Source organism: Neofelis nebulosa, chromosome 8 (genome assembly GCF_028018385.1).
Source record: "Neofelis nebulosa isolate mNeoNeb1 chromosome 8, mNeoNeb1.pri, whole genome shotgun sequence".
Classification (NCBI taxonomy): Eukaryota; Metazoa; Chordata; class Mammalia; order Carnivora; family Felidae; genus Neofelis; species Neofelis nebulosa.
Window position 1 is genome coordinate 29,037,614 of NC_080789.1, and position 144,179 is coordinate 29,181,792.

At 38.4% G+C, this 144,179-nt stretch overlaps 4 long non-coding RNA genes across 5 annotated transcripts; 3 read left to right on the forward strand and 1 right to left on the reverse strand.

Moving 5' to 3' along the window:
• Nucleotides 1-15,830: 15,830 nt before the first annotated feature.
• Nucleotides 15,831-101,609, forward strand: LOC131519107 (uncharacterized). 2 transcript variants are annotated; one of them, XR_009265467.1, is made up of 6 exons: nucleotides 15,831-15,938; nucleotides 24,444-24,528; nucleotides 56,427-56,542; nucleotides 75,687-75,756; nucleotides 99,760-100,342; nucleotides 101,393-101,609. It is a non-coding gene; the product is annotated as an uncharacterized LOC131519107 (long non-coding RNA). The 2 variants fall into 2 exon arrangements; XR_009265468.1 differs by lacking the exon at nucleotides 15,831-15,938 and adding an exon at nucleotides 21,105-21,266.
• LOC131519111 (uncharacterized) lies at nucleotides 46,194-47,826 on the reverse strand. The gene is made up of 2 exons (XR_009265471.1): nucleotides 47,630-47,826; nucleotides 46,194-46,348 (listed from the first exon to the last, which is right to left on the reverse strand). It is a non-coding gene; the product is annotated as an uncharacterized LOC131519111 (long non-coding RNA).
• Nucleotides 67,708-73,806, forward strand: LOC131519110 (uncharacterized). Its single transcript, XR_009265470.1, has 2 exons — nucleotides 67,708-67,822; nucleotides 73,590-73,806. It is a non-coding gene; the product is annotated as an uncharacterized LOC131519110 (long non-coding RNA).
• Nucleotides 101,610-138,460: 36,851 nt separating the features above from the next.
• LOC131483948 (uncharacterized) lies at nucleotides 138,461-139,715 on the forward strand. The gene is made up of 2 exons (XR_009247954.1): nucleotides 138,461-138,638; nucleotides 139,531-139,715. It is a non-coding gene; the product is annotated as an uncharacterized LOC131483948 (long non-coding RNA).
• Nucleotides 139,716-144,179: the final 4,464 nt, after the last annotated feature.

Here is a 144,179-nt window from a genome sequence, read left to right on the forward strand (position 1 = left end):
CTCTTGGGCACTTGTAGAGATAGAATGTTTGACCATCAAGTCAAAGAAGTGACCATGTACCTTGAACTTCCTAATTCAAGTGGGCCCAGTAACAGTCCATACTAAAATGAAAATGATACATCTTGGATCTAGCCAAGCAGGGCCAGAGAATGTGAGTAAACTGCATGTACAAGAAATCTGCGGTCCCATGATATTCCCTGTGGTTGAACTAGTGCCTCTCCCTCAGCATGCATCTAGGATCATGTACAGGAGCCCCATAAAATCAGCTGAAGAAAAAGTCTGAACTTGGTTTATGGATATTTCAGCTTCGTATATGGTTATATGCTGAAACTAGATGGTGGCAACATTATAATCACAGCCAGGAATGGCCTTAAAATAAGCTGATGAGAAGAAATTTCTCCAGGAAGCAGAACTTCAAATGGTACACTCGGTCATCCACTGGGTGAGATATGAGAGGTGGCCTAAAGTAAGAAGATACATGGATTCATGGAAAGGTGCCAAATCGCCTGGCCAACGTGTCAGGGGTTTGAATAGAAAAGGATTGGAAAATCAGGTAAAGTGATATCGGATGTGGAAAGATGTTGATGGATATATGGGAGTTCATAAAAGCATAAAATTACCACATTTTAGTTCTATTAAAAAGCATTCACCATAGAAGAGGCACTGAACAACCAAGTTTGTTTTTGTTTTTGTTTCTAAATGTTTCAGTCAGTTAACGGTAGCCAGTCTTCATCTTTGGCCATTTTAAAATAGGCACAAGGGACACATCAATAGAGTGGTCATAGTGGCTGACATAGATCTCACAGCATAGATTCCCATGAACCAAGACCATTCTAACTGTTCCCACCACTAAATATCCAGCCTGCAAGGAATAAGGACCAACACTGAGCCCTTGTACGGCACTTCTCCTTGAGAGGATCAACTGACCACTTGGCTGACGTTTGACTAGATTAGGCCTTTTCTGGAAGAGGCAGTGGTTTGTTACTCTAGGCATAGATAGACAACCATTCTCTAGGTTTGCCTCTCTAACTTCAGATCCTTAGTATCACTATCAGGAAGCTTAAGGAGTATCTGATCTATGCACTTGGAATTATGTACAAAATAATGTAGTGAAAGACAGTTCACAGAGAACGAGGGAGAGGACTGGGCCATGAAAATGGGATCCACTGATTGTATCACATACCATGCCATCTAGAAACTGCCAGTCTGAGTGAGAGAAGCATGACCTACTGAAGGCTGAAGTTAAAGTGCCATCTTGGAGACGATGCTCTGCAAAGACTGTGTAGTGCGTAGTCCTTGCTTCAGTGTCTGCTCTCTTTGTGAAAATGGCATGTTCCAGAGAGTGGCTCCTTACTCAGTCTAGGTTCAGAATAAAAAGACCTACGGAGCAAAATTCACTTGAGTCCAACTGGGCCCAGAAGAGCTGAAGCCATCCTCAGTCCTCATGTTACACAAGCAGACACAAAATGTGTATGTCATAAGCCACTGATATTTTAGAGTTGTTACCGTACCAAGAATTGACTAATACATGAAGTAGGGTTTAAATCAAAGATATTGTAGAGATTTACTGTATTCTTTCTGTTTTTTTTTATTTCAGTGCTAGAAGGAAGAAATTAGTAAAAGACTCAGTTTTGCTATATATGACAATATAGAATTTTAATGATAAAAATCACAAATAATGGGCATTTCCAATTTTTATTTAACTACTCTTTATAGTTTTACCTAGACAGACTGCATTGCTGTCCCACTTGAAAAGTATGTCATAAAGAATGTTCTAGGAAGTTTATCTATTTAAAACATAATTTCTCTAAAAATTTAAAATATGTGATAAGGGCCTTTGGACAATCAATAAAGCATTTCAAAAGCTATTATTTTTGGAGCCTTGGGAATTTTCTTTCTCATTATAAACCTCTTCAAAATGCACTTTCATGAAATAAAATGCTCATTCAAAATCAGTAATAGTAAATAAGTTTTTATTCATTTAATAATACTTAAAAATACTAACAAGCAATCTCTTGACAAATTATAATCTTAAGAAGATAAGGACAGTAATTCAAGAGATAACTAATAAATCTGTATTTATAGAGTAAGCCAGAATATGGTAAGTCACATAGAATTTTATAGTATTTCAACCTGCTTATTATATATTTTGATAATTATCATAGTACTATTCATTATCTGCATATAAAATTTAAGTCAATAGCAATGTTACTTATTCCTTCAATGATTAAATTTAAAAAAACATAAAATACCAATGAGTAATCTGAATAAAATATTTCTTTCCTATAAGAATGAGGACACTTTGAACAGAATTGTTTTTCTAGTTGCTTTCATCAGATTAAAGCTGCTTCCCTGTCTCCCCCATACTCCTTCAAAATCTTGTTACCCAGGCTAGTACCAAACTTAATGTATCCAAATAGCACTTAAGAAGTACAAAGAAATGACCAAGCAGCAACATTTGCTTAATGTTCTCAAGGCACTTGGAGTTTAAAGCTCAAAACCCACCCCAGCTGCTTGAAGTTTAGCTCACACAGATTTCCCGTGCTCCTGACGAATTCCTTCTGGTCCTTATTTTTCTTCCTCTTTATCTCTCCATAGAGTCTTCTCCCTGCCATATACACAATAAGGGGACCAACCTAGTTCTCCTTTTCCAGGGTCTTTCCTGGTATTAGAACTAAAACTCCTGTGTCCCCAGAAATCCCTGAAGCATGGGCAAAGCAGGACAGCTGGTCAACCTAATCCAAGCCAGGTCCAATCCTGTTCTTCCTATCACCCAACTCCCCCCCCCCCACTTTTTTTTAATGTTTGTTTGTTTGTTTGTTTATTGAAGACAGAGTGCAAACCAAGAAAGGGCAATGAGAGATGGAGGGAGAGAGAATCCCAAGCAGGCTCCACACTGTCAGTGCAGAGCCCAGACACAGGGCTCGAACCCACAAACTGTAAGATTATGACCTGAGTCGAAACCAAGAGTTGGATGCTTAACCTACTGAGCCACACAGGCACCCCTCAAATCACTTTTATTTTATTTATTTTTATTTTTTTAAGTTTATTTATTTTTGAGAGAGACAGCAAGAGAGAATGCAAGCAGGGGAGGAGCAGAGACAGAGGGGGACAGAGGATCTGAAGTGGGCTCTGTGCTGACAGCAGAGAGCCCCATGTGGGGCTCAAACCGAGGAACCGTGAGATCATGACCTGAGCTGAAGTCAGACGCTTAACCAACTGAGCCACCCAGCCGCCCCTCAACTCACTTTTAACAGAAGAACCTACAGTGGTGTAAGAAGGAAAAGGAAAGGAAGAACGAATAAATGAAGTTCTGAGAACAGGAAATAGTAGAGAAGATTACAAAGGAATTAGGAATAGCAGGAAGAAATGGAGGTGAAACTGCACCCTGTTAAAGATTAACATGAACACCTGCACAGCTAGCCGTTCTCAGTTCCTCATTCCTATTACCTTCCCTTCTCACCCCTCCCCACCCCTCTCTCCAGCCATTTCTGGAGCCAGTACGCCTGGATTCAAATTCTGCCCCTATGAGCTGAATGCTATGTGCAAATGACTTAACCTCCTGGTCCTCATAAACTCTGTATAAAAGTACTGCCTGGCAGGACACCTAGGTGGCTCAGTAAGTTAAGTGGCCAACTCTCCGTTTTGGCTCAGGTCATGATCTCACCATTCTTGAGTTTAAGTCCTGCATCGGCCTCTGTGCTGCCGATGCAGAGCCTGCTTCAGATCCTCTGTCACCCTCTCTCTGCCCTTCCCTGCTTCTTTCTCTCAAAAATAAATAAATGTTACAGAAAAAAAAGTGCTGCCTGTCTCTGAGTAGGTTGCTAAATTAATCCATACATACAGAGTTGAATAATCAACTACACTGTTTTTGTTCTCCAACTCAGTCCATTACACAAAAAGTAGTTAGGGGTCTTGGCATTCCATGCCCGGCTCTGATGGGCTGGCCTAGGTTCCCCACCACAGTGTAGCACTGTTTCAATGAGTAATTGATTTGGGGTTCTAAGCAACTTACAGATAAGCTCTTGGAAAAGAACCTGTTCACAAGTAGGAGATTGCCTGCAGGTCAGATAAAATTTATATTGCGTTTGTCATTCACATGCTTTGTTGCTGGAGCTGATTGTATCTGAGAGCGAAAATCTGGCATGAGCCATTTGCTCATACATTTTTAATTTATGGACTCAAGAGTTTGGAATAACATTCAAAGTCACAGATGCTAATCTGAACCAAACCCAAAATATTTTGAGGTTTTCATATCAGTTATAACCATCAGAGAACTAGAGCTGGAGAAGGAAAAAAAAAAAACCCCTTTGCCTGAAAAAAAAAACAACACACTGATTTGTTTTTAATATTCATCTTGAGAAGAACTACCTTTCAATTTACAAACATGTATAGATAGATTCAAACATGTATAGATAGATTCGAACATATTTTTGTCTCAACAAAACTTAGGTTAAAAATATGAACCCAGAATAATGAATAGTCCCCTTAGAGGCATACGCCTAATTATTTCAGGATGATTATGATCTACAAAAGTTTAAAAATTTCTTAAGAAGACACTATTTTTAGATATCAAGGAGGAAACCCCAGGGTACTTGGAATGGAACTGGGGATATTGGAAATGAAGAGAGCTTTTCCAAGGGCTCTGGAAGACAATTCTCATGGTAGAAGAATGGGTAGCTTAGAACCCAAAGCTAGCTAAATAAGATGTATAGATACATGTTATGACAAACGGGGATTAAAATCACTGCAGATCCAGTCTACACAGCTAAATAAATTTTACCAGGAAAGCTAGGCACAACTACAGATAACTCCAAAAAATGGAACCCAGTAAAATAGTCTGAAGATTGATCTGGAGGTCCTGTGGGTTTGTGGGTATGAATATTTACAAGGTGCATCTCCATGAATACCTTAGAAATCATGAAATGAACCTTCTATATGCTAAAATACCATACCAGTTTTTTGCTTTGTCCTCAGCAAATACAAGCTTTAGATTTTAATGCAGATACAGCAGCTAAAGTTGGCATGGCCTTAGGATGAAAAACAAATAAATACAAAAACCCGACTAATGTATTAGGAAAGACAGGGCCGTCTGTTCTTTATTTTTCATGGGAGTTTGAGAAGAAAGAAGCAAAAGACTGAACAAGAAATAATGAAATCTGCATCTTTGGCTGCATTAAGCCAAAATGCGGGGGGGGGGGGGGGGCGGGCAGACTGATTTAATGAAGACTTTACTGTTTAATTCATTTAAAAAAAAGATTCCATTGGGGCGCCTGGGTGGCGCAGTCGGTTAAGCGTCCGACTTCAGCCAGGTCACGATCTCGCGGTCCGTGAGTTCGAGCCCCGCGTCAGGCTCTGGGCTGATGGCTCGGAGCCTGGAGCCTGTTTCCGATTCTGTGTCTCCCTCTCTCTCTGCCCCTCCCCCGTTCATGCTCTGTCTCTCTCTGTCCCAAAAATAAATAAAAAATGTTGAAAAAAAAAAAATTTAAAAAAAAAATAAAAAAATAAAAAAAGATTCCATCAAAATAGTTTCATTTGTAGGCAGGATTTTTGATTAATCGATGAATATTTTAATTCCTACCCGGTTGTTTTCAATGTGGACATAGCTCTAATTTGTGTTTTTTTCACTAATCCGTTAAAATGAAACCCTTCTGTACACTTCCCCCACCCCCAGTCTCTGCCATTCTACTCCCACTCACTCTGTTTTACAATGGCTTTGAACCTGCTATTGTTTCTTCTGCTTTGAATACCCTTACCTCTTCTTAGTCTGATTATTCCTAGTTATCCTTCAAGTTCCAATTTAAATAGCTTCTAAGTGCAAATCAGTCTTTCCTTGGACTGCCTCAAGAGTTTCATCATAATTCTTCTAGTATTTTTTACATAGGTCTTTTGTCAGGTGACAATGGTATGGTTGAGTCCTTCTACCACTGCAGTGAATGATTGAGGTGTTTGTCTTCTCCAGTAGATGGGAAGCCTCTCCAAAGCAATGATAGTTTCTTACGCTTCTCTGCATTTCCACCTTCTAGTACAGTATCTGACATATGGGAGGCCAAGGATGGATAGAACATCGGTTTCTGCTCTAGTATCAATTCTATTTAACTGGTGTGGCTGCCAGGAGCACTTGAGGAAGATTCAGATGTTGAACCTATTCTGAGTGGGTAAGAGTTCCATGATCAGTTGGTGATGTCTGCCTTGGGAATAGGAAACCAGGAGTGGCATAGGCACTGTATCATAGGCATTCTGTGACTGTTCGGAGAATGAATCCAAGAACAAATCTAATAGTAATATCACTTGAAATTTATCCAGCAATACTAGATAAAATATTTTTACCACATCTCAGAGCCTCTGGTCCTAAGGACACAAAACACACTGAGTCCCTCTTATGTCACTACTCACTCAATTTTAGTTTTGGATGTAGGTATTCATTTCTCTTAGAAGGAAATCTGAGCCCAGTGTCGATCAGAACTCATAGATATGCATAAAATGAGTACTCTCTCCATGGTAGCAACCACTCAGGGTGTCTGTTTTCTTCACTGACTTGACTAACAGGTTTTATACAGCCTTAAGATTACATGGCCAGTTCGAAGTAGGGCTTGGATGCCAAGCTATTTGACCCATAAATAGAGAGACTGAATAATTTATAGTATATACTGGAACACTTTTGAGAGTAAATGGGGTGCTATTAATAACTGTGCTACAGCCAGAGATGTAAATCAGGACCATTCTGGGAAATCTGGGATATATGGTCACCCTACCCTGTAGAACCATAATTTTCATTCTCCAAAAGGCTATTAACTTGTTTGTTTGATATAGACCCCAAATTATAATTCCAATAGATTATGTGGAGTTTCTTGGGGCACTACTGAGAACGATTCTCAGCTACTTTATGGGCTTCACAGAAAAGGGTGCTCTTATCCACTGCTGACGCCTAGTAGCTGACAAATGTGAAAGAACAATAGCCAGAGAGCCACTCACTTATAATTCCTAATATAGAACTCAGAATCCTTAGCTATTTGCTCTAGTTCCTAAGAAATGATCCTCTCCTAAATACTGACTCCTTCTCCAATATTGATGCCTCGATTCCCTTTTGAGGTATGGATTCCTAACTAATTACACTATCTGTAACCAGGATTTCTGGCTAACATTTTGGGCCTACCTGTAATTCTTTGGACTTCACCTTTATTCCATATAACTTCCAGTTCTAGCTATGCTTTTCAGGATCTAGATATTTTGTCTATTCATAAGGTCATAATTATAGACTTTTTTTGTAGATTTACTTCCACGGTTTTGTAGAAGTAATTCTACTAATTGGAGAGAAGTAACTCTATTAATTGTAGAATTCCTAGACTTCTGGTGTTGGTGACCAGACCTCTCCATACAGTGCATGGCTATGGTTTCTTGTTTTTTATATCCTTTGGACTTGATCTCCTAGCTTTCTAGCTATGACCAATTTCTCCCTGGTACCTATAACTAACTAAATCCTAAGTACTTACATAATGGTTAATCTCAAAATCTAACTTCCAAGCCAGTGCTCTTTCCAGAGACTGTGGCTCTATTTCCAAATTGAATAGTAAAACATGAGTGATATAGGTAATTCTGTAAAGAGGAGGATTAGAAAAAAAAATTACTCGGGAGAGTACCTCAATTATCAATTTTTTTTGGCATCAGAAACACAGCCTGAATGATGGCTGCCAAATCTTTCAAATTAGTGTTTATAAACCTTTAAAGTGTTTATCAAATGGAGATTATAATAATGATAAATCCCAGAGAGCATTGTGAAAGATTATATAAAAATGAGAATGGCTTGCTTAGTTAACGCTAAATGATAAATACCTAACTCCATCAGGATTGTCCTCAGGATCAAATGAAGTAATGAATAACAGTTATTGGAAATGTAAAGTATGGTTTTTAGATTACTTAAATCTCAGATATGCAATAAATGGCTTTTGCATATTTATATTAGTTAGTTAGTTAGTTAGTTAGTTAGTTAGTTAGTTAGTTAATTAGTTTTGAGAGACAGAGCCCATGCCCACACATGGAGGAGGGGCAGAGGAAGAGGAAGGGAGAATCCTAAGCAGGCTTCCCACCCAGCACAGAGCCAGATACAGGGCTGGATCTCACCACATGAGATCATGACCTGAGCTGAGATCAAGAGTTGGATGCTCACTTGATTGAGCCATTTACGTGCCCCGGTATTACTCTTCTTAACCTACTTTTAACTCCAATGACCAATTTCCCTGTATTGTCAACAAATCCTCTAACCTTTCCAAAAAGGCACCAGAGAGTGGGATGCTTAAATTTGCCTGAAAACAGGGAAGAGACTGTCATCTCCCAGCTTACATGGCCACGTCTGACTTTGTCACTTACCCAAGAGATCTCCATGAGGTCTGGAAGCTCTCAGATGCTTGCGTAACATTCTCAGGTGGGAATTTTTGGAGGCCTGGGAACCTTGCTGTGGTCACCTCTCCCTGTACTGCTTGTCTTCGATGGGCTTCCAATGCCTAATGTTGAACTCTGGAGTCATCCTGCCTCTCCAGCATTCATCCAGGGACCGGGGCTCCAGATCCACTGCTCTGAGACCCACAGTCACTGTGACCCTCTTCTGAATTATCCGTGTAGGCTTGGAAAGCAAAGCCAGTGTTCTGCTTCTTGCTTTACCACATAAGGGGTGACCCTGAGGCAGCATCTGTTTCCCTCTGGAATGGAAAGCAGAGGTGCAAAATGACAGGTACACAAGGGGCAAACAGGACAAAAATAATATTTTTAAAACCTACATTTTATGCAGATGTTCATATGAGGCTTTTATTACTGATGACCAGATATGGAAAGAAAGCGGATCTGATGTCTGGTGATGGCTACTAGAAAGGTGAGGAGGGTAACTACCTGCATGCTTTTGGCTCGAGCTTCAGAATTGTGCTGCCAGACGGGAGAGGATTTTTGTTTTCCTTTCTCCCCTCTCTTCTTCACCCAGCACCCTGCAGGTGACACAGTGGTAGCCTTCAGGGCTGGGGTTTGAACAACTCAGCAGCTGACGGGCAACAGGAGATAAGGCACCTGGGTCTCATGGCTCAGGGCCTCTTTCACTGCAATGGCCCCATCCTACTTCTACACGAACCACTGTATACACCACTGTATATCCCCTCATGCTACATAGTTGCTGGTGAATTCCTTTAACTGGCTCTGGGCCGATATGATAAAGCTAAGACTATAAAACTCACAAAAGTACTGCACAAGAACAGAACTTACATTTTCCCCCAGACATTTCATGTTGAAAACTACATAAACACAATCCTCCGGGGGTTTAGTTGTTTAGGGATATAAACCCGCTAACTTTGTGGCCCTGCCTGTGATTCTCTGGTCTTCAGATTTATTATCTACAGCTTCTAGTTATAGCTGTGCTTTTCAGGATATAGATTCTTTTCTCTAGTTATAATGTCTTAATAAGATTTTTTTCCTTTTTCTTTTTCCATAGGAGACTATACTAAACTGACCACACATACACATATACAAAAGAAAGAGAGAAAGGGAGAAAGGGGGGAAGGGAAGGGAAGGGAAGGGAAGGGAAGGGAAGGGAAGGGAAGGGAAGGAAAGGAAAGGAGAAGGAAAGGAGAAGAAAAGGAGAAGAAAAGGAAAAGAAAATGGTGTATAATCACCCCAGCTTTTGTATTGTTAAGTGAATAGGATACTCCTCTCAGCAACCTCCCCCCTCCCCATCCTTGTTTGATGGCAAAAGATCTATTACAAACTCCTAAAGGCAGTTGGGACCAATAAGTAGCACATGTAGTATTTCACCATAGACAGACTATGTGTTTCCTTAAAGAGGTAACTCTTAGGAAATATTGCGCCTTGATTACACCTTATCACACAATAAAAATATGATTCCATTTTACTGAGATGTTCGATTTTCTTAGTCTTTTATGTCACACCAAGAAAAACGCTTAAAGTTTCCTTCACTAATTGTTTATCATAAAAGGTATATTGGAGACAAAAAAGTGTGAACCTGTAGTTTTCTGGGAAGAGAACATGTAGATAATTATCTGTTATTTGTGTTTCCTTGCCAACAGTATTCTGGGCTTGGTAACCTGTAGAGGTTCCTTATGTAAGAGGTTAAAGTGTATGCCCTCATGCCTTTCCTAAAAACTTGGAGCCTATCAAGCATCTCGCCATCTTTGAATTATCCTTTCAATAAAGCCAGTTTAAAGCCATGAAATGGCTTATGAGCTCTTATGTGTTATGTAACATTTCCAGTGGTTACTGTAGCAACATTTTGTTCTATACAGCATTTCAGTTGCATGTGAAGTAATCTGTATTGCTAAGGGATGCTTTGTTTCACACTGATGACCATAAACCCTGCTTAAGGGTTTCAGACACTGCCTCCCCACTCCCTTTTGTCCTACCTGAAAGGCACCTACCAAGCCCGGTTTCTCCTTTCTTTTAAGATTAAAGGGGGAGAGATGCTCTGAAGAGGTTCGTTAGCTGTGTAACAGCGACCCCTACAGGCATAAGGTCTTGAAGGTGGCCAAAACCTCCCAGAATCCAATGCCTTTGCCTGCTAACTAGTCCTTATTTTGCTTATCTTGAGAGCTTTCAGAGCATTAATTAGGAATTGCCATTACTTTGAGAACGCGGGCTGTTTTTGGTGCCCAGAAACCAGAGTCTAAAGTTTTGGGAGTTTATTATCTACTCTCCAAGGCACATAAGTCTTTGTTTTCTCTTTGCGTGATTTAAAGGAATCGTGGACGAGTTGCTTTCTATTTATCGGCAAATCAGCATAATAAACGTGTTCACAGTCAGAATACATCTTTGATTGCTTTTTTCTGGGGAAGGGAAAACGGTTGCAAAAAAAAGTTAAAATCTCAAGAAGAAAGAAAAAAAAATCCTAGCGCTATTGCTTTTCTGGGTTTGCAAATGTGTGTAGCTCAGGCACCCGGATGATTCATCCCCTGAAAGCCTAAGCGCTCCATTTGTTTTGTAGATTTCACTACCCCCTTTGTTCTGTTTCAAACCTTTCAGAGGGCTGAAATGCATTATTACCTTGTTAAATCTCAACCAAAATCATTTCTACAGCCTGAAGCTGTTTTGACGTGGGTTGAGCATCTCACACACAAAAGAATTGCTTTTGTTCCCAGAAACTCTCATTGGCTGAGTGGCCTTTGCTCTGAGCCAATCAGAAACCAGTTGTTAGGCTTGGCTGGCTATTTTTAGCTTCACTCGAAAAAAATCCTTGGTCTTGGAGGGGGTGAGCTGGAGAAAGAAAGTATCGTATAGTAAAAGCAAACAGCCAAATGCATTTTGGATGTCACGGCGTGTTTGGCATTTTTCCTTTAACTACTCATACACTGTTACATTAGCATGTGTTTTTTGTAAACAACAGAAATAGAACTTTATCTCCCAGTTCTGAAGTATCCATTTAGCAAACAGGCAGGAAGTCTAAGAGTCAATATTACCTTTTTATCCAAGAGCAATGTACTCTAGCGTTTAGTTTTTTTCACAAACACGCAGAAATGCCTGTTACCCTATAGAGATTCCTAAGGGGTTTTTTTTTTCCCAAAAGAATTTTTAAATAAATTTTTATCTTGAATTAATAGAAATTTTCAGTGACTTCCTCATTGTGAATTATAGTCATAAAATCATCCTTCCCCCTTGCCCTTTAAAGATGTATGTAATTGTACAAACGAGTATGTACATGGTGCATAGCAATTAAAATCATAAATATTCAATGTGTTTTATGCGTGGAGATAAAGCATTCTTTTGAGTATGGTCTTTCATTTAGGCCATTACTCAGTAGGCACCAGAAGCATTTTTCCCAAATGCTCTTGAGGTGACAAAGCATTACAACACACAATTCATTAATTATCTAATATTATCAGAAAATGAAAGGGGCCGAATGGGAAAAGTTGGGACTGAACCTTGATTTTTCCCTAAGTCATCTATCTAATTGGGTAAAAAGGTAGGGCCAAGCAGGATCAAAATTTTACAACAAATCAATTTTATTAGCAGGAAGGAAGATCTCTTCCTGAAAGGAAAAAAAAATCCAAATTTTTGTCTAATTCTTAAAACATATTTCAGGTGGTAGATTTCCCCCCATATTTATTGCTTCATCTTGAGACTGTGACTTCATTTGCCGTTGTGATTTGTTTGGTTGTTTTAAGAAAAATTCCCTTTTACTCCTAGTCGCAAGCCATCGAATTGCCCTTTAGACATTGCACGTAGGGAATCTGGATCACAGGCAGTTTGAGAAAGCTGAGAGGCTTCAGGAAGGAGAACAGATTCAAGCCCTAAGCCGGGGATTACACAAGTGGTTTGCTGTGATCTTCCGTGAGCAAGCATGGCCGAGGATATGGTGGGCACAGTCCAAGGACTTCACGAAAAATTCTACCAGAGTGAAGGGAGCACACTGAAGTTTGGGGAGGAGACCTTCCTTGTTTTCAGCAATGCAGAATATAGTGTTCAGGGAAAATGTCCCCTGGGTTTCTGAAGATGAATTTGAATGGCTGAAATAAGGCACTTTGGGTAGAGTTATCTTTTTCATTCCAACATCAATTTGGTGCACACTGGGACAGGTTTTAAGAAAACAGCTACACAATAGCTCCCAGGAGCTTAGCTAGGTTTTTGTAGACAACCAGCTGCTAACAATTTTGTTTAATATGCAGTCTTAGTAAATTAAAGGAATCTGACAAATCAAGACCCAGCACGATTCTTATTTGTTTGCTATGGCATAGCATGTTGAACCCCAGCAGAAATTAATCCATTGCAATTTTTCTCTTCAAGACCGGCATTTTGTTTTCATGCTTCCCTGTGCCAGGTGTATTTGCTCCTGACTTGGTCATCTGAGCAATTCCTTAGTTTAATACTTTCCTGCCTAAAAAAATAGATGCGTCATAATAATACAAATTTTAGAGTCATGTTTATTTCCAGTTCTCTTTCTCTGTACTTAAACTCCTTGAAGAGGAAAGGGAAGGGAAGGGAAGGGAAGGGAAGGGAAGGGAAGGGAAGGGAAGGGAAGGGAAGGGAAGGGAAGGGAAGGGGGAAGGGAAGGAGGAAGGGAAGGGAAGGAGGAAGGGAAGGGAAGGGAAGGGAAGGGAAGGGAAGGGAAGGGAAGGGAAGGAGGAAGGGAAGGGAAGGGAAGGGAAGGGAAGGGAAGGGAAGGGAAGGGAAGGGAAGGGAAGGAGGAAGGGAAGGGAAGGAGGAAGGGAAGGGAAGGAGGAAGGGAAGGGAAGGGAAGGGAAGGGAAGGGAAGGGGGAAGGGAAGGGAAGGAGGAAGGGAAGGGAAGGGAAGGGAAGGGAAGGAGGAAGGGAAGGGAAGGGAAGGGAGTTTTCTCCTTTTGTGTCTTAACCTATCTACATAGCATTTGCTTAGTCTTAAACCTGCCTGGCGTACATTTTGTTTTCTGTGGAGATAGAGACCCTTGTCCGTTGGACACAGGGAGACAAATGGAGGAGAAACATTCAGAACTGCACTTAGCTACATCTCCATTGGAGTGATGTGCAGAAAAGGGAAAGGTGCTTGCTGGGTGCACCGAGATACCTAACTAACTAACTGACTCACTTTTTCTTTCTTTCTTTCTTTCTTTCTTTCTTTCTTTCTTTCTTTCTTTCTTTCTTTCTTTCTTCTCTTTCTTTCTCTTTCTTTCTTCTTTCTTTCTTTCTTTCTTTCTTTCTTTCTTTCTTTCTTTCTCTTTCTTCCTTTCTTTCTCTTTCTTCCTTTCTTGCATTCTTTTGTTCTTTCGTTCTTTTGTTCATTCTTTCTTCCTCTTTCTTTCTTCCTCTTTCTTTCTTTCTCTTTCTTTCTGTCGGTCTTTCCCTTCCTCCCTCCCTCTCTCCTTCTCTTTCTTTCTTTCTTCCTCTTTCTTTCTTTCTTTCTTTCTTTCTTTCTTTCTTTCTTCTTCTTTCTTTCTTTCTTTCTCTCTTTCAAGGTTTTATTCAAGGTTTTAAATTCCAATTAGTTAACATAAAATGTAACAGTAGTTTCAGGAGCAGAATTTAGCGATTCATCACTTACATACAACAACACCCAGTGAGCATCACTTATATTTCACTTTCCTCTACCTACACAGGATCCTGTTGCCTGCAATAGTATTGTAAAAAGTAAGTGTACATGCTTACTAATTGATAGATAATTATTCCAGTGTTGTGAAATAGTTGAAATAACTGGATTTTGCCATTCACACCTGCCAATGCATAGAGCCAATAAGCCAAACGAAATCCTAACAGGCCAAACTATAGCTCTCCTGTGATGAAGCAGCCGTTTTTTTTTAGAGCACCAGAACCACCTGTGTTCCTGGCAAAGCTGCGAAGTAAGCCAAGTGTATCCTAAGTGCCTCTGGTATCTCCTGCCTTTTCCTCCCCTCTTGCAGGCAGTGCTCTCCAGCTTTCTTTCAAGTCTCCCTTTTGTTTAGCCTCACCTTGGACTAAGCCCACCCTCCCTCCCCCAAAATAGTCCCCCTCATCTTCCAGATTCGGGGTAGAAGTGACTATTTTTTCTCTCTCTGGATTTAAATTGAAAACATGACAGCTTTTGCTGGCATGATTCATAATTAGGTGTGTGTGTGTGTGTGTGTGTGTGTGTGTGTGTTACTGTGCCATTGAGCACAAGTGTGTGGGAGTTGCCTTAACATGGCACAGAACACATTCCTTGTATTCCTGCATCGTCATCACTTCAGTCCCATTAATTTATGGTTCCACAGAAAATCTCACGTGTGAATCGCATGAGCTTTGCTGAGCTCATTGTGCAGAAAGTCAGTCTGTATTTTTCTCTAGGCTTCACATTTTCACTTTAAGAGGCTTAATATTTGCCCGTCATGGGCCCCTTGGCCTTTTAAAAATCTTGAGTGACTTATAATTGGGCAGTTTGTGAAATATTCATATGAAAACCTTAAAACACGAGAAGAAAATTAGAATCATAGGCATAATTTAGAGGATTAGTAGTGTGCAAAACAAAGTACCTTTCTACAAAATTTTGATGATCTTGTAGAAAATTAAAATCATTCATGACCCGAGGACATCCAAAGTTGGGATAAGGGAAAGTTTGGGGGAGATGATTTAAGTTGAAGTGTAACTTTGTGCCTGGGGCAGCTGATATTTGCAAATCTTAGCATACAGGATGTGGTGAAGCCTACTCACTGGAAGCAGTGAGAACAATTTGAAAACAAACCATCTACACTAAACTTTTAGGGCCAGTTGAGAGGCCAACTTCGGCTCAGGTCATGATCTCACAGTCCATGAGTTCAAGCCCCATGTCGGGGTCTGTGCTGACAGCTCAGAGCCTGGAGCCTGCTTTGGATTCTGTGTCTCCCTCTCTGTCCCTCCCCTGCTCACAGTCTCTTTCTGTCTCAACATAAATAAACATTAAAAAATTAAAAAAATAAATTAAGCTTTTAGCAAGAATGAGTTAAATGCTGTGGGGAAATGAAGATTTCATTGTGACAAGCAATTCAGACACATTAAAATTCTAAAACTATGCAATAAAGAAAAAGGAAAACATGGTTAATTAGAAAGACAAGCAAAATACAAAGATTGAAAACAAAAATAGAACATGCATTTGGAATTCGTAGTGATTTAATTCTGGCTCTTATCAAAATATAGTTTGTATGTTGTTCATATTTACTTGAAATATATTTCCCAAATGAGAAAAATAATTGTGTTTACATTACATGGTAAGTGTACATTCAATTATGTTTTGAAAAGTAAATAGTAAAGAGTGTAATAATGGACCTCAGAATAATAGAATGAAATGCCAATATGCCCTGGGTTTTTAATAAAACAGAGCTTATTTTTATTGCTTTGTTACTAAGAAAAAAAATATCTGAAGAACATATGTAAAGAAGCTGAGGAAAAACTTCCGTGAGTCCAAAAAAAAAAAAAAAAAAGCAAATAATTGAATGACGTATAAGTAGAGCAAATTATTTTAGCAAGTCAAGAGAATCTGGAAATACCAGGTAAGCATTCTTTTTCATTGGCATTCATATCATTAATCATAGGAAGACCATCATGTAGTTGGATGTGAACAATTCAGAAGGGGGTGTGGCTGGGTGCTGGTCAGGTAAAGCCATGAATTTGTTTTAAAGATTATTTATTTTGAGAGATAGAGAGAGAGAGAGAGAACATGTGAGTGGGGAAGGGGCAGAGAGAGAGAGGGAGAGAGAGAGTCCCAAAAGCAGAGAAAGCAAAAGCACAAAGGGGAACCATTGCCAGTGGCCATCATAGCTGGGTGCCAAAGATCTGTTGTTTACAATGGCCGCTTCCAATGGTAGCTCTTTCCTTTTTCACGCATTTTGAATGCGTCTGTAGTTTTCTAGGTAAGGATGATTTGTTGGTTACTACTGACAGAACTACAAAAGAATGCTTTTAAATACCCATTTCAAACACAAGACCATTAGAAAAATGCTATGAAAATCACTTAGCCCATTTTTTTTTTTTTTTTTTTTTTTTTGGCTGGAACACCTCTTCTGTCCTTCCATGGAGTTGTTACTAGAACAACTGTAGTTTGTCTTGACACATAATGACTTAGGTTTGTTTTGGAAAGGCCTTTTGTTAATAAGTTTGTTTTCCATTTGGGTGTGAGTACTAATGTCTGGGGCCAAGTCTTGCTTTGTTCCTTCATTTGCTTACTGAAATGTCAGTGCTATGCTTCCTTTGATTAAAATCATAAAATATATGATTAAATATTTTATAGGACCCATCACACTAGGACCAGTGCCTGTAGGGTCAAAGTGCATTCTTCTGATGAGCACATGTGTTGTTCAGCAAATTACCCCTGTAAAGAGGCGTATGCACAGGCTCTCGAAGGCCTCACAGCTGTGGGGCCCAGATGTTGCCTGACACGTACCGCTGGGGTCAGCGTGGGAGAAGGAATCATGATGCTTTGTGGACAGCTCTATATTAAACTCTACATCAGTAGCAAAACACAATCCAAAGCGATGATGGATGAGCTGGCTTGAAAGCTGTTGAGTATCGCTTTGTCGCCATTGAAAAGCATTACTCTTCACACAGTGACAGCCCCATTAACCTTTGGGACTGAGTCTCCTTCACTGAAATCATCCCAGACTTTCTGCAAACTTTGCTTTGAACGTAGTCAGTGGTATCCGAAAACAATGAGACAGCTTGAGAAACTGGACATTGAAGCATTCTCTGACAGAAAATATACGAGGTGTGGGCATTCCACGTGCTAAAGGCCGAGAAAGGCAAGATGCTCATGTTGATCTCCAGCCTTTCATCCTATGTTAGATTTTGTAGAACACACTTGGAACTAAAGAACTTGGGAGAGAAATCAAATACCCCAAATCAATCCATTTTAGAGCACCCCTCCTAGTATTCGATCTGTCTTCATGCAACACCGCTTCCCAGAAGTATCAGGACTCTTACGTTCAAAATTGGACTGCAGTTCATGAGATCTGCTGACAATGTGCGCTGTACTCACAGCCCAAGGCTAATGCAGCGCATCCAACTTGCAGAGCAAGAGAAAGGCCGCTCAAAGAGTTATTACCAACACTTAGGAGGAATTTCTCGTTGGTTATTTGTAGGAGACAGACAAAGCTAGGCTCACCAGAGTACTGACAAAGTTCCTGATAAGGTTAAATTAGCTGACTGAGGCAGTAAGAAAGATCCTGAGTTTCAAAGACCATGCAAGGAAGCCATCATCCAGGCTTTCTCCAGTTAGGAAGGATATGTTATTCCCCAACAAGAGAGGTAGATATGAAGATGCTTTTATTTTTTTTTAAGTTTATTTATTTATTTTGAGAGAGAGAGACAGAGAAGGGGAAGAGAGAGAGAGAGAGAAAGAGAATCCCAATCAGTTTTGACACCATCAGTGGAAGGTCCGAAGAGGGGCTCGAACCCATGAATCGTGAGACCATGAGCTGAAACCAAGAGTCGACGTTTAACCCACTGAGCCACCCAGGTGCCCCTGAAGATGGCTTTAAACAGATCCCTGCTGTGCATGCGTTGCTTCATGTTAATTTAGGTACTCAGACCAAAAAGGGGGATTTGGAGAACTCTCAAAGTGGATATTGCTTCCAAACTAATTCTGACTTCCCTTAGGTCATGGCAGTATTCATTTGTTCATTAAACATTGATACCATGTCAAGATGAAAAGACATAACTACTATCCTTGAGAATGATTTATCGCTGGGATATAGATTGATGTGTAGACATTTACAAATAAGCTATCCAGTGCTATAAGGAACATACGTTTGCAATGCGATAGGAGCCCTGAAAAGGAGTACTGGTGTCAGAGAAAACGTTGTGAGGCTTTTGCCTGGGGAATGAGTAGGTATTTAATAAGGGGATGGTTTAGTTGAGTGGTGATGGAGAGGACAATCCAGGCAGAGGGAACTGCATGTGCAAAGGTATAGAGAAAATAATCAGGTATGGCTGGTGGCGGGGGTGGGGAGAAGGCATAAAATGACAACAGGTATTAAGGTGGAACCAGATCATAAAAAGCTTCATATGTGATCCTATTGACAGAGTGATTATATATAATCTTTTTTTTAAAGTTTGTTTATTTAGTTTTGAGAGACAGAGAGAGAGATTGAGTGGGGGAGGGGCAGAGAGAGAGAGAGAGAGAGAGAGAGAGAGAGAGAGAATCCCAGACAGGCTCCATACTGTCAACACAGAGCCCGATGCAGGACTCGAACTCACGAACCATTAAGATCATGACCTGAGCTGAAGTCAGATGCTTAACTGACTGAGGCATCCAGGTACCCTGCGATTATATGTAATCTAAACCAGAACACTTTTGAAAGAAAAAGAGAGATGTTATTAATAATTACTCTGCTGAATGCGTAAGCCAAGAATGCCCTTGAAGAGCTGAGACCAATCAGTACCCTAGCTACAGACAAAGGGGTGCGCTGAAGAATGTCAAAGAGGAAAGTGCTGATACATGATGTCTATATTAGACTGATACTAGTGTGATACCAATGTGAAGGCTGGATTAGATTTCTAGACACTGAAAACTGGCATGTAGAAAGAATGTTTTGCCAGCGACATGAATCTGAGAGCTCACCTCTTCCTGGGTGGCTAAAGATAAAATTGGGTCATGAGACTTTTTTCACCCCATTCGATGTTCAAGAAGTGATGTTGCCTCGCGCTTTTGAGTCTATAGAAACATAAAGTGCTGGTGAGCTGGCTAGTCCGCAAAATGGGGCCTCTTTACCTGATTGTCTTGCTGTTTTATAAAAGTCAAAGAAAAATATTGGAAAGAGCGTTGTGGAGCTGGCGAATCACTACTACTCCTTCTTTCTTAGTGGCCCCAGAGCACTAATATTTATGTAGCTGCTGCAGCTGAATCAGTGCCGTGCGGCCCACTGGCTCCCTGCACGGTGCTCCCTGCCATAATGGGTGGATGGGACCATGAAATGGAGGTTGGGAGGGAGGCTTGGGGGCTGCAGGGCACATTAAAACTTCAGTAAAATTACTCTTGTAAAGCAACTGAGCCAGAAGGGAGTGCAGCTGTGTCTGCTTCCTTGTACAATGTCTTCCGAGTCAGTCTAAGCCAGTACCTTCAGGTTTTATTTCTTCCGTCTTCTAGACTCTGATTTGTGATTTGAAGTTTTGCCAGTGGAGGAGTCCTGGGTCTTGGAGGCTCCTCTGTTTTGTATTTACTTTCTGGCTTCCTTCTGTGTTCATTAATGACCAGTTTTCCTAATGCTTCACTTTCACATCTTATTTTACATTTTCCTTTTCCAGCTATACATTTTACAACATTTCCCCGAGGCAAGATAACGCTAGTCAAATTTTCAATAAAACAGTTTTGTGTATGTATCAACCAGTATAAACAACATTATGGCTCTAGGCACTTAGCCTTTATGAAAGAGTGCTGATTCTCTTATTTGTATATTTCTTAAATATCCTTGGTACAAAATCTTACTGTAAAAAGTATTCTTTTGATGTAAAGAATCCCCGTGTTCATTCATCTGTATATTAAACAATTATTTGTTGAGTATCCATCATGCTTCTGGCTCTGTCCAAAATCCTGGGCACACAGTGATTGGGAAGACAAAATCCTTACACTTAAAGAGAGTGCAATTTCTTGGTGGTAGAATGGGGGGGGGGGCATGGAAGGAAACAGGCTATTTATCTGTAGCAGTCGTTCTGAAAGGGTGGTCTCAGTACCACCAGGGACCTTGTTAAAAATGCAAATCATTGAACTCATCCCAAATCTATTCAACCAGAAACTCTGAGTTGGAGCCCAGTAGTGTTTGTTTTAACAAGCCCGATGTTTGACTCTGATGCACACTGAAGTTTGAGAACCTCTGAGCTACAATATGATGAGATATACGTGTTGGGTGGTAGATGAGGATGTGTGGGCTAACTCAGTCTTGTGGCATAAGAAAAAACTTCTCAAGGAAGTTATTTCTAAGTGGAGAGCTGAAGGATTGGTAGGAATTAGCCAGGCAAAGGGGAGGTGGGAGTGGACAGAAATTCACCCCGAGGGCGGGAGGTACTGAGTCAGTCTAGAGGTGCAAAACAGCAGAGCTTGTTCAGAATTCAGGAGGAGTTCAGGGAGGCTGGCAGTGCAAATGGTGAAAGCTGGGGAATTGCTCACATCTCTCATCAAAGGGCAGGCAAAGTCCCACCATCGCATCTGCTGACAATAGTATAGTGAAAACCACAGCGGCTGTCAGAAGCGACAGGTAGGTTTGTCACACCAGGAAGTTCTAGTAAGTCAGATTAAAGCCAGAGGGGTAAAAAATACAATTGGGAGCATGCAGCTAGGGAGCTTCTGTGGTCCAACTATGCAGACTATGCAGGGAGCAGGAAGACTAACCCAGAAAACATGTGTCAGCTCAAATCATGACTCCTCAAGACAATGGAGTCTTTTTGTCTGTTGGGGTTACCTTAACAAAATACCACAAGCTGGGTGGCTTGAACAACACAAATTAATCTTCTCATAGTTCTAGAGGCCAGAAGTCCAAGAGCAAGGTGTCAGTAGGGTGTTTTGTTCTGTTTCTTTTGGTTTGGGTTTTTGTTCTTGTTCTTTTAGAGGCTTCTCTCCTTGGTTTGCAGATGGTCACCTTCTCGATGTGTCTTTACATGGCGTTTCCTCTGTGCGTGCGTATCCTGGTGTCCCTTTGTGAATGCCAATTTCCGCTTCTTATAGGGACACCCATTGATATTGGATTAAGGCTCATTTTTGGAGGACCTAGTTCAACCTATAACAGATGGCAATAACAAGCAAGACTCCAAGTTCAGAAGAAATAGAATTAAGACGTGAACCCAGAAGGGTAGTAACGTGTCAAGAGAATTCAGGAGCTTTGCACCCAGAGGTAGGGGTCCAGTTAAGAAGATAACCTGGTTTGTCACAACAGCATACCAAGCCTTTACCTAGGGTTTCTCAAAGCTCCCTAGGCTGAAAAGGGATTGGTTTCATATTTGGGGCATCGTGAACTCACAGGTGTGAGAAAATAAAAGGTGATACTATGACAAAATAAGTGCACAGAGGGATACAAACTAGTTGCCATAGAAAGAAACTATATAGTGAAATGTCACCCAATTTGGAAATCGGAAAAGCTGAATTTGAATGTGAGATTTGTTGCTTGTCTCTTGGTGAAGAAAGTCAAGTAACTATTCAGTCTTAATTTTCTCTTTATAATAAGGGAATCCTACTAATACCCACTTCGCAGGAATAAGTTTTACATATGTAAGCTGCTGTCATTAACGTCATACGTAACTTTTTTATTGAGAGTTTTCTATAACAGATATTATTGTAAGGCCTTTAAGTGTAAGGTCTTATTTAATTGTAGTCTGTATTTGCAGTCATTCAAAGGTATCTGAAATAAATGTTGAAAATAATCCACATAAACAAATATGTTTATCAAAAACCACCTTTCTAAGAAACGGTTTTTCAGTATTACTTAGTTGGGGGCTTTCCAAGTTCAATGTAAGTGATCAGATTTACCCACGGGAACCTATAAGTGAAATGTTCTATATGGAGAGAAAACCAAACTCTGTGCACATAGAATTGTCATATTTCAAATAATTCAGTGACATGGAGATTAGATGTCTTGGAGATTAGAAAAAATGATGGTAGGCCAGAGATGACGAAGGGGTTATAACCACTTCATAGAATTATTCGATCTTCTCTGACTAACCCACCTGTATAGTGAGGACGGGTATTGTCAGGATGTCAGAGCTAGAAGCCCGGCCAGAAAGGCTGTTCCGCAAAGCTCATCTAGTTTTCTCTGCTTGCTGAGCAATATACCCGTGGTCTGTGATTTCTCAGGTGGGCATATTAACAGGAACAGAAAGAGCGAGTCAGCCATGGATGTCATGTGTCAATGAAACCCAAAAAGCAGTCTGTTCTATCAGACTCCTCCATTTGTTTTACAAAAACTTCAAGGGCACTTTGACATCGATTATTCAAAATATGAGAGATTCAATAATAATTTCAGTATAGGACTAAAACATGATGTGAAGGGAAACTTATTCCGGTTGGTTCTTAGCACACAGAGGGGCTTGCTACTGCATGTGGGCAAGGGCCAAGGACAACTTTACAGAACAGAAGACATCTGGGCTGGGTTATGATGCTGAACAGGAAGCATCTGTGTGAATACATAAGAAGCGAGATTTTAAAAAGAAGATTCTGATGTTCAAATCATGGAGGTTTGAAATCACTGAGGAAGAACTAAGTCTTTGTGCAGATTCATCACCTCCAAATCATTTTACATTTTACTCTGTAACTTTATGTATGCCTTCCATCTTCCTTGCCTCTCCTCCCCTGTGTGGGAAGAGCTAATGAGAGGCAGTACACATCAACAACACAATGGAAGAAGGGAGGAAATTGAGGCCAGGGATTCAGCACCCTGACTTTCTCACTGCCGGTTGCTGCAGACTGGCTGTGTCCCCGTACGAAAGGCCACAACTCTGAGTAACCCCAATCTCTAGATGCTGGTAACGGTTCTCTCCCCTCTTTCTTCAGAACCTTGATTTTGGGTTTCCTTTCCGCTATCCACATTTGAGCGAGTAGATATTCCCTTTGTACCAACTTCCCTCAATGACCTGACTTGGTGTATTTACATAACCACACAACTGAGGAAAAAGCAAAAGTGCATTCTGCCTGGAGACACCTGTGCAGTTACAAAGCCAGGTTGAATTGATTTGATTTTTTTCCCCTCTGTTCTTTCATTTCTCTGTACCCACTGAAATGAGTGGCTATTTAATGTTACCAAGAATGTACACAATGATTCACAAGTTGCCATTTGAAGGATTGGGAACCATGAGTAGTGGAAATTATTTCATGTCAAATTTTTCTATTACTATACAATAGATTTCATATTTGTAGGTCTTTAAAAGTCCTCAGAGATTATCTAATATTAGATATTAGATAGTCCAGTGTGCCTACAATGAGCTCATGGACAAAATCATCCAGAGAGCTCTCTAAAAATATAGAAATATATTTATTTATCTCACCAAGATCTCCTGCATCAGAATCTCTGGGGGCAGCATCTAGACTTTTATTTTATTTTATTTTATTTTATTTTATTTTATTTTATTCTTATTCATTTATTTATTTATTTACTTATATTACTCTGAGGTTTTCTGCACTATGATTCTTACCTAAGAGGTGGGAAAACTAAGGACTACTAAGGTTTTATAACTTGTGCAAGCTCAGATAACAAAACAGGCATAATCAGAATGAGATCTACTGCCCTTGACTCTCAGTTATTGAGAATGAGGGAAATCAGAAGTGGGGAAAATCAACAGAAACTCTATAGAGAGAGTAATGCCCTAATTTGGAAAAGTATAACACTGAGCCCAAATTAAGGAATACAAGACTGTGTTTCCCAATTCACCAAACGTCCTCCTGTACCTCACACAGCTTTTTAGACTTCTATCATTTTGGTATTGACCTTTCAGTAGAGCTGTTTCTTACAATGAATATGGTAACCAGCAATCACCCGAGCCTATTTACATACTAGGATTGCAATTCCACAGGAAAGACTCAGTGTTCTGATAAGTGATGGAAACAGTCATTTCATAAATCAGAAGATAACCTCGAGCCATTGCTTTGAAGTCTCACTGATATTTTCCAACTCATTTCCTAAGGAGAGAAAACCTGCCAAAACCCTCCATGAAGATAAACAGTATTTGGCTGGTAGAATTCCGGAGTCTGGAGACCATGAATTGATCAAGTATTTTCTACAAGAACATAATACAAAATTGTTCAGTTTATAAAAGAATCTCTTCTACTACAATTCTTTCCAACGATAAGGAATTAATTTATTCTGTCTTCACTGGTGAAGTAAGAATAGAATCAAAAAAGAGAAGTAACCTGCCTATTTCAGTGTAGATGAACTTCTTTGACTCCTGGAATCTCACAGCAGATATTTGCTGACGTTCTCAACAATCTAAAACCAGAGAAGGGAGATTTCCCAATAGCAAAATATGATTTCAGGTTAACCCATTTATCTTATCCTCTGCTATTTTTCTCTTCATCTGTTTAGGTTATTTGAGCGTGGTTGAGAATGTTGAAGAGGCATCCCTGGTATGTTCCAGAACAAGTAGGGAAGTACGACCACTCTACCATTGGTGAGTGTCCTAAGATCTGCAGTGTCCTTCATTAGTTTTGATTAACCTCACCCAACCATTTGGGGCTAAAGTTATTCGCCCCCACACTCTTTTCTGAGTCTTGAGTTGCAGATTTCTCAGGTACGATGTTCAGGTTCACAAGTAACTTCAAAACTTATCTATACAGGTGACTGTAAAAGAAATGCGGATGATACACCTTATAAGAACACTAGTTACAGGTGCAAGATGCTTTGATTTAAAAAAAAATAGACAAATATTATATGGTATTTTAGGTCAATATTTAGCAGCTAACCCTTCTGCATTCTTAGTTATAGGTGTATCTATTTATTTATTTGTTTGTTTTAATGTGTATTTATTTATTTTGAGAGAGAGAGTGAGCACAAGCGGGGGAGGAGCACAGAGAAAGGGAGAGATGCTGCATGCACACAGCCTGACACTGGGCTCAATCTCATGAACTGTGAGATCATGACCTGAGCAGAAATCAAGAGTCAGATGCTTGGGGTGCCTGGTGGCTCAGCTGGTTAAGGCCTGACTGCAGCTCAGGTCATGATATCTTGGTTTATGAGCTTGAGCCCTGCATTGGGCAATGTACTGATAGCTCGGAGCCTGGAACCTGCTTCTAATTCTGTGTCTCCCTCTCTTTCTATCCCTTCCCAGCTTGTGCTCTCTCTCTCTCTCTCTCTCAAAAAAAAAAAAAAAAAAAGAGTAGAGTAGGACGCTAAACCGACTGAGCCACCCAGGGTCGTATAGTTATAGCTTATATTCATATTTAAAACAGCTTATATATGGTATTAAAAACACCATAGAAACTGGAAATCATTTAATTTAGTGCCTAAGACCTTAATTTCTCTTATTTAATTCTCTCATTCTTTATAGTTCTGAATTCCCATGCCTGTTTGGAATAATCTCAGATTTTCTTAAAGACTTTGATATTCTAAGAAATACCAATTTTAGTCTTATAATAAAAGGATATTTAAGTTCTGAAATCTCATACAGTATACCAGCAGAGGTTAACAAAGTGTTCAAGCCATCAATGCTCTAAAAAACAGAAAACCTATATACATTAGGATGACAGGTGTCTCTGTCTCTTTTATTTGGGAGTTTTGACCAAAAATTGCCTTACTGGCCACTTGGAGTCACCAGTGCTCTCTCCAAACCTGGGAAACATGTGGCTAAAAGTTTGGGGGTTGAGGGGGAGGGGATAAAGAAAGTGTTTTTCCTTAAGTCATAATAACATTGAGAAAGTTAATAGTTTCTGCTGTACGAAACTACAGAAACTTTAGTTTCTACACAGCAACTTAATAGTTTCTGCCTATTTTATATGGCAAGTTGCCAATCTATGCCATTATTGATCTGTGACAAGTATAACAGGAATGCTTTCAACATTTTAAGATCCCATTCATAGTCTTTTACCATTTGTCTATTTTCAGATGACAAAACATTTTAAAGTTGCTTTAGAACTCTAAGTTTTAAATGGTTTCCTTTTGTGTGATACCCGAATCCTAATCGTCATTCTATGAATTTGTTTCAAAAGTAACAGTAATCATTAATAAAATATCCGTCACTAGTAATCTGCTTTCTCCAATGTCTTAGGTTGGGTTTCCTGGGAGCAGAACTGGAGAAAGGAGATCAGCAGAGATACTTAGTTGGGCAAGAGCCTCGCAGAGAAGGAAATGAGGGAAGGGCAGGAGGAGGAGCTAAGCAAGGATGAGGTCTCCCCTGGAGACACTTCAGCCTGACCCTACAGGGGAGCTCTGGAGCATTAATTACACCCCACAGTAGAGACACGAGCACCACCATTTTTATCCGTGGTCAGTCTGTCATTGGCTATGGGATGTAGAAGGATGGAGTGGGGAGGACAGAACCTCTCAGGCTAAGTAGTATTGGCTTAAAGGGAGAAATTCTTTGGAGAAGGGGGTAGTTGTGAGCAACCATCATCTCAGAAACTGGGGTATGCTGCCACAGCCAGCAAAATGGATCAGGGTGTGGCTGCATCACCACCATCTACCTAAATGAACGGAACTCTTAATTTAGTGGCTTCTGGGCTCATCAAAAGTAACTACCGTATCAGTTCAACAGAGTATCTATGACAGCTGTTTTTCTTCTCCTTAACTTTTTATTAATCAAATGAAAAGAAGAGCCCACCTTTGCATAACAGATGGAGCTAGATTAGATTCCTCCTCCTCGGTGTGGTGCCAAAATAATCTGCAACTTGCCTTTTCTGGGCCTCGTTTTTTTTCAGTATGTAAGTAAAATTGTAGCAGTTTTCAAAGGTGCAAGCATTCGCAATCTAGTCTTCTTGAATGTGAAGAGATATTAACATTTGGGGAATTATTGGTTACATAAATGGTTCTGAGATTAGCCTCCATTGCATTCGCACGGCAGAAGTTCAAAGCTACTGGAGCAGGAACAGCTGGCCCAGATGAAGCATGTCCACCATGCAAGACTCATTCTTGGCCCTTTACATTTGAGGTCACTTTTAACCCTCTCAACATATCTGCCAAGTAGAGATTGTGCTCCCCTGTTCCTCTAAGAAGGAAACAAGGCTCGGTAATTTTGAGTGACTTGCCTGAAATTGTTCAGCTGATAGAAGAGCCAAGAGGTGAACACAAGGCTAAAATATTCCCACTAGAATCAGGTGTCTTGCTCTGTCTTAGTATTCAGATCAGTAAACTCCCTTCCTAATTTGGATAAGCTGCTTACAATGAGAACATTTTTCAGTAAATTCTTCTTGGTAACAGTATAGCTTGTCATGTGCTTTATTCATTCATATTTTTTTATTTTTTTTTAATGTTTATTTATTTTTGAGAGAGAAAGAGAGAGCATGTGCGAGTGGGGGAGGGGCAGAGACAGAGGGAGACACAGAACCCAAAGCAGGCTCTGGATCCAAACTGTCAGCACAGAGCCCAACATGGGGCTCGAACTCACAAACTGTGAGATCATGACCTGAGCTGAAGTCAGACGCTTAACCGACTGAGCCACCCAAGCGCCCCGTCAAGTAGTTTAGCTTATGGTCACAGAGAAAGTGCCAGAAGAGTATGATGGGAAAAGTTACTTCAGATGTTCAAAACGTATTTCTGGGTAATCATTATAGCTCACTGGCCCAATCTAAAATTTCAATTCCTCTCATGTTGTCTTTTTGTAAGACTGTGTAACAGGGCCCTGAAAAATCATACCTTCAGCTACTTAACGAAGAGAAGGAAGTTGTTTTTATAACTCTTCATCGAATTCTTTCCTTTAGTTTGTTTTACATGGCATTCCCCAGTTCATTGATGATCTCTTTACCTTTTTTTTCAGTTCTCAGTGTCAGGGGCTAAAAACGGGGCCTCATTTTTCTCAGTGCATGTGCCCAGCATGATTAAAAGAAAGACTTACTTCATGGGTGCAGTAGCCCCAAGAGAATATGTTTTAAATGCAGACATTGTAGGGGCGCCTGCGGGGCTCAGTCAGTTAAGCATCTGACTCTTGATTTTGACTCGGGTCGTGATCTCATGGTCTTGAGATTGAGCCCTGCATCCGGCCCAGTGTGGAGCCTGCTTAGGATTCTCTCCCTCTCCTTCTGCCCCTCCCCCACATATACTACCAGTCAATCAATCAATCAATCAATGCAAACATTGTTTTTTGCTGTCATTTGCTTTATGACTCGTTAAGAATAACCAGGTCTGTTATTTATCCATATTTCATTACCATGTTTTTCTTGCTGCTTTTTTCTGCTTTATATACATTTTTTAAATTGCTGTATTTTACTTTTCGTGTGTTCCCATGCCTCTTTAATTACTCTTGCCAAGGTTCTGCTGAGGGCATTGCGTTGTCTCTTTCTACGCTCTGTGGGAGGTATCTGGCCCCAACTGCTGATGCACACTTAACTGACATTTCCTTAGAAGGTGGGATATATAATACCTCTTCCCCCCCATCTTTGGGTCCTAGTAATCCATTGCAGGGCAACAAGGAACATCACTGAAAATTTTGTCGTAAATACATCACCCTGTTTGAGTACCCCCAAATCCGTTTTTTTCATTTGGGGAAAATGAAGCTCAGCAAATGTAAGCAGTTGATGTAAATGCACACAGACAATGGTGGTAGATTTGGGATACAAGTTCAGGCCTGGCTGGTTCTAGGCAACACAGCCAGAGGCATCAGGATTCCTGAGGCTGAGTCTTGGGAAACTTTTCTATGGATTGTAGTATAATCTCTTAGATGAGACACAGGAGCATAAAATATGCAAAGACATCCAGGGCTGCCCAGATATTTGGGGGGATAGAGCTAAGAGATCAAATGGGGGCCCCTGGCCCATGCCCTGCCCCCTTTCCTTTCCACCCCTGGCTCTGTCCCATACCATGAGGACTGTCCTGCCCTCTCTTGGATGTGGGAATGCTCTCAGAAGGATGAATCTGGGGAAGGGACCTATGCAAGTCCCAGAAGCCATCTCAGGGCCATTTTGACAGGGCAATTCAGGGTCCCGAGGACTCAGAGAAAGGTCCAGAAAGATGGGGAACCTGGGTAATAGATTTTTATGTACCATTTACCTTGGCCCCGTATATTCCTCCCTTACAGAGAGGAAGGCAGTTGGCGGAGGGCAGTGCAGGCCAGGCCATGGGCCCCAGTGCCAGGGACCAAGGACAGTACTGAACGTGGCTCTGGAGGACACCTGACTTCACAAAGTAGCACCGCTCGTGTCATTAGCACGCCATCAAAGGCGCAGTGTGTTAAACCTGAGCTGAGGCCAGTTTGCTATTACGAAGCACACCTCACTATATGAAACGTCCTTTCTCTGTTTGCTAATGCAAATATGTGGTGAGAGAAGGAAGGACACATACACGGACTGGCACGCTAAAGTGAGCCACTCATTGGTCTAAGAGAAAAAACAACAAAAGAAAAAGTGTCTAGGGCATTCTTTTCAGTTGCTAGTTATTAAATGTCTTTAACTAAATATTTACTCAGCTACTCACTTTGTGCCAGATACTGTAGTTACATAGGAAATAATAATAACAAAGACGATTTTAATAGCAATGTCAAGGAGATAACCTGCTACATACTAGGCACCAGGCAGTTTCGGGTGCTAAGGTTGTGCTTTCTTTTTAAATTTTTTAATGTTTATTTTTTGAGAAAGGAAGAGAAAGAGAGAGTGAGTGGGGGAAGGGGACAGAGGATCTGAAGCAGAGAGCAGCGAGCCCGACGTGGGGCTCAAACTCACAAACCGTGAAATCATGACCTGAGCCGAAGTCAGATGCTCAACCAACATGAGCCACGCAGGCACCCCCACTAAAGCTGTGTTTTCAACCAAACAGACCTGACTCCTGCCCTTATGGAAACTCTAGGTATGCGACAGGCATTTAAAAATGACTTACATGTGAAAATAATTACAGTTATGGTAAATGGTACTGAGAAAATCCGGGGGCTCTTTGCGGTTTATGTTGTGGGCTGAATTGTGTCCCTCCAAAGTTCATATTAAACTACCTTAGAATGTGACTTTATGGATATAAGGTGTTTAAAAAGGGAATGAAGTTAAAATAAGGTCATGAGGGTGGGTCCTAATTCAATAGACTGGTATTCTCATCAGGAGAGGAAATTTGGACACAGACTTGCACAGAGAAAAGACAATGTGAAGACACAGGGAGAAGAGGACCATCCGCACATCAAGGAGAGACGTCTCAGAAGACACAGCCCCCTCTGACACCTTGCTGTTGAACTTGTAGCCTCCAGAACTGTCAGAAAATAAGTCTGTTGTTTAGGCCACCTGATCTCTGGTAGTTTGTTTTGGCTGCCTTAGCAAAGTAATACAGCATGTAACATGGACTCTGTATCTAGTGAGGGATGGCTAAGAGAAAACATTTTTGAGGATGGTTTCTAAATGCCCCAGGAAGAAATCAATTGTTACCCAGATGTCCAGGGGATTAAAGGGAGTGGAGAAGGGTAGGTAGAATTCCTGGGAGAAGGTGTGGATGGGCAAAGCTCACGAAACAGAAGAAATGATCTGAATCATGGGCGAACCAAGAAAAGACTTAAGGAGGTGGAACAATGAGGAAGAGGGGGGACAGTGTTTAAACAATTATTTGGGCTGGTGCAAGTGGAAGGTGTTGTGCTATGGCAGAAAGTTCCCGTTCCCAGCTCAGCCTTTTGCCAGCTCTAGGAGCCTGAACTTCCTCGTTTATGTGTGTGCATGCCTTATAAAATATGATAACCAGAGTAAAGGCTTTGTTCTTTGTTCTCTGAGAAGAAAAGAAAGAAGGAAGGAAGGAAGGAAGGAAGGAAGGAAAGAAAGAAAGAAAGAAAGAAAGAAAGAAAGAAAGAAAGAAAGAAAGAAAGAAAGAAAGAAAAAGAAAGAAAGAAAGAAGAAAGAAAGAAAGAAAGAAAGAAAGAAAGAAAGAAAGAAAGAAAGAAAGAAAGAAGAAAAAGGGAGAGAGGGAGGGAGGGAAGGAAGGAAGTGAGGGAGGGAAGGAAGGAAGGGAGGAAGGAAAGAAGAAAGAGAGAAGAGAGAAAAAGGCAGAGAGAAGAAGAGAGGGATTAGAAGGAGAGAGGGAAAAGAGGAAGGGATGGGGGAGAAAATATGAATTTATTTGAGAGATACGGCTGTACAGTTGGGCACTTTTGAATTACTGACTGAGCATGCAACTTTGCGTGTAAATAGCCATGGTGCCTTATCATTACTTTTACAAGAAAATATTACATCAGAACCAGAAGCTAGACCTCGTTTTTTGCCATGTGTATTTATCGACACCTAGCGGCAGGATTCTGCATTGTTCTGGCATACTCTTGAAAAATACGTTGTTCACACAATAGAGATTTCAAGTCGTGCTAAAAACCGATGTTTTCACTTATTTGTTCTGCAACTACTTACTGAACCCATCTGAATGTATCCAACGCTGTTTTTGTGTGGGAACTCAACTAAATAGAGTTCTACATTCTTCTTTAACATATATGATATACAAATTCAACCATGTCAATAGCCACCGTTTATTGAAGACTTACGAAGCACTGGGCTAGGCAGTTTTTGAACATCATCTCTTTTGAACTTGGCAATCAAGTTCGGAGTTGTTATCCTTTTCCTCAAATGAGGAAACTGAGGCTTAGAAAGTTAAGCCAATTCACTCAAACTCACACAACAGTTAGTTGAAGAACTGTAGTTAGATCCTAATCTACGGGTTGTAGAGTTCGTGTTCATTCCACTCTACCACACGGCATCTTAAACAATTCCTTCATAACTTTACTTATTTATATATATGAAATTCTTTAGTTTATATGTATTTGTACTTGCATTTATATATTTATGTAGGTGTGTATGTGTATTTGTCACCTACTATACGCATGCCGGGGACAGTATTAGATAAGAGTGCCTATATTCATTCACAAAATATTTACTGAGTACCTAATACATGCCATGCGTTATGTTGAGTACTGACGGTACAATTATTGGCAAAAAAGATATGGTCCCTGTCTCCAGTGTTCTTAGGGCCTTGTATGGTAGAGGGACAATTACAATCTGGGATGTACTTCCTCAGGAATGACAAGTCAAGGGGCACCTGCGTGGCTCAATTGGTTGAGCGTCTGACTTCAGCTCAGGTCATGATCTCACGGTTCGTGAGTTGGAGGCCCACATCGGGCTCGTTGCTGTCAGTCTGTCAGTACAGAGCCTCCTCGGATCCTCTGTCCCCCTCTTTCTCTGCCCCTCCCGGGCTTATGCTCTCCCTTTCTCTCCAAAAGTAAAGAAAACATTAAAAAAAAAAAACTTTTTAAAAAAGGAATGACAATTCAAGTGTACATATACATAAGTATCTTAACTGTTCTTAAGATCTCAAAATGGGTTTCTCTAAGGATGTACTACTTCAGCTGAGTCCTGAAGGACAAATATAACTTAGACATATGTGTTTTTAGAGGACACGATGGAAGGGGCAAGCAGGCAGACGAGAGGAGTGTTTCAGACAGTGGAGACAGCATGTGCAAATGCCCTAAGGTAGAAGAGAGAAACCCACAGTCAGGGAAGAGAGAAAAGAGGGAGCATGCATTCAAATGTGACTGGGGAAACAGAGAAGTAGACAGATAAGAGGAAAGGCACTCGGCACACTTGCCTATCGTGCAGTGATGCGATGTATTTTCAGCAACGTCAGGGCACAGGAACTCTCCGTGTGCATCTAGCTACTGCAAAGGGATGCCCCAATGCTGGGGCAAAGGAAAGTTAACATAGACCCAGGGCAAATTCTGTGTGTGGTTCTTACTGGGGCTGAGGCTGGGCAGTTGGCCATATACTGATGCAATTCCCCTACAACATCTGGGAGTGCAAGCAGTGTCTTTCATGGGTGGCTCTATTCCGTGGCACTTTCCATTCTTATCTACGTGATCTCCTCATATCCACTTCCATAAACAGGCCCCCAACATCATCACCCCTTTGATCTTTGCCCTCCTTTTTTTACGTTTATTTATTTACAGAGAGAGAGAGAGAGAGAGAGGGAGAGAGAGAGCGCACAAGTGCATACGCAGGAGAGAGGCAGAGAGAGAGAATCCCCAGCAGCTCCAGCACAGAGCCCAATGAGGGACTCGAACCCATGAACTGTGAGATCGTGACCTGAGCTGAAATCAAGAGTCAGATGCTTAATCAGCTGAGCCACCCTACCCTCTTTGTCTTTCTTCCTCTTCTACTATGTGGGAGGATATTTTTTTCTAACCAAGTACTCCCCCAACGCTAGAAGAAAGAAAAGCCAGATGCCTTTTCTTAAGCCACAAAGACACCATTTTTTCCCCTCCACTTTCTGCCTGGTCAGACTGCCCTCCAGGTGCACTGGGCACGACTCCACATGGATGAGAGAGAGGGACATGAAAGCGAATTACTAGTAAAGAGAAAAATAAAGGTCATGAGGTATCTCAAAATATTATCCCGCCACGTGTCCTGGAAAAACTGCTCCCCTGCAAAATGCTATGAAGTTCTCTAGATGTCCAGCTTTCCTATAAAGTGGAAAAGGGTCTTCAGTTTCTTTCTCTAGGACAATAGCATCCCCTTTCAAAGCAACATTAAGATTGTATGAGTGGTGTTTTCCACAGGTTCTCCAAGAGTCAGGTGAATGAACCTAAATGCTATCTTTGTGGATGGGTATGTATTTCCCCAGGCCCATTCCTATGGCGGAGAACCTTCTCCCAATGTTGGTTTCCCTCTTAGTTACCTCTGCCTTGTCTGGCAAATCAGAGGCTCTACAGTGGGGTTTGAGATCTGGCCCACAGACAGGCACATGGCACCTCTGTCCAGATCACACCATTATCACCCCACTTGACTCAGTTTACCAATTACTTGGTGCATTAGAGCCAGACTCCTGTGTCCTCTGCAGAAAGCTGTTAATATCCTTGTTCACCTCTCTCGATGAGAATGGTCTTCCTTCTAAATCTTCCTCTACATGACAGTCCACTCCCACCCTAGTGAAGTGGCTCAGCTTGGTCAAATCTGTTTTCCTCCTGTGCTGTGACTCCCCCCATTACATTTTAGATAAGGGTGGGATTCCTGCCAGTAGCTCTTTCCCTCTCACCCAGTAGTCTTCAGCATAGAACAACCCTCTGTCCTCTTCTTGCAGGACCTGACACTTCACCCTGACATCATAGCATTGTGTGTTGTGGTCTGCATTGCACTAAGCTATGTCAGAACTTGGAAAGTTCAGGGGCATCTGGGTTGCGCAGTCGGTTAAATGTCCGACCCTTGATTTTGGCTCGGGTCAGGGGTGTGGAGCCTCCTTAAGATTCTCTTTCTCCCTCTCTCTATCTGCCCGTCCCCGTCAATTTTTTTTTTTTAGAAAGTTCAGTTTCTGTAGCATATTCTTAAAGCAAACTGAAAACTGAAAAAGATGCCCACGAATTATTTCTCTATCACCTACCATAAAGCAGAGATCAGGAGCAAACCAGGATCTTCCTGGATGGTAAAGAGAAGAAAATATAGTGGCATCATTTCTGGTGTCATTATGGGAGTATACTAGGAGAGCCAGGTACCAAGGGGGACAGGTCCACACGTCTAGTAGAAGTTGATTTTCACAAGTGACTTATTCCATCATTGTGACTTTCTAACTCTCTGGTTCCAAAGATTAGAGATGTGTGCCCAAGTTAACTCCAGGGTTTGCTGCAATGAATAGATGTCAGGCCAGGTAAAGACTGATTGTCCTGTCTATTTTTCCTTCTTTCCATAATGGAGTACACATGGGATGCCTGGACATCTAGTAGCTATTTTGGAACAGGAGGTGATGTTGAGGATAAAAGTCTCATGCAGGTGATGGTAAGGAGAAAGATGGGGAAAGGCCCCATAAGGATAATTTAGCAGAGAGGACTTTACATCTCCGGATTTATTTCACATGAGGAAGCATTAAATTTCTTTCTTGGTAGACAGCTATTATTTCTGGTCTCTGTTTCAAGCCACCAATACAATTCTCAACTTATACACCGTGAGGGTGGAAAGTGATCTAATGCTGTGTAGTCGGTATTTACCTACGTGGGTATGGGTGGGAGGTCCCTCGAACTTTTGCTGACAGAACTACGTAGAACCACTTTTCACTCTCAGAAATATATACCACCCCTTTGGAATCTTACCTTCTAGATTTCCTGACCTCTCTCAACCCCAGGAATCATTGCACTTTCCTTTTTTAAAATTTTTTTAATATTTATTTATTTTTGAGAGAGAAAGAGACAGACAGGCAGAACGTGAGCAGGGGAAGGGCAGAGAGAGAGAGGGAGACACAGAATCTGGAGCAGGCTCCAGACTCTGAGCTGTCAGCACAGAGCTCGATGTGGGGCTGGAACTCACAAACCATGAGATCATGATCTGAGTTGAAGTTGGAGGCTTAACCGACTGAGCCACCCAGGAGCCCCTGTACTTTCCTGAATATGGTGTTTGCAAGAAAGTGTCTGAATTTCTGCATTACGTACTAGAATTATAGGCTGTTACTTTGTCTATCATTGCCATTTGGAATCTAATTAAGCATTGGAATGTATGCATGTGAACTGTTGTCATGCAATAATTCAAAAGGTAGCCCACAGAATTTTCTGTGATTGAAAGTTTTTAGGCCAGAAATATTAACCTGAGGAAAGGATAATATGTCTGATACTCAGAAAAATCCCAGCTACCGAAAGCTATTGCTATGTCCCTGTTCCTCCTGTGGACTTGAAAGTTAGCATCTGAAGACCATCGTAGGATTAATACAGGGACTGCAGGGAAGGCGGCAGAGAAGTAGAAATGAGCTCCAGCTGGGCTTACCCTTCTTTCCTCTTTTAGACTGAATGCCCCACCTTTACTCTGGTAATTGAGAAGTCAATGAGATCTCCTACAGGAGCCACAAAATCCAAAGAAAGTTGTTTCATTCCCTCTGATTTATGGGCCCACGCACATTGGTGATCAGTGAGATTTTTGCAGATACAGTGATTTCTCCTGGTTGGGACAGAGCGTGCCCAGTGTTTTCCACGATTGCAGAATTGGCGATAATTCAATTTCAAGTCTTCAGTTCCAAGTCAGCTGGCACCTCGAAGTGTTGTTACTCGTGTCCTTTCAGAATTCTGTTGGGAATAATTATGTCACTTAAGAGACTAACACTCCGAAGTAATTCATATCCCCTAATAATCTTTTCTGTTAATTAATGAGCACTGACAGCGGTCAAAGAAATAATTAGAAGCATCCTTTTAGGACTGAGAGAATCCCACAAGGCATATGTAAACAGCTTGCCTTTGTTTTGCCCTCTTTGGCCATCCATATTTGGTTAATACCCACTTCTCAAAATTAGCCTTGATAACCACTTGTTCTCAAAGACACTGTCCAGGGTCACCTGGCCTAAGAGTCAAGTGTACTAGTCTAGGTCAATGAAATTCTTCAGCGTAAGAAGTTCTCAATATATCTGTATTTTGTCATCTTCCTTATGAACCACCGTGATGATAGATGCCTGTGAGCTATGGCTGTGGGAGCTAGTCAAACTATTCCCTCAGTCAAAGGAAATTTCTTTCTTCTTTGTTGGACTAAAAATCTGAAGTTTTTCTATCTCCTTGACATGCAGACGCATAGGAAAACAGTCTGGAAGAATGTAATTTTAGGCTTTCACTGTACATGGAAATGTCTTTTTGACAGAGTTATCCTTACTACTATATTTTGAAGGACTGACAAACACTTCGTATCCTGAGATAGCCCAGAAGGGAACAATTTGGAATGAACAATATGTGGATAGATGGTCTTCGATCAATGTGTCTAAAAAGCAATTCTCTGAATGTCAGAGGTTGGTGAAGAAGACTAGAAGGGATTTGAAAAGGGAAAAGTATGACTTCTAGGCCATTAAAATTGTTTTTTTTCAAATACTTTCTATGATGAAAGAGGAAAAAAAAACTTCAACAGTTGTTAACACATCGAACTGAAAGACAAATATGTAATATAGAAATCTACAGAATGATTGGTCTAGATGAGCTTTCATGAAACCATTCAATTCTCATCATTTTCCATCGACTCTTTGGGTTATATGCTATTCCACAATTTAAAATGATCTTAGCTTTTATAACTACAAACAAAATATCAAATTTTGGTATAAGTTATGAAATTTTGGATCCAAACCAGATTATTTTGTCATGTATTTGGAACGACAGCCATGAGTTCTGAAAACATGTACCAGAACTGGAATATTTTTATAACTATAGGATGATTCTGTTCTCTTGTGAGGTTGTATTTTTTGTTTGTTTGGGGTATTTTTAGTGTTTTATCCTTCCACATCTAGAATGTTCATCTTTGGTTTGTCCCATCTGTGTCTCTGACATTCCTCTAGTATTGCTCTGACCATGCTTCACGTTTATTTTTTCCTATGTGAAGCTTGTTCCATCTCAGCAACTTTCCCCCTTTCCCCCTGCAACTTGGCAGAACGGAACTCTTTTTGTGTGTAAGCACTAAAGTTGTTACCAGCATCCACGCTAATATCTGTTATCACAACACACTATATCTATTAATGTCTGTCTTCATTATTATTGGACTGCTTTCTTCAAGGGTAAAGTCTGTGTTTTCTTCATTTCCGTATCCTCTCTTCCCACGACAGTGATGTGGCCACCACTCCACACATTCTCCCGGAAGCGGGCAATGAATAGATGAATGGCTCTCAACTGTTAATGCAGCTTTAAATGAGATGCATCTGTCTCCTTACCAAAAATCTAGAAAAAAAAAATGTATTAACTTAGATTTCTTTTTCATAACTTATTGTTTACAAAGTCCTTAAAATACTCTGCTGTTCAGATGCTACAACAACAGCCGTATCACCCCGTTTTAAAAGTAAGACCACTCAGGTTCACAGGAGGTTGTGTAAGTACCTAGAAGACAACTCGAACTTTCAGCCACAACCACATGCTCCATAGTGCACACTATTGAGGGAAATAGCAACCAAGTGGGATAGTTCTGCAATTAACTCTTTGTAACGTAAAGTTTAGGTCATTTCCTTTTTTCTTTTTTGATTCATTTTTCTTATGTATAAATAAGGGAAGTAGATAAGGTGACTCCTGAGTTCTCTTTTGCTCACCTACTCATTAGAAACTCTGCATCTGGGCACCACATCATCTGACCACGAGATGGCGCTGCAGCTTAACTCAGTGCCCCAGGCAGTAACCCCAGCAAGTGAGGAAAACCGCCCAGGGCGAGTCCCGACAGACAGAAGTTTTCCAAAGACAGACATCCTAAGATAGCGGAGAATTCTCCATGCCTCCCGCTTCCAACGTGACTTCCTGAGTTTCCCGTATGGAGAAAGTGTTTTAGGATGCCAGCCATCCATAGGCGCAACCAAGAGGAACAGTCCCCTTGAGGCCAGTGCTAAGAACACACCTGAAGAAAGGAGCTCATTTAAATGACTAAAAACAGGGGCGCCTGCGTGGCTCCATGGGTTGGGCATGGGCTCTTCATTTCCACTCAGATCCTTACCCCAGGGTCCCCATGTCAGGCTCCCCGCTGAGCGTGGGCCTGCTTGGGACTCTCAATCAATCTCTCTCTCTCTCTCTCTCTAGTAAAAAAATTAAACAACTAAAAACAAAGTATAACATCCATGTCAGGGCAACCTTCCCAACTGTAAAAATGCCGAGGTAAAGACTGTGGGTCCTCATCAGACTCTGAGCTGGGTTTTTTTCCATTGTTGAAGTCCCAATAAATATGTACAGAGTGAATAAATGTACTAAGCATCTACTAGGAGGAAATGGAGTGATGCAGGTAGGGAAGAGGAAGTCACTTTCACAATCAGACTCATGTATGTAATGCACACTCACTGAGCACTTTTCATGTGCCAGGCTCTGTGCTTGTTCTCAGGGAAATAGCGCGATAATGCAATGGTTACCATTGCTTACTTACTGCTAAATGCCAGGGACTGTGCTCAGCCCTCTAATATTTCACTTGTTAAATCCTTAGGATAACACATACTAAGGGTTATTATCCCCTTATATCGATAATGAAAGGGAAGGGCAGAGAAATTAATCAAATTTGCTAAGCTCACTACCAAGGTCAATGACTTACAGGAAATTTTATTACCTCAATATTTCAATCGTTGCTACTGAACTTGTACCCTGGAAGATACTAGTTCATTGGCAAGACTTCTTCAACGTACGCAGAAGCTAGAGAAAAGGCAAAGAGAGAAGTTCTCAGGGTGATGTAAGATTCCTTCATCTAGGCTTGATTTGGATATGTGCTCATTTTTAAAAGTTTATATTCCTTCTACCAAATTATACAGGTTATTTGTAAGTCTGGCTTCAATTTGAGTACTTTATTTTGTTGAGATTACGTATGTTCCTATTTTCCTAAACTAGTGGGCACATTTCTGGAAACAAAGAAGGAAGAAAACAAGGAGCGATCTTTTATTCCCCTGGCTTATAATCTAAAACTGACCAAGAGTCCCATAACATGAAACATTAAAGAACTAAAAGCACAATACATTTTTTTTTTATGACAAGCTAAAAAAAATGGAGGAAAACTCTAATCCAATCAAAATCCAATCAAACAGCCTCCTCCCAACAAAGGCTGGCACTTTGTGTATACAGACCGGTAGCAGAGATGTCATTAAGAGTTAGGCCTTTCTCATCAAGGCTAATCCTTTCAAAATAACCTCAGAAGTACAGAGCACTGACTGAGAGACAGAAGTTGGGCAGCATACAGAGCCAGTGTCTAGGAGACCAGTTATCCTCCAAGATTGCAAATTTGCCATTGTGGTTTTTGCTTGCTGACTTGAAGCCTACTGTGGAAGAGACTGCCAATGATCTCTCCGTTTCTTCTGCCTTTATTCCTCTTCAGAACAAACGCCCTTAATTTCAAGTGAAGGCTTGTGACTGAATTCCCCAACCCCCAATGGAATATGAGTGCAAGTAATAACTTCCATATCACCCTCTCAGATGCAAGGCTCGAAGACAAGTGTTGATAGCAGCTGTCCCCAACCCTCGACAACTCATCTCAGGTTATGAAGGGGACCTATATACCCTTGCTTTATAGCACCTACTACATTTAAAAATTACTTTTGCTACAACAACTAGCTAAGACAAAAATGTGCGCCTGGACGTTAATCATTATTACGATAAAAAAAAGCTGAGGCAACTGGTTGGCAGTCAGGCGGTGAATGGCAAACGCATAGGTATTGCAGCCTGGAGTCCTGGGGACCGTGAATGTGCTGTGATAGGTCATTTGGTAAAAGTGCTGCCTGTGACGGAAGGCAGACCACAGCATGTAGCTAACTCTAGGGGGACAGTTAAAGGAAAAGTGACTTGTCCAAGTTCATATGATTAGACTAGAACTTAAGTCTCCGGCTCATTGTTCATTAATTATAATACAAAAAGAAGTGCCCTGATCCCCCACAGCAAAGGTCTCTAATGTATGCTCTTCTAAAGGGCGTTTAGCTCCACTTCTGCCAAACTAAAATGTATTTCCATAGGATATGCAAATATTATAGCGTTGTCTATGGGATGCATATTTTGTGCCTTCGTGTGCATCATAAATATAAAGATACATTTCTTTGGGGGTGTTAATAGATAAAATTGGGCTCAACACTTCTCACTCTTGACATTCTGTTACTTATTAACTAATAATGATTTAAAATAGAGCTGGACAATGATCCTTGTAAGGACCCTTGCTCCCCCAACCTCCACCAAGGTCACTCTATCCCTCTCCTCTTGCCCCTGCCATCAGTCAACAGTCAGGAATATTTAATCACGGTGCTGTTTCACACTAAGCCTCAACTTGTTCTCAAAATCTTCAACCCGTCCTCCAGACAGCTGTACTTCCTAACAGAATCATCATAGACAGGCTAGGAGATTTAACCTGCTTGGTTTATGGTGGGTCCAGGAATATTTACATTTAGTAGGTACACTTTTAAGATGCAGGTGACTCTGAAGTTAAAAATTTGCGGCATGCAAGAAGGCAGGTGTGAAGGGAACAACCTCATGATCTTTGCAAAGTGAGCCAGGGACTTCTCTACCTCTTCCTCCTGACAAGGACTGGTCTGTGTTTGATTTCCCACGAGTGCCATCTATTTGAGTTCCAAGAGTCTGAGACTGCACAGCACTTTTCTAGGACCAGAAAGCCCTTAAACACTTTCATTTCAGCCACCTACAGCAATATCCATGCTCCAATCTGGTAAGCCATGAGATTTGAGAGCAAGCATTCGAGGATGACTCCCATATACGATTTTGTAATTGTTGTTCTCAGCGAGCGTTAGTTGCCACAAAGTATGGCATTCCACGGCTACAACTCCCTCTTCCACTCTGGAAAACGCATCTTTGAAAAGCAAGGAGCCATCGTCATTCTTTGCATTTTACCTTGGCATTTTGGCCTTTACCTTGGAATTTCTTCCCACTCTCTTGTTATTCCAGCGTTTCACTGTGATTATGGGCTGTTAATGCCATTATTTTGTTATTTCAAAGGAAGGAATGTTCTATTGCTTTTGGGGGAATATTCAGCCACCTGTCTACAATTAGTGTTTTCAAGTGTATGCCAGGTTCTATTTTTCCTTTTCCTTTTAAATTGCATGGCTCCAAGTCAGTATTCCATAATCACTTTTTGTTTGTCTTAAGATTACTCTGACGGCAGCTTTGTCACAATTATTTAAGTAACTAATCGAGAATTGATCCCCCCCCAAATATATTAAAATATCATGAGATCAAATTTATACTAGGAAATATGTGAAACTGACACAAGCTAGAATCACACGGTCTTAAGAAATCTTTTTGAAAATGATTGGATTTTACATTCTGGGTAGATTTAAATGCTAAATAGAGTATTTAAAACACAATCCTAGATGCCTTTTACTGGAATACGATAGCTGGAAAAACAGGGAAGAAACACATTAGATTTGATTCAGTTTGGTTTTGTGATTTTGATTAATTCAAGAATTATGGATTGTTACCTATATTTTATGCCACGAAACGCAAAAAAGAAAATGTCAGATATACATATGGATTGAAACCTTTATAAAATGGATGGCCCAGACCCCAAGGTAGGCAGTTACCTAGACAAGGTACGCCAAGAGCCAAGAGCCTCTAGCCAAGTTCTCCAGAACTGGCTGCCACCAGAATTTTTATGAGAGGGGCAGCAATTAATCCTGACGATGCGGTATTAGATGCAAAGGCTCTGTCGGGGAAACTCATTTATCTTTTATTTATGCAACTCACAGTTCTATTGAGAATGCTAAAATCTGTATATACGGTATGCTTTTTAAATTAGGCTTCAACTAATAAATCAATGACTAGCTTTCATATAAATGTAAAGGGGACCAAAAAAATGATTTAAGGTACCTGGATCCATAACTATTTTATGATCTTCAGGCATCAGTTGAATTACTTCTCATTACTCACGTGCAAAATGGAGAAGTTGGGTTATTTCTATGGTCTGAGAGTGGTTTAGTAAAGACAGCAGAGAGCATTCTGTTCAGACAAGCTTAGGTTACAATCTCAGCTCTGCTGCCTTTTCTACCTGGTACTTCTGTCTTTTTTTTTTTTTTTTTTTTGATAAGTAAATTGAAAGTAGAAATATCTACCTCCTGGAATAGTGAGAATTAGATGAGCTGGTAGAGATAAAGTCACCAACAAACAGGAAATGGTGGCAGCTTTATTACTGCAGGTTGAATGTTGCTCGTCTCTCTCCAAATGCCCTCTCTCAACTCTGTTCCAACACCACAATCATATGACTTAATCCTCCACTCCAACTGGACCTTTCTTCGGTCTATAAAGGGCTAGGTGATACCTAGGAATCCAGCTCAAAAAACAGCTGGGAAATAGATAGTAGGATAGCACAGAATAAGATCTATGTTTGAGAAAAGTATCTCCTATTCTCCTTCCTCAATGGTGTCTATAGTAATGATTCCATCCACCCATCCATTCATACATTCAATAAGCATCGATTAGCTTTGACTATGTGCCTGGTCCTTGTCCATGTTCCTTGACCTACCTCTTTCCCAAGCCAGTGTAGACTAAAATTCTGTTTATGAGTGAAAGTGGTGAATGTTCTGGCACCAATTGTTATGTACTTGTGATTTTCTCATTTCTAAGGCAGCTTTTCTTTATTTACCTCCAGACTATTACATGGCATATGGTTTGGTTTGGGGATATTTTCTTCACACCTTCCTAATTAGATCAATTTTGTCTTCAAACTCTCTGCTTAGAATATATTCCAAGACTGTATTCTGGTCCCTTGCATTTGTAAAATTGAAAAGAAATCTATTCAAGTTTCTGTGATTTTTTTTTTTCTACCAGTCAGATCTTATACCCATTTACACTTGTTTTGAAATGTGCTGACACATAATGGGAATTCCAAAGTTCCCAATATGGGGGGAATTGCCATTTGAAAAAAAAAAAAAAAGATCTATGCAATACTTTCATAAGCCATGTAAAAAGTATTGTGTGTAAGACAGTGGGGTAGTGATGAGACATAGATCTAACCCCAGATACATCAGTGATGTGGTATGAAAGGAGACGTGACTGTTCTGGCCCTCAGTTTCTATGTCTTGAAAACTGGGAAATAATATCTTATTTCTTAAAGAGAGTACTATGGAAAATAACATTATATGTGTGATAGAACCTTGACAATTACAAAGTCCCTTATGAGGTATCAACAATTATTATCTCACCTGAATCAGGCTAGAGCATTAAAGTTGGTCTGAATTTGAGCACTGGAGAAAATGATGACTTGGAACAGATTGGGGTTATTAGTGAATCAAAATAGAACAGAAAAATCACATAGGAGAAATGCATGGTCAGTGATGCCAGGGGGCCTGATCCAGGGTCCCTCCATTTGCCCTCACAGAAAGGTACCCTGTGCTACAAAGCCAGAATCAGTAGCGCTCCTTGGGTGGGGAATCTACTAGAACAGAACACCCTAGAAACACAGGATTCTTGACTTTTATATACTTTTGCATGGAGGGATGGAGAAGGGGAGGTTGTACACATTAGGACTCGATGGTCAGCCTTATTTCCGTAAAAGGAAATTCTTGCTGTGCCATCAGTGTCTGCCTTCACAAACCATTTCTTTCTGTGCTTTTGGGTCTTCTCGAAGTTTATCATCTGGCCAACTTTATCGGATCAGCGTGTCCCCAAGGGTCTTCAGAAAAAACATAAAATAAAATTCAGGCATGCAGGCAACTGACCAGTAAACGTGAGGCATAGCAAATAGACCCAAACCCAGGTCTGACTCTGGGATAAAACAGGTTACGGTAGAGTTCTCATTCATTCATTCATTCATTCATTCATTCATTCATATGTTTACCTTAGATTCCTCCAACTCCTCAGTCATGCACAACTCTGAACAGACTCTCCTTGCCCCAATTCCTTACTCTGCCCCAGACTGAGTCCATCCCATCTGCTTCAGGGACCACGTAAATACCCACCGTTCACAGTGTGCGTGGCAGGAGTCTACCTTCCCTTTCCTCCCTCTCCTTGGAGTGTGGTTTGTCTTCCCATCTCACAGGCATCTGATCTTTGAGATCACTCGTTCATGGTATCTAATACATCGGTCTTTATGAAATGCAAAGCAGTAGGATTTAAGAGAAAGATGGCTGATTTCAGAATCACACAGACCTGAGAATGAATCGATCATGGTCCCATCGCTTGCCTGCTGGGAGACTTTGCGTAACTGATTTAAGGTAAATCATTGTCTCCTCACTCTTAGAACAGATATGGTGAATCCTAGCTTCAAGGCTGGGTGTGAGCACACAATGTAAATTTTATATGAAATGAGCACAATAGGTTTTCAACAAATGTGCATCTCTCCATTTGCCACAATCTGCGAAGTTGACAATTTCAGGAACAGGACTATGAGGAATAATTTAGATCTAAGAAACTTGTGCACCTAAGGGTTACCTGTGATTTTGGCAACTCCTTGTCCAACCAACTTCATTTCTCTGCAAACTCTGATCCAAACCCCTAGCAATCAAAATGGAGATACAATATTTCATATGCCATATTTTCCAAACATTGGTTTTAACAAATTTTTCAATTGATGTTTATTTCTTATAAAATATATCTCAAATATATTCACAGTTGGCCACCAGTTAGAAGGTAGAATATGCTTTTAGCTTAATTTTTAAATAGTTTTATATCTAGGAGTTTCAATTTATGTTAGAACTTTTAGTTTATATTAGATCTTTCTTAGATATTTTTCTTTTTCTTTGTTTTTTCTGAGTGTACCGTGTAGGTAAGATTATATTCACAGTAACGAAAAATATTCAGAGTGACATTTTTTTTTTCTTTTTAACATTTCTGTTTCATATGTTTACACTGCTTTGTCTGTTAGTCTTTGTCAGCACTGAGCATGATTTATAGTTGCAAGCACTTCCTTTTGGAAAACTGAAATTTTTCCTGTGCCTAGAAAATGTGTGCGTGTTCTTGAAGACAGTACAAAAGAGAAGCACCTTTAACGCATACTGAGATTCTTTTATAGAACCCTAGAAGTCAGAATCATTATATTGTTCTGCAGTTTATACCCCAGGGGAGGGGGATGTTTCCACTTCTGGGAAATGTGTAGTATTCTTAAGGATTCCATGGGACTTGTGGGGAGGGGAGGTGCAAATGGGTCTCCAAAAACCACTGAGGATCCGTCATGACTTACTTTCCCCCTAGGTTTATTACTATTCCCCCTTACTATTCTAGGCCTTTGCTGATTAAATGATTTATTACCGAATTGAGGGGTTTTTACAACATATTTATCAGTTAATAGTAAAACGCACCTCAGGCTTTGAATACAAGTAAGCCCTCAAGACTGTCTATAATTCAGTTATGTGACAATCTGAAGATTTGATAAGAACCTAATAAGACATGAGAGGTTGGTGCATTTTTGGGAAATGCCCAGAAATGGGTTAAAAAACACGTGAAACAGAGAGATGACGTATATATTTCAAACAAGCCTAATAGAGCAATAAGAAAAAAAAAATATTTGGAGAAACTGTAGACAAGAGAAAACAACCATCCCAACAAAAACAGCATAATAGAAAACTCGTTGCAACATTGTATCCCCCAATGTTAAGATAAAAACTTTGATCGCAATGTAATCTGCGTTTAATTCACTGTAAACAGAAAGAAAAAAAAAAAGGAAGACAAATACCTGTTTATACTCATCCCCACGAGGCACCATTAAAGTTCATTCTAATTCTGTGAAATATCAATATCTTTCAGGAAAGTTCAACCTTTTGTGCCTTGTGCCAACTAAACATCAGAAATCTTCCAAGAATCTAAGATGTTTCCAACTCCACTATTTATTGGGCTTTTTGTAATATAGATGGAAACTGCAGAAGTTGGCATCGAGTTATATTTAGTGATGGAAATATTCTATAATATGGGAAGAATGTATTATTTTTCTTGATCCATGAATTCCCCTGAAGACTTGAATTGTCTGTAATAAAAAAGCAGAGAAAATGCTTGGGCATGCAGAATCCAAAATAACTATTTTTCATAAAGAAATATATATCCTTGCAACTTGGTGGATGAGAAGAAAACACAATTCTAGATGCGATTTATTTCTTATATTCAGAATGCTGAATTCTACCTGAATTACATGTATTTACAGACCACTGAAATATTTTTATTTATAATTTTGTGGGTTAAGCCACATGATTCAGTATCCTAAGCTATACTTTGCAAGTGAAGCTAATATAAACACTCATCTTTGCCAATGTAGGATGGTAAGGGTCAAGCTGACCTGAAGGCCATGTATTAGTGGTGTCACTAATGTAACTATTTAGGGCCATTCCGTTTTATAAATATTCCATGGATGTTTGAAAACCAGCAGACCTGGGGGGGGGCCTGGGTAGCTCGGTCAGTTAAGCGTCTGACTTCGGCTCAGGTCACGATCTCACGGTTTGTGACTTCGAGCCCTGCATCCGGCTCTGTGCTGACAGCTCAGAGCCTGGAGCCTGCTTCAGATTCTGTGTCCCTCTCACTCTGCCCCTCCCCACTCATGCTCTGTCTCTCTGGCTCTTTCTCTCTCAAGAATAAATAAACATTACAAAAAAAAAATTGAAAACCAGTAGATCGGGGTCTCCTAAGATTTTGTATGCACTGTTTATCTCCTTATATCAAGTTTGTCTAAACAACGTTTGTACAGTGAAATTGTAAAGGTTCTGTAGACAATTTGCCCATTTCTAGAGAAGATGTAACTCCTCTACCATCTGGGTCAGGAATCCCCAGTGTTTTTTTTTATGAGTTTGCTACCAAAAGGTACTTTAAATCAGCTACTTGTTATTCTGAGTGTCTTAAATGGAAGGTTCCTTAGAAAAATCTGTTCTTCATAAAAGAAACCCAGACACATAATCCTATCCATTTTTTTTTTTTTTTAATTTTGTTGGCTTTATCTCTGACTGGAGATTTGCTTTGTTACACCTAACCTTTTCTTGATCTTCTCCTCTTCTCCTTAAACTCCTGACCATGGAGGAAGAAGAATTACATGCCTTGTCACAGAAAATAAGAAAGGTCCATCTACTAATTTTTAAATCAGTCTGAATTAAACTGCAAGGATGCTTTTACAACTGGAAATATACAACTGTCTTAGGTTAAGGCCCACACAGAACCAATGAACTATTTGACATGGCACAAAAACAGAGCAAAGGAAATTTAGGTCAGCATTTTGGTAAAAACCTAATATTACCAAAATAGTGTTTATAAATTGTTGCATTACCTTTGCAGGTGCGGGTTGCTTGTATAAGCATACTTCTCCCTTGCTTAACTAATGTAAATAACAGGCATGTGGTATTTCCTCTTTTCTCTGAAAAACACCAAGAACAAAATATTGCAAGAACTCTTACAAATAGAAAAAGGCTGAAAGTGTATTGCAGAGGACAACTTTATAAGGCAGGAATTCTTGACAATGTATTTTACCACTTAAGGTTTACAGTGAATTAACAGAAATAATTACATACAAATTTTATTTTTCAATTTGTTCTTGTAATGACAAGTATTGCTAACAATTCTAAATTGTCTCCGAGGAAAACTTTATAAACATACAGCTTTTATCTTTCTTATGTTCAAATTCAAAAGGTCTTTCCTTTTATCCTTCTCATATTTTTGAGTGGATGATGAGAAATTGAAATATAAGCCCTCTTGAAATGTTATGGATTGAACCTGAACAGATCAGAGCTCTACCTGTGACTGCCCAAAGATTAGAGACGTGTTGAAATTCATGAGGTGTATGTGAAAAGCCATTGATGATGGGTGATGGGGTTTTGGAGTGATGATGGGGTTTGGAATTGACGTCCCAGAAAGAATTCTTGAAGACGTCTTTGGTGCAAAAAGGTGATTTCATTAAAGTACAGGGACAGGAACCGTGGGCAGAAACAGCTGCCCTGGGGTTGTGATGAGTGACTGATTATATATCTACAGGTTGGGAATGGGGGGGTTGGTTAGGGACAGCGTACATTTCTAAGGAATTGTGGAAGCAAGGTTTCCAGACCTTGAGGCTAGCTGTTGTTAGAAAAATGTCATTTATTAGGTTTTTTTTTTTTAATGTTTCTTTTTATTTATGTTTGAAAGACAGAGAGAGAGAGAGAGAGAGAGCGCAAGCAAGGGAGAGACAGAGAGAGAGGGAGACACAGAATCTGAAGCAGGCTCCAGTCTCTGAGCTGTCAGCGCAGAGCCCCATGCAGGGCTTTAACTCGAAAACCACGAGATCATGACCTGAGCTGAGGAGGCTTAACTGACTGAGCCACCCAGGCACTCCCACTGTTAGTAAAACCTTAGTCATGAGCTCCTTCAGATGTATATCAGGGGCCATGTGCTTGGAGTATAATATAATGCCAACGTATACTTGAGGGGTAAAGATAAAGGAGGTTTGCAAAGGAATTTTTACGTGTTTAAAGAGATTTACAGGATCCTGGCGGGGCAGGATAATGTTAAGCCAAGATTCCCTTGTGCCCCTGGCATAGTGTCATCATCGAGGCAGCTGAGCGCTTAGAGAAAGGTCACTATGCTTGATTCAGGACTTGTCAATGGACTGTAGGCGGTAAGGGAATTTAATTTTTCATTTGCCTTTGTTTCCCGCATCACCATTGCAAGCACTTAAACACCCTTACATCTTGATGAGGGTGATATTAGAGCTCCAGGAAACAGAGTCTATAGGTTTCCGGAGATTAGGCTATGGATAAGATTTCCTTTTTCTTGCAGTTTACTGAGTTATTCGTAAACTGAAGGAGACTCTTGTCCTGCATGACTTTGATCTCTATCAGTCAACCATTTGTTTCTTTCCTTTCCTTTGTTCTTGGGCAGCCAAGAGTGTCCAAGGAATATCACATATATCCCACCTGGGGGAGGGGGAGGGGTGTTGTCAGCTTGTATTTTGCCTTCAGCTTGCCTTATGATCCCTCATCAATGTATACTTGAAAAAAATCAGAATTCTAAAAAGAATTTAATTTGCAAAGAGGCTGTTGAATTTAAAGACAAGTGAGGTACATTCGATAGAAAGTAGCCAGTGAGGTGCCCAAATTTTCTATCCTCGTATTTAAATAGCACATCGCCATCAACCTCTAATTTCCTTCTTTGTTTAATTCTTCTTCATAGCATTTATTACCACTTAATGTACGTTTTGTTCTCTGGTGTGTCCTCAATGCTTACAGCAGTTTCTGGAACGCTACTGTTGCTCAAGTTACACATGTTGAATGGACAAATAATTGAAATTATTATATCTATTATCCAGTGAATTTAGTGCATTTCAAATGTTATAATGATACCTGTTAAATATGTCATTAGAATAAATAGAATGTTTTTGAAGGATATTTGATCCAGGCTTTAAAAAGTCCCCCACATTTTTTTTTTTTGAAGCTTTCTTTCTCCAAAAAGACAATAGCTTCCTGTTAATTGTAGAGTTCATTCTTATTGTGTAGTCCAAAAAGTTACTGATTTAGAGAATTGTGATAAACTTTTCTATATTAATAGTGCATTTCACCAGAGGCTTATGATGTATTTTGATATTCTCATTACAATTTCCACTTCATTTCAGACCCTATTGTTGTTTGGGGGCGTACTGTGTTTCACATCCAGTGGGCCACTCAAAGCAGCCCTCCTGCCAAGAGCCGTTCGGTCTCATGGAGATTTTGACCGACTAACCTTGAGTTGGTCTTCTGATCTTCCCTACACATTTGATTGTTGCCATGCATCAATCAACACCAGTTGCCATGCATAGGGAACTCCTCAATACTTATGGCTTCCCTGGAATCAGACACATAGCATAACGAAGACGAACAGCGAGTACTCTAGTCACAGTCTAATTATTGACCTCTTGCTGTGTAGTCACATCAAGTAATATATTTTAGGCCCTGGAGTACAACTTATGGTACACACTTTTCACAAAATTTTAGATGAATTAACCTTCCTTCACTTTTCAGCACCTTGCATAAGCCCTCTTAATTCGCACCTATCCCAACACCAAAACAAAACAAAATAAAACAAAAGCATGGTCCATAAAAGAACAGATTGAGCAACTGCTTTTCATTAAAATTAAAAACATCTACTCTTCATAAGATGCTGTTGAGAAAATGAAAAGGCAAGTCACAGTCAGGGAGAGAATATTTGCAAAGCACTTATGTGCATATGATATGCTTCATGATACATGATAAAGGGTACGTCTTCAGAAGATACACAGCAATCCTCCAGTATCCACAGTTTCACTTTGTACCACAGTCAATGGTGATCCAGATGGCGATGATCCTTCTTCTCACCTGTTGTCAGAAGGTCAATAGTAGCCTGCACCATGTCATAGTGCCCGCGTCACTCACCTCACTTCATCGCATCACGTAGGTATTTTATTGTCTCACATCGTCACAAGAAGGGTGAATAAAGTACAATAAGATATTTTGAGGGAAAGAGACCACATTCACATAACTTTTATTGGAGTGTGTTGCTAAAATTGTCCTGTGTTATTATTGGTTATTGTTGTTAATCTCTTACTGCATATAATTTATAAATTTGTCATAGATACTACTGTAGAGGAAAAAAAAACAGTGTATATAGGGCTTGGGAGTATCCACAGTTTCAGGCATCCACAGAGGTCTTGGAACATATTCCCTGTGGATAAGGGGAATTGTAAAGAACTGAAATGAACTCTTACAACGATAATAAACAATCCAACTAAAAATGGACAAAATATTTGAATAAATCACTAAAACATGTACTGATGACAAAGGAACACGCTAAAAGATACTCACCATCACTAGTTAGTTTGGAGATAACAAATTAACGAGATACCACAATGAGCTAACAATATATCCCTAAAAAAAAAAAAAAAAAAAAGACCTGCTATACTAAGTGTTGGCAAAGTTCTTGGGGGATTCGAAATGTCATACACTCATGTTAGGAATGCAAAACTATTATAACCACTTTGGAAAATATTTTGAAGTTTCTTAAATAGTTAAACATAAACTCAGCTATTCTACTCCTAGTTATTTACTCAAGAGGAATGAAAGCTATGTCTTTAGAAACACTTTTACGTAAACATTACTATCAGCTCTATTTTTAATAGCTACAAACATTCCATATGTTCAGCAGATAAATGGATAAGCAAGTTGTGTGTTATAAAACAGAGGGTTAGTCTATAGTGAAAAGGAATTTGTACTACAACATGGAGAATGTAAATGTCAATAGAATTACTATGCTAAATTAAAGAAGCCGTGTAAAATAAGACAGTATGGTTCTATCTATTTTAGCAAATGGGATTTAACATATAGTGGAAGAAAGCAAATGAGTGGTTGCCTTGTGTGAAAGGAAGATGGGGAGGGGCAAGAGAGAGGGGTTACAAAGGGGCAGGAGGACACTTTTTTTTGGAGGTGATAGGATTGTTCAGTATCTCCATTGTGGTGATGGTGCCAGGGGGGTATATACATTCAAACACGGTGTGTATATATGTTAAAACATCAAATCCTACCCAATAAATATGTGCAATTATCTTATGTCAGTTATGTCTCAGTAACCCTATTCAATAAAATATAACCACAAAATAAAACCCCACTATAGCTGTCACACATACAACCTTGTGCTCCAGGCCCTTGCATAGGTGTTACTGGGGGTATGAATTGGGTGGCAGCGAGGGAAGGACCCAGCCTTGCATTCATCAGCTACTGATAGAGTGTGGAGATGTGATACCCTTTGAAGTCATCCTGAGAACTCTATTTAAGGAATTGCCTTAGGTTGAAGGCTTGCAGGCATTCTCAGACTTGGCGGTTTAGTTACCATCTAATATAAAGGAAAATGCAGATGTCATCAAGAATAGAGATTAAGTTTGCGAGGCAGATTCGGGACACCTCTTGCCACACCTTGCCCCTCAGGCTGGTTTGCACGTCCGCTTTAATTACCACTCACCCAGTGTTCTCTGGCACTTCCAATTATTCTAGTAATTTCAAATTTCACAACTCACATTCCAAAAAATTAGACGTTGCTGAGACCTTGGATTTGGGTTTGAAATAGGACACTGCTCTCTACCAGCCGCCTTGTTTTTACCACAACTCTCCCACAGCTGTTTAAGGCTATTAATATTAAATTAATGTTCAAGGAAATTTACAAGTGCTCAGTAGGGGAAAAGGAATGTGAGTTAACCACAGACCTTCCTCTTAGCATGGGCCAGCAAAGATATGCCTGGGCTTCGTTACTGAGTAATGTCAGAGTCCATGTTTCTCAATCTCACATAAGTTAGTTTTCCTCTCTTGAAAAGGTTGCTCGGATTGAATAATTCTATGCTTACAATCCCTGTATGTTTAGTGAACAGAATTTAGGAATGTGTCAGAACCATTGCAAAAGAGGAGAGTAAGAGTTGGACAAATCACAAATTAGAAATTGTACATTATTCCTTTAATACACATTTACCGAGCACATCCTAGGTGCCGGGCATTGTATCAGAGCTAGATGAAGACCAGTGAGCAAAAACCAACCTGTTTCTTCTCCTCGCAGAGCTTACAGTTCAGGAAATGCTTTCAATTAGATGTGCTGTTCATCCCAAACTCCAGCTCCTGGTTCTTTATTCTTCTTTCCCATCCACATTTTCCTCACTCAATAAATTGATGCTTCTATCGCTGAGGTTATAGAATAGTTAAGAATGAGAGGATTTTGCTCTAAGACCTTCTGAAAAGGGAAACCCTTCTCCTCATCCCCCTCACTACCCCCATTCTCCTCCCATGCCTCCTTCTTTTCCTCTTTGCCTTCTTTCTCTTTCTTTTACCATTTTCAGTTTTTAATTTTGAAATAATTTCAGATGTCCAAGAACTGCAGAATTAGTAAAGAGTTTCAATATATCCTAACCCAGATCTCCCAGCTTTTAACATCTTTGTTTGCTTTACCATTCTCTCTCTCTCTCTCTCTCTCCTCTCCCCGACCCCCTGGGCATGGCTATGGATATAAATATAAATATAGATAAAATATATTTAAATATTCTATTGATGAAATATTTGAAAGTAATTTTCAGGCATAATACCCTTTCCATCTAAATACATTAGTGTACATATTCTGTCTAACCACATTACAATGAATAAAATGAAGAAATTGATATTAATAGTACTAGCATCTAATCTAGAAGCCATATATTCCAATTCATCCATTTGTACCACTAATGTTCTTACCTGATCCAGGATCACACCTTGCATATTATTATCATGTTCCTTATCTTGCTTTAATCTGAAACAGGTCTTCAGTTTTTCTCTGTCTTTTAAGGATTTGGGGTTTGTTTGTTTGTTTTTGTTTTTGTTTTTGTTTTTGGAATATAGGCCAGTTATCTTGTAAAATGTTTCTCAGTTTGGGTTTTTCTGATATTTTCTTGTTATTAAATTCAAATAATGCATATGGGGCAGGAATGCCACAGGGATAATGTGTCTTTCTTGGTTCATGCCGATGTGCTATTAGTGGGATGGTAATTTTAACTTTGTCCACTTAGTAGAGGTATTATCTGCCAGTTTTCTCCAACTTAAAGTTACCATTTTCCATTTGCAATTAATAAATATGGTGGTGAGAGGTACTCTGAGATTATGTAATCATCCTACTTTTCAACTATACTTTTACCCACAAATCCATAGATAATTCTTACCTGAAAGTTTATTATGAGGGTGGTTTCCAAATAGTGATTTTCTATTTCTATCATTCCTTTTATCTTTATTAGTTGGAATTATAATGTAAGGAACAGCTTTCGTTTTCCCCCTGCTAATCTGAAGTCTCTCCATCTGTCCCTCCCTGTATCTATCCATCCATCTCCATATTTATATTTTCATCCATGCATTGTATAATTCTATGTAGTATCAAAAAGTTCCATGATACAGATCTATTTAATTTTTCTCATCTAATTGAATTTGTACAGAAGGCTCATAGTGATGACCTTATTCACAGTATTACTACCCTAAGGATAATAATGAAGTTTCAAAAAATTACTACTTTCTATGAGATTAGATCAGAAACAGGATAAAAATCCATTTTTTTTTAAATCTTTTGGAAGCTTGTCCATGAGGACAGATTCATGCTTTCCAAAGTGACCTTGCATCATAGGATGAATCCAAATATATCCATGAAACATGTGTTTGGACTGTCTACTTCCTTCAGAGTCTTCTTGTCAAAGATAATACCCAACTGGATTGTAGACTGAAATTGTAAGGCTTGTCTGCAGTAAATCTGATGTTTCAATCAGGTTGACTGTCTGACTCAAGTTCCACACTTCATGCTGATTTGAGAAACAAAACCTCTTACATCTTCTCATGATAACCCTCTCATCTGTCCATGGTCTGGTCTGATTTGAACTTCCCAAATTTGGGATTTGAGTGATACTGTTCTATTCTGTTGCCAAGGATGTATAGAGAACTCAAAAGATTACAAATGAAATCAACTAGTTAATTTAACTGAAGCACATCGCAACGCATTGCAGAAACGGACATGCTAATCAACTTTCATTCAAAAATGTAAAAGCCTAGGTTTTAAAATTTTTCTTATATATGTCAATTGTGGACAAAATAATATCATCAGAGATGCCATTTTTTAGTGCCTAACATGTGTCCCCAGTGCTTCACATAACACCCTAGGTCCATGTTGATATCCCAATTTGTCAAATCTGCAGTAGGGGGGTTAGAGAGGCTGCATAATTGGACTGAGCTTAAAGCTAACAGGTGGAAAGGCTGGAATTCAAATCCAAATTTGTCTTAATTTAAGAAGTCATGTTTTCCCTCTGTATTACATTGGTCGTATACCAGTTACCAGTAATAAATACACAGAGGAAAGACGTGGATAGTCTCTGAAATCACTAAGATGAAAAGCTTATGGGATTCCTTAGTAGGATAATTCAGTCTCTTATGTTTAGAGTACAATAGAGTGCTCAAGTTCAAGGTATTTATTTATCTGATTTGGCTTTCCTTGTTTTGTTCTGTTTATCTCTTCCCTTTGAAATATCGGTGTATTTTAAAATCTGTATCTGCTCAAGACATGTATTATTTAAAGACCTTAAAATCTGAGAGATAAGGAAGATAATGGCACTTTATCCCCATGATAATTTATAACTAGATCAAGCTAAAAGTGAGCTCACTAAGTTGAATTTTCTGTATCAAACAGCAGGTGGTGGTGCTGGGTTATTCTATCAAGTTTAAGTACTTCTAGAGAGCGCTGTGTTGTTGAACAACATATAACATATATTTTGGTTTCAGAACCATTCACATCATCTTGTTAAGATTTACTTTATAAAATAATACACATGGTGAGGTCTTAAATTATTTGAAAAATAATTACATAAATATAAATCTTTTAGAAGAAGGACGATGATTATATATATATGTTAAATACATATCATTTAAATCATTTAAACAGCTTAGTACTTCACACGATTATTTAAATGGTTGTATTTAAATATGTATTTTGAATAATAAATATGATTTAGCATTGGGGAATAAATATTTATATCAAATATACTCTAAATTTGTAATTATTATAAAATTAGAAGTACTATATGGTAAACACTAAAAAATCTTTGTCATTTAGCAACATAGGTGGAAAATAGATTTATTTTCACTCCTTTAATTCCTCATTGAGTAATGATTACCTTAAACACTTTCAACTAGCCTTATAGCATATACATTTCTATTACTTTTCAATCCACATTCCTATTCCATTATATTCAATATCTCTGCATTAATTTATTTTGAGTCCTGGCTGCATTTCCATTCTGAGTTGGTTAAAGCTTAAAGAGAGTGATATTTTCCAGAATCTTTGATCCAGGACTGGATTTGGTTGAATGGTGGGAAAGGGAGGAGGAAAAAGGAGTGTATTATACTCTTTCACCTTATTGGTGAAAAACTATTTGAATGTTGTGGCTCTGAGGGCCATGATGATGATGATGATGTTATATTATTTGAACCTGTGTCTTCGAGGTCCCAGGCCACACAATGTAAAGGCAACGCTTATAACCTTGGCTGATGATAGAGAATATTAGGCAGCAGATGGTTTCTCTAAAGATTTCTATTACTGTATTGCAGTGCTGACTTTATGGCAGATGGACTGGAGGAATGAAGGGGCAGGTGGCTGGTGTGAACCAGGGGTCCTGTAGAAGCAGCAGAGGTCAAAGCTGAGGCAGGAGTTGACGAGAAGTAAGGTGAGTTAGTAAAAGGTCTAAAAGTACTGCATATCAGAGTCTATAATGTGGAGATGTGGGGACCACTTACATTTTATTTTAGGACCAATCTATATGACTTCAACATTTTTATTGTGGCCACTGTGACACTGAAACTGAAGTTTGGTGGCAAAGTCATTACCAAACAGTTCTGAATGATCAGCTATACCTATGGCATGGCTGACCTGAGTATATATATGATGACATAATATTCATATATACGATTGTATATTTTTATATATCACATACATGATATATAAAAGCAATATGTATTATATAGTATATATGTGTATATTATTTATTCTTCCGTTGCAAATCCTACTGAAACAGAAGTTCTGGAGGGTAAGAACTTGGGAATCACCATTGTAAAAAGATTTTCAGTGTAACTAAAATGCACAGTATACTTCTGAACTACTGGTTTGGATATTTTCAAAACTATTGCTAAAAGCAATAGCTTCATAATATAATGAAAAAAAGAAAAGAAAGAAACTAAAAGCAGTACAGGTGTAGTAGAAGCATACCAGGCTCAAAATCCATATGTATTTGGAGCCCTCTTGTTGGAATAAAAATAACAATTACAAATACAAGTTTAAATGCAGTGCCTTCAGAGGAAAGCTACTTCTGAGGCATAAACATTGAAGCCAATGTCACTTCTTACCAGCCTGGACATGTTTCTGGGCCTTTCTGATTTGAGAATAATGGCCTCCTGGGGCTGTCACGATCCAATGAGCTAACGACAGCCGTGGAGAGTATCATCCTCTTCATTCATCTCCGATTGCCTACTTCACACGCAAGAGCGTGACGTGAATAGAGAAAACTGCTCAAGATTTTGAGACGTTCAGTAGGACAATTACGCACACTTGCATCGCCTGCTTTCTCCAGTTTTTCCAGAGAAATCCAAGACTCTTACACACTTAAACCTTAGCATTTGTTGGATAAATGGTTAAATGGTGACTGAATGAATGGATGAGTGAATGAATGAATAGAAGGAAGGCTTATGGCCCATCTGCTGCTATCACAAATATGGCTGCACAGCACTTTAGATGTGACTTGTTCATTTGTGGATTTTAAGCTGATTAAATGCATTCTGGGCTAAATGTGATTAGATGAGATGGGTGGAGTGTATCCGTGAGGGCCTCCTGGAGGAAGGTCGTTTTTGCAAAGCTTCAGAAGGAGCTTGTTTCAAAAAACAAACAAATGAACAAACAAACAACAAAACAAAACAACAACAAGAGAGGCATCCTAAAGGCCATTTTTTTCATTTCTGTTTCAACGTGAGGGTACCAATAGTGCGAATTCACCTTGTGCAACAGGGCGGTTTCAAGTGAAAAGTATTTAGGCTTTTAAAATAAGCAAAACAAATATTTACTAAGTGTCGTCTGTGGGAAAAAAAACACAGGAAAATTGCAAGGTCTCTAAAAGCTATGTCTTTGTAACCACACTAAATCCTCACCACAGCCCATAGACTCAAGTTTTTCTCTAGAAAAGTAGGGCTTCGGGAGCTTCGTGGCTTCTCAGGATCACAAGATCTTAGATATTAAAAAACAGTGGAAATAAGATTCAGACCCTAATCTCTGATTTAATACACATGGTCTCCTACTATATCATTTTATGTAACAAAATATTATTTTTTTGCATTTTGTGAAAGTATAAGTAGACAAAAAACTTTTCTGTATTTTAATACTTTCCCTGTTGAGAATATGAATGGCTTTTAATTATTTGCATTAATTTTATAACGTTTTCTAATGGGGTCAAAAAAGGCTACCCATTTCCTGGTAATGGTACCACACTGTGTCTAAATCCCACCCTTCTCACATATAGATCCCAAATTACACATACACACACCCCACACACATACACATGCATACACACCTGTGTAGACATAGGTACACATATCTAATACTTTTTATATTTTGAAAACAGAAAATTGAATTTTAAAAGGAAACTAAACACAACATTTGGATCCTGGTTTACTGAAATACCAGAACATACGTAGGCTAAAGCACATAGAACTAACTACAAAATAGACCGGTTTATAAAGTGAGCTGAAAACTACCAGGAACATTCTGGATATACAGGTGCGACGTGAAATTTATGCTTCTCGGTTTTTTCCTATACCCTTTGTGAATTTTAATTAAACATGTATCAGAAGAAATAAAGATTGGGTGGAAGCTATAGTTTAGAAACAATAAATTTATCAAACAGTCATAAGCAGCTTTTTCCGATTTTTTTTTTCTCATTTTATCAGTCTTGCTGTTCTGAAGGACCCTACTTAGACTTGTTCATATAAACAAATACACCTTGTGTTGTGTGTGTGTCTAAAAAGAGACTTTTAAGCTTGTCCCCTTTAGTTGATCTCTAAAACCAAGATAAAGCCATCCTGGTCTTACTCTATAAATATTTAAATGTTTTATTTTTCGCAGTCATTTCTGATGATGCCTCTGCTTTATACCAACAATGTGGCAGGATCTGAAGACACGTGATTTGGGACATATGTTTCTGGTTTGTGATTGGGGTGCAAATTAAATGCAAGAGGGCAATCCCAAACAGAGGGTGTGTGGCCAAATTAAACAAGTTTATGCATCCATAAGGAGAGCCCAGATATAGGAATTCTAATTAGGAAAACAATATGATATTCTCTCTGGGCTCCTGGATTTTCACTCAAAATGTTGAACTTCCTTGGAAGGTCTTCATATTCGCTTTTCATTTGAAGTCCCAGATTATTTTTGCGAAAATCAATCCTACGTGATACTTTTAAAGTATATGCCCTCACTTTCTTTTCAAGGTTCAAGGATTGTGGATGTGTGCTATTGGTTTGATTCCCAAATTCTGGCAGATGTCCCAAAAGAAAAAAAAATGCATAAAACTCTAGACCCAAAAGTGCCCATTAGTTACCTCTAAGCGTGCCAAGTTGTCGAACGATATTACAGTTATGATCTTTAAAGCATTTGTAAAAAAGCTGGATAACTTTGTGTAAAAAAGCTGAATTTTATAGCTTCGTCTATGCCAAAGAGATTTCCAACAGAAAGCACCCTGGTAAGCCTAATTATTACTCCACATATGGTACATGGCATCATAAGCTATTTTTGAGGCTTTGGGAAACAGAGAGCCAAGTGACGACCACAACAGGGCGTGCTGAACAATTTTAACTCTGAATCTAACATCCCTAGTTGGCAGAGCATAAGACACAAAATGCTGCTTCAGCGATCCGTCTCTCACATATTTAATTTGAGGGCAAATAATTTAGTTAAAATTTACGGGGTGGGGTGGAGAAGGGAGTGATATACAAGAAGTCAGGATAGTGCACCTAGAGTCAGGGAAGATTGTTCTTCAGAATATCACAGCCGTTATTAGCAAGGGCAGGTTTCATCTCATACTTTAAAATCATGTCAGCGTTTATGACTTTAGCCTTCATTGAGGGAAAGATGCATAATCTGAGTTAGAAGGCAGCTGAAGTTGAACATTAAAAAATTTTTGCTCTCGAATGTGTTAGGCTGTTGCATAAACAAAATAATTTGGGGAGAATGAACTCAGAGAAACATGGAAGCCCTCACCCATTTATCGGAGTTGCCTGTATGCCTTTAACTGATTATGTTTGAAAGGTTCTTCAGAGAAAGAATTAGACATTAAAGAAAGAGGGCTATTTTATACTTACGACTTCAGTGTGTCCGTCCAGTGAGAACTATTCCTAAATCAGTTATGTGGATATCTCAACGTGGCTTCAGATACATTCAGGCATCCTTCTACCTCCATCCCTGAAACATTTTAAGTCAATCTTGTCTATTGTTTAGTTGCAGAATCTTTTGCTCAGAGATCATTATGACACTGGAGGGGGCATGCCCATAATGCCTGGGACACTTACAAGGCATTCACACATATTGAATGATAATTATGCTTACATCTCCCACCATCTTTTGTTGGATCTCTAAAGCCTTTGATTCTACAAGTCTGAGAAACTTAGCAGATTCCTGGCACCATTTCCCTCTGGTTTTAGATAAAAGTAAGAATTTCCTTCTCTAGCAAAATTAAGGGATATGGCTTTCCAGTTTTCCATTCTAAATATTAAAAAAAAAAAAAAAAGGACACTGCTTAAAGTTAAGGATTGTCTTCACTAGGGCAGAGTCATTGGGAGCAAATAATCAATATTCCCAGTAGATCTATATTCACGAGCAAGGCCAAAAGAGAATCATGACATCAGCATTTTGGGTGGCTTTTTATTCTTTTGTGGTTATTTCATACTGTTTTAAAACAAAATCAGATATACTTTACTTACTTTATTTAAATATACCAGTTAACAAACGAGGAAAACCAAATCCAGGTTTTAATCCCGCCTTATTTGTATTTGTCAGATGAATGATTTATAAACCTCTGTGGCGTAAAACTTCTAAGCATTATAAGATTGGAACAGCTTCATTTTTTCTTTTGAGAATGAACTAGAATTACTGTTCTTTAAATCTGGCCTCTCTTGTTGCTTTTGCTGTTTCCTCCAAAAGGTGGCGCTTGTGTAACCTTTTTCTTCCTCAGGGTGCAGAGCGCCTGGGGAGCCAGAGGGACCAGAGTGCATTTTCAGAATTGTTTTCCTTTGACAAACTCCAAGTAGCCACTTCAAAAATCTGCATTTTTGTAACTGCAGGTCCTTTATGTGCAAAGAACCCTTCACATAAGAATTAGTCTGATTTTGTGAAAGAAAAACATGCTTCCTGTCTTGGTTTGGTTTAAACCTTAGAGTTCTTTAACCCAAGTTTATTTAATAACGTCCTTCTTTCCTTCTGATCTTTGACTAAAGTTCTAATTTTTTTTGATAACCTTGATCCATTGGAAGTTGTCTTCCTTCATTAGAATGCAGAAGCAACACACAAGTATGTCTGGACTATATCTAAACAAACCTTTCTGACAGCATAAATCAAGAAGGATCAATCATTCAGACAGGAGAAATCTTTTGAACTGTGGACGGACAAGGCGAGTGAGAGGCACAGAGGGAAAAGGAAAACATGTCGGAGAGATCCTGATGATGAGACAGGAATTCACAGATGAGACTTGAAATCAAACATGCAAGTGCTTCCCAGCAGTTCATGTAAATTTGCTTCCAGTCCCCGCAGCTGAAATGAAATTTAAACACAATCTAATGAAGTCCAACACTTCATTTTACAGATGAGAAAACCGAGTCCCAGAAAGGTAAAGGAGTGTGTTCCATGGAGCAAACCGAATTCTGTTTCTATTTCTGGTGACAGGATGCAATGCCATATTGAAGAGATGTGTTAAGTTGCAAGTCATAGAAAATCAAAATCTTAAGATAGTTTTGAAAATTGGAGTCCTTATAACAACTGTTCTTTGTGTCAGACACATATTATTTTGAGCCACTATGCTGTCTCAGAAGCTTTCCTCCGCTCCATGCAGGGATATGATCATTCGTTGGCCCCGTAAGTTACAGATCTGTGCCATCCCATACAGTAGCCATCAGCCACATATGACTATTTAATTGAATTTTAAGTTAATTAAAATTAAGTGAAAATAAAAATTTAGTTCTTCCGTTACTCTAGCCACATTTCAAGTACTCAACAGCTACATGTGGCAAGAGGCTGCTATATTGGAGGGGCACACATAGAAGTTTCCATCGTTGCTGAAAGTTCTCTTAGGCGGTACTGTTATGGATCACCATTCAGAGCATGAAGAGAGTAGAACAGTCAGGCACATAGTGTGATGGGCTAATCCAGGGTGTAGCATCTGAAAGTGTGTATCTTATGGGGCGCCTGGGTGGCTCAGTTGGTTAAGCATCTGACTTCAGCCTAGGTCATGATCTCGCCATTCCTCTGACAGCCCCTCCTGAGTTCAAGCCCCTCCTCTGACAGCTCAGACCCTGAAGCCTGTTTCAGATTCTGTGTCTCCCCCTCTTTCTCTGTCCCTTCCCCGCTCACACTCTGTGTCTCTCTCTCAGAAGTACATAAACATTAAAAAACATAAAATAAAAGTATGTGTTTCATAATCTATGGGTCCCTAAACAACTTCTCAGCCAGCTATGGAAAACCAGCAGGTCTATGGTTTTTTTGACTTCTCCAGCCCTCTTTCTCCTCCTACTTATGCCTTCTCTAATATTCTCCTTGTTTTTTGAGTGTTTTATAATCTTGTGGGTACCTTATTTATTCCTTCTTGTGTGCATGATTCGCTTCCATTCCACAATGTCCAGTGGATGCGTACCGTGTGACAGACGTTGCACTTACATAACAAAAAGGAAACATCAGATGCTCAGTCATCACTGAGTGGGTCGGGAGGAAAATACGTGTCCAGAGCCCAATCCGCACAGGGACTGAACTTCTCAGACCATTCGAACTGGCGAAAACGAGAATTATGAGCAAAACTATGTAGACCAATAGACGGAAGCTTATTTCGAGGGGTTTAGTGACTTGCCCAAAATAATACTGATGGTAAAAAAACAAAAAAACAAAGTGTCCTCAGACTGGAATCCATGTCTTTTTACATTGAGTCCAGTGTTTTTCTCTAATCCATTAACGTCCCAGCGTAGAGACTGATTTACGCCAAATTCATAGTTTCTTTTGATATCTGCCCATGAATCATCAAATAAGTTGTGTCTTGCATATATTGACATTCTTTCTTTTTAAGCCCAATTTTCTCAATCTCTTTGAACAAAGGCAGACTTATATTTGCATGGGCTTTTCTTTGGAGCCCTTAGCTAAGTGCTTCTAAAAGGTCCTCGTGTTGAATTGATCTGTGCTTGATGTTTTACCAATACTTTGAACTCTTAAGTGTTGACAGAGTTTAAATGTGAATTAAACAAGTGCTCTTTCTATTAATAGAAAGGATATGTATATTTTTTATCAACTGGCAGATGAATAAAATCACCTCGTTTGCAGGCAGTCAAGACGACGTGGGTAGTGTGCAGCTCTTCAGGTTTGGTACTTCCCACGACCGTCTGTATAACAGTGTGATTCATTCAGGGACACCTAAATCCAGATGCTATTCGAACTCTAGGTCTTGTATAGATTTTCTCATTCAGTGGCACTCGCGTGGAGATTTGACCACACCACCCCATCAGTCAAGTGGCTTTAACTGGGCCAATTCTTGTCTCTGTACCACATTCTTTGGAAGTGCTTCACCCATACCACGTGCTACTCAGTACGAAGGCTGGTATGCTAGATACTTTCCCCACACATACAAGTTATCGGTCAAATATTAATTTTTATGTTTTGGTGAAGTCTCCAATATCCTGTGTCGCTCGAACTTATTTTAATCGCAAATTGTATCATAGTGGGATGGTAGTGCGTGTATTTATAAAATGAACCTAGTTAGAGATTGTCCTTATCTTCATCCGTAGACACTTTCGATAACCTATGGTGTTTTCTGATCCTATCCATCAAATTTGCCATACAAGATTTCCCTGACTGAAATTTTCCTAATCTTTCATAGAGCATGACCTGATGATTCCATTATCTTTTTTCACTTTGTCATACTCTCCTGCCAAAACAAATAAAACAAAACAAACTAGCAAAAGTTCTCTCTAGGATGATTTTTCCACTTTTAAGTGCCTCACACCCCTTTCTGTCCAATCCATCAATCCAAAGAGTCTTTTCTTTCTTTCTTTCTTTCTTTCTTTCTTTCTTTCTTTCTTTCTTTCTTTCTTTCTTTCTTTCTTTCTTTCTTTCTTTCTTTCTTTCTTAATGTTTATTTATTTATTTTGAGAGAGAGAAGGAGAGAGAGTGTGTGTGTGCGTGAGCAGGACAGGTGCAGAGGGAGAGAATCCCAAGCAGGCTCCACACTGTCAGTGAAGAGCTTGTCACAGGGTTTGATCTCACAACTGTGAGATCATGACCTGAGGCGAAATCAAGAATGCAATGCTTAACCAACTGAGCCACCCAGGCATGCCAAGAGTCTTTTCTTTCTTACCTACAATTGATTTGTTTCCCTCTTTCAAGGCTTTCCTCTAGTATCTCAGAATTCAAAGATTCTCATAACCAACAATACTGTTCATGTGTTTTAAATACACTCTTCTTTGCATAAGAAAGTACATTTATACATTGAATCATATATACTGGTCAGTGTCAAGAAATAAATTAACGTTTTCATAACACAATACTCCCTAGCTTTGTGACTTTGGGCAAGTAACTAACATTCTGGTCTCTAATGTTCTCGTCTGAAAAATTACGTAAAAGTATATAATAAAAAGAATTTAATACAAATTATAATAAAAATATAACAAAAAAACACAACAAAAAGAATTATCTTTTTAAAATTGAATTCTTTTTAAAGAATTTTTCTTTTTAAAAAGAAATAAAAATATTGCTAGTATTCTGTTTCTCTCAGTCATTTGTCTTTGAAAAGGATCTGTTAAGGAAAACAGTACCTCGCAATTTTATTCCCTAATAGCTGTGTGACAGAGAATAACTCAATATATTCTTTTCTAGAATTTGTTATCACTAATGAAAGTAATTTGAGAAAAGTTTTTTGGCCGAAGATAAAATTTGTCATTTTCTTGAGGATTTTTATGACTCTCTGCTAGTAAGAATGGAGCTGGATATTTTGCAAGATAAATAAATCCTGAAACGAACTACAAATAAAGAAAAAAAAACCTTTTTTAAAAAAATTTTTTATTTAGAAAAAAAACTTTCATACGTTCAGCTTGAAAGTAGTTTTGTGTCATTAAAATGTATCCCAGTTAATATTACATAGCATTAGAAAACTCCACCATATTCTTGAATAATCCACATCTGGAAATTGGCTGCACACTGAAAATGACATTTGTACTGATTTTGGCTGGAATCGTTTGTATTTGTTCTGTGGCTTGGGAATCTCTCCATCCAGGGAAGGAGCACAGAGCTGACTTTCTCCTGGTCATTTCTGCAATACACACACCTCTCTCTCATAGCCACAGCACACTTTAACTAGATGACTTGGTTTTTGTTTTTTTGTTTTTTTTGTTTTTGTATCTTGATCTTACTATTTCAAGGACATTTTGTATACAACAGACAAATTCTAAATCAGAGTGATTCCTTGAAAAATATTTTAGAAACCAAAATAGACCATCACTTTCTAGACTTTTCTTTTAAATATTTTTTTAATGTTTATTTATTTTTGAGAGACAGAGTGTGAGCAGGGGAGGGGCAGAGTGAGAGACAGAGGGAGACACAGAATCTGAAACAGGTTCCAGGCTCTGAGCTGTCAGCACAGAGCCCACGTGGGGCTCAAACTCACAAACTGGGAGATCATGACCTGAGCCAAAGTCGGACGCTCAACCGACTGAACCCGCCAGGTGCCCCTACACTTTTCTTTTAAATAAAAGTTACTTACGTGGTCTATCTACTAACTACACACTAACTTAATCTTGCTGTGGCCCCAGCTCAAATCTCAGGTATTCCAATGAAACCTTGCTCTTGTTTGGGTTCATGTTATGAACACTTAAAGCACATGTCGTTCATTGCCATAAGTGCCCCTCAGTATGACTCTATTGTCCACAGAGAAAATGTTAGATCCTGAAGTACATGAACTATTTATGTGTCCTTGACATGAGCAAAGCACCAGCCAGACTGTAATACTTCTCCCCAATATATAAATTTAATAAAATTATATCACACAAAAATTACTTCTGACAAATTAGTCTTGAGCAACCCAAACCAATAAGTGGAGAAAAAGAACAATTAACATAAACAATTTGCTTTTATCAATTTGACCACATAACTTTGTATTCAGTTGGCATGTAATCACTACTTACTGATTTGCCGTGAAAGACCTTTGCTCCTTTCTGATTCTATGTTTGCCAACATGCAGTTTATATTTATCATGCATTTTGTGATATTACTAGTCATACAAAAGGACTGTATGAGAATTGAACTCATTTGAAAATGACAAATAGTTTATACTAGATCATCATGTGAAAGTAAATGGCTTCCATTATTTTATAAAATGACTTTAACGTTTTGCATCTATGGATTATGGTCTGATAATTACAAATCTGAGCCTGAGAGAGTTAGCAAACTGCTTTTCTGATATTATTTAAATAGCAAAGATTTTTATGCTATCCTGTCTCAAATTTAAGAATGTGGAGTCACTGTATTCTGAGGTTTCTTCTCAACAGAACTCACTGGAAATTCAAGGGATAGTGGAAACTATAATTTTGCTGTAGCTTGAATTTGCCCAGATTAAAGGCAGGACAAACTTCAGAACAAACTTTCCTCTGGCTAAATTTCAGTATGACTCTAGGCCAAATACTTTTTTTCCCTCTGTAAAATAATTTTTTTAAAAAAGGTTTTTTTTAAATAAAAAAGTTGTTGTTTTCATTGAAAATGATTTTCATTCATCTTCTCATAATTATGACAAATTTCTCTAATCTGACATTTTTAGACATTTTGAACTCTAAGCCTTTTCATGAAAATTTTGTTTCATTTTTATTTTTCAAAACCCTCTAAATCACCTAGAATTAGGACTGAGGATTAAAGAATTTCCCACCACAGCCATCAATAGATCTGTTTAACGTCAACAAACAAGCAATGGATGAATGGATAAAATGACTTTGACAAATTCTTTTATTTACAGGCAATAAAAAATAGAGACATTGTCTTTTATTTCGATGAATATTTATATCCTTAACATAAAGTGAAGTCATGGAAACATGCCCATCTGTTTATTTTTTAAAATCTGTGGTGTCAACAGTTTGGAAGTTTCCAGTAAAAAAAAAAAAAAGGAATGAAGGCATTCTTGTGGGATGTAGTCAAATCAAGGAATTCTATCCAAATGTTGGAAACAGACAAAAATTTTGGCATATTTGCCAGAAAAGTTTGTATCAAGCTTTTCATTTTTATAATTTAAAAACACCCTTTTAACTGATCTATACATATCGATATGTGTGTGTGTATGTGTGTGTGTGTATATATATATATATATAATTGGAAGCAAAGTACTAAGGAGATTCCATGTTGTTTAATAGTTGTGAAAGCCTAGATGACATGAAACACAATTTAGAAGCTGACAGTATGGATTAGCCACCAGCATGAGAGGAAGGTATTGAAATGGGGAAGAATCTCCCTTATCGGAGTATCACTTACTGGGACTTGGCTAGGAACGTAACACTAGAGAATAGCAAAAAAGCACGTTTGGTTGTTCTTTCTTTGTTCCTTTTTGCCTGTGTTCCATCCTGCTCTACCCCATCTGGGTCTTAGAAGGTTAATTTTTGAAAACTGCCTCTCTGTGGCTCCCTTGCCAGCCAGCCTCTGCTTAGAAGCAGCCAGTGGACTGAGAAATGAAGGCAAAAGGAGAGTTAGTGGCCACTTCTCCCTTCTCCCTCCCTCTATAGGCACTAGTCCTAGGTAGTAAGCACGTTCCTCTTCCCCACCAGGAAACCCCTCCTTTGCAATTCTAATTCTCAGTGAACTCTGATAACACCATTTCTTCCTCTTGTCTCTTTAGTCCTATGGGTGGAAACAACTTTCCACTGTTGCTAGTCTCTGGGTGCCCCAGTACCCCTGTTTGTTCCTTTTACATGTCCCCACATGTGATCAGGACCACAATCCATAAAAATAACTTTAGCGTTTATTTTTTAAATTTTATTTAAATCCGAGTTAGTTAACATAGAGTGTAATAATGGTTTCAAGAGCAGAATTTAGTGATTCATCACTTACATAGAACACCCAGGGCTCATCCCAACAAGTGCCCTACTTAATACCCATCACCCATTTAACCCATCCCCCCCCACCTCCTTCCAGCAACCCTCAGTTTATTCTATGTATTTAAGAGTCTCTTATGGTTTGCCTCCCTCCCTGTTTTTATCTTGTTTTTCTTTCCCTTCCCTTAGGTTCATCTGTTTTGTTTCTTAAGTTCCACATATGAGTGAAATTATATATTTATCTTTGACTGAGTTATTTTGCTTAGCATAACACAGTCTAGTTTAATCCATGTTGTTGCAAATCGCAAGATTTCATTCTTTTTGATTGCCAAGTAACATTCCATTGTGTATATATATCACATCTTCTTTATTCATTCGGCAGTTATTAACATTTGGGCTCTTTCCATAATTTGGCTATTATTGATAGTACTTCTTTTTTTTAAATTTTTTTTAACTTTATTTTTGAAAGAGAGACAGAGTGTGAGTGGGGGAGGAGCAGAGAGAGAGGGAGACACAGAATCTGAATCAGGCTCCAGGCTGTGAGTTGTCAGCACACAGCCCGATGGGGGGCTCGAACTCACGAACCGTGAGATCATGACCTGAGCTGAAGTCGGATGCTTACCGACTGAGCCACCCAGACACCCTGATAGTACTTCTATAAACATTGGGGTGCATGTGCCCCTTCAAATCAGCATTTTTAAATCTTTTGGATAAATACCTAGTAGTGCAATTGCTGTGTTATAGGGTGGTTCTATTTTTAACTTTTTGAGGAATTTCCATACTTTTTCCAGAGTGGCTGAACAGTTTGCATTCCCACCAGCAGTGCAAAAGGGTTCCTCTTTCTCCACATCCTCACCAACATCTGTTGTTCTCTGAGTTGTTAATGTTAGCCATTCTGACAGATGTGAGGTAGTTTCTCATTGTGGTTTTAATTTGTATTTCCTCTATGATCAGTGATGTTGAGCATCTCTTCATGTCTGTTAGACATCTGGATACCTTCTTTGGGAAAGTGTCTGTTCATGGGTGCTTGGCTGGCTCAGTCAGTTGAGCGTCCGACTTCAGCTCAGGTCATGATCTCACAGCTCCTGAGTTCAAGCCCTGTGTCAGGCTCTGTGCTGACAGCTCGAAGCCTGGAGCCTGCTTCGGATTCTGTGTCTCCCTCTCTCTCTGCCCCTAACCCACTTGCATTCTGTCTCTGTCTCTCTCAAAAATAAATAAACATTGAAAAAAAGAAGTGTCTGTTCATATCTTTTGCCCATTTCTTCACTAGATTATTTGTTTCTTGGGATTTAAAAGTAGATATGGTCACAATATGAGAAGCAAAGTTGTGCTTTGTTTATTGTCTCATGGACTGTGGGAATATGATGAATTATTAAGTCACTTAGATAAGTATTCACTATGAATATTAAAAACTAATTCATTTTCGGGGCGCCTGGGTGGCGCAGTCGGTTGAGCGTCCGACTTCAGCCAGGTCACGATCTCGCGGTCCGTGAGTTCGAGCCCCGCGTCGGGCTCTGGGCTGATGGCTCGGAGCCTGGAGCCTGTTTCCGATTCTGTGTCTCCCTCTCTCTCTGCCCCTCCCCCGTTCATGCTCTGTCTCTCTCTGTCCCAAAAATAAATAAAAAAATAAAAAACGTTGAAAAAAAAAATTAAAAAAAAAAAAAAAACTAATTCATTTTCATTACTGGATAAATAATACATAACATAGAAAAGTTAAATAGAAAAGGAAGTAATAATTAACCTTACTGATTAATTACAGTGTGTTAGCTGCATCCCCATGAGGTAGGCACTGTTATCGTCCCATTTTAAAATACAGGACTCAAACTATTGCCGGGTGAAATGACTCATATAAGGCTATGCAACAATGGAATGGCTGAAGGAGAAGTTGAACTGAGGCAGATTGACTCTCAAGCTTTCACTCTGAATCACTAAACACTAGTACCTCTTGGAATGGAATGAAGAAATGAGAGGAAATGGCATTTATTATCTACTATGTTCCAGGGAGTGCACGAGATGCTTCCATATGTACTACCTCAGAACCGCCCTTTCAGAAATAGGTGACACTGTCAATCATTCTGTTACGGGAAAGCCTGTCTTTCCTGAGTTTCTGTGACACCACACCCTACTCTGGCTTTCCTCCTTTCTGGCTATTCTTTCATTTTCCTTTGCTTGCTCTTTCTTCTCTAGTCAACCTTTAAATGTGCAAGCATTTTGAGTTTCCTTCTTGCTTTTGTTCTTCTTGGTTGAGTGCATCTAATGAAGTGGCTTTAAAATGCCAGTATATGCAGATGACTTTGGAGTGCGTGGGTGGCTCAGTCCGTTCAGCATCAGGCTCTTGATTTCCGCTGAGGTCATGATACCGCGGTTTGTGAGATCAAGCCCTAGGTCAGGCTCCACACTGCCCCTTCTCTGCCCCTCCCCCACTCATGCCTCTGTGTGTGTGTGCACACGCGCGTGCACATACTCTCTCTCTCTCTCTTTAAAAATACGTAAACTTTAAAAAAATAAAATGCCAGTGATATGCAGATGACTTTGATGTTTCTATTTCTAATTCGTATCCTCTCCTAAACGTTAACCTGTATGTCCAACTGCCTCCTGGTCATCTCCCTTTGGGTGTCCAGTAAGCATCACAGACTTAAGACAGCCAAGTGACAATGCTTGATTCATTTCTCCAGACTGCTTCTCTCTTTGTCATCTCCATTTCCTTAAATAGCACGATTATCTATTCCAACTAATCAAGTTAAACATTGAGGAATTATCCTGGAATATTCATGCTTTCCTTCCCCTAATATCAATGCCTTCAGTCAGCTCCCTATGCCGAGATCCAAGCCTCTCCCTGCCCACAACCATCATCTTTGGATCCATTCACTGTGATAGTTTCTTCACCGATCGTGCTGTTGCCAATCTTTCTCTCCTTCAAGGCTGTCTACTTATGGCTTCCAAAATGATGATTTTAGGCATGTCGTGCCACTTTACTGCTTAAAACTATTGGTTTCCAAACAAAATGCATTCTGACTTCTTGCATAGGATCAAAACCTTACTTAAGCTGGTTTCTGTTGAATGAATGGATCCTATTAGCTACTCTACCCCCTTGAAAAGATGGTACATTAATTTATTTATTCCTGCAAATTATATACACACCCATTTTTTTCTCTCAAGGAATATAAACTTCTTGGTCAGGACGATATTGTCATAAACTCTGTGTTGATAGATAGAAGACAAAGACAGCAGTTTTGTTCAAAACCTAGTAACAATTTTTCCTTGGCTTATCCCCAAACAGTTCCCAAAGAGCTCTTAAGTATAAAATGAAAGGAAGGCAGACATTTTATATCAATGTTTAAAATGAATTTGTTGAAGAAATACGCTTTTTATTGGCATCGTCTTAATTCGACATTGTTAAATAATGATGTTATTTAACAATAACAGTGTTGATAATTTTTAATCAGTTGGGGGATTTATAATTGAAAAAACCCATACCAAAGAATTGAATCATTTACACATATGGTTATGATCAATATTCTCCTTACAAAAAATAATTTCCTATCAAGTGGTTTTGATTCACACTGGGAGGAAAGAACACAAAGATTTGTGTTAATAATTCAATGATTGACATGCAACATGATACATGCATTCTACTAAGCCAGACATCCAAGTGATATGCCTCCATAGGAATTCCATCTTGTCCATGGTGGGAAAGAAATACATTACGGATAATGACTCTGAGGAGTGCCTGGGTAACTCAGTCGGTTAAGTGTCCGACTTCAGCTCAGGTCATGATCTTGCAGTTCCTGAATTTGAGCCCCGTGTGGGGGTCTGTGCTGACAGCTCAGAGCCTAGAGTCCGCTTTGGATTCTGAGTCTCCCTCTCTCTCTGCCCCTTCCCTGCTTGTACTCTCCCTTTCTCTCTCTCTGTCTCTCTCTCAAAAGTAAATAAACATTTAAAAAATTTTCAAAAAATAATGACTCTGAAATTGCCAGAAATTTAGTTTACTGCACAACTTGCTGCTTTGACAATGGTGAGTGTATTAATATGTTGTTCCAAGTTAATCTTTTGTACAACTATTTCCTTTTTGTGCCCAAAGAAATCACAAAGGGAATATCTGATCCTGTTTATTCCAAATAAGTAATGAATCAAGCTTTATTTTCTTTCTTGCCTTGTAAAACTATTGCCAAAAGAAATTACTACCAGTAAGAAGAAAAGAAATTTGGTCCTTAAAACAATTCAAATTGAAGACTATGTTAGATTTTACTTAGGTTTTTATTCCAACGTGCCAAGTTGATATCTTCATCTACATTCACTCAGGGACACTTTCAATAATAAGTATTTTTATGTTTATTTTTAAAAATAAAGATACAGATGCGATGGTAAAAATGTGCAAATATATAGACAGTGACCATAATTTTATGGGAGTGACTCTCTTATATGACTTATAAAGTGATCCTGATGAAAATTCCCAGGAAGTGTTTCAAAAATGTCTTGAGCAATAGAAACATCATTGTATGACATCTCCCCCACTGACTGTTATGGAAGACAGCAGCTATTTCTATGTGTATATTCTGCTAAAATTATAATTTTTTAAATTATATCTAATGCTTGATCATTTTTCCCTTTGTCCTTAACATGACAGCCATTTGGCTCTGCCCTACTTTTCTGTACTTCTCAAATGTTTTTTTAATGAGATACATCACAATCAGTAATGATTCATGTGGTTGTTTGCTTTTGGATAATTTCCTCTCCTTCCTCTGATAAACTCTGAAATAGATTTGAGAACATTGAGTAATGGCAGAATTGGATATGAACCAAGACCAATTAGATGTTTAAAAATTATAGTGCTGCCAATCACATAGGATTGATCTTTCCCGGGAGTATATGCAGCTTAAAATATCCCCGAAATGAAGTTATCTCCTTTTAGTCCCTGTAATTCCTATGCAAACATTACTGAAGTCTTAACAACGTATATGTAAGGAATGAGATAGTAACTACTATTAAGCATGACTTTCATAACCCAAATTCATTTATGAGATGTTCAAGGCTGTCCTCTACTATGACCTGAAGGGAAAAGGGAAAGGCCTTAGTTTTTTGTGGGTGGTGATTAAAAAACAAAACACAAAAAACACAGGTCTGAGGGAAATGGTGAGGCCCAACACTGAGAAGGCCAGCAGAGTCATGGCAGAGTGTTTCCGTTTTCAGTTGAGGAGAGTTGATCCTCTGACTGACAAAGACACTCTCCTTGATCAAACTTCAGTCAGGTTCCTTTAAGCCCTCTTCTCAACTAGGCCTCATCCTTGGACCTTGTCCTTGGGCCTGTCTAGCCCAGTTTTTGCAAGAATCCTGCTAGGTCAATTTAGGGAGAGTCCCCAGCCCTGGGATCTGACCACGCTTGATATCTAATCATATTCTTCATCCCTTTCCATCCCTCAGATGACAGCTGATTATCCTGGCCTGTCTTCAGCAAGAATCCCCCCTACCTTGATGTCTTCTCTTAGTGATTTTTCATCCACCAATCCCCCTCATCTACTCATTGGCTATAAATCCCCAGTGTTCTAGCTGTACGTGGAATTGAGTCCAGTCCTAGACTGAAGGCTCTTTTCTACTGTTGCAGCAGTCCCTGAATAAAATCTGTTTTTATCACTTTCAACTTCTATCTGGCTCTGTATTTTCTGAAGATCTCATGTATCTTTGAAAAGAAGGTGGGACAATACGTTGCTAGTAATGAGTATGAGTGAGAGAGTGGCAGAAGAACCAAAAGAGAGAGGAAGGTCTGTTGCTGTTCACCAAGCCAAAGGTCAAATATACTCCAAGTGTCTGTGCCACAAATGAATGGAACCTCTCTGAGTTCCTCCACAGGGATGGAGTTCTTAGTTTCACCTTTGCAGACTCCTTTCCTCCACACTTTACAACCAGTTGGCCACTGGTCTTTACTCTTTACCCTGCGGCTTTATTTTACCATGTTTTTTCACTTACGTTAGTCTTTCCACCTCTTAAAAATAATTGCTACCCTTGTGATGCAATCCCTTTCCATCAGCATTTAATACAGTTAGTTAGAATTTGTCAAAGCTTGAACTGATGTCATCTTTTTCCTTTTTAACAGGGAATCATAAAAATAATAAACTTTTGTGATTTTAATTATTTAATGTTTATTTTGAGAGAGAGAGAGAGAAAATGAGTGGGAGAGGGGCAGAGAGAGAGGGAGACACAGAATCCAAAGCAGGCTCCAGGTTCTGAGCTGTCAGCACAGAGCCCAACGCAGGGCTCGAACTCATGAACCGTGAGATCCTGACCTGAGCCATGGTTGGATGCTTAACGAACTGAGCCACCCAGGAACCCCTGTGATTTTAATTTGCAAATGTAATTTGCAATTTGTAATTTTTTATTTACATTCAATTTGAATGTAATTTTTTGTTTCCCTCATGACTTCTCTTGCCATATTTCTCCTTGGCTTCAGGATCTATTCCTTCTCGGCTTCTGCATGGACTTTCCTGGTTACTTTAGTTCAAAACACAACAGGATTTATCTCATTTTCTATTGCCTCTCTAATTGCTTCTCTAGATGACTTCTAATTATTTCTCTAGATAACTTCTCCCATTTCTTCTTTCCTGCCCAGTAGACTCAGATGGATTTCCTTCTGCCTGTTCTCGGCAGCAAGGGTTCCATTCCCCAAAGAGATGACCTGTAACTTTCATAAAGTCTTTTCTTTGCCTTTTTGTTTTGCCACCGCCTGAAAAACATCTTAATTTTCCTTTTCTCTTCAAAAGCCTTTTCATCCTGTGTTCCTTTGTCTTAATGGCTTTTGGGTATCCCCTGCATTATGCAGATGTTAACGCTCAAGTTTTTAAGCTCCCCGTTCATTCTAAGTCATTGAAGCTGAAGCAGCTGCATCTGTCTCCATTCATTTTGATCTATTACTGAAAAGTTCACTCAAACATGTTCTTCTCTACACAAATTTTGTGCACCACACTCTTTGCCTTACTTTTTAAAGCAAGTTGCTTCCCAATACAGATTACCCGAAGTTTTTTTTCCAATCTGGGGGGGCCTTCCCTGTCTTATTTATCACTACCCCAAATTCATATCCCTTATCCAAATTCCAAATTAGAGTCTTATTGTAATGTCTAGTATGTCAGAAAGACTCTTAACCATATATCACAGGGCCACTTCTTTTCATTATCTCTCTAATTACTATGGAAGCCATAACCTTCTACTTTGCTACTCAAAGTGTGGTACCTTGACCAGCGCTATCACCTGGGAGCTTGTTAGAAATGTAAGTGTTCAAACTTAACCACAGACTTTTTTGAATTATAACCTGCATTCTAACAAATGTCTAGGTAATATGTATTCACAGTAAAGTATAAGAAACACCAGTGTGCTACGGTTCATAAACTTGAGGGTACATGAGAATCATTTGAGTGAACTCAAATATTTTGTGATTGGAACCCAAATAATATTGTCTCAAAACATCCTAGCTTCTCTTGGAGTTCACAAATAGCGACTGCAGTTACTATGCTCTTTTTCCTTATTCAGATTTACCACTTTCCTTCCCAGCATGCATCGTGGTCACACAGATAAACTTCTTCCCACGACCGTGGTCAAGGTAAGACAATTATTAATGAACATTTTACTAATGGACCTTTTACTAATTTTACTAATGGACAATTGAAAAAAGAGAAATTATATTATTAAATTATATTCTTACGGTTACCCAACTAATCACAAGTAGATTGAACATACGCACTCAAAATCCTTAACCCTAATTTTTTGTTTCCCTCATAACTTGGTCTAAAATTTGGGCTATCACCATGTTGTTGTTTGCTGAATAAATATACAATGCTATAAAGGTTATTTTTGTTCCATTTCTCTAAATATTTTTTTTAATATTAAGACACTTAGGTTCTAAATTATTGTTAAAGATACATTTGGAAATATAATTATATCTGTAACATTCCACTAAGTATACCTTGGGGGAGAATAATCAAAAGAAATTAGTTTTAGAAATCGTATGTAAAGAGCATTCAGTATTTCTTTTAGAGATGCACAGAGGTTGGTGATAAAATTTCACGAGACAAAATATAGTAAGTTTACACATCTTGTGGAAAAGATTGCCACAACCGTCCAGTGGTACGTGCCGTCCTCTTTAAACTTTTACTGTCCCTCGCCCCGGCCATTTGTCTTGACACTCTTCTTCCTAACCCACCCATTAGCTGGTTATTTTTCTCTTTATATCCAGGCAAACGTTATCATTTCTCCTCTTCCTCTATTATAAATCTCTCTAAAATGGATTTTGGAGGGGTATGGAAGAAATGGAAAGCACATTGAGGTACCTTAAAAGCTTTTTGAACGTTCATAAAAAATTAAGCACTACTCATTTTCACAGTGAAAGTGGAGTGACAGCCTAATTTGAGAGTCTCAACGAGTGTCCCTAAACAATTAGCTAAATTTTATAATATACTCGAATGCACAATAAATCTGTTAGCTAGTGGTTTGGGCATGTAATTAAGAGATGAACATTATAGCTGAAATCAAACTATGTGACTGTTACATAATTTAAAATCCAGTTAAAATACCTCATTATATATATATTTTTTGTTTCTCTGTTGCTCTTGAAACTTAATTATTGACACAGTATGACTTAAAATGTGGAAATAAATGTTATGGATGAAATCCGAATCAGAGAGGCAATATGCAGAATGAATGTAAAATTTTGGGAGCTTATGAACTTTGAATCTTGCACTTACTTGTGAACTTGGATACATGATAGAGTGATGCCAATAAATGACCTAGGCTTTCTAAGTATCAGATTCCTTACCTGAAATGTATACGTATGAGGTGATTTTTAAATCTTTCTTTCTCTCTTCATATATACATATATTCTACCATACTACCTATAAAAGTTTATTCTTTAGCAGGCTATAGACCATGATTATAATAGATAAATCCTAGTTACAATGTAGGAGGAAGACTGTCACAAATTGGGCAGCAGAATTTGCACTTTGAACAGAAATTCACTAACATAAGAGGTTTCTCTAAGAACTCCTGGAGTAAAACCAACTTTTGAGTGGAAAACAAAATTCCACCTTGATTTAGCAGCAGTGAAAGGAGTCAAAGGCTTGAGACATTTTGCAGTCTGGAAACCCAATTTTCAATTTTTAAGAGTAGAATGTTTGGTAATACTATTTAGTCCACAATTGAAATGAGGGAAATAGATGTCATTTTCCACTGAATCTTAACAGAGGTTTATGGGAGGATGTCTTTTGAATAAAATAACAGAGACATCTCTCTGATTCATTTCCTGATCTGACTTCATCAAGTTTTAACAAGGGTCTTTATGGAATATTACAACACCTGATTATTGTGGAGGAGCTGGGTTTATTCTGTCATCCCCAAGGCCCCTCAAATAAGTACACCTGTCAGAGCCTGAATCCAATATTTGGTATCAGGTGATTATCCCTGACCTTGAAGAACTCATGATTTAAGGTGGGTGCCATGTATATATAGTCAGATGGTTAAAATACAATCTGATACATACTAAAGTAGAACTCCAAACAGTACAATGGAAGGTGCCTGGATGGCTCAGTTGGTTAAGCGTCCAACTCCTGGTTTCAGCTCAGCTAATGATCTCACGGTTTATGGGTTCAAGCCCCACATTGGGCTCTGCACTGACAGTACACACTCCCTCTTTTTCTGCCCCTCCCTCGCCCCCATGCTCTCTCTCTCAAAATAAATAAATAAACTTAAAAAACATTTTTTTAAAGAAGACAAAAATGAAAAACAGCTATACGCCCAAAGGATTTAGGAAAGCTTCAGAGCTTTTGCCACTTGAGTAGAGTCTAAAGGGATGCATGGGAATCCACCACCCAGAACAGGGTCAGAAGGATCTTCCTGCAAAGGAAATGGTATCTCCAAATGCAAGAAGCTATGGCAAAGTCTGTGGCTTTGGTGGTGGGCAGTGCTGGCAGAATAGTGGTGTCAAGGTCAGAATGATGTGCAGAAATTAATGGAGAGCTGTATGTAACACATTAAGACCTTCAGCTCTTTTCTTGTAGGTATTGAAGAAAAAACATCAAAATTCTTTTTGGAGGAAATTGAGAAGCTTGGATTTTTTGGTTTTCAAAAAATAACTTTGGCAAAAGTGTGATAGAGGTTGAGAAAGACTAGAGGTACAATGGTCAAAGGGAAGGCCACTATATTAATCAGAAGAGATGTGAAAATAACCAAAGAAAGATGGTGGTCGTTGGGAAGGAGGAAGAGAGCAGGGTTTAAACAGGACTCTTCAACACTGAATGCTGAAGAGGGAGTGGTGTAAGGAAAATTTTTAGATGGAATTTTACTAGCTTAAACTATCTGGGTAGCATCTGGAGAGCCATAAAAAGAGTTTGTGCCTAACCATTAGGGCATTTGGGCCACCGTGACATGGAAAGCCTGGAATTCTAAATAAGAATAATGCTCTCCAGGAGAGCAAAATGAGTGATCTTAGAGTCTGTGTTCTACATGAATTCCCAGAGGAAAGAAACTGATATAGTAAGAAGAGGATTTGGGTTGTCAAGGTGAGCCCAGGGTAAAAAATCTTGTGGTGACAGAGGACACTGAAGAGGAATGTGGATTTGGAACTTCAAACAGGCTGCTTTTAACTTCGAGCTTGAGCCACTTTTTCACAGAGCATCTAATGCTTTCCAGGACCCGAAGCAATATTCAACATTTATCTTGGGTTAAATCTAGAGTCTTTGTGATTCAATAAACGGATCGTCTCTTAGAGAATCAAGCCAGCAAATAGTACTATGGAAACTGGAATGCATCAAGAGAAAAGTGTGCCTTTGGGTGCTGGCAAAGCATAAAGAACCTAGATGAAATCTTTAAGTAAACAGAAGGAGAGCAATGAACTACAGCACAGTGATAGATAAAAGCATTGTGAGTGGAAGGGATTTACCAGAATTCTCTTTTAAACTTGGCCACAGAGCCATCTTAACACGCTGTAAATACTTGTTGCATGTAAATAACCATTATAATAAAAGAAAAGCTGGCACAGCTAGACCAGTCTCAAGGGAAGTTAATGAAAGTGGACAAGAAACAACTGGCATTGGGAACTCGGAATGAGTGAAGCCGAAAGTATGAGGTTTTACAAAAAAGAAGGAAATGTGCCATATATTTGATTTGTGAAGGAAACTTTTCTCTTTATAAATACCCTTAGATTATTAAACTATATATACGTGTCTGTATATATCCATACATGCTCATCGCAGCAAACTAATTAATAAAAGAAGAAGAAAAACAAATTAAAAATATCTTCACCTGGCCCCTAGCCTCATCCACTCCCATACTTCTGAGAGTAGTAGATTAAGAATGTCTTTCCCAAGCCGTTATACCAATAAAGAGTTTTTATGACAATGGTTTTACAGAATCAAGATATGACCACATTTTTCTTCAACTTTTTTTTTTTTTTTTGCAATCGATTATGGACAGCTCTTCAGATGTAGTAAACACGGATTTATTCCCTCAATGAATGGGTATTCAAATTGTTCCCAATGTTGTCATTGTAAGTGATGATGCAAATAAACAGAAATATTGTGCATATAGTTTAATATGTGGCACTATCATTTTGGTAGAGCCAGACAAAGGGTTTATGCAATTTTAAATATAATAGATACTCTCAGACTATTTTCAAGAAGAGTTCAGTTAACACTCTCCCACTAATCACGTGGCAAAGAAAGTTTCTATTTCCTCACATTAGACCTTTCTCTTATAGGTACTTCATAAAATTTTGCAAAAACAATTAGTAAACTATTTTATTGTTTTAACTTGCATTTTCCTGAGTTTTCTTTTGAAGTGTAGTTGGCACCTTTGAAATGGGTTCAACATTTGCATTGTCTCTCCTATGAATTGCCTGTCCATCTCTCTTATTAATTACTATTGGCTTTTGCTTTTGCGTAGTTTCTCATCAATTTGCAGAATGTCTTTAGTTATTCTAGCACCTAGGTCATCTCCCTATGTGTTCAGGTTTTGTTTTATAGTTTATTTCATATAGGCAACTTACTTGTGTTACTAATTTTGTTTCTAGGTATTTATAGTTTTGTGACAATTAGGATGTTTTCTTTTCTTTTTTCTTTTTTCTTTAACCTCTATTTAGCCTTGTAAAAGTTTAATGGCCCTTTATACTGGGCTTGCAACATCCCAACCGCTACTTCTGTGATGCTCATGTGGTTGGTAAAGTAGGATGTTTTCTTTTTAATTAAGAGGTAGAGTATAGCCCAAAAAAGTGCAAGAAAATATCAATTTACACTTCGATGAATTAACTCCAAGAATACATCTAAGCAACCACTTGTAAATCAGCAAATGTCACCAGCATTCAAAATACCCCCTGCCATGCCACCTCTGCATTGATACCCCACCCCCTCCCAAAAGGTCACTCCTTTCTTAACTTTGAACACTATATTTATGCTTTTTGTGTGTTTTTCTTTTCTTTTTTATTGAACAATACAGAAAAGTAATAATGCAATGTCTATGCTTTTGTGTCTGTTTAGGGGCAAAATTATGTAATTCAGATTTATATTACATATATCTGGTTACTCCATTTTCACTGTTTTATTTATCCATTCGATTGTTAATGGGCAGAAAGATTGCTTTTAGTTTGGGATTATTACATATGTAGTTATTGTAATTTTGATTTGCATTTATCTAATAATTAGTGATTGAGCATTTTTTATGCGCTTACTGGCTGTTAATATATGTTCTTTGAAGAAATGACTATGCAAGTCTTTTGCCCACTTTTGAATCAGAGTTTTTGTTGTTGTGGTTGTTTTAAGAGTTCTTTCTATATTCTAGATACTAATATCTTGTCAGATATATGATTTGAAAATGCTTTCTCCCATTTTGTAGGTTGCCTTTTTATTCCATGGATAGCATTGTTTGATGTGCAAAGTTTGTAACTTTCATAAAGTTTAGCTTGCCTATTTTTGTTTTTATTGCCTTGCCTTTGATGTCATATCAAGAAAAATTACCAAATCCAGTGTCATGAGGATTTTGCTCTAGGTTATCTTCTAAGAGTTTCCTTGTTTTGTTTCTTGCATTTAGGTATTTGATCCATGTTGAGTTGACTTTTATGTATGGTATTAGGTAATGGTCCAACTTCATCATTTTGCGTGTGGATATCCAGTTTCCCCAGCACTGGTTGTTAAAAAGACTGCACTCCCCTCACTTAATGATCTTGGACTTCTCTTTGAAAATAATTTAAACATGTATTCAAGGGTTCATATCTTGGCTGAATATTCCATTCTATTCTATTCTATTCTATTCTATTCTATTCTATTCTATTCGTCTGTATATCTGTCTTTATATCAGTACCACACTCTTTTCATTACTGTGTATTTGTAATAAGTTTTGAAATCCAAAAGTATGAATCCTCCAACTTTATTCTTTTTGAAGATTATTTTAATTATTTGTGGTCCCTTCAGATTTTGTATAAATTTTATATAGATTTTTTATATTTCTGCCAAAACGAGTCATTGGACTTTTTCCTGAGATTGCATTGAACCTGTAGATCACTTTGGTAAGTATTAACATCTTAACAATTTTACGTCTTCCAATTTATGAACTTTGGTTGTCTTTCCATTTATTTTTGTCTTTAATTCTTTGAGTAATGTTTCGTAGTGTTCATTATATAAGGTTTTATCTCCTTGATTAAGTTAGTTACTAAGTATTTTTCAATGCTATTATTAATGGAACAAATTCCATTTGGTCATGGTGTATAATCATTTAAATATGCGGTTGAATGTGGTTTGTTACTGTTTTGTTGAGGATTTTTACCATGCTTCTGGTAGCTTCAGTATTCTCAGGGAAAATGTCTGGCACCCTGGCTTCCCAATTTCTTTAAAAATTAGTTTCTAAAGACTTTCTCTTTCACTCACTGATGTCTTCAATTACACATATCCACCTAGCCATCAACCTCATCCTCCTCTATTCTTCCCTGTCTGTGAATGTGCAGTGAAGTTGAGTTTAGGTGTCAGTGAAGAATTAAATGGGATCTAATTATGCAATTAGATTTGAGTCTGCAATTCAGGAAAGTTGTAGGGAAAGGAGGTATAAGTTTAAGAGGCATGAGCTTGGATAAGATAACATGGGGACAGTCTACAGAGTGAGAATAAAAGAGGCCTGAAGATTGAACCATGACTGGCTTCACTATTTAGAGGCCAGACAGAAAAATGAGCCAAACTAGAAAAAGAGACAAGGGCAAAGGGGTCACCAAGGTGAAAGGAGATTCTACTGTCATTAAAGTCAACAGAATAGAGAGCTCTGGAAAAGAGGCAATTTAACGATGCTTGAGGAGTCCAGACTGGGAAATGTCCAATAGTTTGAATGCTATTGAGGTTATTTGAGTCTGTATCAAAACCACATCAGTGGCATTGAGCAATAGAAACCACATTGAAGAGGGTAAATAAGATAAGAAGATACACACACACACACACACACACACACATATAGCTGGTATATATATATATATATATATATATATATATATATACCCACTACTTTCTGGAAGCTGGAGGAGGAAGTGCTTGTCAATTTAATTAGTTTTTTAATGAGGAAAGTTAGACCACAATTTCTGATGAGTTTACCTCTTCAATGTCTAAATGACTAAACAGAATAGTCTGCATTTCCTCTTCTAATCCACCTCTCCCACCACCTGTAACATTGTTCTCTTCCATCACCATCACTGCCTTCTTGTTCTGAGGGAGCATATTTTTGGCAGGGAATGTAGCATTAGCTTACTTACAGATGTCTCCTTATCTGTTCCTCCCCTTTATTAACTGATTATTCATACAAAACCAGTGTGATCTTTTATAAACCCAAATCATATTGTCTCCATGCTTTAAGTACTTTGAAGGTTTTCTATTGCTCTTGGCATAAGGACTAAAATTTCTTATCTAATTTAACACACCCTCTCTGATGTGTTGCTGCTTTCTTCTCTGACCTCATCTCATGACATTTCCCTACTTTGAAGTTTAAGTGACACTTGGTTTATTTTAGTTCCCTGAACATGTCAAACTTGTCCACCAGGCTCCAAGTTTCACGAGGGACAAAATAGGTCTGTCTTGCTGAGTAACTGTTCTCAGGGTCCAGCAGAGTGTCTTATATTTGGTGGTGTTCAACAAAGATTTTTTGAATGAATCAATGACATTTCTTGTGTTGAAATGAAAAATAAGGGAGAAAAGGAGACCTGAGGAGAAGGAAAAGAGGGGGAAACTACAGAAGAGGAACACAAACATGGAAAAAAATACGCAAAAACAAGCCAGCAATAATTACCTTTTCTTTTTCCGGTTAAAATCTAAACTCTTTAATATACAATGGCTTACACATCCCTTAATGATTTAGTTCTCAACTAAGCTTGAAATTCTCTTCTGGCCATTTGTCTACACTGACGCCAATACCCTCTTGCTCATATAGCCTCAAAAACTGCTTGCATTAGTTCCATATGGAACGATCTGCCTTATTTGCTATATTTTCTCTGACTAGTGCTTTGAATTGTGATTCCTTCTGCTTGGATCATTTTTTCCTATCCAAAGTCCAAATCATCCTTTCTTTTTTCCTTTTTAAATGTGTATTTATTTTCAAGAGAAAGAGGAAGAGGAAGAGACAGAGAGCAAGCAGGGGAGGGGCAGAAAGAGAGAAGGAGATACAGAATCTGAAGCTGGCTCCAGGCTCTGAGCTGTCAGCACAGAGCCTGACACAGGGCTGGAACTCATGAACTGCAAGTGTCAGATAATGACTTGAGCTGAAGTCAGATGCATAACCAACTGAGCCACCCAGGTGCTCCCCCGATCATCTTTTTTAATGTTTATCTATTTATTTTGAAAGTGAGAGAGTTCAAGCAGGAGAGGGACAGAGAGAGAGGAGGAGAGAAACCCAAGAAACGTGGGACTTGATACCACAAACTGTGAGATCATGACCTGAACTGAAACCAAGAGGAAGATGCTTAACCTGCCAAGCCACCCAGGTGCCCCCAAATCATTTTTATAAGCATTTCCTACTAAATCATGTATCTCAGCTTAGATCTTTCTTCCTTCTGAAAGTGATTCTTTACAGTATTCCAGTGAAGATCATCTTTATAGCAATAAGTAAATAAAAAACGAACACTGCTCTGGAGGCCCAGTGTCAGTTCTTTAAATAATGAATACTATTATTGTTGTGGTGACTGTTTTTGTTTTTATATAATATTCAGCGAGATTGAAGGAACTTTGTCTTGTTTCTTCCTAGAATTTATTACTGATCTGTGATTTTACAGTTGAATTTTACTAGCAACTGTGGGACAAAAAATGATGACATACATTACATTAACCAAATCCCTACTAGTGTTAAGCCATACCCAACTCATAATTAAGAGTATACAAGGGGCGCCTGGGTGGCTCAGTCAGTTGAGCGGCTGACTTCGGCTCGGGTCATGATCTCGCGGTCCGTGAGTTCGAGCCCCGCGTCGGGCTCTGCGCTGACAGCTCAGAGCCTGGAGCCTGTTTCAGATTCTGTGTCTCCCTCTCTCTGACCCTCCCCCATTCATGCTCTGTCTCTCTCTGTCTCAAAAATAAATAAACGTTAAAAAAATTTTTAAAAAAAAGTATACAAGCAGTATTTCTGCTTAATTGAATTAAGAAATTCAATGTTAAAGCATTCACTTATTTGTTTAATGGCAGTTAACAGTTGTTACACCAGGGATTTATTGTTTGTTGGGAGTTTGCAATGATCAGTAAGACCCATAGTGATGCACACGTCCTAGTATTCAGAAAGAGAGAAAGACACTAGTGTGTTCCTTTGAGATCACACAGATGCAGGAGGGAGTAATTTACACATAGAGCGATGGCTTGATTATAGAGTATCTTCATCCCAAAGTCTATGCTTTTCTGCACTTGAGGGAAAGACTTCAAAACAAAATCCTGTTTTATTGACCTTGACAAGAGATATACTTAGGAACAATGGATGTGCTTGGTTTTCTTCTGAGACAGTCAATTTAATTTTCTTTAATAAGACAAAGTCCTGAAAGAAACAAACCAAAAACTATTAGAATTGTAGTTATTTTTTAAACAGGATAAATCGGCAAAAAATGCTGAAGTCGTTATTTTACCTATCTGATATCAGTAAAGTAGCACTTCACTTAAAATCTGGAATCAAAAAGGGTTAGTATCCAAAAACTATAAAGAACTTGCCAAACTCAACATCCAAGGAACAAATAATCCAGGGAAGAAATGGACAGAAGACATGAATAGACACTTTTCCAAAGAAGACATCCAGACACATGAAATGGCAAACAGACACATGAAAAGATGATCAACATTACTCTTAATCAGGGAAATACGAATCAAAACCATGATGAGATAACCACCTCACACTGGTCAGAGTGGCTAAAATTAACAACTCACAAAATAACAGATGTGGATGAGGATGTGAAGAAAGGGGAACCCTCTTGCACTGTTGGTGGGAATGCAAACTGGTGCAGCCACTCTGGAAAACAGTGTGGAGGTTCCTCAAAAAATTAAAAATAGAACTACTTTATGATCCAGAAATTGAATTACTAAGAATTTATCCAAAGGATACAAAAGTGCTGATTTGAAGAGTCACATGTACCCTAATATTTATAGCAGTGCTCTCAACAATAGCCAAATTATGGAAAGAGCCCAAATGTCCATTAACTGATGAATGGGAAAAGAAGATGCAGTATATATATATCTATAGTGGAATACTACTCAGTGATGAAAAAGAATGAAATCTTGCCATTTGCGATAACATAGATGGAACTGGAGGGTGTTACGTTAAGCAAAATAAGTTAGTCAGAGAAAGACAGATAATACATGATTTCACTCACATGTGGAATTTGAGAAACTTAACAGATGATCATAGGACAAGGGAAGGAAAAATAAGATAAAACCAGAGAGGTAGGCAAACCATAAGAGACTCGTAAATACAGGGAACAAATTGATGGCTAATGGGGGTGGGGGAAGTGGGTGATGGGCAATAAGGAAGGCACTTCTCAGGATGAGCACTGGGTGTTATATGTAAGTGATGGACAAATAAAGCAAATCTGGAATCGATATTTATATGAAGGACAGAGACATATCCAGTTCAATCTGAGTGAACAATACCTTAGATAGTCCCTTACAAGTCCAAGTTGGGATGACTTCTATAATTATCATAACTTTAGATCAGTTTCAAAATACTGAATTGATCTGATCATAAATACATATTACACCTTAGTTTTCAAAATAGAGGAAATCAATAATGTATTTATCAAATATATACTGCCTGTCTACTATGTGGCACGCGTATGTTACATACACATAGTATATATGTTGTATATTTCGGTAGCTGAGGAAATAGCCATGAACAAAACAGACAAACATCTCTGCCTTTCTGTAGTTCCAGTCTAATATGGGTGGAAGAGTTAATAAATTATTAATCAAGTAAAAGACAAAGATATCATATAATATTTCAGAGTTTTGAATGGTATGAAAAAAAAAGTAACTAAATAGGAATGGAGGGGTCAAGAAGTAAGAAGAGTAGGAAAGAATTGTCTGAGAAAGAATGTGAAGGCAGCTTCTGATAAGATGGATAAGACCTGAAGGTGGTGAGAACATTGCTCTCAGACCTCTGAAGGAAGAGAATTTCCAAGAACAGAGAAGAGCAAGTCAAAGACCCAGAGATGAGATTGTGCCTAATGTGTTTGCTGAATGGTAAGGAAACTAGTGTGGCTAGAGGAGGTTAGGCATATGCTAGGAGATGTGGTCAGAGAGGTAGAGTGGAGCGAGATGTTTGTAAGGCCTGTAAGTGACTAGCATTTACTCTACTGAAACTGTATGTCGTTTGCGGGTTTTGAAGGAAAAAGACATGATCTGTATTCATTAAAGTTAGTGACAATGGATGTTTTTGTATTTTCCACTAGCATATTTAGCCATGTGGATCCAGGTAGAAAAGCATATTTAACCAAGGTTCTAAGTATTGGCAGTCAGGTGAGATGAAGGGAGAGAAGGCAAAGGAATCAGAAATATATGCCGAGTAATAATTATAATGTGGATAATGGGATCTAAACTACATGAGGAGAGAAGTATGGACACAGCAGGAGCAGTGCAACGCTCACAGGGCTGATAATTGTGGGGTTGCTAGAGGCGGGATATTAAGGAAGTGGAGGTCACAAGTGGGCTAGTTGAAATTAAGACAGAGTGACATTTATTGGCATGACAAACTCTCACGTATGACCATGAGAGTAGTTGATGGAGATAGGATGCAGAACAAAGCCAACGGGGGAGAGGGTTTCAGGGAACAGAGACCAAAAAATTGGAAGCTTTGTTTATGTGGCTGTTGAAATCCTCATGCGAGATCACACAAGCAATTCTGGGAAGAATGACTGAGCCAGGAAACTCTTTAAGAAATAAATGAAGTGACCCAGGGCTTGGTAGATGAGAACAACAACAAAAATGGTGCATCCCGATAACACAACCTTCCAAGGAGGATGTTTTCATGGAGAGGGAGAGAGAGTCTTACCTGGAGCAAGTAGCTATGAAAAAGCAGAGGGGACACCTGGTTGGAGAGCTTGGGAGACATCTGGTTGGAGGAGTTAGTCTGGGGCTCGGAGGGATGTGGGAGAAGCAACAGTCACCACTTGAGATGGCTGCCAAGTAAGCAGTGACCTCAGGGGTGAGACAATTCAACTCAGTAACAAACTGAAGGCAGATGGTGGAAGTTAAAGGCAGTGGGGGTGGGGTAGATTTGGTTGATGACTGACAGCGAATCAGTGACAAAACACGCCATGATTTGTCAGCTTCAAAAAGGATGTTTTGTGGCTTGGCCCCCAAGGTTTTATTTTTAAAACCATACACACTAAGCATTTATTGTATTTGCTCAAAAATACGAGAGAGGTAGGGACACAAATGATGCCAAGTTTTTATAACTATGCTGAATATAAAATACTGGAGAGCCCTGGCTTTGTTCCCATTCTAGAAATCATTATTGCGAATTTCCTTTTGAGTTGAATTTCGTTTTTCAGAAGAGGGGCCATGAGCAGGCATAAACACTACAATTTATCAAACTGCCTGAAGGGAAAGATGTGAAAAGTACTGATGAAAAACAACCCCTTGGACAGGACAAGATATGATAAGAGGACTTTGAAAAGTTTTTGTTTTGTTTTGTTTTGTTTTGTTTTTTTTACCCAATTTCCCTAAGTTCCAGGAAGTTTTCTTAGGAGAGATGGTGGTGCCTGAAAACCACATCATTCCTGGGATAGTAGAGACTTCTGGTCAGCATATGTGACTGTAGGAAGAAATAAATAATTTATATTTTAGAAAAAACCCTTATTATCTAAAGATGGCTCTTTAATAAAGTCATAAAGCAAGTAGGAAATGGACAGATGTCTTGTTTTCCCAAACTCTTTCAGGGCTCAGTGAATAAAAAATGGTGGTAACAACATGATTTTAGGAAGGCTTGTGTTTTAGTTTCCTGCTCTGTTCAGAATAGATTAGTGTGTGTATGTAGGGGGCACATACCTTACTTGATCTTATACGTTATGTGCCAATATCTTTGCACAATACTCTCTTGTTAAAGGCAGAGAATGTTTCAATGTTCATCTTTTAGCCTCCATATTCTGGAAGCAAGGTGGATATTCAACCACTGAATCAACTTGCGAAACGTGAACAGTTCTTATTTTCCAGATTTTACCTGTTTCCATATATGAGTGGGTACCAGTAGCAAGAAACTTTCAGAGGGTAAAAAGAAAAGAAAATAAGTAAGGAAACTGAAGTAAAAAGTATTCAAAGGGAGTTAAGTAAAAATAAACAGAAATCAATATAGCATTTGTACCTTACTCTCTCTTCTTTTTCTGCTTGCCGTTGCTTCATAGTAACGATGTAAAAAAAAACTTCAACTCTGGGGGTTAGGCAGTTAACATTTCTGAGTATATGATGAAGACCCGGATGAGTCATCCCTGAAAGAACTTTCAACCTTTCAGTGTAATACACATAAAACCTGGTTTTCTTGTGTTCTAGTGCCCACATCACTTTCACACAAACAGCCTGTCAACCAAGTAGTTAAAAGCATGTGGCATTTTTACTGAGGAATCTCTTAAAATTACCCAATTGGGGTAAATGGAGAATATATTCTTAACACTTGGGTAAACTTCTAATAGGTGTCCTATCTCTTATTTGAAAGCATCTCCCACAGAGAAGTAACTCTCCCAAATGTTTCTTCTTTGTGAACTACCCCAAATTCTACCTTGACCTTTGCTTATGTTAATCTTCTATTCTCCCTGCATTGCCTTTATTCTGACCCCTGTACTGAGGCAACCTTGATTTACATAAAAATGTCAAGAAGTCTCTTGGCAAGACTGAGTATTCTTTAGCAGAGAAGAAACTGGGCTGTGAAACTCAAGCTTTAATATCTTACTCTGGGCCAAATAAATTGTAGTGGGGGCTGAGTGGAAGTGGTTGAGAATGAGAAAAAATTTTTTCTTGATCTTAAAGATTTTCCTCTAAAAAAACTAGTAAGATGTATTTACATTAAGCCTCTAAAGTCAAAGGATTTTGCTGGATCTTTGTTTTAGTTTAAAGTGGAGTAGAAATGAAAACTCTCCATCGTTCTCATTCTATATATGGATTCATTCCTCATCCAGATATTCTTTTGCCCCTGCTCCCTATGATCCTTGGGTCTTAGGGATGGCATCCCCATGGAAGAGGGGAGGGCACTGAAGGAGAAGTTTCTAACACAGAACTGTGTAGAAACTAGAGGGGGAAAAGAGAGCTACTATTTTCCAGAAGGTCCTTAAAGTGAAACAGACCACAAATTCTCTAATTAGCAAAAGCAGACTTGAGGCATGCAGCCTTCTGTTTACTTCAGGACTAGGAAGGAGACCAGCTGGCTTTCCCTCAAAGATAACAAATGCTATTGCTGCTTTGAAGAACCTTGCCAGATTAAGTGTATTTGCAAAAAGAAAAAAAAAAAGAGAGAGAGAAAGAGAGAGAGAGAGAGAGAGAGAGAGAGAGAAGAAGAAGAAGAAGAAGAAGAAGAAGAAGAAGAAGAAGAAGAAGAAGAAGAAGAAGAAGAAGAAGAAGAAAGAAGAAGAAGAAAATAAAGTTCATACTGGTGTTTTTAATTTTTTTTTAAATATTTATTTATCTTTGAGAGAGAGGCACAGAGAGCGACTGGGGGAAAGGCAGAGAGAGAGAAGGAGACACAGAATCCGAAGCAGGCTCCAGGCTCCCAGCTGTCAGCACAGAGCCCAACGCAGGGCTTGAACCACAAACTATGAGATCATGACCTGAGCCGAAGTCGGGTGCCCAACCAACTGAGCCCATATTGGTGTTTTAAAAACCCTTGAAGACAATGAGTTTGTTATAAGAGGATGCTTTGGACATCAAGTTACTGTACTGTGTACCTTTCCTTTCTTAATTTCAAAATAAAAATAATAGCATTTGGCCTATCCAACTTTCCAAATTTTTGTATCTCCCTAAGGTGATTTTTGTGAAAGCATTAGAAGAAATAAGCTCTAGGTTTCCATTTACTTTATACAGATGTAGAGTACTATCTGATACCTCCTGATTTCTATCATTATTGTTATTAGGTCAGCTTCTTAAAATAAAATTAATAGGAGAAGGGTTTGACTACTGGGCCCCTGTGGAGCATGTGGAGAACTTTAGAAAGTCATTGAATATTAAACAATCATTTAGAAATCACTTGGGTGCAGCATCAGCTTTGAGGCTTGTAGGCTGTGGTGTAGATTTTTGTGTATTGTAGTGTTTTCTTTGGGATTTGCCTGTGTGACAAAAGAGGCAAACTTCTATAAAAATGAAAAACTAATGAGATTTACATAATACCACCAGAAAAAAAAGAATAATGAAAACAATTGGTTTCCTAGCAGATCACCTTAATAACTTAAATAAAAGCAAAATGCAAGCTGAGAGATCACCAAAATAATAGACTATTTCTAGACTGAAAATCCACCTTTTCTGTTGAATTATAACACAAAGAAAACTATTTTAATGTAAATACAACACTTATGGGATGTCAAAAATTTTGTTGCTAAGAAGGAGACTCACTTGGTAAGCCAACAAGTGTTGTTGTTGGTAGACATCACCAATAACTATTCTGCACGAGGCCTTCTTGTCAGTTGGATGAGATCTCAGTAATGCTCCTACTTTTCCTAGAGTAGAAGGTACTACTGGGAGTTAGATTGGGAAAATTCTTTACCATACTTTGGAAATGCCTAGCATCCTTGTTCTCAGGGACACAAATATCAGGTCGCTCTCCTAGTTATTATGACAAACAAAATTGCCAAAAACATCCCTACCGATTTCCAGTAGCCTGTGGCTGGTGGCTGGTGGTAAATCTCACCCCACCTTTCCCTGGAACTACTTCATTTTACACATCAGGAGTCAGAGTCCCAAGGAGGTAAATTGATTCTCCAAAAGCCACAGAGTGGCAGACCTTGGGGAGTAACCTTTCCATCTTGCTGCTTTTCCACTACCTCATGCTGCCTCCTCTCCAAGTCTCCCTAAAGTGCAATATGAATAACTCTGGAAAACTACGCAACAAACTTACAACAGAGATTCCTTCTACAGCGGGGATGAGGAGACGACAATATAGGGATTTCCACTGTTGCTCCATATTCTTGTGAATTTTTATTTTTTTGGGTTTTTTAATTTTAATTTTTTATTTGAGAGTGAGGGGAGAGGAGTAGAGGGAGAGAGAGAGAATCTTAAGCAGGCTCCTTGTTCAGCACTGAGCCTGATGTGGGGCTTGATCTCATGACTGTGGGATCATTACCTGAGCAGAAACCAAGTTGGACATTGGACGCTCAACCTACTGAGCCACCCAGGCGCCCTCTTGTGAATTTTTTGAAGAATTCACAATAAGTACACATTAGATTTATGATTCTAAAAGTAAAAATAAATTCTATTTGGTGTCTTGGGGGGGGGGGTTATTTCTAAGATATTTTAGAGGAAGACATTTTGTAACACTCTGTGAAATGTTTCCTCCCATTTGTATACTTTGAAAGAAATGACACAAAATATTGTTCTGATGGTGTTATTTTTCTACACAATCTTTTACACTCTCTCTGTTCCTTGTAGCTATTAAGAGTTCTGAATAGGATTTTCCTTATACTGATTTTCCTTTGTATTTGATTCTTACTGTTTCTGTTTCCCTCCTCCTTCCATCTTCATATGTAATGTTTATGAAGTATTTCCACATTTCATGTATTAGTACCCATGTACTGAAAACTAGTAAAAATCATGGCAGAATAAAATAGGTTGGACCACTGAAAATAAAAATGGCAAGATAATTTTTAATAACTTATTTGTTACATGTGGCCTTTCAATAAGTGCAAAAGGCAGAATAGATTAAGTCACTTCTAATACTAACAAGTAAAATACCTATTTTGAAAATCAGTAGCATCATTTGCTGACAAAATACTACTAGTCTGTTGTACCTCAAATAAACACCTCCCTCTTAGGTGATGTACCGATTATATTCCTTGGGGCATTATTATTTTTTTTTTCCACACATTTCCTTCACCAAAGCCTTTAATCCTGTGTGAATTCAGGTGGGGATTAAATTGAAATGAAGAGAAACTCAATGTACTACCAAGACCTATCTTCTCCACATGAGCCAACTTACCTCTTCTTCTTTCCCCTGTGTCCACATTTGCTGGGATTGAGCATCTCCTTTGAATTCACCGTTGCCATAGAAACATGTGTTCCCAGTTGACCTTTTGTTTTTCAAGGGGAAAGATAAACATGCCACCCACTTTGGGGGCCCTATTAGAGCCTATTCCCAGAGAACTGTACCTTCCCAGCTGCAGCATCTGACATGCTTAGGAAAGCAGTCATCTCCCAGCCTTGTTGGCAGCCGCAGGCAGAGAATGGACGCCAGCTGTACTGGGGCTGGGGCTTCATGAACCCTTTCCTATTAGGCCACATCCTGTCTGTCTTTTAGGAGTGAAGGAATGTTTCAGGTCAAATAAAGAACAGGCTTATGCAATATAACCCCCAGGATTAATCTTTTGAAAATAACAGCAGGCAGGCCACCTGAGGTGAAGAGTAAGTAACAAAATATGTCCAAGGGGACAGAATGGAAATATGCTCCATGTTATAGATTAGAATGCGTAAGGGGAAGAAAATTAGCTTATGCTAATGTTTGTAAGTCCTGCACACTCTCAATGGAGTTTAGACTTGGAAGATACTTTGGGCATTGAGGCTTAAAGTCTGGATGCAATTCACAGCAGTATTGCATCTAGCATTTATCCTAAGCCATTGTGTAGATTTTTAAAGAAGGGTCACCTCTGGGGAGATGCTCCTGGGTGCCTTTGTGTAAAACAGTAGCTGAACAAGTGTATGAGGGAGCCCTGCTCGTATATCTGTATACTTGCCCTCTTGACTTAGATGTTCCAGAAACATCTCAAGCTTAACAGGGAGCTCTTGATTCCTTCCACAACCCATTTTTCCTCTGTACCTTTCTCCATTTCAGTAAATGGAAGGCAAAAACACACAGCCGTTTAAACCGACATTGTCATTCTAGAGCCTTCTGGAGCCTTCTCCATCTCCTTGTGGACCCTCATCCCATTTGTCACATATAAACTGCCAGAAAGGCCATTAATATCACCTCCAAAGCCCTTCTGGAATACGCTTTCTTGTCAGTCTCCACTGCCATTCCCAGTGTAAGCCACCATCATCTCCCAGTGGGCCTGCAAAGTAGCCTCCAGTTAGTCCCCCCAGCTCATATCAGTGCTGCTAGCATACACCATTCTCCACACAGAAAACCCAAGTGTTCTTTTACAAAGCCAACAGGCTAGGTCATTTTCCCCACTCAAACCCTTGTGTGTCTTTCGAATGTTCTTGGAGTTGACTTCAACCTCTCTATCATGTAGCCTAACTGAACTGCCATCTGCCCAGCTCTCTACCCTCTGACATCACTATCTACCTTTCTCGCTGCTTGCCATACCCCTCTTTCCAACGTACCAAACTGTTTCCTGCCCAGAGTTTTACAAACGCTCTGCCCGAATGATTCTTTCCTTAGAACTTTTACATGACCTGCAACTTAACTCTAGTCAGCACCGTGATCTAATGTGGAAAGGCCTTCCTTGGTAACCTTCATAATGCACACGAAACGAAGTAAATTACATTAAAACGCAAAGAAAGAAAACTTGCTCCTAGTTACTACCATGTCACCCAATTTCTGTCCTCTGTGACAGGTATTGAAGTCTAAGGTTGCTTGTTTTCCTGTCTAATCACCTTCCTAGAAGGTAGGGACTTTGTGCCTAAAACAATGCTTGGCAACATGGTAGGTGCTTTATATAAATATACATACATGTGCATACCTATTTTTTTAGTAGAAATTCTCCTAATACAATGAGAAAACTAAATTCTTCTGTTCCTATATACCATTGATGATGCCCAGGTACATTTTCTTTTTTATTCTTACGTTTTTGTCTCCTTTTAGAATTGAAGAGAAACACAGCTGAGACAATGCAAAAGGGGAAAAAAATGGGTTGATACATACATAGCTAGTGTTTTGTAGTTCCTGGGAGGCAACCTAGGTAGGACCCTGCATTACTACCCCCCAAGGGGTCCTTCCCAAGAGAACACTTTGATTTGTGGCTTTAAAGGAGATTGAGAAACATCTTGCCCTGCCTGGTTTGGCATAGACGACCAAATAAACATGCTTGAACTCACTGCATGCTGTAGGGCATATGTGTACAGATTAGTATACCACATTCTTAAAACTTTTTTTCTTCCAGAACACACACACACATCATCATCATCATCATCATCATCTAAACAGAACACACCCTTTGCTGAGTCCAATTAGCTCTTGGGTGGTCTGGTACTAGAATCTTGACATTGATAGCTCAGTGTATTCTTCATAGTCTCTTGACCACATCCCACTGCACACAAAAAAAAATCAAAGATTCACTTGTTATATTATTACATTGTTAGCATTGAAAAGTATAACTTCAGTTATAGTTATCACAGATTTATTATAAAAGCAATAGACACATATTTATGCCTATGCTTTTACCTCTTCTATAATCAGTGACAACAAAATTTTTACAGTTGCATCTTGGTTTTTAACAAGAAACTAAGTAACACAATAGATTTTTCCCTTTACCTTCAGAGCAGTCCTTACCCCAATATTCAATATTATTATTGTTATTATTAATTTATATCTAAAAGGTCTTTATTCCCCAAATTATAACATATATTTTATTTCTTTCCTTCCTACTTTTAATGAGTCTCCATAAAATCCTTACATGTGTAGCTTATTTGTTCCTCTTCTTCCTCTTTATACCACAATACAGATTAGGTGACTCCGAGAGGCTTTGATACAGCCCATTTAAAAATCAAACGTGTGTAAGTGTGATTCCCTCATCATGACTCCTCTAAAGCAATTTCTTGCTCTTGCTATGGAATTTCACTTTTGTATAATACAGTGGTTTAGAAACCTTCATTCTTTATATTCTTAGAAGTCCAAGGTCAAGTGTCAAAATATATGACGGGGTCAAGAGGGAGCCCAGAGAAAAAGGCGGTGGGATCTTCCATGTCTCCATCCACAGAGAGAATCTTCTTTATCTATTTTAAATATTGGATTTATGATCGATTAGTTTGAAGAAATTACTTCACTCTAAAAAAAGCTGAAAGTCATCATTTGACCCATGATTTGTGCAACTCTGGACCACACGAGACAAGAGCCAGGCTGAGGTGAGCTTAGCACATCAGCTACTACCCAAGGCACTTGAGTCGACATGAGCCAAGGGTCTATTGAACTATTTGCACTTCTACAGGCCTGGAATGTGGCCTTTGGAACTCAGACCTGTGGGAGAAGCTGGAGCCCTCTCATATGTGTGCCTGTGAACTCTCCTGTTTCTTTTTTTTTTTTTTTTTTAATTTTTTTTCAACGTTTTTTATTTATTTTTGGGACAGAGAGAGACAGAGCATGAACGGGGGAGGGGCAGAGAGAGAGGGAGATACAGAATCGGAAACAGGCTCCAGGCTCCGAGCCATCAGCCCAGAGCCTGACGCGGGGCTCGAACTCACGGACCGCGAGATCGTGACCTGGCTGAAGTCGGAGGCTTAACCGACTGCGCCACCCAGGCGCCCCAAACTCTCCTGTTTCTAAAAACAACTAGACCATCATCTTTAAAGTGGACCATGTTCCTCAGTACTTGATTATAGTTGAAACAGCAGCCTACATTATTTTTTTTTCCATTATCTACTTTCTCTTATTTGCTTTTGATTATATTGTTCCTTAAACCTAGCATCCCTTAGAATGCCTGGGGGGGCTCAGTTGGGTAAGCATCTGACTTTTGATTTCAGCTCAGGTTATGATCTCATGGTCATGAGATTGAGCCCCGAGTTGGGCTCTGTGTCGGACATGAAAACTACTTAAGATTCTCTCTGTCTCTCTCTCTCTCTCTCTCTCTCTCTCTCTCTCCCTCTCCCTCTCTCTTTCTCTCTCCCCCTCAGCCCCTCCTCTGCTCGCTCTCTCTCTCAAAATACAAAAACAAAAAACAAAAAATCTAGCATACCTTAATAACAATCCCTACTTCCTTCACTCCAGACATTGCCCTACCAAAAATCCTACTCACTCTTCCAGAATTAATTAAAAATATATCTCTTTATGAATCCTCCTGTGTTTTCATCACCAGAAATCATTGTTACTTTTGTATGCACAGCTTACAAGCTGTACTTTAACTTCATGTTTCTATCATTTTACCTCAGTTTATGTTTCTTTCAGGCTACTTGCCCTTGACAGCAAGCATGGGCCTTCTATTTTGTTATTCACCTCTATCTTTACCTGTTTAGAGACCACACCATCGGGAATAATCTCTAAAGTGATGTCAGGGAATTGGTCCCTTAAATACCTCCATGCGACTACCACTAGCTACGAGCATAGCTGTTGTACCATGGAAACTGTGGGGACTAGAACTTGGAAAAGCTGTCAGAATCCCAACTATTGCTTCTCTGAAAGTTGATGCAGCTTAAATTGCTGCCCTATTCTTGCCAAGATGGATTTCCTATCAGTCCTGCTTCTATGCAGTAAGTGCCTTTGAGTCAAAGAGCTAAAAACTGGTGAGGTTGCATCTAGGAAAATGAGGTTTCACTTTTATACGAGGGAGGGAGTCTCTACCCCCCACCAAGATTCACCAGATAAGGAAGTGACCTAAAGGAGGAAGAGGCTGGGTGTAGAAAATAAATGTTAGCATAGACATCATTTTTTAAAAATGTTTATTTATTATTTTTGAGAAAGAGAGAGAGAGCACACTCAAGTGAGCACTGGAGGGGCAGAGAGAAGGGGAGACAGAAGATCAGAAGCAGGCTCTGTGCTGACAGCAGAGAGCCCAATGAAGGACTCAGACTCACAAACTGAGATCATGACCTGAGCTGAAACCAAGAGTGACTGAGCCACCCAGGCGCACCAGTACGGGTGTCATTTTTAATTCCACATTTCACAATTTAACTTAATTCAAATATCCAAATCCTGGTTTTTTTCAACTCTAAGAGAAAGTCATTAATTCCTATTTGTCTTTATGTATATTATTTGGTTACTTTCAGTACTATTAAAATTCTGCCAAGATTCAGTTGTGGATGACGTTTATCTGGGTTTTGAGAGATGCATAGGACTTTTCTAAAGTTGAAAAGATAAAGAAAAGGCCAGTTTAGTCAGAGGGAATAGCATGCACAAAAGCTAAAGACCTGAAAGCACCATTAGGTGTTTGGAGAATTTTAAACAGTTTGCTTAATAAGCTAGATGTGGCCGGACAAGAACATAAGCAGCAAAGCACGCAGGCTCTTGTACGTCTGCCAAAGGTGTTGAGCAATAACTTAGCTTTAATCCTGCAGGTGATGGGATGTTGTTAGAGAACTCTGAACAAGAAAATAACATGATCAGACTTACATTTCACTTGGATTAGAGAGATCCCTCTTGGCAGCATGTGGAGGAAGAGATGGGGGAGGGTGGAATTGGACGTAAGAAGCACAGTTGAATAGGAAGCTACTGCAGTAGGATATACAAGAGATGGTAAAAGCTTAGTGACTAATTGTAAGAAGGTAATAACAGGTGAGTGTTGATTTGATTCCGTTTCTTGTTTTGGAAAATGTGTGTCCCTAATCAAGATAGGAAATAAGAGACAGAAGCTCAGCAATGAGTGGAGAAAACAGAACTTCCTGAGAGATATTTTAGTGCAAGTATCTAGTAGGCAATAAGTTCAGTGGGTCAGGTACCTGCAGAAAAGTCTAAAGTAGAGATATAAAGGTATCAGCACATAGGTTATGGGAATTCAGTTTTCCTAGGGGAGAGGTGTAGACTGAGAAGAGATCTGAAGTCAGAAACGTAGAAATTTAAATAGCAAGCAGAAGAATTCCAGAAAATGGGTGCTATGTAAGAAGAGATCCAAAAGAAAATGTCAGAGAAACCAAGGGCATAGAGTTCCTACAAAGAAGGAAGAATTAAAAAAATAAAATGTCAACACCTGAGTGGCTCAGTCCATTGAGCTTCTGACTCTCAGAGTTGTGAGATGGAGACCTGCATGAGACTCTGTGCTAAGTAAGGGTGGAGTTTTCTTGGAGTTCTCTCTCCCCCTCTCCTCTGTCCCTCCTGCACTTGTTCTCTCTCTCTCTCTCTCTCTCTCTCTCTCTCTCTCTCTCTCTCAAAATAAATTAATAATATTAAAAGAAAACAAAATGGGGCGCCTGGGTGGCTCAGTCGGTTAGGCGGCCGACTTCGGCTCAGGTCCTGATCTCAAGGTCCGTGAGTTCGAGCCCCGCGTCGGGCTCTGTGCTGACTGCTCAGAGCCTGGAGCCTGTTTCGGATTCTGTGTCTCCCTCTCTCTGACCCTCCCCCGTTCATGCTCTGTCTCTCTCTGTCTAAAAATAAATAAACGTTAAAAAAATTTAAAAAAAAAAAGAAAACAAAATAATAAAATGTCAAAGGCTAAGTCCTTTGGATTTGGTATTCAGATCATTTAGTACGTGCCAATGCTGTTTCAGTAGCATAGCATGAGTGGAAGAAACAAGTGTAGATTTTTTTTCCCCCCAAAATGCTAGCTAGAAAACAATACACTGTATTGGAGAAATTTCTCAAAGACATAGACATTAAGCATATACCTAAGCTGAGAGGAAGGAGTCTGTAGAAAATAAAAGTTTGACGGGAAAACAGATAAACCAGATCTAGAGAGAAGATGAGGAGTAAAGGTGTGGGGTTTAGCCTCAACAGAGATGTGGGAAACCTCTTCTTTGGAGACATTCAGAGAAGGGAAAAACAATTCTGTGGATGGAGGAGTTAGTTTAAGTAGAATGGTAGAATGCTGAGTCATTTGGCCCTCGATGATCTCACTTCTCTGTAGTAAGATAAATAATCAATTTAGAGTGGGCCACTCATGGTTTGGATGGGCTTTGTGGAAGTGGCACAGATTTGGAATATCTAATGGAGGGATATCGTTATTTCCGATGCCATTTTCCAGCTCTGTGCATTACAGAAATATAATTAAATAACTCAGTAAACCTTTGTGTGCCGTTTTCTTTCTTAATTTTATTCTTTCTTTTTTTTCCTCCTCCTCTTTTCGACTGCCCCCATTTCTTAGGATTCCCTCTTCTTCCTCTTCAGAATTCCTACTTGCAGCTGACAGTTGACACACCAAGCCCCTTGAAGGGCCAAAGGGGAACATTCAGAATTGAAAACAGCCAGATTACAGTTTTACACTTCCTGGTTTTGAAACCCCTGAGAAGCACAAAATTGAAAAAAATCAAAATGGCTGCACTGATGCTTCAGCGAAGCTCCATTTTAAAGTAACCATTTTCCTCTTTTCCGCAAACATCCTCCCCGCCCCTTTTTTTTCCAGGAACTAGGTACCACCCTGAAAACAACCAAGGGGGCTGGCAGCACTTACGCAATTCCTGTTGAAACCGACTAGATCCCGTATTTCCCTATAAAATGCAGCAGTCCCTTCCTCTGGATAGCCTGCGGTTTTTTGAAGGCAATAGCGAGCTGCAGTCTCCTTTGCCTGGCAAAGCAATAAAACTATTGTTCCTCTTTATCCCAAACTTTATCTTTGTGTTATATTTTGGCTCTGAAGCATGGAGTTCAGTTTTTGACAACATTTTGTTCTTGCAGCATTTTTCATCTACTACTGTATCTGCATGGCTTGTGCCAACATTGATCATCTAGTAAGTTTCCTTTTTAATTTTTTTTTATTTATTTAAGTGATCCCTACATCCAATGTAGGACTTGAACTCATGACCCCAAGATCAAGAGTCACATGCTTCTCTGACTGAGCCAGCCAGCCACCCCTCCTTTTAAAAAAAGTAATAATGTTTATTTTTGAGAAAGAGAGAGGGGAGGGGGTCATGAGCGGGGTAGGGGCAGGAAGAGAGACACAGAATTTGAAGCAGGCTCCAGGCTCCGGAGCTGTCAGCAAAGAGCCCGACACGGGGATCAAACCCAGGAACTGTGAGATCAGGACCTGAGCCGAAGGTCGATGCCACCCAGGCGACCCACACCCCACCTTTTTATTTCTTTTATCTGGAATTTTGAAATGCTGCTTTAAGGACTTTAGTAGTGCAATCTACACTTCAACATCTTTCCCCATGCCTAGCTGCCATGAGGGATTTTTTACTGGCTTAAATCAAAGACTTGAAGGTATTAGTCATGTAGCTATCTGAGAGCCATCTTTTCAAGCTGGCTTTTTTCATGGTAGAAAAATGGCATACAGAAGTTCCTCATCTCTGAATATCATAGCACCTAGAGAAAGACCTTCTTTCCCAAACAGCCAAAATTGTCTGGACAATCTGATTGGACCCGTCTGAACAGATCACTTCCATCTAGAAACAGCACTAGCCTCTTTGGCATAGGCCTACGTTATTTCAAGTCTCACTGAGGTGAAGGGGATAAGATTACACAAATTGGTTTATATCAGTTAGGATCTACTTGGATCTGAGGATGGGGTTAATTCCACCTTAATCAAATGGATCTTACAAAGGAAAGGGCATGGGATGGAATGGATGCTAGGGAGTCAATAAATGCTTACTACCATAGCTTCCTCCCTCTGTCTCCAGAAAAGAATCCCCTATGCAAGGCCTGTTTCATGGGCATGTGACCTAAGTAGTTATATACAATTACTAGTATATTGCACAGAGTACATAACACATGGTGTATTATGTATAGGGTATACAGAAATAATTATAATTAATTACCACATTTTTGGTCTTCCTTTACAGATCTAAATAGCATGAGAAAGGAGATACCACATCCGTCCTGTATCCCTAGGACTTAACACAATGAATGTTTATGAAACAGAAGTATCTTCCCAAGGGTACGAAGGGTTAGTGCCCGCCTTGCCAGGATAGAAAATTTTCTTCTTTTCTTTCCTCATCTCCCCTCAGAGATGGAGCTCAACTTCCAACTAACATTAAAGAAGTTGTGTTTGTGATCTAGCATCTGGGCTTGTGTAATTGACGTGCTTTCTTAATGATAGGCGGAAATGATAATAGTAATAATTGTTCCACCACACTAGCATGCACTGAAACCTGGACCCCTTTGGTTTTGTTTGTTTATTGTTGTCTATTTAATTGTCTTTTAATGCTCTAGTTGTTAAAGAATGAAATAACAATGTTTTCAAAACTCATTTTGCATTTTAAATATTTACATTTACCAAACGAAAACTTTGTAGTGCATAAACATTATAAAATGGGTTATATAACCTCATTTGAACTTAGCAAAATTTTAAATTCAAGGCTTTCAAACATGAGAATGAGGCAAAAACGTTCCTCTTAATCCTGCACAGTAGGCTCGGACTACAGCACGATTTCAGGTAATAGGATTGTAGGGTTTTTATACACAATTGTGTAGGCAGTGAGCTGTACACAATGGGTGCCTCCAGTCACATTGAGTCCCTGTGATTGGTGCCTCCTGTAGGTGTGCAGTGACATATGTGACAGCTATAAGTCAATATCAACATCCTTTTAATACATTTACTTAAATGTCTTTTGCCTCAACTTTTTTTGAAGGGTCTAGAAATAATACTTTTTTTCAGAGAGAGAGAGAGACAGAGACATAGAGAGAGAGACAGAGAGAGAGAGAGAGAGAAGCAGTGGGGGAGGGGCAAAGAGAAAGGGAGAGACACAGAATCCCAAGAGGGCTCAGCTCAGAGCCCGATGTGAGGTTCCATCTCATCAACTATGAGATCCTAACCTGAGCCTAAATTAAGACTCAGATGCTTAACCAACTGAGCCCCACAGGTGCCCCTAGAACCAATACATTTTTTAAAACTAAATTTATTTAAATTCAAGTTAGTTAACATACAGTGTAGTATTGGTTTCAGGAGTAGGACTCAGTGATTCATCACTTACATACAACACCCAGTGCTCATCCCAACAAGTGCCCTCCGTAATGCCCATCACCCATTTAGCCCATCCCCCTGCCTCTTCCCCTTCAGCAACCCTCAGTTTGTTCTCTGTATTTACGAGTCTCTTATGGTTTGTCACCCTCTCTGTTTTTATCTTATTTTTCCTTCCCTTTCCCTATGTTCATCTGCTGTGTTTCTTAAATTCTACATATGAGTAAAATTGTATGATATTTGTCTTTCTCTGACTGACTTAAGTTTGCTTAGCATAATACCCTCTGGTTCCATTCACATTGTTGCAAATGGCAAGATTTCATTCTTTTTCATCACTAAGTAGTATTCCATTATATATGTGTGTGTATATATATATACACACATATGTATGTATATGTATATGTGTGTGTGTGTGTGTATATATATATATGTATATATATACATATATATGTATATGTATATACATATATGTATATACGTATATATATATATGTATATATATACATATATATATGTATATATGTATATATATATACACACACACACACACATATACATGTCACATCTTTTTTATCCATTCATCACTCAATGGACATTTGGGCTCTTTCCATAATTTGACCATTGTTGACAGTGCTGCTATGAACATTGAGGTGCATGTACCCCTTTGAATCAGCATTTTTTTTTATCCTTTGGATTAATACCTAGTTGTGCAATTGCTAGGTCACAGAGTAGTTCTATTTTTAATTTTTTGAGGAACCTCCATACTGTTTTCCAAAGTGACTGCACCAGTTTGCATTCCCACCAACAGTGCAAAAAGTTTCCTCTGTCTCCACATTCTTGCCAACCAGAACCAATACATTTTTAAAAAAATTTTTTTTAACGTTTATTTATTTTTGAGACAGAGAGAGACACAGCATGAACAGGGGAGGGGCAGAGAGAGCGGGAGACACAGAATCTGAAACAGGCTCCAGGCTCTGAGCATTCAGCACAGAGCCCGACGCGGGGCTCGAACTCACAGACCGCGAGATCATGACCTGAGCCGAAGTCGGACGCTTAACCGACTGAGCCACCCAGGCGCCGCAATACATTTTTAAAGAAAAAGAATAATAATTACATGAGTATAACTCCTTAAAATAATATAACTGATATCATATTTGGTTATATCCTTTTAAACTACCAAGAATCATTTTTAAATATCATTTCTAAATTTATATGGTCAAATGAGAAATTTGACAAAATTCCTAGCTCTGCGTCTGAATGCTTTTTATGTAAGTTCAAGCATCTAGCACAATCTGCCCCCAAAATAAGGCCTTAATGTTTTTTGCATGCATGCATGAATTGCTCAGGTAAATAGCATAAGTAACATGAGTTATGATTCCATTTATGTCAGGATAGTTCTCTTTTTTTAAAGTGTATTTATTTTTATTTATTTTTGAGAGGGAGGAGGGGCAAAGAGAGGAGGGGAGAGAGAATTTCAACAGTCTCCACATTGTCATCATAGAGCCCAATGTGGGGCTCAAACTCATAAACCATGAGATCATGACCTGAGCTGAAATCAGATACTTAACTGACTGAGCCACCCCAGGTGCCCTGTTCACACCTTTTTTAAATGTATGCTTCCCATTTCTTATTTGTTTAAAAGGGAAACTATAAACATTGACTTAGGTATCTGTACATTGAATTAAAGATACTATCCAGACACTTAATTGACTGTTAGACATTGGGTATGAATGGATGTGATACCTGGAAACCCAAAACATTATTGCAGGCCACCCATCAGAGGGGTGATCTATAGGTGACAGATAATAAATGGTGGAGTCATGCTAAAATCTAGTTTTCAATAGGATCACTGGTTCATTTTCATGGTCACTGAATGTATAGTTGGGATTATCGTTCCTGGCAATTGGGGTAACCCTACATTGGATCTCAGACCTGTAGAATGAGAGCTATGACAGCAAGGAAAGCCTTGTGAACATCAATGACATCTCCCCAACCTCTCCCCACATCACATCAAGATATTAAATTTAAAAAAAATACCACATCTTAGGGTGAGATGAGAAGATTATGCCATCTGATGCAATGGTGAGGGTTCTTATCATGTATTCATTTAATATGCTACTCTGCTTCCTATGCAAAATGGACAGATTTTAGAGAGAACATAGTCTACTCAAAGCCCAACATGGTAGCTGGCCCGATCAAAACTGCTCTGCTGGGGGCGCCTGCATAGCTATGTGGTTGAGTACCTGACTTCTACTTAGGTCACAATCCCGCAGTTGGTGAGTTCAAGCCCCACATTGGGCTTGCAGTTGTTAACCTGTCAGCTCAGAGCCTGCTTCGGATCTTCTGCCCTCCTCTCTCTGCCCCTCCCCTACTTGCACTTTCTCAAAAAGAAATAAGCATTTTTTAAAAATGCTGTGCTGGACTTGCTATCTTTTCAAGAGCCAACTAATAAGTCTCAGGGATATGGTATGTAGCTGTTTACCTGGCAAATGCTTCTTTCCTATCCAATGAATGAAAAACCACAGAGACTGTGCATTTTCATTGAGATGAATGACAATATTCATGTATGGTTTTGCTCTGGGAATAGAACTCCCCCAACCTCTGTCATAATGTAGTCCAAAGAGATACAAATCATGTTGAGAGAAATATTCTACAGGATATTACATTGATCCATTATATTGATGACATTTTGCAGTTCAATCAGAATGAGCAAGAGTTTATTAAGATTATAAAAGCTTAGGGAAGATACATTTACTCCACAGGAGTGAGAAAAACTTATGAGGATTCAAGAACATGACAATTCAGTACAATTTTATAGGGACCTATGGGGAGGGGTGTGCTGATACAATGCTTGCAAAGTAAAAGATACATTTCTGTATTTTAATCCCTTACTACTGAGAAGGAAGCACAGTGCTTGGAGGGGCTTTTGGGTTCTGAGGCAACAGATTTTCCATCTAGATCTGCTTCTCTGGCTAATATACTAAGTGACACAGAAGGCCACCAGCTCTGAGTAAAGCCAAAGGCAATAAAGGGATCTGCAGAAAATTTAGGCTACAATGCAAACAGCCCTGCCAGTGGGGCCAGTTGTGTTTGAAGAATAAGTGGTTAAAAGAGATGCAGTGTGGTGTTAGGGCAAGCCCCAGAGAGAGAATTATAACACAAGCTCCTGTGGTTCTGGCCTATGGCCATAGCATCACCAGAGGGCAATTTTATTCCTTTTGAGAAACAGCTCCTGGTAAGACGTCGGACCCTGGAAGATGTAAAACAATTTACCACGTGGCACCAAGTGGCCACGTCTCTGAAACTGTGTATTATAAATGGGGGTCCTGTCAGACCTGCCAAACGTAATATCAAAAAGACCCAGGACAGTGCATCATAAGAGGCAAAGGGAATTGAGTTTTGAGCAGGATCAGAGGACCTAAGTAATCTTCATGGTCCAGATTTCCAAAGCACCCACCGGAGTTGTTCGTTCCAGTGACCTTCTTCCAGTTTTCATTTCCCCTATCCATATAAGGATCTTGTACATCCAGATAAAAGAGGAAGAAAAAACTTAAGTTTGGTTTATGGAAGGCTCAGCATAATATGAAGGTTCAAACCAAAAATGAACAAGGGATACATTATAACCATACCGGAAGGAAAAGGACCGAAAGATCAGAAACAAGGATGTTTGGAGGAGAGACATGTGATTGAACACAAGGAAATGGGCATGAAGTGTGAAAACTTGTGTTATTGCATATTAATACCCACCAGAAAACATCTACTGTGGAGAAATACACTGAACAACCAAGAAGACAAAACGATTCAGCTAGTCTTTGCCTAGAGCTATCCCAGAACTGACATAATGGGCGCCTGAACAGGGTAATCATGGTGGCAGATATGAAAATAGGCACCAGCTTAATGGGCTCCATTTACGAAGACTCTGGTCAATTCAGAATGACCAAACTGCCAGCCACAAAGCCCAACGCTGAGATCTTGGTATGGCACCGTTCCTCAAGAGAACTAACTAGGCACTGGTGGTAAGTCATCTACCCCCTTCATTCCAGAAGGGCTAGTGTTGGTCTTCACAAGAATACACGCATAATCCAGGTATGGCTTTGCTTTTTCTCTCCACAGAGCTTCACCCAGCATGGCTATTCAGGGGCTTGCATGGAGCAAGATATACACACGGGGAGTCTCATGCAGAATACTGTTTGACCTCAGGGCCCCCATTTCATAGCAAAGTATGCACAGGAGTGACCATGGGATGCACGTTGTAGGAGTTGTATCACATGACCACACCATGTGAAAGCAGATGGCCTGATAGAACATTGGAATGGAAGACGAATGGCAGTCTGACCTTAGAGCAAGTGAAAATTGGACTGGGTTTGCTGATTTTTCAGAAGAGTTGAAAATAATCCATGAATTTAAGGAACGTCAGAGATGCTTATTCCAGCCTCATGATTTCCCCTGACTTCTTCATCTCTCTGAAAAGACTCAATAGCATGTCAAGGTACCACCCCATAGGCATGAATTTAAAAGACCAGTAAACAAATATGCTTTTAGCTACACAACAAATCCTTCAGTTTCTAGTTTTACTGTAGAAAAATAATGCCAGATGAGTATAATTCTGAAATTTTGTGCTGATCTGCTAGGGGTGGGGTGGGGAGAGAAAAAAAAAAAGAAAGTCAGATTTAGGAAATTAAATTCTTGAGCAAAATCCTCTTTTAATTTCCCCTCAAACAAAACCCTTCATGTAGTTTTGGCCAAAGCATAAACTTGAAGAATATATCCACTAACAGCTGCCTCGGAACCTAAAAATCAACCCCTTAAAATAATATATTTAGATCCCTAAACTCAGTATTAATTAAATTTCTTTCATCTTTTGAGGTAACTTGTTTAAATGAATATCAGGAGCCAGAAGACATGAATGCAATTTCTATCTATTTTGAGTTATTAATAAAGAGATTTTAGACCTGGCATAGGAAATTAATGTTTCTTTTCAAAGGACTGATTATTCCAACTCATTGCAGTGCTGGAGTATTCAGAGCATATTTCTGAGGCAACATTAAAGATTCAATCCTGATATTTAAGATACGATTGGTTATGCATTTAGTTGTTTTTTTCTTTACACTCATGGTCTTTTGAGATCATGAATTTCAGCTTGTTATTCTGAATTTATTATCAGGGAGCCCTTCTAGTTAAGAAAAAGAGATAACCAATTACTTTCCTAACCATATGTTGTTACTTCATTGTTACTCTCGTAATGCTAGTTATGGTGCTTTTTCCCTCTCAGATGGATTTGACAACATCCTAGCTGTCAGGTGGCCTTCTCCTCTCTGTCCACGGAACATATGCTTAAGCGATCAATTGTGTCATAGCTCACAGCTCACCCTCATGCCTAGCCAGTGCACTCTGCCCTTTAGCCAGAATGAATTACTTGTTGTACCTTCACCTGAGTCCCTGCTCATTAAGCATGAAAAGCCCTTTCTCTTAGCTTCAGTCTTTAGAAATCTTTCCATTCTTTCCACATATGAAGTAAGAAAAGGAAAACTCAGCTGTACCCAGGGGACTTGGATCTTAATCCCAGCTTTACCACTAATGACCTATGCATATTTTGACAAGTTTTTACTTCTCCAGACTCAGTTTTCTCATCTGTTAATTGAGAACCCATGAACTAGATCAGTAGTCCTCTCTTGACATAAAGTACATGTATGCCTACATATCTGTGAAAAAAGAATATAGGGAGGGCAATGGTGTTTAAGCTTCTCAAGACAGGATTCTAAGGAAAAGGATCTTATTAAAAAACATTAGAATCAGAACACATCAACCGTTAGAAACACTGCTGTAGGGGCTCCTGGGTGGCTCAGTCGGTTAAGCCGCCGACTTCAGCTCAGGTCATGATCTCACAGTCCATGAGTTTGAGCCCCGCGTCGGGCTCTGTGCTGACAGCTCAGAGCCTGGAGCCTGCTTCAGATTCTGTGTCTCCCTCTCTCTCTGTCCCTCCCCTGTTCCTACTCTCTCTTTCCCTCTCTCTCTCTCTCTCAAAAATATATGTTAAAAATTTTTTTAAAAAAGAAACACTGCTTTATTTAGATGAATCAAAAGATAGAAATAATGAGTGAGGAAAGCAGGCAGTTCAGGATGACCCTGTAATGACCATGATGTGGCTGGAGAAGGCTATTTTCTTCATGAGGTTGTGGTCAGTGCAGCATTATGCAGATAACCAATTGGGCTCAGACCATGTGAAAATATGACAGGCAGTGTTCTTAACATGACATTTCTTCATTCCCTTAATGATGTCAACCAGGATATATCTTCTTTCTTAATGATTAATGATTGTAAGGAAGCAGGGGGGATATATGTTCAGTGCTATTATGAGTATAAAATGTAAGAATATACATATGGAGAGGAATATATATATATACACACACACATATATATGTATATATGTATATATACATACATATATGTATATATGTGTATATATATATATACATACATATATATACATATATACATACATATATGTGTGTGTGTGTGTGTGTGTGTGTGTGTGTGTATATAATCTTTCTGTCCAGTATGGTGTGTCCTCCTGTTCTTTCAATTTAGAGGACTGTAAGAAGTGTTAAAGTGTTTTATTGACAGCATTCCCTTCTCTTCACCTGCTTGATGTGGTTTTAGCCTCTGCTTATGGCATCCTCTGGAGTATTTTGTACTCTCTTTTTCGCCCCTTATTTTAGATAAAAGCTCTTAGGAATTACTATTCCGGCCATGACACTTCACCTCCAGAGGAACATAGTCTTCCCCTCCACTTGTGTTCCACCCTATTACAGATGAAATGTTGTCCTATGAACCTGAAGTCCTAAAAGAGCTTTTGACAATTTAGGTCACTTATCTATACTCCTCTTGCTCTAGGGCATAAAATTCTCCAGAAAATGGAGGGACCTATTAGCAGAGTAGATGTTAATGAAGCCTCCTTAATCAAGTTGGTGGTTGATATAGGACTTAAATTTCCCCACCTTTTATCTTAAATAAATTTCTCTCCTGGCAAAGTGTGGCCTTAGAAATGTTTTTAATTCAGATGTAGTAGAGTAGGGTGGTGGGAGGGATTACTTTTTTTTTTTTTTAATGATCTTGTTTCTTCCTCCTTGTACATTTACTTCCACTAGGTAACCTTATTTATTACTTCTTTGATTAAAGGGGACTTATATTAGAAGTAAGATTTATAAGTCCTTGTTTTTAACTTTTATAAAAAAATAAGGTTATGTTGTAAATCCGTACTATTCTTTTCAATTTTTAGAAACTGATTTGTAAAAACAAATCAAAAGAAAACAAAAAGAAAAAAAAAAGCAAGAAAAAAATGATGTCTAATTTATAAATAAAAAAATTCACCAGTTTTAAGTATACAATGCAATGAGTTTTGGCAGCTATACACATTCATAAAATGATTTCCACAGTCATGATGTTGAATATTTGCATCCTCTCAAAAATTCCCTTTTGCCTTTTTGTATGCGGTTGCCCTACCTCTCCCCACCCCCGACCTCCCCCAGTCTCTAGGAACTGGAATCTGCTTTCCATTGAGTAGTTTCCTCTTTTGTAGGATTGCATCTAAATGAAATCACATAACATATCATCTTTTATGTTGGGCATTTTCATTTAGCATTTCAAATCCATTTGAGATTCATTTATGTTATTATGTGTGTCAGTAGTTCATTTACTTTTACTGCTTGGTAGTATTCCATTGTATGGACAGACAACATTCTGTTTATCCAATCACTGGTTGATAGATATATGGGTTGTTTCCAAGCTCGTGCTATTATGAATAAAACTGTTATAAACATTTAAGTACAAGTCTTGTCTAGGGCATATCATCTCACAACTCTTGGATAAACATCTAGGAGTGAACTGCTAAAAATTTGAAAAATATGACTTCTTAACAATTAAGAATCTTTTGCTCTTCAAAAGATACACTTATGAAAATGAAAAGGCATACCACTAACTGGGAAAACATGTTAGAAAAACATATTTCTGATTAAAACAAAAATGATAACAAAAACTTCTGTCCAAAATATATGAACTCTTATGACTCAAGAGAAACAATCTGATTTTTTTTTAAGGCAAAAGAATTAAACAGATCTTTGGCCAACGAAAACATATGAATGGCAAATAAACCTACAAAGTATCCTCAACATCACAAGTTATCAGGAAACTACAAATTAAAACATAATCGTATAAAACACTACACACCTATTGGAGTGGCTAATTTAAAACATGAGTGCTACCAAGTGTTGGCAAAGATTTGGAATAACTAGCATTCTCAGGCACCTTTAGTGGAAATGCAAAATGGTACAATTCCTTGAAAAAACAAGTATGGTGGTTTCTTAGAAAGTTAAGCACACACTTAGTATACCCATTTTTTCAAATGTAGGCAATTTTCCATATTTACAAAATTCCTTGCAATCATATATATATTTGTTCATTATTCATTCCTACTAATTTTTTATAGAATATGGTGGATTCTACAAATATATTTCAATAATTAATAATACAAATGACAAGTTTATTAATATACCTTTGGCAAGCTGCACAATTACTTGAGGCCCAGTCTTTCGATCTCTCTCTCTCTCTCTTTTTTTTCTTGATGTTAATCTCCACATAGAGGATTAGGACAAAAGTTTTTCCATGTATAAATATGTCCTGAGCCTTAAAAATCAGTTTAATTTAGAGGAGCCTGGGTGGCTCAGTTGGCTGAGTTCGGCTCAGGTCATGATCTTTTGGCTCATGATTTCAACCCCTGCATCAGGCTCTGTGCTGACAACTCAGAGCCTGGAGGCTCCTTTGGATTCTCTGCCTCCCTCTCTCTCTGCCCCTCCTCTGGTCATGCTCTGACTGTCTCTCTCACTCAAAAATAAGTATTAAAAAAATTTTCAGTTTAATTTAGTTAAAATTTTTATCCTCCCCCTCAGTTGATATAAAAAATACAAATTCTGTCAGAGACATAATTACAAACATTGTTGTTAACCATAAAGAGAAATCACTAATATAATTATTAAGAATCTGTTTTTCTGTCTACTTCTCATACCTTTTAAGATATTCTGACCCAATCAACATTACAATTACAGAAGGAAAATATGCTACAATGTAAAATTTCTAATTTTATGAAATTTTATCCTCAGTTTTGACCAATTTTGACTTCATAAATGTGCCTCTAATGGAAAGAGTAACAAGCAAAATTAAAAATAATTTGACCAGATTTGATTAAGCTTTATAGGAATACCTTTCAGAAATTAATAAAGTGAGTAACTCTTCATAACAAATCCATTTGATGTCAGATAGTTTTCAATTGTTTGCTTTCAACAAAATTAAAAGAAGTTCTATTGGAGCTTTTGGTTTACTAAAATTATTTGGTGGTGGATTATTATGTGATTTTTGGCATATAAATGGAAAGAAATTTTTTAAATTGTTACTTTTTCTCTAAAAAATTTCTTATATTCACACATATATATTTATGTAAAAGGGTTTATTAGTGTTAGCCTCTATAAAAATGAATTTTTTATATCAGGAATAAAATTAATGTTGTAACCTGCTTTAGTCAAGCAATAATTAATATTCACAGATAAATACATGAAATAATTGAAAATTATTCTTATCCATGTCATTAAATTAGTAATATGTTTTTGTTGCTTTATTAGTTGGTAGGGATAAACACTGCAATGATAACTCTGGACAGACTGTTCTTAGCAGCCAGAAAATGCCTATATTGAAAAATATATATATAAATTAAATTTATATAACAATTTATATTGTTAACATGAATTATTTTATTGAAATAAATTAAATTATATTCTATAATCTATAGTGAATTATGTCTTATGTGTAAAACTATACACTGAAAATTATATTTTAGATTTACATAATCTATGTAAATATTTTTGTTGTAGAGATAATATTAAGACAATCAGGAAAATGTTTTCATGTGTTAGTCTATTAAAAGACTCTAAGAGAAGAGTTAAAACATAAATAGGAGTTCAAGGATCACAAGGAATGATGGAAGATTTCTGACTGTCAAAATAGAGCTTGCTCATGTATATTTCAGTGAGTAACAGTGACATACTGCTTTGCAGTTTAAATTTTATTAGATATATTTGAAAGAGAGATATAGCTTTATTTTTTACAGATCAATATTTATAATATGCTAGAAATTAAATTTTTTGGAACCATATGCATTGCTGATGAAAAAGTTTAGATATCAACTTAAAATAGGCAAGACAGTAGATGGTTTAAAAACATATATGACTTTTTAGAAGGTAAATGAGATAATAAATTGGAGATCAGTGTTTTAACCTCCTCAATCCGGACAAGATGTGCCACTTTTGGAGTATCTTGTGCTTCCTTTCATTATAGGATTTACTAAGATTTTTCGTGACAGCTTTTTTACTTATCTGCTTCCTCCACTAAACAAGAAGTTTTTTGTTGTCAGGAACCATGCCTTACCTAAGCAGTCCTGAGACAGAGGCTGTCAATGAATGTTTTTTGACTGAATGCACACATAAACTGATTTGTTGAGGACACAGATTTCTCAGGGGTTTTTTTTGTTTGTTTGTTTGTTTGTTTGTTTGTTTTTGTTTTTTAATGATTATGTGTACCTCTGTATGCTTACAGTCTTTCTTCTGAACTTTTAAGTTCTTCAGGGAAGGAATCAATATCACACTCTAGTAGAAAGAAAAATATACTAAAATTTTGGATGTAGTCCAATCTCTGACAACAAAATGATTATGTAACTTGGGCAAGTCATAAATTCTTTAGGCCAAAACTTTCCTTACTCGTAAAATCTGGGCCTTTAATTGGGTGCATTCTTAGGTCCCTTCCTGCCTTAAATCTATTTTATTTTCTTGTATTTCCTATGTAGTTGAAAGCGACTTAATTCATAAGTCACTGATTTCCTATATATTCATGTGTAAGAGTGCTCGCGTATGGCTGCTGCCTCCTTGCCTTCCTCACGACTCTGCATTTGGTGGAAAAGAAATAACAGTGACTGGAATTAACTAACAGCCATCTATGATTACTGAATCTTTACACTTAAAACTGAAAGGGACTTGATACATTAACTAATTCCACTTTTATTTTCAAAATGAGAAAATGTCAAAGACTTTTCCATCATTTGCCCCAAGTGACACGGAGCTATTATCAGAGCTTGGTATCACATTTTATCTTTCTCAGTGGAGGGCCGGTTGCAACAATAATGGCTCAGACTCCAGGTTTTGGCGTCGATATCTGAAGTCAAATCTCAGCCACAGAATTTTGGGAAAGTTATTTAGATTTTCCATTTTGGGGTTCCTTTCTTACATTATGCGATAATAATGCCTTAACTCATAGCTTGATTTGAGAATATTAAATAGTGGTTATAAAGTCTTAGGCACATACAACAAAGTTAATAAGCGATAGTTGTGAGTCAGTACAAGGCTGCAACATCTTAAGCTCACAACTGTAATTTTACCTTAATATCACATATAGCAGACAAAAACCGATGCTCAAAAATTATACCTATCTACTTAACTTTCGGGTCTGTATGTTTTACTAACCCGGGGGAGGTCATTGCTTGTACCATGTGGGCACCTGACAATACGGGCTGCCCAGTGAACTCCAGAGGGAAGCTGGCAGTTCATGAGCCAATTTGATGGGATCCTTCTACAGGGTCTGCTCCTCTAGAGCCAGAGAAGGAATAGCCCTGAGGCAGTAAGACCCAGGAAATTTTGGCAAGGACTTGGGATTTTCGTCCTTCTGGGAAGTTGGGGGGCATCTCGGGTCTTGCACACAGCTCTCCAGGCCGTCCTTGGTCTCAGTGGCCCACGCAGTCACAGCCAGGCCTCGTCACCATCCCGCTCCGAGAGAACGCAGACTGGCTTCCTGGCAGAGAGAGAAAACAGAAAGCAGGATAGGGCAGCCCCACCAAGTATCAGCAAGGCTTTTGTTGGCCAGAAACAGGAAATCGATCTCAAACTGCCTTAGAAAATAAAGATCATTTTTAAAAAATTGAGATATAAATCACATACCATAGAATTCACCATTTTAAAAGAGTACACAATTCAGTTTTTCTTTAGTACATGCACCGAAGTGTGCAATCATCATCACTAACAAAAAAAAAAAAATACTAAATATCGAAAAATGGGAGTAGGATGCACAAACTAAAAAAAAAATATTTAGGGGCACCTGGGTGACTCCGTCGTTGAACATCTGACTGTTGATCTCGGCCCAGGTCACGATCTCACTCTTTGCGGTATCAGGCGCCTTGTCCCACTATGCACTATCAGCATGGAGCTGGCTTGGGATTCTCTCTCTCCCTCGCTCTTTGCCCCTCCCCCACGCACATTCTCTCCCTGTCTCTCTCTCTCTCAAAATAATTAAATAAAAGCTTGAAAAATATATCTTAAAAAATAAAAATTATGTCTCAATTAACCTATCTCCTTACCTATTTATCTATCAATTGCGTTTAAGTTCAATTCATGAAACAATGATTACGTGTTGGGTGCCAGTGTCGGCATCGGGCACTGGGGACACACACAGGAATAAAGCATGATACGGTCTGTAACTTCAATGAATTCCAAGTTGACACTTTGAGGAAAAATTCCTAATAAGTGCATGGACCAGTTCGTGCAGGAACTATATACCTGCTGCTACAACACTGAAATTAAGGAATTGGCTTTGCAACCCAAGATCCCTGTAGAACATCCCTTGTCTCTCTTTATATTAGATTGCCTCACCCTATATGATATCAATTGAGACGTAATGAAAACTGTTACATCAGATTTCCCTTAAGTGGTGAGAAAAACTAACTCCCTGGAACTCAAGTTTACTTAGCCCATTTAAAAGAGATCTTGGAACATGGCATCTGTCTGAAAGGAGTGAAGAAGGGATGAGAACACGACAAGATTCAGCACGAAGGGAAATCAGAATTACAAACTGCTCTGTGCTCTGAACAGTTTGGATTTTGTAATCAGAGCTCTCCCAGATGTTCTCAGAGTCCCAGGGCAATCAGGAGAGAACTAAGGAGTTGAAGCAGCGAGAGAACTATATATCCTGGGGATTTGTTTCCTTATAACAAAACTCCTTTAAAGTAATTTATCAAAGTCACCAGAGAACTGAAGACATTTAGCATGGCTTATAAAACCTCAAACGTCGTGCTCTCTTTTTGAAAACTGAAAAAGCTGCAGGCGTTTTTGGTTAGCCTTTTCTTTATAATGTCAGATCACCACTTGCCATAAATAGGAGTAAAGGAGGATAAGAAAGAAAATGTCATAAGACAACAGTGAGATGGAGGTTGGAAGCTACTGACAGAGTTTGTACTTGAGGACATATTTTAAAAACATGGCACATGCGTACATGTAAATAAGGCATTGACTACAAGAGCAAGCTCATTTCTGTTTTTGAACAAACAGCACATTCTGTGGATTTCAAGTGCATAAACATCAGGAACTAATCTCTTACATAAGCCATTTCTATTATCTTCTCCAACATTGAGGTCATACACTAGGGAGATAGGGGTGGACTTTTTATTCCACACACACACACCCATTGTTGGCTGACTATAACATATAAGTAAATTTGCTGCCCTATTAATTATACGTGCTGAAAATGATTCTTATTCATATCAGTCAGGAGAATACAACTGCCTTTATAATAATCGGAGGTAGAGATTACTATAAAATATTTTGGATAATTTTATGAAAACGGAGTTGGGACAGATTCTGCTGCCAGCTGTAGAACTGCTTTTAATTAAAACCTTGTTCAACATGCTTACTGCAGAGTTTTCTTATTTTCCTGTTATATAAAGATATACTGATTCAGCAATTATTGAACCCTGGACACATTATAAAACTTTCTTCTGAGACTACTTAGCCAAGAAAATCAGCTGTGATTCATTAGATAATAACACTACCAGAAAGAATGTTCTGAAGTTCTCCCTTAGTTATAGGTCTTTGGTGGCTGCGGAATACAAAGGCCCAAACTAAGAAAAGAGACTTCTCATTTTAAATTTAATAAAAGTCTCTGTAATGAGATGGTAAAGGTAGACTTATGTGTATATATATATGGCTAGTGGGTCTATTAAGCAGGGTGTAAACGTTAGATAAACTGTGTTCTATTCACAACTTTGTTAATAATTGCTTCACTATATGCCCTGCTATGACTACTGCTAGTCAGTACTTACTAGCACAAAAAGTCAAGTCAATGTTGTCTGCTACGGAATGAAGGCCGCACAACCTTTGCATAGCATGTGTGTGTTATATGGGACCAGAATTGCATAGAATTTAATTCTTCAGCATCCACTTGGACTCTTGGAGACTGCCAAATATTTTGCTCCCTTCCAAATTTGCTACTTTTTCCAACTCCTAATTTATGAGTTTTGTCAGCCGCTTTTATCACTAGTGAAATAGGCCAAATTCCTGTTATTTTGCCGCTTTTTACTTTGTGAGGAAGATACTCACGACGGTGAAAGAAAAACTCTCAAGATCACATTCTTTCTGAGATCTTATGCACAGCATAGTGATTATAGTCAACAATGCTATATTATATACTTCAAAGTTGCCAAGAGACTAGATCTTTAATGGTCTTGCCACAAAATGAAATGATAATTATGTGATGTAATGTGGTAACGGTGTTAATTAACTCTATTGTGGTAACAATGCTATCATATATAAATGTACCAAATCAACACATTGTACACCTTACACTTACACAATATTATATGTCAATTGTATCTCAATTAAAAATCACACCAAATGGTCTAAGAATTATGAAGTGATTAAAGTAGTATCTAAACAATCTTCAAAAAATGACAAAATGACAATTATAGTTGAGGAATTCAACAGTCCCCCTCACAGAATGAACAGAGAGATATACTATGTCCATGGACTGAATGACTGAAAATGCCATTTATGTTCAAATCAATGTATGTGTTTAGTGCAATTCCCAGCAAGATTTTTGGTCAAGCTGATTCTAAAAAGGGTGTAAAAACACAATCACAAGAATAGTTAAAATAATCTTGACAAATAATACAATGGAAAGAATTACTTTACCCAATATTAAGGCTTACTGTTTAGCCATAGTAAACAAAGAAAAACAATGTTATAGAGATAGAAACACAGATAAATGGAAACATAGAGAAAATTCAGAAAGAGATGCACACAAATATGGCCAACTGATTTTTTTACAAAGATTTAGAGATAATTTGACGGAATAAAGATCACCTCTGACAAATGGTATTGGAGCAACTGGATATCTATGGCATAAAATGAACCTTGACCTAAGCCTCACACATTGTACAAAAATATGAACTCAAAATGAATTGCAGACTTAAATGTAAAATATGAAACACTGATAACCTGCACCTCATCAAATTAAAATCTTTTGCTCTATAAAGACCCTGTTTAAATGATGAAAAGAAAAGAGATAGCCATGGAGAAAATATTTGCAAGCCTTGTATCTGACAAAGGTCTATTATCTATAACTTACAATGAACTTTTAAAACTCAACATTAAAAGGGGAAAGTGGGCAAAAGCCATGAATATCTGTATTAAAAAAAGAGAAAATAAAAGTAAAAAGGCAATCGTCAAAAAGTTGAAAAATATCAAATCAAACAGGATATTCTTTAAAACATCAATAGGACTTTGAGTTCAAGTAAAAACTGCGAATACAAATACAATATAAACAGCAAAATGGATACTTAACAATATGTAAGACACCTTACTCTTTGAAAGAAAAAGGAATAGATGTGATACTTATATTTTCAGAAAATACCAACCAGCAATTCTGGGAATGTTTTGTGCAGTTTTGCAAAAACTCTGAATACATGACTACATACTTGGTCATAAAATTCTGTCCACTCTTGCCATCACATTTTTAGAGGATTATGAAACATTTCAGAGAGTTTAAAAGAATTTCGGGATATGATTAAAGAGTTAGAAAAAAAAAACCCTCTAAGTTAAAGCTGTGGAGGAATCAGCATAGTGTGAATAGTGGCTGACTATTGTTTATACAGAAGATTAAACAAAATGACATAGATTTACCTCTCTACCTGAATGTTAGAGCTCCAAATGACCCTGCTCACGTGAGTACATGATAAGAGTTCAAATTTATGTAATCCTTACATTATTAAACACACATTGTTGCACCTATAAAAAAAAAAAGAGACACTGAGGGGTTTGTATTTTGTGTAAGGTTGCTCAGGAAGTGGTAGCATTCTAGTTCTGGTCAAGAATGGCTAATTTCAACATTCAGGTTCCCAACCAATGCGCCAGAGAGGTCAGCAAAGTACAGCCCAAGGGCAAATCCAGCCTCAGCCTGTTTTTGTATGGCCCGTGAGCTAAGAATGATTTTAATATATTTAACCATTTGAAGTTTTAAAAATCCCCCAAAGAGTGTAGTTCGTGGCATGTGAACGTTGTATGAAATGCAAATAATTAATTGAAACAGAGACTGTATGGACCACAAGACATAAAATATTTTTTATAGGAAAAGTTTATTGGCTCCCACACTAGCGTATCCATGCAGTATGAATCTGCACACAGTATATTTCTACATCATAACGTTGTATTCCAGGAAGTGGAGGAATTTTCTCTGATAGATTGTAATTCAGGTTATGTGCTCCTGTGTGAAGCACAGATGAATTCAGAGATTTCTTGAAGATAGGAAAGCAAACTAAACAGCTTTTCAAAGAATTTTTAAGACAATTGTTCTTTGCACTTGTAAGCACTGGAAAGCATATAAGGAAATTGAAATGGGAACCTGATGTTTCCCAGGCCACCGCACAGTGGAAAACAGTCAGCGATGCATATTCTTTTAAGCTGGTAGAACATGTAGTCTGGATGAGTGTGTGCCCAAATCCTGCAGTTCACCTTCGTGTTTCGTAATGTGAAGCTCTAAATTCGCTTTTTACAAAATTGAAGCAAAATGTAAATCTCAAGGTGATATTTCTGCAAAAAATTCAAATAAATAAATACATTACCAGTAATGCTAACAGTTTCCTGTTTTCTTAAAACAAAATAATTGGAAGGTTTCTACAAAAGAACTGAGTAGGAAGGAAATAAAAGTTCTTATACTTAAGACCCTCTTTTGTAACCCATAATAATATCTTCAGTTGAGTAGCCATAACAGCAAGAGAGAATTCCTGAAAGCTGTTCAACATCCCTTCAAGCAATAAAGCAGAGGGTTTGGGGACAGATGGATGGTAGGGTAATTCCTCCTTGTTTCCCTTGCTCTTTTCTTCATTTCTTCTCATCAGCATATGCCCCTCTTCCTAGAGAGATCTTACTGTTTAGTTTATATGTAGGTAAGATCTTTTACAATCAGACATTGTGGAGATTCCTATTTTTATTAACCAAATAAGACTTTGAGAACAATTGCATCAGAAGAAGCATTTAATCTTTGAAAAACTCTTGGGATCTAGCAAACATAATGTAATGCTTATTCAAACAAATAATGCCTCTTATCTTCATTGACGTTTTTTTCCATTCATAAAATAAACAATCTCTAAACAATCTCCTTTGCGTGACTACTCTCAAATGACCAAATAACTCTGGAGGCTAATAAAGTTGACCATGATAATAGACTTTGACCTTTTAAAAGAGAATTTGTCCTACTCCATTAATCATCATTATATTTCAATGGTACTTTTCGCTTAAGAAATTTGGGAGGCAGAAAAGGGACAATTTTAGTTAGGAGTATTGGCCATTTCACTCCGGCCACAAAACTGATTTCATGTCTTTGAGCATTCTATAAATCCAGACCTTGGACTAATATTACTTCTAATGTGAGAAGTAAAGAAAGGAAAATGAATTCTAATTGAATGGAGAATGGGAGAAGCGATTGCATGATTCATTCGTTACTTCAATAATTGAAGTTAAGAAAGAACCAAAAAGTTCTGTTTTTCTATGACTAAAAGTGGATAACTTGAGAGGTTCAGGAAAAGTTCATGTTGCCCTTGAACAAATATGTTTTCCACATTTCATGGCCAGAATGTGGAGAAACAGAAGGGCCAGAAATTAGTGAAAAATTCTGATCTCACTTTGTGTTGCTGGACTTCCCTAGAGTAGGAAGTACCAAAAATCATCCTGGAGAGACTAATGCTTTTTCCCATTGTTTTTGCCAAAAGTGAAAACTATTTTGCCTAGCTCTATGCCTAAGCTAACAAGAAACTAAAATTTTAGATTCTTTTAAGCTCCCAACTGCTGATCTATTTTCATATACCCAATTAAAGGCTCAAATGTTAGAAAAAGTAATAAGTGGAAATGACAGGCTATGAGAGATTTTATTCATATAGAAATTAATATGGCTTCTTTCCCCCCAAGGGAAATGATGACAGAAAAGTATATTTTTATTTAGATTTGAAAATGTATCTCTTTCTTTGGTCATTAAGCAGTATCGAATTTGTCCTGAGGTAAATTGCGGTAATTTCAAACATCTTTGCCTTACTATAACATAAAACTGTGAAAACTAGACAGTCCATAAAAAAAAGTAAGCTAGATGTTTACACATTTTAAAATTGCCTAATTTCTGTACACATGTATATGCATATTCATTTATTCATTCATAGCAGGTCCTGAATTTCCCAGATATTTGAAATTGAATATCTATAGGAAATTTTCATTGATGAATTTCACACTGTACCTAGGTGGTTACTCCATTATAGTAGGCATTTAAAAAAATTTCAAGATATAGAAAATGGTTCCACTGCTATTATTTAGTGTGTGGGTGGGGGGGGCACCTGGGTGGCTTAGTTGGTTGTGTCTGACTCTTGATTTGAGCTCAGGTCATGATCTCACAGTTCATGCATTTGAATCCATGGTTCATGGGTTTGAGCTGTCAGCTCAGAGCCTGCTTGGGATTCTGTCTCTCCGTCTATCTCTGCCCCTCCCCCACTCACTTTCCCTCTCTTTCTCTCAAAAATAAATAAATGTTAACAAAAAATTAAACTAATAAAGTATGTGTGTATATATGTATATAATTTCTAACTTAAAAATATGCATTCATTGGTCTTTTACATAGTTATGACAAGACTGGAAAATGAGATGTTATGATAGGCTACCCTGGAAGAATTTAACCAACAGGCCAAGTTTATAATTACTAATAGAGTTAAAACCTATCCTCTGAAATGAGGCAAAATTGTCTCCCCTTTGGCTATTTCTTCCTTGCTCCTTTCATCCCCACAAACTTATTTTTCAATAGCTTAAGTTTTCTAAAAAATAAAGAAGACAAAAAGGAAAATTTGAGGCAGAATATACTACACAGACATTTCTAAGGTAAAGGAATACCAAGTGTCTGCCTTCTTTCTTCAGATGAACAGACTACAGAACACAAACAACATATAAATTGCTACGACTCTATCATGATCCTCATTAGTAAGTCAGACCTGAGCAAAGTGTCTTTCCAAAGACCATACCTCTCCCTTGATCTCCCAAACAAACAGACAAAAAAACAAAAAGAAACAAACAAAAAGGCAAAACAAAACAAAAAAACATGTAGTAACTCAATCTAAAATGGCTGAATGTTGGGGCCTTTTGACTCTTCTTTTACATGGGGACAAAGAAAGGGAGAAATGGATAGAGAAAGGGCTTTTGAGGTGCAAAATAAAAAAGGAAATGTAGTAGTGGCATCTCTGACCTAATTCCTTTGATGTGGAAGACATTGGCAGTGGAGAGGCAAATTGGTCTGTTTTCTCCCACGTGTCTACGACCAAAGTAGCTTTTCAACCTCATTTTCAAGTTTAAACCTCTACTTAGCGTAGTTTACCGTATGCAGTTTTGGATAAACCAACCCCCAATAATGTGTACTTATCCCAGAGCCAATGACAGCCTCATATGCCAAAAAGCAACATAGAAAAAATGGATTAAATCTGTAGTCAGGGTACTTACTAACATGCCAAGAGTTTCGCCAACCTCTACTAGTGAAAATGTCTTTTTAAAAAATATTTATGTATTTTGAGAGAGACAGAGTGTGTGCACGAGCAGAGGAGGGGCATATAGTGAGGGAGAGAGAGAACCCTAAGCAGGCTCTGTATTGTCAGCACAGAGCCCATCGCAGGGCTAGACCTCAAGCCCATGAGATCATGACCTGAGTGGAAATCGAGTCATACACTTAGCCAACTGAGCCATGCAGCCACCCCAAAAATGTCTGTGTTTGATACAAAATTTTAATATCTCCTGTCCTGAAGATACATATATACCAACCCGAAACACCTATTGGACCAGAATGACAGCAAAATAAAATAGTGTTCCTTGAGATGAATGTTATAATTAAAACTCTGTATACCTCTAGTGCTATTTGTTTTTAAATGTAAATTGTCTCCCTTTTGACTATCCAAATATTCGTTTACAATTACATTAGTCTAATTAAGAAAAAATGGTGTAAGCTGTGTGAGGATGATATTTTTGCATATTTATAATTATTTGTTTGAGTGTATATTTCCCTTGTAAAATATAATCTCATCCATTCATGTTTACACAAGAAATTTGACAAAACCTTAGCTAGTTTGATAACTGATAATGGGAGACAAATCCCGTAACAATGTATGGCATCATCAGTGCCCCATACTTAATTTACATCTACCAAAAATATGGATCTATATTATTAGTGCTATGTTATTTTAATAGAGTTAGATTGGATGTGATCTCTATCCTCAAGCATTTAATATTGCAATAAGTAAACTAGACCAATGAGAGCTAATACGTCAGGTGTGTGTGTGTGTGTGTGTGTTTGCGTGCATGCAGCTTGGATTATATGATTAATTGAATAATACATTTAGTGTAACTGGCTAACTCATTCTAGTTAAACGAATTTAGATGAAATGTTTTGATAAGTAGTCCTGCTTGTTCAGACAGAAATTAGGGACCACCTACTTAACAGGATAAAATTTCACTAAGACTTAAAGGACATGAAAGGAATGATTTGAGGTCCAAGACAAAGGATATTAAAAGTTACTCGAAGAGTTTGTCAGGGTGAAGGGCAGTCAGTTTGGAACAACAAAACAAAGCAAAAGAAACAGCAAGAAGGTGGTCAACACTAAACGTTAGGAATCTAATGATAAATAGACTGGTTATATTGAGTAAAGTCAAGGGTGATAATAATTCAAAAGAGATGTAGAAAGCATTTGGGATTGTTAAATTTCTCAAATTAAATGGTTATGACATTATCATAAGACATTTAGGAAATATGAAAGCTAAGAGACACGGAGATAAGTTTTCAGATGAAGAAAGGGGTCACCGAGTTCGAGATGCCAGTGTTTCCAGAGCAAGTCACTGGAAGAGGGACTTCAAGAACACAGACTTTCCACCTCTCAGTTACCTCTGAACACTTTTAACAATTGAGAAAAGTAAGGCAGAACTTTCCGGAACGTGGAACAGAACTTCCTGCTATGAAAGTATGAACCATTAAATATAAAACTTTACTTTTTAGCTACAATAACAGGTAAATTTCCCAAAAGAGAATTGTTACTTAACTCTGACTAAATGGTTCTCTGGCCCATTTATATTTGCCTCAGGCCAACCAATTTCCTCTTTGACCAGATGGACACAGATTTGTAGACAGCAGTGGCCCATGTGGTATGGCCCAGAGCCTTTCCTGCCTCCTGTGTCACTGCTCATGTCCAGTGGAATTTGGACCAAGACACAAAAGTGCAATCTTTAACAGAAGTTTCGTGCTTTTCTCCTCTCAGGCAAGAAATCAGGAAAGAATGATTGAATCATTTATCAGCAAGTTTTTATTGACTCCTTTGCTTATTCTGATGCTCATCGTACCCTCCATTACATTTCAGTCTCAGTTTAAGCCAACTTTTTGAATCCAGGACTCTTAACCATCCCGTCCTATATTTTTATTGCTTTAAGGAATAAACTGACCATTGAAGTTGGCCAATCTGATCATGTCTCTGACCAACTTAAAATCCCACTGGGTATAACCTATCAGATTCCCTAGTATATCATACAAAGCTTCGCTGACCTGGACCCCACATTTTCCTATAATCCGGTCTCCAGTCACACTCTCATGCATCTTTGGTTTTTCCAACGTATTTCCAAATTCCCCAAAGCACAAAGCCCCCAGTGCTTATTCTTAGTCTCAAAACTTATTATATCAATTATACTACTTATCTTATTGATATATAAATATACTACTTATCTTATTACCTACTGATACTTATATCAATTATACAATTATACAACTATGAGTTGGAGCTGTCTCTTACTGTTTGGTATCTCTTAGTTCTGAGAGCTAAATTCCAGCTTACGTACCTCTGTTACACCAATTATCACATTTTTTTCTGACAATCGTTTACCACATTTTGAATTTTTGGAAGAGGACGGTGTTGTCCTGTGTCACTCCCGAATTCCCAGAGCTGAACACAATACCAAGTACACAGAAATAGTGTAACTGTTTGTTGAATGTATTGATGGGTAAATGAACACTAGTTTGATTCCATTACTATTGTTGAAGCATTCTTGTAACTATTCATCCACTCACAGACTTTTCATCATTGAAAAGTCAACTTTCAATTACTAGTCTTCACCTAGTCTTCACCTAGTAGAATTCTAGTCTTCACCTAGTAGCGTGAGTCTAGGTGAGTCTAGGTGAGTCTAGAGTAGTCTTCACCTACTAGTCTTCACCTAGTAGAATTCTATCAGCCCAGTGATTATCACAGTGCTTGGTGGATATGTTAAATGAATAAATTAAAAATTTGTCATGTCACATTGTACTTTCTTCATAGGCTGTGTCTTGATCCCCACCTAGAAGTAATTTATTCTTATCCAGAGTCCTTCAAAAATTATTTTTGGGGAAACATGTTTGCCAACGTGGTGTACATCCTCTATATTTGTCAGAAATTGTTTGAATATTTTTTCGTTGTTTAAAAATAAATATTATAACTTGTTTCCCCAATTAGTCCTGAAGATTTTGAGTTCTTGATGATTACAACCAATGTTATCTTCTTTCCTTTGACTTGCCCACACGTTGTCAGTGTTTAACTGAGATTTGAAACGCAAGACACAGAAGAAAAAGACGTGGCATTGGTCTCAGGTTGATGGTAATGGTGAGGGTTTGAGTTGTGAATCAAACATGCTTTCATTATGCCTCAGAGCAGGAATTAGGGATAAGAAGAAGAAATAGCAGATGTTAGGGTGAAACCTGTACATAGTAAGTGCTAGGAAAGTGTAAAAAAGAACGGATTAGAGATGTGAGAGAGAATCAGGGGCATTTCCAACAAGGAAGTGAGTGTGGAACATTCTCTTCAATCGGGATTACTGAAAAAGAAATATGAAGAGAGAATTCCTTGAGGGTTAATAGCCCAAAGGTAAGAAGTATCATGAGAATTAAAGGGAAAAACCTGCAACACTGGTGTAATCAGAGAAGCCCTATTACAAGTTAACAAATATGGGGTCAGATAGACAAGAATGAGTGTTCAATAGAAGGATTTTGTGAAGAAGTACTAGGAGTTGGGAGAGTCCTTTATGTTTTTTAATAACTAATTCATCAGTTTCAATGGCTAATATATTGCCAGGATCCTGGAAGGGTCTGCCTTCTTTGTCAACATTGTCACAAGCTTAACTTCAGAACTTGGGTGAGGCATGGACAGTATGACTCAGGGGGGCAAGGTGAAAAACCATGCAAGCAAATAAACCTGATACTTTTAAACATCACCTTTAGTTTTTGGTAAAGAAGTATGCAGAGTGATCAGTCTGAAGTCAACATCTGGACATTGGAAGATATAAAAGAAGATGAGATGTTTTCACCCCTCTTAGTTGCATTCTTATAGATCTGCTTCATTAAATGAAGGTACTCTAGGTATATTCTTATTAGCCCTGAAATCCTGTGGGATACACCAAAGATCTCACAAGCAATGTGTCCCCAAAGAAAACAGAAAAATACGTTCCATTGTTTCCTGATAAGAAGCCATGACGGAAAAGCATTGCAATAAAACTAACAATGCATTTTTAATTTCATTAAACCTTTAAACATTCACGAGGACAGCTACTCCTATTTTAAGCATGTTCTGGTTTTCATGCAGTTAGTACAGTGAATGGAGATGTTAGCCACCAAAACCCTTTCCCCTGCTTGTGTAAGGAAAGGCACATCTTTGCCAAATAGCTTTGGTTTGGGGGACAACCCTCTGAGTCCACATTTGCTTGAGTAGCAATTCATGTGAGATGGAAAATGGAAACTTAACAACCTCACTTAGTGACTATGTGCATGGATTGTAAGAACTCAGTAAAAGTTAAAAACCATCAGAGCCGGAAAGAATTTCGGCTGGCAGCGGTAGATGAATGTGTATATTTAGTAATATAAAGAGCCCATGAAGAATGGCCACTTGGAGTCTGTAAAAGTCAATCAAGTCTTTGGGATATGTAGGGCAGGGAGAAATCACGTGTCAACTATTCTGTGACAACGCATTGGAACACCCTGACTTTTTGATTGAAGTTCAAGAATAGCAGTCAGGAATTTTGTGCTGTGCCCCAGATGTGATGAAGTCGCTGGCTGAAAACAATGTATAAACAAAACATTAAGTAAAAGAAGAAGACAGAGAGAGGGAGAGAGAGAAAAAATCTACTTGATTATCCTAAGTAGATATATTTGACCTCAAAAACAGGAGCTAACTGAAAACCAATAGCACATTATCCTAAGTAGATATATTTGACCTCAAAAACAGGAGCTAACTGAAAACCAATAGCACAGTCGTTCTGCCAAACTTGGCTAAGCAAGGGAAAATGAACTGTCAAAGTTCCTGACATGTAAAAACGCTGGCCACAAATATACAAAGAACTTTCCTTTCAAGTGACCATTTTTTCATATAGTATCTCAATTGTCCATACAATGGATATTATCTTCCCTAGCACTTTCCCTCTTACTGTTTGTAATTCAATTTATCACGTGCTTTATTTTTAAATAAAATAAATATACAGAAAGGTGCATGATTATTTTTGAATTCTCCTATCAAATGCTTATTTAAATTGTCCTTTCCTTCCCACAAGGTACATTCATCAACATGAATTTGATGTGTTTTCTCTGTTCTTTTAAAAATATTCCTGCCCACGTGCATGTATGTTCATGAATGTTGTATTGTTAATAACATCATACCATATGTTTTCTTTTTTTTTAATTTTTTAAAGTTTATTTATTTTGAGAGAGAGAGAGGCAGAGACAAGATACCAAGCAGGCTCCGTGCTGTCAGCACAGAGCCCAACGTGGGGCTCGAACTCACACACCGTGAGATCATGACCTGAGCCGAAATCAAGAGTGGAACGCTTATCTGATTGAGCCACCCAGGCGCCCTACCATATATTTTCTGCCACCTATTTTTTACTCAAATTATATTTTAAGGTCTATTTTTTAAAAGCCTGGTATTTTAATAGCTGGACAACATTATACCATACAAATATAATATATATTATTTATCCATTCCATTTTCCTCTGAGGAAATTTGGTTTATTTCCATTTTTTTCTACCTTACAAATAGGACTGAGACATCCTAGCATACTTTCTATGCAAATAAGGCACATACTATTTTCTAAGTTCTTCACTGTATAATCTAATTTAATCTTCACAAACAGTCCAGGAAAACTGTTGTTTGATTACCATCTTAGAAATTAATACATCGTAACAGTTAGGAAACATTATCAACTTTACACAACTAATAAGAAGAGAGCTAGGATCAAATTTTCATCTAATGTTACTGAAATCATCGTGTCTATTTATTTGTTTACCTACTTATTCTCTGTCATACTCACCAGAATATAAGTCTCAGGGGGACAGGGGCCTAGATTTTTACCAGTAAGTACTTGATAAATGAATGAGTGAGCCAATGAATGAATGAGTGAATGACTACAACAGTTCTCCTCAATGTTACAGAGCTCAAAGAGCAAAAGAACCGTTATCTGGTCTGGGGTTCTTGAATACATTCATTTTAATTTGAGGCAATTCCGCATTCAAAAAAGCCCAGGCATGCTGCTCTGGGTTTGGCTCCTCATCAAATGTCTGTGTTTGCTCAAACCGGGAACTCAGGGATGTGTACTGGGTGAACAAGCTTTGGATCATTTCAGATGTCATACAGAGGGCTGGCAGTTTGTGGTTCTGAAGAAGTCTGGAAAGTCCAAGTCAGTAAAAGTTCTGTGGCTTACTATAATATTTTTTTCCTCATTTTGTAAACTCTGGAAAAAATAAATCTTCCAAGTTACAGCCACAAGTTTTGTGACACGCCATGCGCTTAAAAATGAGTAATTAAAATAATATGAATTGCAGTGCTTGAAATCACAAGAACAGTCCTGATTCTGGGAAAAAGACAGATTAGCAATCCACTGTTTTCAGAGTTGCTGGCGAAAATTTTCCATTCCTTTATTTTATGCCATAAACACCAGATAAGATATGAGGAAAATTCTGTGACTATTATCAGCACTCAGCGCTGCATTTTGGTTTTTTTTCGAGTCATATATTTTATTCTACGGTATTACTATACTGAAGCTCATTAATAACCCTAACTGGAAGAGAATGATCAGTTCTGTTTACTGAACTTTCCAGTTAGTTAAAATGTACAAAATAAGCCTTTATTTTATTTTTATCCTTGTTCTAGCAACTTTCGAAAATGTGGTAACGTATCTTGTAGACTGAGTGCATTTAGTATAATGGTCCAATCTTCCTTTAGAGATATAGTATCTTTATGTATCTTAGAACATCTAACTTGCAGTAAGTTCTTGTAAGTTTTTCTAAGAGGTTGTTTGGAATCTGTAGAAATCACAAGACATAGTCTAGAATTTAGTTTTTCAATCACTACATCTTCTCTATTACTTTGTGCTTTTTCTATTCTTGCCCAGATAATTGGACAAGATGTTACTGTTGGCCTCCATCTAATTGAGTTCTGTTGGGTGAAGTTTTACCAGGGTGGGTATAAGATGAACCAATACGATACATGTGATGTCACAAATGTTCACATTTTGGACTTCATAAAAATGGTACTTTACTAACAGTACTGAAATCCAGTCAGTATAAAACAAACAAACAAACAAACAAAAACTAACAACTTTCTACCACAGCAGAAATGGTAGTTCTATAGTATGCTTTTTTTTCCTAGAGTAGCTTCTAGCTTCCGCTTGTTAGAATGATTATGGGTGGGTATTTTAACCTGGCAAATATTTTGTGGTCTGTACTTACTGTCCTCAAAAATTATGCAATACTTGGTTAGTATAAATTATATTATATATGTTATAGGTTATATGTATGTAATATATTATAAATTATAATAACAAACTAAAGGACAAATGAACTCTTTCTACTTGTTTTTAAAATTTTGTATAGAAATTTTCAAAGACAAAAGTTAAGAATAGCACAATGCACTCCTTGAAGCTATGACCCAGCTCACAGCCAGTCTTGTGTCATCTGTATCTGCCCCAATATAAGCTTTCCTAGTATAAGCATTACGTGTGGTGAGGTAGAAACATCACTGAATGGACGGCAGAAAATCTGGGTCTAAGTCTAAGTACAACCCTGGGGGAGCTTCTGAGTTTCTCTATAACTCACAACTTGAGGCATATATAACCAAATTTCTTTTAATTTCCGACCAATCTCATTTTACTCACTAGGCTGTAGTAGCATATGTTAGGTCAGTGTAGTTCACTGAATGCACCCTGTATCTTCCATGACCTTTCTCTTTCTAAATAGACACTTGGGTGTAATCTACTTTCACCACAAAGGCAAAATTATAACCAACTTGAAAAGAAAAATAGCACTAGGAATAGACTAGTTCTAACCATAGGTATTCAACCATTATCATGATGTCAACTCTAAAAAACACTGGTGTACCAAAAAAAAAAAAAAAAGATAGACAAGATTTATCACAATAGTCTAAAGTAGAGCTCCTGTGAATTAGTTCTTTATTGCTGTATAACAAATTATTCAAAACATAGTGGCTTCACCTTACAAATATTTACATATTTCATGTATCTAGTCCCTGACGCTAACCAGGTGTTCAATTATTATTTTAAAAAATCTTGAATAAATAAAAGATTAAATGTATGTATACATATGTGTGTGTACAAATATGAATAAAATATCATGGAACTGGATAATATTTTTATATTATATGGTTATTATGTATACAATTACTGTTAAATGCATTTTCTTCTCCAAATCTCCAAATATATAATAGGACAATTGGGGATGGTGATATTGATGAGTTTTAACTTTTTACAAGTCAAACCTATCTGAAAAAAAAAAACCTTGCATTTTGGTTATTTATTGTCACATAGCAATCTATCCCAATACTTAGTGACTTAAAATATCAATTGTTATATTAACTTGATCACAATTCTACAATTTGGGCCAGGGCCAGTGAGGCTTGTCTCTGCTCAAGCTGAGACCAGCTAGGGTGGCTCATTTGGGTGACACCAATTAAATATCCATTTCCAAGATGGCCTCACTCACATGGACTCTGTGTAGCTAGGTTGTCTCTCTCACAGCATGATGGATTCATGGTAGTCAGAGCCTTACATTGCAGGGAGCTTTCCCCAGAGTGCAGTGGCAGAATCTCCCAACCTTCTTAAAACCATCAGACCAACATTTGCATACCATGACTTCCTTTGCATTTTATTGGTTAACACAAGTCACAGAAAAAGCCGATTTTAGGAGAAGGACTACACACGAATGTAGAATGTATGGGGAGTGAAGAATGTATGGGGAATGAAGAATGTATGGGGAGGCATTGTTTATTGGAGAAAGAGGCCACATCTAGTAAATTCCGTAACAGCAGAGAATTTGTCTACGTTGTTTAGCAGGGTATTTCCTTTCTCTAGAACAGTGCCCGGTTTATTCTAGGGGCTAAGACCATGTGTTGAAATGACTGAGTAAAGGAATGGATAAATAATATAAGGAATAAGAAAATTTTTGATTGATTAAAGAGGGGAAGTATTAAATAGAGGCCTGTCATAGAACAATGAATATATTTTAATTTTGCAGAGCAGAGGTTGGATGAATTCAGGTGAGAGATTTCTGAGAGATGAGGATATCATAGGGAACATAGAGGGCTGTCAGAGAGCCTGATGGAAGGAAAATACATGGCCCAGTCTAAAGATAATCAAGTTATGTAAGCAGCTTAAAGTTACAACACTTGAGATTCAGCCATTATTCTTTCTCCTCAGATGGTAAACAGATACAAATTAAGGAAGAATTCTTAAAAAGAAAGACAAAACAAAATAAAATTAACATCTTCATGGAATTAAACTCTGCAAAACAAAACAGTGCCAAAAAATCACTGCATTAAATTTTGCTATCAACTTAATTTTTTAAAGTGCCAAATAATCACCACTATAGATTGGATGTTTTTGTCCCCTCATCCCCTAAAAATGCATATTTTGACATCCTAACTCCCACAGTGATGTACTTGAAGGTAAGTCCTTTGGGGGTAATTAGTTCATGAGGGTGGAGCCCTCATGAATAGGATTAGAGCCCTCATAAAAAAAGCCCCAGAGAGATCCTTCATCCCTTCTTTCATGTGAGGTAACAGTGGGAAGGTGGCCATCAATGAGGAAGATGGCTCTCACAGACACCAAACACAAGGATGTCATGATCTTGGACTTCCCAGCCTCCAAAACTATGAGACATAAATGTGTTTATAAGCCACCCAGTTTATGGTATTTTTGTTATAGCAACCTGAACAGACTGGGACAGTCACCATCCATCAGAACAGGGGACTATTTTCCAAGTAAGAGGATATTACTGGTAACAGATATCAATTAATGACATTTAGAGAGAAAGACTTCAACTGGGGGGAAAACAATACCAAGGAGAACTTATCTTTCATATAGAGATTATTTATTGGCTAGCATTTAAAAAAAAGAGTTTAAATGTAGGATCATGATATTTAGAAATTTCTGTTCTTCATGTAAAGATATGCGCCATTCTATGGTCAAAGACAAAATTCTCACATGGAGAAGTGTTCTGCTGGAAAAACTCAAGTTTCAATCATGACGGGTCACACAATAACACAATGAAGCATATATTTGAGTTTCTGCTCAAAAGTTTTTAATGCACTTGGACCTGGGGCAAATGTTCAGAAACCCCAAACTGGCTATGAACTAGCCACTGTTATGCCTATTATAACATTGTTTAGTTTCATTTAACAGTTGGGTTTCATTAAAATGCAGAAAAAAATCACAGTACTAAATATCCTCTAAATACATTTTGTTTGGCAGGAACGTTTTCTAATATAGAAAAGGCTTAGATAAATAATAGTGTGCTGGAAAATAAAGACAGACACTCTATTAGCCCTTCTGGGTTATTTTTCTTGAGTAAATGTTTAATACAGCTTAAGGTCATTCAATCATTTATTTGGTCAGGAAGTATTAGGACTATGCCTTGGAATAAATCAGTGAACAAAGTCATAATCACTCCCCTCATGGCGTTTACATTCTGATGAGGTGACAAAAAATGAATAATAATGATAAAATACATTAAGTGGCATGTAAGAAGGTAATAAATGCTCTGGAAATAATAAAGGTAGAGCATGGGAAAGGAGATTTAGTGTCAGTGGAAGGAAGGAATGGGATACAGTGTTAAATAGGGTGGCTGTGTTAGTCCTGATGGAGATGTAACTGAACAGAATTGTACAATCCAAGGGAAGAGTTTTTCAGGCAAAGAGAAATACTAGTGCAAAGGCTTTTAAGGCAAGAGAGTGCCTGGTTTATTTCAGCCACAACAAGGAAGTAACGGTGGTGGGTGGGGAGTGAGTAAGGGAGAAAATATCACAAGATAAGTCAGAGAAGTTATTGGTGGTTGGGTGTGGAGGGAGGCTTTGTTTCTGAAAGTCACATAAGCCTTTTTAAAGTTGAGCATATATATATATATATATATATATATATATATATATATATATGTAAAATGGAAAGGCTGGGCATCATTGCAGAGTTTTGAGGGGAGAAGTTCTGTGGTGTGAATTTGATTTTCATGCCTCATTCAGAAGGAGAGCATAGCCTAGAAGGAGTTAACCCTGCTCTCCCCCACCCTACATGGCTAAGGTCCTCCCCTCACTGCTTCTAATTTTTTCATCAATCACCCCATGATACAGCTGCTCACATGATTTGAACAAGTTCTTTGAAACACATGGTCTTAATTTCATCCCTTTTTTCTAATGCCATGTGAATTAGTCTCTAGCAAAGAACTTTTGGTCAACTTAATCTAGAAATAATAATAATCTAGAAAGAAATCATGCGATTTTTCTTTTTTTACCTCAATGTCTATGTTTCTGGTTTTTCCACTGCCAGACTTCAAACATTGGAAATATCAATTCGTTGGATTAATCAATTAAATCAATATTTATTGTTGTCTACTATGTGTCAGGCTCTGTTCTATGACTTGGGGATTTAGCAATACACAAAATAAACCAGGATCCGGTGCTTATGAAACTTGTATTAAAATTCAAACAGCCCCTACAACCTATAATCTACATATCAAAGGCTAGCTCCCATACACATAATTTGGATTTTACTTCAAAGAGGTAAACATGGGGGTAAAAACTTGGGCGTACCACCCCCTTTCATAGATACTGTAGCATCGAAGGTCACAATGTTTTTGGATCCAGTGTTGCATCTTTGAAAATGGTGGATGTAATTCCTGCATTTAGCACATTCATTCCTCCTTTTTCTTGGTAACAATATGCTAGCTTTATTCTAGTTTTCTCCTTCTCTGTACAGCCCACATGAAAGGGGAAAGATAACAGCACACTCAGCTGTAGGTTTGACCCCAATTACCATAGGCAAATCCATGCTCTTAGCCTTCGAGGATGTATATATGATCTAATTCAGGTCAATGTGGTGGGAGGAGATGTTTTTGAGGACTTCTGGAAATGAAACTTTCTTATTCTCCCAAGAAGTTCCTCAGACCAATGTTATCGCTTCTGCTCAGTGTGCTTGTAAAGATAGGAGCCAGTGGCAGACCCTGGCAGCCATCTTGTAACCCCAAGAGAAAGCAGCCATGAGGTAGAAACAGCACTAAGAAAAGTAACAAGGAGGCATGGAAAGGAACAGTCTTTCATGATGTCATCGAGAACATTGGATCAAATTTCACTTAAGGCCAGGACAAATTTCTGGTGTGCAGTTACTTGAGTTGAGATTTCTGTTCTTTCAACTAAAAAATTCCTAAGTGGGGCACCTGGGAGGCTCAGTTGGTTAAGCATCCAACTCTTGATTTAGACTCAGGTCATGATCTCACGGTTCATGAGACAGAGCCCCATGCATTGGGCTCTGGGCTGACAGCACAGAGCCTTCTTGAAATTCCCTCTCTCCCTCTCTCTCTGCGCCTTCCCCACTCACGCTATCTCACACACTCTCTCTCAAAATTAAATAAATAAACTTAAAATAAAAATTTCCTAAGTGATGCAACTACTACACGCCCAGCTCTGGCAATAACAAAGAAGCAACACAGTCTGTAGCATCGAGAGATTTTCATGTTAGTGACAGAAACAGAAAAGTAACTAATTATATAGAGTGATGAGTTTTAGTATAGGCGAGAGAAGGTTCCATCCAGCAAGGAGAACGCACTCAGCTTGCTCGTGAGGGACAGTGGAAGGTTGCCAAGAAATATTCCTTGGAGATGATCCCTGAAGTACCTTTTATAAATTAAGTGAGACAGAGAACAAGAACAGTCAGTTAAAAAACAAAACAAAACAAAACAAAACAAACAAAAACCCCAAAATAAAAAAACAAGCCCACTGCCATTAATGATAAGAGTCACTAAAATTTCTTGTTTGCCATCTCTCTGATACTAAAATATTTTCAGATATTGTCTTATTTAACTCCTGTAACAACTGTATGAAGTAAATACTTTTTTTTTAATAAAGGAGGAAATTGAGACTAATAAAAGTTAAAGGAATTGCTCATTTCCAAATAACAATGAAGTTGCAGGTCTGGAAACTCAACCAAGCACTTTGACTCTAAGATCCACGTCTCAATTCACTATATACTGCTGGTTTCTGGACTTTGGAGACTAAAAGAAACATTTTTAAAAATGTCATTTATTTATTTTGGAGAGAGAGTGACAGAGCACAAATGGGGCAGGGGCAGAGAGAGACAGAGACACAGAACTGGAAGCAGGCTCCAGGCTCTGAGCTGTCAGCATAGAGCCTGACCCGGGGCTTGAACTCATGAGCTGTGAGATCATGACCTGAGCCAAAGTCAGACACTCAACTGACTGAGCCACCCGGGCACCCCCTTAACACAAACATTCTTATGCCAAGTATTTCTTTGTATCTTGCATACGAGCAGGAGGGTAAATAATGAAAGTAGAGAGGAAATCGGGGGCTGTATTATAAAAGGAGAGCATGCTCCAAAGTTTAGATTTGAGAACTGAAAGCTAATTTCATATCCAATGGAATATGACATGTGGTATACCTGCATCTCACTAAGACATGTGTGATCACCAGAAAGGGTCTGCCTCAAGTGTAGACCAAGTACTGAGACTCCATAATATCAATGTGACTTGTGATTATCTCAGAAGTGGGGACTCATCAATTGTATACATGGTGTGCAGTAATGTAAATATACGTGAAATGTAATAAACATCATCATATGCAGCAAAAAAAGTGTTCTTAAAGTATTTTATGCAAAAACAATGTTTGAAGTATATAGAATATCTTATGTATTTTAACAGATGATTAATTCTGTAAAACAACACTATTGGACACACCAAATGTTTTTTATCTTGTATAAACAAGATTTCCTATGATATAAAGTATAAGCTAATTGATGTTTGTTTTTTTTTTGTTAAACTATTCATACGGAGTAGCTATTTTGAGTGACTTTATTTAGATATTTCTTAAAATAAAAACATTTGTTTACAGAAACTCATTCTTTACCGGTGGGAATACAAAATGATACAGCCACTTTCTGAGACGGTTTGGCAGTCTCTTACAAAGTTAAACATAGTCTTAACAATACAATCCAGCAATCATGCTCTTAGGCATTTCCCCAAATGAGTTAAAATTTTATGGCCACCCAAAAACCTGCCCACGAATGCTTATAGCCGCTTTATTCATCATTGCTAAAAATTGGAGTCAACCAAATATCTTTCAATAGGATAATGGATAAACAGTAGTATATTTACACAATGGGATATTGTACAGTGATAAAATAAATAAACTATCAAGCCACAAAAAGACGCAGAAGAATCTTAAACACATGTTGCTACGAGAAAATAGTCAATCTGAAAAGGCTATATTCTCTATGGTTCTAACCATAGGATATTCTGGGAAAGGTGAAACTATAGAGATAATAAAAAGGTCAGTGGTTTCCCAATGTTCAGGAGGAGGAAACAAGGATGGGTAGGTGGAGCACAGGGCACTTTTAGGGTTGTTGAAACTATTCTGTGTGATACTGCACTGATGGATACATAATGTAACACATTTATCAAAACTCTGCAACATGAAGGGTGCACCCTAATGCAAAATACGGGGTTAGCTAGTGTGTCCACGTTGGTTCATCAGTTGAAGCAAATGCACACACTAATGTAAGATATTAATAACAGGGGAAACAGAGAAGGGAGTCCCTGTACTTCCCATACAAAATTTCCGTAAACCTAAAACTGCTCTAAAAAGTAACATTTACTAGGGGCTCTTGGGTGGCTCAGTTGGCTAAACATCCAACTTCAGCTCAGGTCATGATCTCATGGTTTGTAAGTTCAAGCCCTGCGTCAGGTTCTGTGCTGACAGCTCAGAACCTAGAGCCTGTTTTGGATTCTGTGTCTCCCATTCTCTGCACCCCCCTCCCCACTCATTTTCTCTCTCTCTCTCTCTCTCTCTCTCTCTCAAAATAAATAAACATTAAACATTTTTAAAAAATAAACAGTAACATTTACTGTTATTTATTTATTTATTTGAAATGTTTATTTATTTATTGAGAAATAGAGAGAGAGAGAGAGAGAGAGAGAGAGCACAAGCAGGGGAGGGGCAGAGCCTGACACACAAACTGTGAGATCATGACCTGAGGCAAAACCAAGAGTGGGACGCCTAACCAACTGAGCCACCCAGGCACCCCACTAATATATATTTTTTAAATACTTATTTAGAAGCTATTTTTTGGGCAACGTAAGTCACAGATGATTGGATTCTAAAAATAATAAGTTCCAATACATTTCAGAATTCAGAGGTGCTTTGAGAGTCTCTCATCTACGTATGTCTTCATTTTAGAACAAGGCCAGAATGTTTGACTGTCATGATGCCCACAAAGCATGCAACTGAGGGAGTCTGAACTTGAACTCAGTTCACTTCACTCATAAGTTTATGACATTCTTCACTAGATCAATTGACTGACTCAGTAGTATGAAGGAGTCAATGACACAACCCACCCAGCATGAGGTCTTTTGAACAGGGTAAAAATGTAAATTCTACATTTCTCAAGTGGTTTTGGTTTTCCCAATAGTGGTCCATATTTTGAAAACACACACACATAAACACATGCCTACATGCATGGATATACACATGCACACACACACACTCATATATGCAGATACCCTCTATCAGGAGCATTTGAAATGTTTCATATAAAGAAATAAAAATAGGGGCGCCTGGGTGGCGCAGTGGGTTAAGCGTCCGACTTCAGCCAGGTCATGATCTCGCGGTCCGTGAGTTCGAGCCCCTCGTCAGGCTCTGGGCTGATGGCTCGGAGCCTGGAGCCTGTTTCCGATTCTGTGTCTCCCTCTCTCTCTGCCCCTCCCCCGTTCATGCTCTGTCTCTCTCTGTCCAAAAATAAATAAAAAACGTTGAAAAAAAAAATAAAAAAAATAAAAAAAAAGAAATAAAAATAAACTCTTAAAGCAGGGTAGATCTGCTTATTTTATAGACTCAGTGAATAATATTTCTTCCAGTTTTTGGATTGCATTTGGGAGGGGAGGGCAGTAGTTACTGAACAATTCCTAACTTGTATAAATGCTTTTTTTTTTTTTTTTAATCTAGCATCTGTCAAATTTTTGTAATTTGGCAGATCCTGTATCTGGACATGACAAATTTCAGCTGGAAAAATATGTTGTGAAAAATCTTTCAGATGCCACATCACAACTGGGGCCTCTGTTAAAGCCAAAAGTGCAGCTGGACCATATTATTACATAGCTATTTTATTTGCATTCCTGACCCGTAAGGAGTAAGTGGATTTCCATCTGGTATATTATATCATTCTTCTTCTATGATGAGAGTGAGCAGTTTTTTTTTTTAAAGTTATACTAACAGCATAGCTGAATTAACTATATCGGTCAAATTATTTTAAACACTATTATTCTTTATTAAGCTAGCAAAGAACTATAAAACCAACTAGGTCTCAGTGAAAATTAATATGCAAATATGATCATAGTTAAAAAAACTTGCAGTAAAAGTGAGACCGAAAAAATATTAAATATATTTCATTTAACATGCTTTTAAAAGAATGCATCTTTTTAAATGTTTATTTATTTATTTTGAAAGAGCGAGAGCAAGCACGAGAAAGGCGGAAAGAGAGAGGAAGAATCCCAAGCAGACTCCGTACTGTCAGTGCAGAGCCTGACACAGGGCTCGATCCCACCAATCGTGAGATCATGACCTTAGCTGAAATTAAGAGTTGGACACTTAACTGACGGAGCCACCCAAGTGCCCCAGGACACTTGATTTTAAAGAATGCCACATGACTGAGAGAGAGAACTGGTGTCAGGGCAATGGGGCTGGCTGGACAGATGCCACAGCAGTATCCTGGGCAGGACAGAGCAGGCACTTGGCAAGCAGACCCAGATTGTCACAATTCATGCAGGAGGAGGTATGGGACCTCCAGGGGAAGTCGTTAACTTTCATGCCATGCTGGCTATACTCTATATCCCATCTCTGTCCTGACCTGTGCCCCAGGGGACTGACCTCCCTGGACTTCATGACAGTGCTTCTTTGGTCCCTGGCTTCCACTGGGTCTGACAAACGAGTCATTTGCAAGGCAGGGGGGCAGAATTGATTCTCCTCACCCACTTCCTCATCACCTGTAATTGCGTCAGTGACTGTGTTTCTCTTTCTTGCAGCCTTGTCCAGAGACTTCAGCCCCTCAAGGCTACAGATTTCCCTGCATTTTGGTAATACCAGTCCCTTCCTCCTTCTCTCAAGGGATGGTCATTGTTTATAATTGTTGCCTCCTGGATGATCAGCCATTCTGTCTAGTTTCTTTACAGCCTGACCACACATCTTCATTAAAATGTTTTCAATTCAATACTTTGAATGTGCTGTTTCTGCTCGAACCCTAACTAATGTAAAGTAATAATAATAGCTACTAAGTATTATGATACGCTAAATATTGTGTGAGGAAGTGAAAATGACTTATAAAAGCTCCTAGTAATCATCTGAGGCTGACATGTATTATCTAAAGATAAATATTATTTGCAGATAAGTATTAGAGAAATTGAATGACTTCCCCAAGGTCATGCATCTTAAGTGAGTGAATGATTCAAGCTCTGATTTTCTGACTCTGGAGCTTAGTTTCTTAATTATTACGCGATCCTATATTGCAAATCATCACACCTTAGAGTAAATAAAAAGTCTGCGCATGAAAAGGCTTAAAAAAATTACAGTTGAAAAAAATCCAACTAGCACTGGCTTTCCCAATCGTTTTTCCAAAGGGGTAAAATTTCCACATTCTACTTTACTATTACAGCATAAGATGATACAGCGGGTATTCAAACTTCTTAAACCAACAGTGTATATTTTTACGTGTGGCAATTCTGGTTTTAACATTAGCTACGTGGTAGTGCAACGCCTATATAAATCTGCCCAACAACAAAAGTGAATGCTACAACATCTGTCACTGTTTTTCCTCAAAAACACTAAGAGCTGTGCAGACCGATCTCATAGGAGCAGACTGATCTCATCCTGTATTTGATGTCCTGAGAAATATCTACTGATCTGTAAAACTTATCACCAGTTACGACAGAGAAAATCTGTCATTAGTTGGTTAGTAAGTGTTAGTAGTTAGCTTTTACAGTAAAGCCTAATAGCATTGGAGAGTACATTGTCCACAATTTTTTTAATCAAATAAAATTTTGTCTTAACTTGGCTTACTTACTACTGGAGGAGATCTGATATTCAGACACTCTCTGTAAAAATTATGCCTACGTTTGTTGATGTCAGAAGCTATATGGATGAATTCATGTTGGTGCAATGAAAGCAAAAATTATGGCTATAAATTGAATTGGTACTATTTATTTTAAGTTCAATGTGGTTCATCTTCTTTGGTTATGTTATTCTATATCAGAAAAAAAGGAAATGTTAGGTCTGAGAGTTACAGGGACACAGTTGGATTCTATTGTTCTATATCATTCACTTAAAAACATGAATGCTGTGAAAAAAAAAATTGGCCTTCCTCATATACTTTATATTTTCTCTGAGAAGTAAAAACTAATCGAATGTGTGAATGAAGGACCTGTAAGTGAATGAACAAACCAACCACTCAGGTAAAAATTACTTTCCTTACACATTAAGAGTTGATTAATGTAAGGGCATCTGGGTGGCCCAGTAGGTTAAGCGGCCGACTTCGGCTCAGGTCATGATCTTGTGGTTCATGGGTTCGAGCCCTGTGTTGGGCTCTGTGCTGACAGCTCAGAGCCTGAAGCTTGCTTTGGACTCTGTGTCTCCCTCTGTCTCTGCCCCTTCCCCTCTCACATTCTCCCTCTCTCCCCCCCCCCCCGCCGGCCTCAAAAATAAATAAACATTAAAGAAGTTTTTAAAAAGAGTTGATTAATGTAACAATTACCTTTTGCAATATTTAAAATGTTCTAGTTTACTTAAAAATCTCTGGTTTACTTGATTCTCCTACTTATTGGGCACTGAGAGGGGTTTCACAGTTATTGAAAGTCTATTATGCATGAGATATTGGCTCATAAAATTATTTAAACATTAAAATAATTGTAGCATGTTAGGCAAAGATGATTAATAGTTAGGAAAAAGGCTTTTGGTGTCAGATCTGTGTTTGAGTGTCAGATGGAGGTGTGAGTGGATCCAGAATCTCTGTATAGAAGGGATATTGAATTTTTAGGGGGTCACAAATAAAACTCATCTTGTACATGGGAGATAAAGTGATAGAATAAATATGTCAACTTTATTGTCAATAAAACCTACATTAGAAGATGTGGCCTAGGTCGATGGCCAGATGGTCTGGGAAGCACTCCGTTCTTTATTTCCACTCCCATCCCCACTTTAGACATCGGGATAGCCCAGTCAAGGAGAATTTGAAGTCTACTGAGGGCAATCCCACTTACCATGATGACTACCACCCATCTCTGGGATAATAATGGAAGGAAATAGAATGGATAGCGAAGCACTCCCCAGTGCTTTTAAACTTCAAATCACTTAATTCCATCTAGATGAGCACAATGCCAGACGCATAATCTTTAAGAAATAATAGTTATCACTACCATAAGGCACAAATATTCTAATTTTGCTATGTAAGAAACTAAGTCTCCAGTAAATGATGTGACATGTTCAAGTATCAGAGAAGCAAGGATTCAGATCTGAGTCAGACCCTGCAGTAGGTGGAAGAATGCCCCCTGCCCCAAAGATGCCCACATCCTAATGCCTGCAACCTGTGAATATGTTCTGGTACACGATAAAGGGAAATTAAGATAGCAGATGGAATTAAGCTTGCTCATTAACTGACCTTAAAATAGAGTATCCTGAATTATCTAGGTGGTCCAACGTAACCACAACGGTCTTGAATATGGAGGAGGGAGACAAGAGTCAGAGTGATGCACTGTGAGAAAGACTGTATCAGCCATTATTGGCTTTGAGGATGGAAAGGGGCCATGAGCCAAGGAGTGAGGGTAGCCTGTAGAAGCTGGAAACAGCAAGAACACAGGTTCTACTCTCAGGACTCAAGAAAGGAATGTAGCCCTGCCGACATCCTCATTGTAGACATGAGACTATTTCAGAGTTCTGACCTCCCAAATTGTGACCTAATAAATTTGTGTTTCGAATTACTCAATTTCTGGTAATTTGTTACAGCAGCCATAGGAACAAATACAAACTGCAAAGACAAGCGTGTCTACCCCATACCACACCTGTTCCCAGATGGACTCTGACTCCATCGAAGGCTGAGTTCTAAGGGCTGGGTTAGAAGGTGAGGTGGCGTGGATTCCAGATGTCGTGCAGGACTGGCAAGAAAGATGATTTGATGAAGAGGGGTTATTTGCCACTAATAGACTTTGAGGAACATAATAGAAGAGACTTTGGTGAAAGGAGTATGAAAGAGTGAACCCTCTTACCTCCGCGCCATGTCCACAGAAGCTGAATAAAATGGCAAAGAAAGAGCATTTCTATGGCATTCTTTTTCATGAGACATTGTGCTTCATAGGCAGTTTTAAGCCACACTGTCATTCTGTGGCTCTGTCAGTAAAAGCTGGTTACAAAAATACAGATTACTCCAAAGCATAAAGCTCCAAAACAATGCATCGTGTCTATTTAACTCTGCCTTTTAATCTAGCCCTAAACCAAAACATTTTGTGAAAAAATTCAATGGTAAGACTAGCTTGTTCTATTTTAGAAACTAGTAAAAAATGGCTATTAATAGTTTAGGTTAGTTGTGGCCTTTAGAGCGTGTTACCCTCCTGAAATGGAGCTGCCTTATGTTCATTACATTGAGTAGAAATTGGATATTTTATTTGGGTTCCATCTGGAAAGGGAACCAACGCCACCCAGGAGACTTGACACAACATGGGCTTCAAGTAGAATAGCATTAGGAAATTGGAAAATAATGTTTTCACCTCTTGGTCCCTTCATAGTGGCTTATAGCAATATATGCTTAAGATGTTCATCTGGACTATATTTTTTCATTGCTTCTTAAGAACGAGTTTGTGGCAATGTCTAGCTATGCTTTGACCCAGAATTCTGGATCCTCGGGACACATTTTATTTGCTCACTGACCCATCCCTGACCACCTTTGCCTCTCCTTGGTGTCTGGAGGCTAAAAATTAGGAAAAGAATTTCAAAGGGCTTCTGCTCCCTAAGACCACTACCTCTGCTCTCAGACAAACGTGGAGTTTTGAAATGATGACTTCGGGATCTGAGTTCACTTTCTCTACCAACGTTTCCAGGAGAAGCGACTTACGAAACACATCTGGAACAGCTCCGATGAAGTGGAAATTCCCTGAAGTGAGTGCATGTGATTAGTGATAAATATTTTCTTATGTATTCATTCAGAATGGCTTGAAAATTTTTGAGTCATCATCCAGGAAAAACACATACAGTGTAAATAAAGGTGGTATTAATAAATAGATGTTGTTTTCACAATTTCACAGTTATTTCTGAAGAAGTGAAATTTGAACATAGATGTTCTCCTGACTCCAGGAAAGCCTCACTTCAGATCAGACGCATGCTATTTCTAGGTCTTTTAACATGAATTTTATGTTTTCAAAATCCTCAAATTAGGAGCGTCTTGGTGGCTCAGTCAGTTAAGCAACTGACTCTTGAAATCAAGAGCCTGCTTGAGATTCTGTCTCTCCCTCTCTCTCTGCCCTTCCCCTGCTTGCATTCTCTCTCTCTCTCTCAAATAAAAAAAACCCAGTTTTTTAATAAAAAAATAAAATCCTCAATTTACAGATTTCCCTCTATTTGTTCATACAGGTAAAGTTTGTTTTCTCTTAAACTAATCAGTGAGCCTATTGGCAACAGACCCTCTATACCTTTT